Below are 144,179 nucleotides of genomic sequence, written 5' to 3' on the forward strand. Positions count from 1 at the left end.
ACCTGGGGTGGGAGTAAGAATAGAACCATATAGGGTTTTGAAAAAAGCTAGTCAAAAAATGTTGACCTCTTTAGATAATCGCGTGCCCACTGCATATCGCGTGGTACAACCACTTTCAGCTTTTATTCCAGTTTAAATGATCTAATCTTTGTTTTAACACTGATCTCTAAAAAGTCACTCAAAACATGTAAAAATGGGAGTTTTGCAATAAAATATACACAATTTGTCACCCAACAAGCTTAGTGGACAGTACTGTATGCTACCTTACCCCAGGTTCAGCACCTCCATTAAAGAGAAATGCAGATTTTATATGCAGCCACATTAAACTGTAATGGTCTAGGAGGAGATTATACCACTTTCAACAGCTGGCCTGTTGACTATGGAAGGAGAGTGTATACTGTAAGAGTTTTCTGACACCTTGTTGAAGAGTCTGGTATTTGCATGAATCCCATGCATATTATATCGTACAGACCGGTTGTCGACCTCGGGAAGTCTCTTCATGGGGAAGCATGGCAATAAGTTACTGCTTCTTGTCATATGCCAGCCTGGTTTGCTATTCATGTTTGTATGCAGGACCATTTTCTGTTGGCCCAGAGGGTATTCTGTTTGAGGGTGATTTCCGCTTTATGACGCAGACAGACAGAGAGAGCCTCTACAAATACTAGGGAGCAGGCAGAGCCTGAGCAAACATCTTCATCTCCTCTTCAAATTAATATTTCAATTCCCCTCCAAATTGAATATGTGAGATGCAAAAAGAGAAGAGGTGAGTATTTGCACATGACGATCAGTGGTGGGAGAGTAGGAGGAGGAGGGGGGATGATGAGGTGTTTAACACCTCTGAGGAGCCTATCAGGAAGGGCACGTCCCTCATTACCTGGTGTTTGAGAGAGATGCAGCTGCAGCATGTTAAGAGGCCCATTTCACCCAGACCTCCACCTGCATCAGAGAGGTGAGGGAGAAAATCTCTGACATGACCTCCAGCAATGCGCGCGTGTCGGGAACCGCTGGAGACGGGGGTTGGAGCGGATGGAGGAGAGGGGGATAAACACATGCCTCGCAATCAGCCATGAAATGCAACCTGGCAGCTATTGGGCTACGGCCTGAAGGGGGCCTCTCTCTACAGAACCGACTGAGGCCTGTGGAACAACACTGAGAGAAACTGAGAGAGGAAGGGGAGAGAGAGCGGGTGAGGAGAGAGAGGGGGAGAGGCGAGTGAGGGGGTGAGGAGTGAGAGGGGGAGAGGCGAGAGAGGGGGTGAGGAGAGAGAGGCGGTGAGGAGAGAGAGGGGTGAGGAGAGAGAGGGGAGAGGAGAGAGAGGAGGGGGAGAGGCGAGAGAGGGGTGAGGAGAGAGAGGGGGAGAGGAGAGAGAGCGGGTGAGGAGAGAGAGGGGAGAGGCGAGAGAGGGGGGTGAGGAGAGAGAGGGGGAGGGAGAGAGAGGACAGAGCGAGGGGAGAGAAGAGAGGGCACGCCACCTCACAGGGCTGTTTATTAATGTAATTAAACACAGGCTGGCTCTCACTACACCACTCCTGACCTCCACAGGAGAGAAAGAGAGAGAGAAAGAGAGAGAGAAAGAGAGAGAGAGAGAGAGAGAGAGAGAGAGAGAGAGAGAGAGAGAGAGAGAGAGAGAGAGAGAGAGAGAGAGGTGGAGTGTTGTAACTGGGACAGGATATTGGAAGGATAAGACAGGAAACAAGAGAGGACAGGCAGAGACAAAGGACAGGAAGAGAGTAAGATGTGACGTGATGAGAGAGAGGAGAGATGTGGACACAGAGGATGAGAACCAGGGACAGAAATAGAACAGGCAAATAAACAGATAAGATAGAAAGAAGATGCACGGGTGGAGAGTGGATCACAAAACGACAACAGAAGAAGACATGACAACAGAGAGCCACTGAGAGGTAAATAAGTGGTCAAATGGAGGGAGAGGGAGAAAGAGGGAGAGGGAAAGGGAGAGGGAAAAGGCCAGGGCAAATTGTGGCCCAGGGGCCTGTGTGAAATATGAAGAATGTCATGTAATCACATTAGACAAAGTGCACTTCTTTGTCTAATCACTTCCCGTCCTACCTGTCTGTCCCTCTCTCCATCCGCTCACCTGTAGGCGGAGGGACCCAGTGAGGCAGACAGGGCGGCAGAGACGGGGCTGGGCTGTGAAAGGGTGGAGGGACCCAGTGAGGCAGACAGGGCAGCAGAGACGGGGCTGGGCTGTGAAAGGGTGGAGGGACCCAGTGAGGCAGACAGGGCGGCAGAGACAGGGCTGGGCTGTGAAAGGGTGGAGGGATGTGAGAAGGGCGAGTGGGGAGGGGGGTGACAGCTTGAAGCACACCCTGTCACGATCCATTTCTCGTCTCCACAGCCCACATTAGACGCATTGTCACAATAATTACATTTCTCTGTATTAATTGACGACTTGTAATGGAAATGTGAGCAGTCGGGGAATGTATCAAAGTACAACAACAACAATTGCAGAGGCAATAACAAAACAAATATCATCTGGACAAATGAGGGAGGGAATTAGACATGATTGATGAGTATTGGGACTTCAGAGTCAGCCACACACTGTCACACTGCCTGTGTGCTCTGGGACTTCCAACACTGTGTATTTCACTGTCTGTGTGCTCTGGGACTTCTGACACTGTGTATTTCACTGTCTGTGTGCTCTGGGACTTCCAACACTGTGCATTTCACTGTCTGTGTGCTCTGGGACTTCCAACACTGTGTATTTCACTGTCTATGTGCTCTGGGACTTCCAACACTGTGTATTTCACTGTCTGTGTGCTCTGGGACTTCCAACACTGTGTATTTCACTGTCTGTGTGCTCTGGGACTTCCAACACTGTGTATTTCACTGTCTGTGTGCTCTGGTACTTCCAACACTATGTATTTCACTGTCTGTGTGCTCTGGGACTTCCAACACTGTGTATTTCACTGTCTGTGTGCTCTGGGACTTCTGACACTGTGTATTTCACTGTCTGTGTGCTCTGGGACTTCTGACACTGTGTATTTCACTGTCTGTGTGCTCTGGGACTTCCAACACTGTGTATTTCACTGTCTGTGTGCTCTGGGACGTCTGACACTATGCATTTCACTGGCTGTGTGCTCTGGGACGTCTGACACTGTGTATTTCACTGTCTGTGTGCTCTGGGACTTCCAACACTGTGTATTTCACTGTCTGTGTGCTCTGGGACTTCTGACACTGTGTATTTCACTGTCTGTGTGCTCTGGGACTTCCAACGCTGTGTATTTCACTGTCTGTGTGCTCTGGGACTTCTGACACTGTGTATTTCACTGTCTGTGTGCTCTGGGACTTCCAACACTGTGTATTTCACTGTCTGTGTGCTCTGGGACTTCCAACACTGTGTATTTCACTGCCTGTGTGCTCTGGGACTTCCAACACTGTGTATTTCACTGTCTGTGTGCTCTGGGACTTCCAACACTGTGTATTTCACTGGCTTGTGTGTGTGCGTGTGAGTGTACGTGCCTGAGATTATGTGCATTTGTCTGTTTGTATGTGGGCTAAAGACTTTGCTCAGAGGGAAATCATACCAGCTAATGAGGAATGAGGAATTGGTAATCCATGGCAGAATTGAATTACCATGCAATAATACTTAGTTCTATAACAAACAAGAAAATGACGTTTTGAGGAGCTTAATCCCGTTCATCTGTAAACTTTCCTTTTGTCATCAGTGTTACACAAAATCCTTTGAGCGTAGAAACACAGAATCATTACCTTATTGTCAGGAAAGCCCATTTCTCTCATGTTCTACATGTTCAATGCAGTTGAATGTGACCCTATCTGTTATTCTAGTTCTAGCACTAGATTCAGCATTCTGATCATAGGGACAAGTACTGCAGAAGATTAACATAGTTGCAGAAAGTTTCTCAGGGACAGGGCCACATGTTTGACTGACTGACACCACTCCCACGTGGCTCGTCTCTACATAGGTAGAGTGGTTTAAGACTGTGATCTGCTACCTTCTTTCAGCCTCTCAGCGAGGATGTGGGTTCAGGTTTGCAGTGCTTTGGAATGTCTACGGAGACATGGGGACTTGAGTTCAGTGTGGCCCAGGGAGAGAGACGGTGACCAATGAGTGGAACATCTGGCTGGAGACAGGGGTCTGGAGACAGGGAGCTGGAGACAGGGGGCTGGAGACAGGGGGCTGGAGATAGGAGGCTGGAGACAGGGGGCTGGAGACAGGGGACTCGAGTCAGAGGGCTGGAGACAGGGGGCTGGAGTCAGGGGGCTGGAGACAGGGAGCTGGAGATAGGAGGCTGGAGACAGGGGGCTGGAGACAGGGGACTCGAGTCAGAGGGCTGGAGACAGGGGGCTGGAGACAGGGGGCTTGAGACAGGGGGCTGGAGTCAGGGGCTGGAGACAGGGGGCTGGAGACAGGGGGCTGGACACAGGGGGCTGGAGACAGGGGGCTGGAGCTAGGGGGCTGAGACAGGGGGCTGGAGACAGGGGACTGGAGGCAGGGGGCTAGAGACAGGGGGCTGGAGACAGGGGGCTGGAGACAGGGGACTGGAGTCAGGGGCTGGAGCTAGGGGGCTGGAGTCAGGGGACTGGAGTCAGGGGGCTGGAGCTAGGGGGCTGGAGTCAGGGGGCTGGAGACAGGGGGCTGGATACAGGGATAGGGACAGGATGGGAGTGGGGGTACACTTGTTTAGCACATCTCCTCTGTCCCAGCCTCTCTTGGAGCACAACCTCTCCTTCATTGTTTCTGGCATCTTTATCTGAGACTGACAGATGAATCTCACTCCCTCGGTACATGCTCACACAACTTGTGCCCACACACACGTGCGCACACACACACACACACACGCAAACACACACACACACATATCCATCCTTACTCTTCTCTTGAATGCTTTGGAGAGAATGGGAAGCTGCGCAAACATGCCTGGCACTTATTCCAGGGTTCTGAGTGAAGCTCTAGCCACCACAGCAAATATTTCACCCCGCAGTTTTATCTTCCTCATAACCATGGCGATGCAGCCGAAGCCCTGGCGAGGGGAGGCTCAAGTGCTTTCAGCGTGGCCAGGAAGCTCTCTCCCCGTCTCCCTGCCTGCTCCAGGAAACAGCTGCGTATTGGGGTGAAATGTGTGAGAGAGAAGGGACCCAGTCAGTCCCCGGGGAAAATTCAATGTAGATTTTGCGACGTGGGCTCATTTTCTGCAGTCTGGAGCAGTCTGATAGGGCCTGACTGGAGGCTTATTTGATTCGTTTATTTCACAGCCTCGTGTGGTCCTCGGCTGCAATGTTCCTGGAACATTTGTTAGAGCATTAGGCACCCAGGTAATTAAAAACCTCAAAAGTGAGCTGTGTGTATGTTGGCTTCGCAACAATGTTCATAGTTGTGACACCTACACAAGAGGTGGAACAATCATCTTTTTTATTGCTGCCATGATTTGATGACTCCTGAGAGTGTGCTCTTCTCCAGCACGTCAGTGCCTTATCACTGTGAGATAAGGAGGTTTTGAGGCTCTGCAGCAGGCAGCATCACATCAGGAATCACTCCGAGCTGAGTCATCCAGCACATCGTATTTCCTCATACAGTCTCGGACATGCCAGTGTGACAAACAACATGAGACAAAAAACAACAACAGCATGCACTCTTAGAATTAGGGGTGACTCGAAGAACCCTGGAGATCCTCAAGGAACTATCTGAAAGCCACACTTCCAATTTTCTGATATTAAAACGGTTATTAAAACGGTTCAACATTTAACCCGTCCCATTTTAAAAAGGCTCCTATTTGAACCTTTACAAAGGGGTTTCTTTGAAATAACCTCTTCAGAGGGATTTCTCAAAGAACTTTGAATTGAAAAGGTGCCCCCATACTGGCAAACGTTTTGAACCCAAAAAGGTTTTTCAAGGCTCCTTTTCTTCTTAGAGTGTACAGTAGCACACACACACACACACACACACACACACACACACACACACACACACACACACACACACACACACACACACACACACACACACACACACACACACACACACACACACACACACACACACACACACACACACACACACACACACACACACACACACACACAGAGGAAACTGTAAATGCCACAGTGAGGAAGAATATGGAAAACAATGCATGATGGGAGGAGGGGTTAAGTGATCAGAGTGGGCGACTCTTACAGCATGTAGAGCACAATGCATGATGGGAGGAAGGGTTTGGCAGCATCCCCTTCTGAATTCCATATCTCAGTCCTCAAGCACTGTGAAATTAGAATACAAATGAAGACTAGACTATTTTGCCATGAGATCTGGAGGCACAATTAGAAGTGACAATGGGCAAAGGGGGCCCAGCTCAGTAAAGGGGGCCCAGCTCAGTAAAGGGGGCCCAGCTCAGTAAAGGGGGCCCAGCTCAGTAAAGGGGGCCCAGCTCAGTAAAGGGGGCCCAGCTCAATGCAATATCTACTGTATCTCTCCTACCAAACGGTTTGAAAAGAGCAAGTTTCTCTCCCTCTGCCCTTCTCCTTCTGTCTGCACCCTCTCATTTGTCACATTTACAATGGAAACATCCAAATGTACAGATGCTATCAATTAATCACCTCCGGTCTAATTACAATCCAATTAACCTCTCTTTCTGTGCTCCCTGCCTGCTGCAGGATGGACGCTTCTCTGTCCCAGTTCCCTCCATACTCAATCACTAAGCACACATACACACACACAGAGAAAGGAAGTGAGGGAGAGAGACTGGAAAGAAAATGAGAAAGAATGGAAGGAAGGGAGTGTTGAGGGGAGGATGTGTATGTCTATACCAATCCTCTCACCCCGACCCCAACCACCATCACCTCCATCCCGTGCTCAATGCTCTAACCCAGATATACTCCATGACTATAGAGGGTGGATGTCTCTCCCCCTCAGTTCTAACCCAGATGGATATACACCATGACTATTACCTGAGTAGGCAGGCCTGGATTTACAGCGGGCTGTCAGCCGGGGCTTTTAACGCCACACTGGGGCTGTTTTACAGCTCTGCCCGAGGGCCCCAATCGGCTTTCAATTAGCAGGTGAGCTGCAGCCCAGCTACCAATCAATAGCCTAGTCCAGCCCAGCACACTGAAGCACAGGCAGGCTGGCTGACTGGATGGAGGGGACCCAGGGGCTGGCAGGGGGGAGTATAGGAGGGGCTAGGTAGACTCATGCCACAAAGCCAGAGGGCTGCAGACAGAAAGGGTCTGTCATTCTCTGTCTCCCCTCTCATTTTAAACTCAGTCTGCAACCTCCAGTGTGTCTCACTACTGAGAATAAAAACCGAGGGAAGGGAACTGAGGAACAGAGAAAGAAAAGACAGAATCTCTCTGTCTCTGTCTCTCTCTCTCTCTCTCCCTCTCTCAAGCCAGTGCATGGAATTACATGCAGCTCTTTCCTTGCATCACACTTGATTTTTGAAAGCGATGCTGTCATACCATTTCTGTTCTTATTCTGCTCACTTCAGCATTCTGTCTCTCCAAAGTCACAGCTCAGAAACAAAGAGAGGGAGAGCAGTAGAGTGTCTAAGGGATGAGGAGCGATGGAAAGAGGAATACGGGAATAAAGGTCTCTTTGAACGGCCAACAGTGGTGGGGGTTGGGTTAGGGGAAAGGGTTTTGGAGGTTGTTGGGGGGTTGAGGTTGGGAGTGGGGCCAGGGTATGCCGCCGTTCCACGCGGGGGAGCTTCAAGGGGGAGAGGCAACACGGGCGTCTTTGAAGGTACCTCAGCAGGGGGGTAATTGTGTGTGTGTGTGTGTGTGTGTGTGTGTGTGTGTGTGTGTGTGTGTGTGTGTGTGTGTGTGTGTGTGTGTGTGTGTGTGTGTGTGTGTGTGTGTGTGTGTGTGTGTGTGTGTGTGTGTGTGTGTGTGTGTGTGTGTGTGTGTGTGTGTGCATAGGGAGGGAGGCAGTTGGTAGAGGAGCATGGTAGCTATACATCTCACTCTGAGCAGTGAGAACAGAGCTGGAAGGGGAGACAGGCAGCTCTTCCCTCCACACATCTCTGTTCAAAGGCGCCATCAAAGTCTGGCAGAAATGTCAGTGCTGTAGGCAGGGGACCGGCCTCTGAATGTCACTCCTTCTCAGGTCAGCACCGAGCGTGCCTGCCATGCTCCAGAGGAGGAAATCGAGAGAGGAAAAGTAGAGAAGGGATAGTGTCTGCGAGAGAGTGAAAGAGGGACAGAAAGTACAGGGATACTCAATATATCATACAATATTTCTGTATGAGAGAGAGGTTTCTGAGATAGGTTTGACACCTACAACATCCTTGTTAACCACAACCGTCCCCACAACTTTAGAGAACATTCCTTTCAGTCTTACTAGGTCATTGTCTAATGTTTTCTAGGAATGTTCCTGTGATGTGCAAAGGAATGTTTCCAAGAGACCTTTCCCTTCATGTCAATTATAACTTACTCAGAATGTGGTTATAAGTTCTCAGAACTTAAGATATGAATGTCCTAGACACAGTTTTCTGAGGTTTAGGAGAATATCCCATCAAAGCCCCACCAAACACACACAGAATATGGTTGCCGTGTTCTCAGAATATAAGATAATGGGGCATCCCGAGTGGCGCAGCGGTTTGAGGTGTCGCTACAGACCCGGGTTCGATCCCGAACTCTGTCTCAACCGGCAGTCCCATAGGGCAGCGCACAATCCTCCCTAGGCACTTAAGTAGATGAAACAATTTCATAGGTGTAAGCAAAATGGTGACTGCACTTTTAAGTAAATCTCAGTTTTGTTAAAAGTACACTCAAGAAAAAAACGATTTTATTGATCACAGTGATTCAGGAGTATCTTTAAAACAAGTTAACACTCCCCACCAACATTCGACAACTGCACTGAAAGCTCTTAAATGGCTGAAATAAGTCAAATCAAATCAATTGTGAAAATAGTCAAATTAACCGATAAATGACACGGACATAGTGGCCTGGCAGAGTACCATGAACCAAGAGGTTGTGAGTTCAAATCCCAGGTGAGGACATGATATAAATGAACATGCACAATGTAATCATGTAATGTGAAATATGTCAGTTGAAAACACTATGTTAAAAGGCACTTTGTGTGAGTTTCCCTAACCTTGCCAACAGACAAAGAGCTACGAATGGATCAGTGGTTCAGCAATCAGGGCCTTGATTGGCTCGTCGACAGTAACAAGGCGTGTAATTACATTTTTGGGGGAGGGGAAGAACTTTTCTTTGGAACCATCAGGCGATGTCCTGAGAACAGATATACAGAAATGTTCCAGCAACATTGCCATTAAAAGTGTCTAGAAAATGTAGTTCGTATGTCCTGAGAACATGGCAACTATTTTCTGTGTATGTTTGGTGGGATGTTGATGGAATATTCTCCTAACTCTCAGAAAACTGGACACATGAATGTTCTCATGAAACACGTGTAGAACATTAAGATATTGTCTTTGAGCGGTTTATTGTATTTCTTTTAAACAATACAAAACACACGCATACAAACGACAGCATCACACAAACATCCACTACATCACGCCTGCCCAGACCCACATATGCTCACACCACCATCTCAAGCCCCTCATCACTCTCTGCCACATGGCCTCAAACTGCACCATTTTGTGGCTCTCCATCACCAACAAACTTTCAACATTTAGATAATAAAACATTTGACCTTTCCATTGTGTTAACGACAGACGATTGGTTGATTTCCAGTTTTTGTGTCAACATTTTTTTCAAGATGATTGACGAGAAAAGTATCGTCCAACCCATCGGGTATCTCACTGCACCCTCATACGCCATGTCTTAAAATATGCAGACAGATGGATTAAAAGTGAATTTACATTGTAATACTTCTGACAGCCAACTTTCTGCCTCATTTTTGGTCTTCATAACATTCCCAGAAGGCATGGATTACTGAGTCATTGTTAGTTTTACACTTAAAACATGACTCTGCTGTTATGCTGTAGAATTATCCAATTTTAAACTTACTTTGTACTGAATTAAGCGTACATTTTCGTTAACTGTAATTATGTTAGTTATGTTCCAACATTCCCTCCATCTTGTGCCAATATCAGTTATTTTTATTAAGTCTTGGTTCCAATAGGTTATATTTTTGTCTCAGAGATGATCAGTTTTATAGGCTACTGATCACATGAATATATTTTCTGACTCAAATAGGATTCCCTCAAGATTTCTCTGATGTACAAAAGATTTCAAAACAAAATGACGTGACATGAAACGTTTAAGTTGTAGGACATTCCTGTTTTGTGTCCCTTTCATAAGTATTATTTTTGTATGTTTTTGCTTTAGGACATTTACAGTGCGTTCGCAAAGTATTCAGACTCCTAGACTTTTTTCCAAAATGTGTTACATTACAGCCTTATTCTAAAATGGATTCAATCACCCCCCCCCCTCATCAATCTATACACAATACCCCGTACCAAAACATTTCTGCAGCATTGAAGGTCCCCAAGAACATAGTGGCCTCCATCATTCTTCAATATAAGAAGTTTGGAATTACCAAGACTCTTCCTAGGGCTGGCCGACCGGCCAAACTGAGAAATTGGGGGAGAAGGGCCTTGGTCAGAGAGGTGATCAAGAACCCGACTTTTACGGAGCTCCAGAGTTCCTCTGTGGAGATAGGAGAACCTTCCAGAAGAACAACCATCTCTGCAGCACTCCACCAATCAGGCCTTTATGGTAGAGTGGCCAGACGGAAGCCTCTCCTCAGTAAAAGGCACATGACCGCCAGCTTGGAGTTTGCCAAAAGGCACCTAAATGACTCTCAGACCATGAGAAACAAATCAAATCAAATCAAATGTTATTTGTCACATACACATGGTTAGCAGATGTTAATGCGAGTGTAGCGAAATGCTTGTGCTTCTAGTTCCGACAATGCAGTAATAACCAATGAGTAATCTTGCTAACAATTCCAAAACTACTACCTTATACACATAAATGTAAAGGGATAAAGAATATGTACATAAAGATATATGAATGAGTGATGGTACAGAGCGGCATAGGCAAGATACAGTAGATGGTATTGAGTGCAGTATATACATATGAGATGAGTATGTAAACAAAGTGGCATAGTTTAAAGTGGCTAGTGATACATGTATTACATAAAGATGCAGTAGATGATATCGAGTACAGTATATACGTATAAATATGAGATAAATAATGTAGGGTATGTAAACATTATATTAAGTAGTATTGTTTAAAGTGGCTAGTGATATATTTTACATCAATTCCCATCAATTCCCATTATTAAAGTGGCTGGAGTTGAGTCAGCAGCCACTCAATGTTAGTGGTGGCTGTTTAACAGTCTGATGGCCTTGAGATAGAAGCTGTTTTTCAGTCTCTCTGTCCCAGCTTTGATGCACCTGTACTGACCTCGCCTTCTGGACGATAGCGGGGTGAACAGGCAGTGGCTCGGGTGGTTGTTGTCCTTGATGATCGTTATAGCCTTCCTGTGACATCGGGTGGTGTAGGTGTCCTGGAGGGCAGGTAGTTTGCCCCCGGTGATGCGTTGTGCAGACCTCACTACCCTCTGGAGAGCCTTACGGTTGTGGGCGGAGCAGTTGCCGTACCAGGCGGTGATACAGCCCGACAGGATGCTCTCGATTGTGCATCTGTAGAAGTTTGTGAGTGCTTTTGGTGACAAGCCAAATTTCTTCAGCCTCCTGAGGTTGAAGAGGCGCTGCTGCGCCTTCTTCACGATGCTGTCTGTGTGGGTGGACCAATGCAAGATTCTCTGCTCTGATGAAACCAAGACTGAAGTCTTTGGTCTGAATGCCAAGCTTCACATCTAGAGGAAACCTGGCACCATCCCTACGGTGAAGCATGGTGGTGGCAGCATCATGCTGTGGGGATGTTTTTTAGCGGCAGGCACTGGGAGAATAGTCAGGATCGAGGGAAAGATGAACAGAGCAAAGTACAGAGAGATCCTTGATGAAAACCTGCTCCAGAGCGCTCAGGACTACTTTACCATCGAGGACCACTTTGGAAACAAGCGTTTTAATTAACACATTTAAGTGATCTCCTCTGGTCTACATTGTACATTTTGTTGTATATATCTGTTACCTTAAATAAATTCAATTCAATTCAGAACCTCAGACCTGGGCGAAGGTTCACCTTCCAACAGGGCAATGACACTAACCACACAGCCAAGACAACAAAGGAGTGGTTTCTGAAAACAAGTCTCTGAATGTCCTGTAGTGGCCCAGCCAGAGCCCGTAGTTGAACCCGATCGAACATCTCTGGAGAGACCTGAAAATAGCTGTGCAGTGACGCTCCCCATCCAACCTGACAGAGCTTGAGAGGATCTGCAGAAAAGAATGGGAGAAACTCCCAAAATACAGGTTTGCCAAGCTTGTAGCTTCATACCCAAGAAGACTTGAGGCTGTAATCACTGCCAAAGGTGCTTCAACAAAGTACTGAGTATGAAAGGTCTGAATTCTTATGTAAATGTGATATTTCAGTTCAATATTAAATTGTTATCAATATTCAAATCTTATGGAAATGTGATATTTCAGTTTTTATTTTTAATGAGTTGGCAAAAAATGTATAGGGGCTCTACTTTGTCCCAATATGTTAAATACAATTATATGGGAAAGCCTTCTTCTAATATAACAGATTTTTGTGATTATTTTTTGTCTGCTGATAGTTGCTTCAGGGTTGTTGAGTCTAAGAAGGCTGTAGGATCAGTTCCATTGTTGTTCAATTCTGATTTATATATATTTTCATATAATCGTGTTGTTGTTTCTAATTAACACATCTGTATCTTTTAAGATTATAACTGGTTTTGCATGTTTTCGTTTTGTGAGGGTTGCGAGATGCTTACCAGGTTTTTTTGCCAATAAGGAATTAATGACATAGTTATATCAGCTCATTCTCTGTTATCATGAGTAATTACATCAATAGATACCATTACAAATGTAGACATACAGAATAGAGAAAACTGTCCACCGATATAATTTGGGATGCTTTTAAGTAGTACATTAGGGGAACGATAATCTCATAGTCGGCAAAAATGTAATCTAGAGTTAGAAATTAAAAATCCCATAAAAATCTTTACATGTTAAATAAGAAAATAAATGGTCTGAATTTAAGCAGGAATATGATAATTTACTTTTGAAAAGACCCAACAACACAGGTTAAACTCAAATAAAGCTCCTTAACCAAGCAAATTGTTGAGTGCATTTTTTTAAATAAAAATGTTGTCAATTCTTGAATATCTTTTCTTACTTTGAGAGAAAAAATTGTATTTTGTTGTTGGGAATAGTAATCTCCAGGTGTCCTGTAGATTATTTATAGAGATTATATTTTTAAGCCTTGATTTTTTTTGTTTTTTTGTTACTGCATCTGTCAGTGTAATTGAATGTATGATTTAGGTCGCCTGCTAAAATAATATTTCCTGTCTGGATTTGATCTAATATTGCTGGAATTCTATCTAAAAAAAACAGATTTGCCCCTGGTGGGATATACAATGAAATCAATGTGTATTTTTCACCATGTAAAGTACAATTCAACATTAGAAAACAGCCTTTGTGGTCCAGGTGCTGGGATATAAGGGAAAAGGGTTATTCTTATTTATCAGGATGCCTACACCTCTGCTGTTACTACAGTAGGTGGCAGCATAGGCCTCTCCAACCCAGCTTCTCTTTAAATATATATTTAAATATTGTCCACCTTGTCTGTCCTGTCTATAATTGAAGAAGAAGATAAAACGTTATAGCAGATGAGAGCGGTGGACATTCCATGGAATGGGAGAGTCATAGTATAAACATGTAGCTATTATATACAGTACATGTATAGAGCGTGTGAGCTGAGCAAACATTTAAAAGAGAACACACAAAAAAATAAAGTACAGTACTTCTTTGTACTTTGAGGCTCTGTGCCTTTTTACTCCTCTCCTAATGTACCAAAAGACTGTGGATTGTGTCATTGTACCTACATTGGAGGAAGACTGTCACTTTAGTACTGTGGTCAGTTTGTATTACCTTGTACATTAAATGAAAGTATAGTGGCTGGTGGGGGTCTACATGGGGAGATCGAGTCCACCGAAAGAATGAAGGGGGATGAATGGAGGCCCCACACACAGACGTGTCTGATGCCCTTTCCAGTCACCCCGACCCAATCCCCCGGATAGAGCCCCTATCCATTCTCATCAATAACAACCATTGGATCTTAGCTATAATGAAAACAAGGAATAATAAAGACCCGACAGCCCCTCCTAATCTGTCCAGAACTCTTATTCATCTTACAGCAGGTTTGCAAGTCACTCAAATTAATACAATTACATTGTAATATAGTTAAATCCTTATTTCTCTCTCTTCCAAGCCAAACCTTTTCTCCACCATTAAGATCTTACAGTGCCTTGCAATAGTACTCATCCCCCTTGGCGTTTTTCCTATTTTGTTGCATTACAACCTGCAATTTAAATATATTTTTATTTGGATTTCATGTAATGGACACAAAATAGTCCAAATTGGTGAAGTGAAATGAAAAGAATAACTTGTTTCAAATAATAAAAAATATTTTAAAAACGGAAAAGTGGTGTGTGAATATGTATTCACCCCCTTTGCTATGAAGCCCCTAAATAAGATCTGGTGCAACCAATTACCTTCAGAAGCCACATTATTAGTTAAATAAAGTCCACCTGTGTGTAATCTAAGTGTCACATGATCTGTAACATGAGCTCAGTATATATACACATGTTCTGAAAGGCACCAGAGTCTGCAACACCACCAAGCAAGCGGCACCATGAAGACCAAGGAGCTCTCCAAACAGGTCAGGGACAAAGTTGTGGAGAAGTACAGATCAGGGTTGGATTATAAAAAAATATCCGAAACTTTGAACATCCCACGGAGCACCATTAAATACATTATTAAAAAATTGAAAGGATATGGCACCACAACAAACCTGCCAAGAGAGGGCCGCCCACCAAAACTCACGGACCAAGCAAGGAGGGCATTAATCAGAGAGGCAACAAAGAGACCAAAGATAACCCTGAAGGAGCTGCAAAGCTCCACAGCGGAGATTGGAGTATCTGTCCATAGGAACACTTTAAGCCATACACTCCACAGAGCTGGGCTTTACGGAAGAATGGACAAAAAAAAGCCATTGCTTAAAGAAAAAAATAAGCAAATACATTTGGTGTTCGCCAAAAGGCATGTGGGAGACTCCCCAAACATATGGAAGAAGGTACTCTGGTCAGACTAAAATTGAGCTTTATGGCCATCAAGAAAAACGCTATGTCTGGGGCAAACCCAACACTTCTCATCATCCTGAGAATATCATCCCCACACTGAAGCATGGTGGTGGCAGTATTATGCTGTGGGGATGTTTTTCACCAACAGGGACTGAGAAACTGGTCAGAATTGAAGGAATGATGGATGGCACTAAATACAGATCAATTCTTGAGGGAAACCTGTTTCAGTCTTCCAGAGATTTGAGACTGGGACAGACGTTCACCTTCCAGCAGGATAAAAGACCCTAAGCATACTGCTAAAGTAACACTCAAGTTTTTTAAGGGGAAACATTTAAATGTCTTGGAGTGGCCTAGTCAAAGCCCAGACCTCAATCCAATTGAGAATCTGTGGTATGACTTAAAGATTGCTGTACCCCAGCGGAACCCATCCAACTTGAAGGATCTGGAGCAGTTTTTTCTTGAAGAATGGGCAAAAATCCCAGTGGCTAGATGTGCCAAGCTTATAGAGACATAGAATATTGACTTTGGGGGGTGAAGAGTTAATCACGCTCAAGTTGTCTGTTTTTGTCTTATTTCTTGTTTGCATCTTCAAAGTGGTAGGCATGTTGTGTAAATCAAATGATATAACCGCCCCCCAAACTCCAGGTTGTAAGGCAAAATAAAAAGGTATAATCTGAGAACATGGGCACCATGTTCTGGGTATGTTCTGTTTGACAACTCTAACGCCGAAACATGCAAACAAAAGTTTCTCAGGCTGAAAGTTCCCCTAACTAATGGAAAACTGGACACTCAGATATTAGGGGGAACATTACGGGTAACATTACAAAAACATTTTCTCTCCCTGGAATTGTTAGCTGGAATGATGTTGTCAACAACCTCAGGTCATTGGGAGAGGAATGGCAATTGGGGAGTAGCTGTGGTTTGCTTGCAGATGATGTCTACTGAAGCTCTTTAGGCAAAACATTCCAAATTCAATCAACACAGATAGACAATGTGCTCTCTCTTTCTCTCTCTCTCTATTTCTCTCTCTCACACACACACACACGCACACGCACACGCACACACACCACACACACTTCCTCTCTCAGAGCAAGTCATGAAGGAGCTGTCAGATTACAGGAGGGTAATTGAATTTGGGAGTGCTATGGGGAGGGACCAGACAACACATCTTCCATTGCCTCCCCGGAGTGTCAGGAACAAGAGCGGGAGCTCAGGGGAAATTCCTGCCTTCTGATGGGGATTTCGTGAAGGGAGATTGTGGAGGGCAAAGGAGATGTAAGGTGGAGGCTGCATCCCGCAATATGCACAGCTTTATTTGGAAACTAGTTCACAGGGGCAGCCTTCAGCGCGCTGCATTCACCAGAGAAAGACAGAGAAGCACGCCGTGCAAGTCAACATGCACACAGAGAGAGGAGAGAGAACATAAGCATGACAGACAGAAAGGGGGAGAGAGATACGGAGAGGATCGTAAACAGCAAAAACAGACATGCAGAGAGAGGCACAATGCTGAGAAAGACAGGTAGAAAGACTGGGGGATGGAGAGAGAGAGAGAGAGAGAGAGAGAGAGAGAGAGAGAGAGATATGGAGAGAGGGAGTTAGATACAGATACAAAGAGAGTTAGAGACAGAGAGTTAGAGACAGATACAGAGAGAGAGTTAGAGACAGATACCGAGAGAGAGTTAGAGACAGATACAGAGAGAGAGTTGGAGACAGATACAGAGAGAGAGTTGGAGACAGAGAGTTAGAGACAGATACAGAGAGAGAGTTAGAGACAGAGTTAGAGAGAGAGTTAGAGACAGATACAGAGAGAGAGTTAGAGACAGATACAGAGACAGATACAGTGAGAGAGTTAGAGACATATACAGAGAGAGAGTTAGAGACAGATACAGAGAGAGAGTTAGAGACAGATACAGAGAGAGAGTTAGAGATACAGAGAGAGAGTTAGAGACAGATACAGAGAGAGAGTTAGAGAGACAGATACAGAGAGAGAGTTAGAGAGTTAGAGACAGATACAGAGTTAGAGACAGATACAGAGAGAGTTAGAGACAGATACAGAGAGAGAGTTAGAGACAGATACAGAGAGAGAGTTAGAGACAGATACAGAGAGAGAGTTAGAGACAGATACAGAGAGAGTTAGAGACAGATACAGAGAGAGAGTTAGAGACAGAGTTAGAGACAGATACAGAGAGAGAGTTAGAGACAGAGTTAGAGACAGATACAGAGAGAGAGTTAGAGACAGAGAGAGAGTTAGAGACAGAGACAGAGTTAGAGACAGATACAGAGAGAGAGTTAGAGACAGATACAGAGAGAGAGTTAGAGACAGATACAGAGAGAGAGTTAGAGACAGAGAGTTAGAGACAGATACAGAGAGAGAGTTAGAGACAGAGTTAGAGACAGATACAGAGAGAGAGTTAGAGACAGATACAGAGAGAGAGTTAGAGACAGAGTTAGAGACAGATACAGAGAGAGTTAGAGACAGATACAGAGAGAGAGTTAGAGACAGATACAGAGAGAGAGTTAGAGACAGATTACAGAGAGAGAGTTAGAGACAGAGTTAGAGACAGATACAGAGAGAGAGTTAGAGACAGAGTTAGAGACAGATACAGAGAGAGAGTTAGAGACAGATTAGAGACAGATACAGAGAGTTAGAGACAGATTAGAGACAGATTAGAGACAGATACAGAGAGAGAGTTAGAGACAGATACAGATACAGAGAGAGAGTTAGAGACAGAGTTAGAGACAGATACAGAGAGAGAGTTAGAGACAGAGTTAGAGACAGATACAGAGAGAGTTAGAGACAGATACAGAGAGAGAGTTAGAGACAGATACAGAGAGAGAGTTAGAGACAGAGTTAGAGACAGATACAGAGAGAGAGTTAGAGACAGATACAGAGTTAGAGACAGATACAGAGAGAGTTAGAGACAGAGTTAGAGACAGATACAGAGAGAGAGTTAGAGACAGAGTTAGAGACAGATACAGAGAGAGAGTTAGAGACAGATACAGAGAGAGAGTTAGAGACAGATACAGAGAGAGTTAGAGACAGAGAGTTAGAGACAGATACAGAGAGAGAGTTAGAGACAGAGAGTTAGAGACAGATACAGAGAGAGAGTTAGAGACAGATACAGAGAGAGAGTTAGAGACAGAGTTAGAGACAGATACAGAGAGAGAGTTAGAGACAGAGTTAGAGACAGATACAGAGAGAGTTAGAGACAGATACAGAGAGAGTTAGAGACAGATACAGATACAGAGTTAGAGAGAGAGTTAGAGACAGATACAGAGAGAGAGTTAGAGACAGATACAGAGAGAGAGACAGATACAGAGAGAGAGTTAGAGACAGAGAGTTAGAGACAGATACAGAGAGTTAGAGACAGAGTTAGAGACAGATTACAGAGAGAGAGTTAGAGACAGATACAGAGAGACAGATACAGAGAGAGAGTTAGAGACAGATACAGAGAGAGAGTTAGAGATACAGAGAGAGTTAGAGACAGATTAGAGACAGAGAGAGAGAGTTAGAGACAGATACAGAGATACAGAGAGTTAGAGTTAGAGACAGATACAGAGAGAGAGTTAGAGACAGATACAGAGAGAGAGTTAGAGACAGATACAGAGAGAGAGTTAGAGACAGATACAGAGAGAGAGTTAGAGACAGAGAGTTAGAGACAGATACAGAGAGAGAGTTAGAGACAGATACAGAGAGAGAGTTAGAGACAGAGTTAGAGACAGATACAGAGAGAGAGTTAGAGACAGATACAGAGAGACAGATACAGAGAGAGAGTTAGAGACAGATACAGAGAGAGAGTTAGAGACAGAGTTAGAGACAGATACAGAGAGAGAGTTAGAGACAGATACAGAGAGAGAGTTAGAGACAGATACAGAGAGAGTTAGAGACAGAGAGAGAGAGTTAGAGACAGATTACAGAGAGAGACAGATACAGAGACAGAGACAGAGTTAGAGACAGATACAGAGAGTTAGAGACAGAGTTAGAGACAGAGAGAGAGTTAGAGACAGATACAGAGAGAGTTAGAGACAGAGTAGAGACAGATACAGAGAGAGTTAGAGACAGAGAGAGTTAGAGACAGATACAGAGAGAGTTAGAGACAGAGAGTTAGAGACAGATACAGAGAGAGAGTTAGAGACAGAGTTAGAGACAGAGTTAGAGACAGATACAGAGAGAGAGTTAGAGACAGATACAGAGAGAGAGTTAGAGACAGATACAGAGAGAGAGTTAGAGACAGAGTTAGAGACAGATACAGAGAGAGAGTTAGAGACAGAGTTAGAGACAGATACAGAGAGAGAGTTAGAGACAGAGTTAGAGACAGATACAGAGAGAGAGTTAGAGACAGATACAGAGAGAGAGTTAGAGACAGATACAGAGAGAGAGTTAGAGACAGAGTTAGAGACAGATACAGAGAGAGTTAGACAGACAGAGAGAGAGTTAGAGACAGATACAGAGAGAGAGTTAGAGACAGAGTTAGAGACAGATACAGAGAGAGAGTTAGAGACAGATACAGAGAGAGAGTTAGAGACAGATACAGAGAGAGAGTTAGAGACAGAGAGTTAGAGACAGATACAGAGAGAGAGTTAGAGACAGAGACAGAGAGACAGAGTTAGAGACAGATACAGAGAGAGAGTTAGAGACAGATACAGAGAGAGAGTTAGAGACAGATACAGAGAGAGAGTTAGAGACAGAGAGTTAGAGACAGATACAGAGAGAGAGTTAGAGACAGATACAGAGAGAGAGTTAGAGACAGATACAGAGAGAGAGATAGAGAGAGAGTTAGAGACAGATACAGAGAGAGAGTTAGAGACAGATACAGAGAGAGAGTTAGAGACAGATACAGAGAGAGAGTTAGAGACAGATACAGAGAGAGAGTTAGAGACAGATACAGAGAGAGAGTTAGAGACAGATACAGAGAGAGAGTTAGAGACAGAGTTAGAGACAGATACAGAGAGAGAGTTAGAGACAGATACAGAGAGAGAGTTAGAGACAGAGTTAGAGACAGATACAGAGAGAGAGTTAGAGACAGATACAGAGAGAGAGTTAGAGACAGATACAGAGAGAGAGTTAGAGACAGATACAGAGAGAGAGTTAGAGACAGAGTTAGAGACAGATACAGAGAGAGAGTTAGAGACAGATACAGAGAGAGAGTTAGAGACAGAGTTAGAGACAGATACAGAGAGAGAGTTAGAGACAGATACAGAGAGAGTTAGAGACAGAGAGTTAGAGACAGATACAGAGAGAGAGTTAGAGACAGATACAGAGAGAGAGTTAGACAGATACAGAGAGAGTTAGAGACAGATACAGAGAGAGAGTTAGAGACAGATTAGAGACAGAGAGAGAGTTAGAGACAGATACAGAGAGAGAGTTAGAGACAGAGTTAGAGACAGATACAGAGACAGAGACAGAGTACAGAGACAGAGTTAGAGACAGAGTTAGAGACAGATACAGAGAGAGAGTTAGAGACAGATACAGAGAGAGAGTTAGAGACAGATACAGAGAGAGAGTTAGAGACAGATACAGAGAGAGAGTTAGAGACAGAGAGAGTTAGAGACAGATACAGAGAGAGAGTTAGAGACAGAGAGAGAGTTAGAGACAGATACAGAGAGAGAGTTAGAGACAGAGTTAGAGACAGATACAGAGAGAGAGTTAGAGACAGAGTTAGAGACAGATACAGAGAGAGAGTTAGAGACAGATACAGAGAGAGAGTTAGAGACAGAGTTAGAGACAGATACAGAGAGAGAGTTAGAGACAGATACAGAGAGAGAGTTAGAGACAGAGTTAGAGACAGATACAGAGAGAGTTAGAGACAGATACAGAGAGAGAGAGATACAGAGAGAGAGTTAGAGACAGATACAGAGAGAGAGTTAGACAGACAGATACAGAGAGAGAGTTAGAGACAGATACAGAGAGAGAGTTAGAGACAGATACAGAGAGAGAGTTAGAGACAGATACAGAGAGAGAGTTAGAGACAGATACAGAGAGAGAGTTAGAGACAGATACAGAGAGAGTTAGAGACAGAGTTAGAGACAGATACAGAGAGAGAGTTAGAGACAGATACAGAGAGAGAGTTAGAGACAGAGTTAGAGACAGATACAGAGAGAGAGTTAGAGACAGAGTTAGAGACAGATACAGAGAGAGAGTTAGAGACAGATTAGAGACAGATACAGAGAGAGTTAGAGACAGATACAGAGAGAGAGTTAGAGACAGATACAGAGAGAGAGTTAGAGACAGATACAGAGACAGATAGAGACAGAGTTAGAGACAGATAGAGACAGAGTTAGAGACAGATACAGAGAGAGAGTTAGAGACAGATACAGAGAGAGAGTTAGAGACAGAGTTAGAGACAGATACAGAGAGAGAGTTAGAGACAGATACAGAGAGAGAGTTAGAGACAGAGAGTTAGAGACAGAGAGTTAGAGACAGATACAGAGAGAGAGTTAGAGACAGATACAGAGAGAGAGTTAGAGACAGATACAGAGAGAGAGTTAGAGACAGAGTACAGAGAGAGAGAGAGAGAGTTAGAGACAGAGTTAGAGACAGATACAGAGAGAGAGTTAGAGACAGATACAGAGAGAGAGTTAGAGACAGATACAGAGAGAGAGTTAGAGACAGATACAGAGAGAGTTAGAGACAGAGAGTTAGAGACAGATACAGAGAGAGAGTTAGAGACAGAGTTAGAGACAGATACAGAGAGAGTTAGAGACAGATACAGAGAGAGAGTTAGAGACAGATACAGAGAGAGAGTTAGAGACAGAGTTAGAGACAGATACAGAGAGAGAGTTAGAGACAGAGTTAGAGACAGATACAGAGAGAGAGTTAGAGACAGATACAGAGAGAGAGTTAGAGACAGATACAGAGAGAGTTAGAGACAGATACAGAGAGAGAGTTAGAGACAGATACAGAGAGAGAGTTAGAGACAGATACAGAGAGAGAGTTAGAGACAGATACAGAGTTAGAGACAGATACAGAGAGAGAGTTAGAGACAGATACAGAGAGAGAGTTAGAGACAGATACAGAGAGAGTTAGAGACAGATACAGACAGAGAGAGAGAGTTAGAGACAGATACAGAGAGAGAGTTAGAGACAGAGAGAGAGAGTTAGAGAGAGACAGATACAGAGAGAGAGACAGAGTTAGAGACAGATACAGAGAGTTAGAGTTAGAGACAGATACAGAGACAGATACAGAGAGAGAGTTAGAGACAGATACAGAGAGAGAGTTAGAGACAGATACAGAGAGAGAGTTAGAGACAGATACAGAGAGAGAGTTAGAGACAGATACAGAGAGACAGAGTTAGAGACAGATACAGAGAGAGAGTTAGAGACAGAGAGAGAGTTAGAGACAGATACAGAGAGAGTTAGAGACAGATACAGAGAGAGAGTTAGAGACAGATACAGAGAGAGAGTTAGAGACAGAGACAGAGTTAGAGACAGATACAGAGAGAGAGTTAGAGACAGATACAGAGAGAGAGACAGATTAGAGACAGATACAGAGAGAGAGTTAGAGACAGATTAGAGACAGATACAGAGAGAGAGTTAGAGATACAGATACAGATACAGAGAGAGTTAGAGACAGAGAGACAGATACAGAGAGTTAGAGACAGATACAGAGACAGATACAGAGAGAGAGTTAGAGACAGAGTTAGAGACAGATACAGAGAGAGAGTTAGAGACAGATACAGAGAGAGAGTTAGAGACAGAGTTAGAGACAGATACAGAGAGAGAGTTAGAGACAGATACAGATAGAGAGTTAGAGACAGAGAGAGACAGAGAAGGGAGAGGCAAAATCACCCTCCTTGAGTCCATCTGTCATTGAGCAGGCTCCCATACCACAGGAATTGACAAGTGACTGTTGGGATGGACAGAGTGATATACAGTACAATACTATATGAAGAAGATTGGCAATAATCCAATCAATGATTTTGTGAATGGAACGTATGGCTTTCTCATTTCTCTCTTGAGGTTCTACAAGCTCTACAGTATGAAGTGAGGGGGCCGAGGTGGCACATTGACAGACAACAGACTTCAATTGGGTGTCCTGTCTCTCTCCACACTCAGGCAGAAGCCTGGAGGCTAACTGAGCTGGAGCAGCTAACATGGAGGGTAGTTCAATCAGGGGAGAGCCAGCTAGCGTCTGTCTGTTTGCCAGGTGTGATGTTAGCAGACAGGGGATGTGATGTGTGGATGTCATTAAGTCTGTGGAGTGGAAATAATAAAGAATTAGGATTGTCTCAGAAGACAGGAGAATTAATCCAAAATGAATTACATGAAGGACGAGGAGGACGAGGAGGAAAACTCCACATTAGCTTCTTTCCTCTCCTCTCTGCTTCAAGCAAGATAGGGGCCAATTTCAACTATTTCTCTGAACCACGAAAAAATGTAATTAATAAATGAGAGAGCAAATAAAAACAGATAAATTAGTGATGATGTGGGGGAGAGAGAGAGAGAGAGAGAGAGAGAGAGAGAGAGAGAGAGAGAGAGAGAGACAGAGAGAGAGAGAGAGAGAGAGAGAGATAGTCAGACAGAGGATAGAAATAGAGAGAGAAGGAGAAGGATAAGGAGGGGAGGAGATGGGCCATGGCAGAGGCAGTAGTCAAAGCCCTGTGGCTGCCAGATTGCCCTGGTCTTTTGTTCCTGGTGTCTTTCTGGAGAGGGCTGCCAGTGTTAAAGAGGCGGCGCTGCCGATTGTAATAAACGGCACTTGTAAATCACGGAGTAGAATTATAAAGCATGCACATGGATCCATTCACCATCATGTGCAAAACGTGGCCAAAAACTCAAAGTGATAATTAAGACTTAGGGGGTGAATGGCAGAGACATTTGTGACAACCGAAAATGGCGTCTCCTGGCACTGGGGGAAACAGAAGGGCTCGGAGAGGCTGTGTGTCACAAAACATTACCCACGCAGCTGTTGGCTTTATGAGCAGAGCTGGTGTGCTCTTTCCCACCCCCTCACCCTTCTCTCTGGGTCGATATGCACAGTGGTGCTGTTCACTCCCAGTTTGTGACATTTTAAAGCAACATGTCCCCTTCTCACCTCACTCCCCCTCAGGGAATAGACAGGGGAAAAGTGCAACAGCCCAATCATTTAAATCCACACACACACACACACACACACACACACACACACACACACACACACACACACACACACACACACACACACACACACACACACACACACACACACACACACACACACACACACACACACACACACACACACACACATATTACCAAGTAAAAGCCATCAATTCAATCTGAACATTGATAAGGTTTCTAAGGGAACTGTACTGGTTGCTCCTTGTGTAATGCAGTGTCTTTGGGCTTGTGTGTGTGTGTGTGTGTGTGTGTGTGTGTGTGTGTGTGTGTGTGTGTGTGTGTGTGTGTGTGTGTGTGTGTGTGTGTGTGTGTGTGTGTGTGTGTGTGTGTGTGTGTGTGTGTGTGTGTGTGTGTGTGTGTGAATGTCTGTCCATTGTCCCCCCTGCACCAGAGTGCAGGTAGCGTAGACATATAGAGTCTGACTGGGAGGAAACCCTTAGCGCCCTGTTAAACCGGCAACCTCCTCTGTCACTCCTGTCTACCGCAACTGCAGATAGGAGGCTGGAGCTGCAAGCGAAGAACCCCCGAGCTCAATAAAAGTGTGGGTGATTAAACAACTCCCCTTAATTGCTCCTTTTGTGCGGGAATCAAACGGTCACACTGATTACACAGGTATGGGAGGGGCAGAGAGCTGACCGTGCCGACAACGCCGACGAGAGGGCCAGACACCTCTGCTAACCCTCAGCCTGCCCTCACGTCTCACATCACCACCTTTTTATCCCACTAAACTAAACAACCAGCGTCTGTGTGATCTGATGTGTGTGTGTGTGTGTGTGTGTGTGTGTGTGTGTGTGTGTGTGTGTGTGTGTGTGTGTGTGTGTGTGTGTGTGTGTGTGTGTGTGTGTGTGTGTGTGTGTGTGTGTGTGTGTGTGTGTGTGTGTGTGTGTGTGTCTCTGGCAGGTAGGGAGAGCGAGGTAGAGAGACAGAGGAAGAGAGAGGGTTCTGAGGTGAGCGACACCAGAGCTCCCCACAGTGGACGGTTGTTGTATTACAGCAGGCCAGCACAGTCACACTCTGGGCTCTGAGCTAACAGCCAACTGGCCTTACTGCTGACGGGACGAGCCAAACCCAGGGCATGTGTCCAACGTGACGCAGCATGTGTAAGATCACAGCAGCATGGGAACCATACACATCATCTGCACAAGGCCCCGAACACAGCGCCTGTCAAATGGGTCAATATGAAAGGGAGGGGCTCAATTACTGTGCCCGCAAATACACACATTAAGTGCCTTTCAAGGGTCTGTAAGTACTTCACTGTAGTACTTCAATGCTCTCTCACTCCACATTCACCACTTGTGAGACGCAGTAGCCATTTTGGTGCCAAAAAAAAACATAATTTTAGAGTTTTGTAGTGGAGTGGCAGCGCTGGGCTCAGTCGGTGTCTACGGTCAGATTTAGAGAGTCAGAGTGGGAATTTGGCTGGAGAACAGGTCTTAACAACCCCTCTCTATGAGGGAAAAGTGCTCCCTGCTGACATCATATGAGCACCTACCTACCAACACCAAGCACAACAAACAGGGCTCTTGTTAATGCATTCGCCTGACCAAATCCCACAATTACTGGCTTCACCACGATGCACCTGTACACCGGAGTGGCTTCAGCCTATAAATGTCATTTTTCATTGATTAAGTTAGATGTTTAATAAAACTGCCATTGATCCTCACAGTCGTGAGACACACTGCTTCAACAGTTGGCATGGTGGACAGTAATCACGTCTGGGTAGTCACACGGAGCGAGGACGCCCCCTGCAGTCTACGAGACACCAGTGCATATTTTCATGTGACGTCGTACGGTAACAACACCCTTTCCGCTCCACAACGCAATCAACGACTCTCTAAACATTACGGAAAGAAAAGGAGGCAATTATTAAAATTGTGCAAAATCTTTATTCATTCCTTTCATCATATCTTTCCATCGTCGTCACCATCAGGAACACACCACTGACAGAGAGGGACAAGAACAGATCGGGATCTGAATACAGTCACTCTTAATGGGGGGACAGGACAATAGGTATCAGCTGTCAACGGGCCCGACATACCGCAGCCAGAAGGAGCCCTGGATACTGAAGGCTGGGTAAGGTGTTTCCCCCAGTCTTTTCATCTCGACAAACAATACTTGACTTGTGCAGATAAGAGTCATTTCTCTCCCAACAGTACATTTCTCATTCTCTGGTCCATATTTACATTTACAATACACTCTTGTTGTTGTTGTTGTTCAACACCAACCACGCTCTGCATTTGTCCCCAGCACCTATTGCCAAGTCATGTTCAGTATGCATGTCCTAGTGAAGACATTTCACCATATGGGACATTTAGTAGTTTAGTTTACTTTTACTCCAAATATAAATCTTTCTGTGGTGCCCTGTCTTTCTACACACTAGACAGGTAGGCCTTGAGACAGTCTGAGAGAGAGAGAGAGAGAGAGAGAGAGAGAGAGAGAGAGAGAGAGAGAGAGAGAGAGAGAGAGAGAAAGAGAGAGAGAAAGAGAGAGAGACAGAGAACATACATTTTATCTGGGCTAGGCAAATGTTGAATAAGTGCAATGTCCAGTATAATGTACGATTGTACAGAAATTACGAATAACCCACACATACATACAGCTAATTGATAAACAGGGTAAATTATACACAGGGTTGCCGTTCCCCAAGGTAAACCGTAAATATGTAAGTAAAGCACAACAACATCCAGTGTCCTGTTGGTAGGGCCATAGACATATAATAACTCCATGTATTATATCTCTGAGTAGGGAGGGATAGTGTGCTGTAGGGCATGGATTCACCTGGGGTCACTGCCCTAGTCTCTCAGAGTGGGATGGACTGTACTTTATGGATCAAGTCACAAAGATAAGTCTATGGCCATGGCAGAACAGCTCCTCTTGTCAGTGTGATTTTTCAAAGAAGAGTGTTGCTATGGGTTTTGCATCATGCTCTCTCAGATTCAGCAGTCTAGGGGGCACCAGTATTCTCTGTGTCATCATTTCGACTCTCCGGTCTAATTTCCCTAAATGAAACGTCAGGAGAAGACAAGAAAAGGCTTTAGTCAACAGAAGGAGTAGCCTGTTGCTGTGTCTGTCTGTGACTAGTCTCTCCTGACAGACTGGTAACAATATTAGCCCGTGATGGATTCTCCTGTGCAACATCTGATCATGTTACTCAACCAGAGGGCTTCAGGTCCCTCTCTCTCTGCTATCTGAAGACAAACTGACCCACAACACTGCTTTGACCCGGGAGATAATTGCATCTTGGCCCGTTAATTTACGTCATTAGTCAAAGAATAGGAAATAAATGGATCACTGAGATAATGCCTACAACAAACACAATAAAAGAACATACTTCTACATGCATGTAGATCCACCATTCAACACCCACAGGGGGGGTGTAATAAACTAAACATGACTCGTTGTTCTCCTTCTAGATATCCACAATGAGAACTGATGAATATAGATACATAGTCCAAAGGATTCTCACATTTGCAGCTGATAAAAGAGAGTGGATGAGTCTTGACAGTGGCTCAGGAGGAAATGAGATACCAGGGGCTGAAAGGGAAGTGAGTGTGTTCGTGCGCTTCAGCTCAGAGTGCGGGTGTGTGTGTGTGTGTGTGTGTGGCAAACCAGTCCAGCTAAGGTTTCCTTCATTCATCCCTGTGTTCTCCAGCACTATCTAGCCCACGGGTGTGGCTCACTGGAGCACAAAGGAGGAACTGCTACACAGTGAGAACAGAAAGCAGTGGAATATAAAGTGAGGAAAGGGAACGAGACTGTAGATATGAGGCGTAAAGATCATCAACCTCCCTCATCTGGTCTGAGTTTGTGTCTCCCAAATGTCTGTCTGTATTCATATCTTCAGTACAGACCTGTTCCTCCAAGGGCCCCCGGGGAGCCTCCATTAGCTGGAGTAGATCTGAGTGCCGATCACACGCATGATCTCCTTCTGCACCTTGGGCTCCTGGGTGTTGATGTTGGCATCTCCCACCTGGCCGTCCTCGTACCTGCAACACAGAGGTGACCGGTCACATCGGGTGAAGCGATGCGTCTGTTAGCTGTGCGTCACCTCGATTTCTAGGGGAACGATAAGAGTCGTGTTACTCACACGAAGAAGAAGCGCGTGCAAACGTGGTCGGACACAGGACACACCCAGATGTTGCCGTGCTTCTGCAGGTCCTTGGACGTGATCACTGAGACAGGCAGACAGCGAGACATGGAAGGGGTTAACAAAACACACCACAACACGACCAAGAACAAGGGCTCAAATTGACCCAGCTCGTCTATACATTTCATGTGGTACAGTATTTACCTTCACAAAGGGCAATGCAGTTGAGATTCCGGCTCTGGAGAAACCTTGACAGAATAGGACGGCTCTGTGGAGGCAGTCAACACAGAGCATGAAGTCAGTGGAGGCAGTCAACACAGAGCATGATGTCAGTGGAGACAGTCAACACAGAGCATGATGTCAGTGGAGACAGTCAACACAGAGCATGATGTCAGTGGAGGCAGTCAACACAGAGCATGATGTCAGTGGAGACAGTCAACACAGAGCATGATGTCAGTGGAGACAGTCAACACAGAGCATGATGTCAGTGGAGGCAGTCAACACAGAGCATGATGTCTGTGGAGGCAGTCAACACAGAGCATGATGTCTGTGGAGGCAGTCAACACAGAGCATGATGTCTGTGGAGGCAGTCAACACAGAGCATGATGTCAGTGGAGGCAGTCAACACAGAGCATGATGTCAGTGGAGGCAGTCAACACAGAGCATGATGTCAGTGGAGACAGTCAACACAGAGCATGATGTCAGTGGAGGCAGTCAACACAGAGCATGATGTCAGTGGAGGCAGTCAACACAGAGCATGATGTCAGTGGAGGCAGTCAACACAGAGCATGATGTCAGTGGAGACAGTCAACACAGGCATGATGTCAGTGGAGGCAGTCAACACAGAGCATGATGTCTGTGGAGGCAGTCAACACAGAGCATGATGTCAGTGGAGGCAGTCAACACAGAGCATGATGTCAGTGGAGACAGTCAACACAGAGCATGATGTCAGTGGAGGCAGTCAACACAGAGCATGATGTCAGTGGAGGCAGTCAACACAGAGCATGATGTCAGTGGAGGCAGTCAACACAGAGCATGATGTCAGTGGAGACAGTCAACACAGAGCATGATGTCAGTGGAGGCAGTCAACACAGAGCATGATGTCAGGCCCGGACACGTCTCAACAGGGCAACTGGTTGTAGGTCCTATGTGTATGAGTCTCTCACCATCAGACACTGCACCTGTGGAACGGTATTCATTCGGTTGTAACGCTGCACCAGCTCATCTTTGGTGGGCATGCGGTGCTGTCCTTTACCCATCCCTGAACACACACACACACACACACACACACACACACACACACACACACACACACACACACACACACACACACACACACACACACACACACACACACACACACACACACACACACACACACACACACACACACACACACACACACACACACGGATGGGAACAAACGCAAAGCTGGTCAGAGCTGTACAGGATGCTGAGAACATGTCATCAGCTGAACATACGTTGAGTTCTGTTGATGGAACAACAGGTGAGGGAGGATGGCATAGGGTCAGGGTATTGCTCAACCTTACTTAAAGATGGCTGCTTGCTTACCCAGTTAGACCTAGACACACATGCACACAAAACTAGATGATATCAGATGACTACATGATCACAGCACGGTGTGATATGCAATGCACAGAGCCAGACACATACAGACCAGACCAGCAGCCCCACAGTGGACACACAGGACAATGTAGTGCAGGGACAGCACAGGTAGGTGAACCCAACCCAAAGATGAAGATGGACTGTACCAGAGCAGACACAAGTCAGAGACAAGTCAGCTGAACAGAGCAGACACAACCAACAGTTTGAAGGATGAGGGGTGAGAGAGACAGAGAAAAAGACAGAGACAGAGAGAGACAAAGACAGAGAGAGAGACAAAGACAGAGAGACAAAGAGACAGAGAGAGAGAGAGACAGAGAGAGAGAGAGAGAGAGAGAGGAGAGAGAGAGAGAGAGAGACAGGAGAGAGAGAGAGAGAGAGAGAGAGGAGAGAGAGAGAGAGAGAGAGAGAGAGAGAGAGAGAGAGAGAGAGAGAGAGAGAGAGAGAGAGAGAGAGAGAGAGAGAGCAGGCCTTGGCTTCCTACCTGAGTATCCAAAGGAAATGCTGGAGATGGGGCTGAGATAGATACCCTTTCCATAGGCTGCACCATGCAGCTTGCGTTGAAAAGAGCAAGGGGAAGAATCACTGAGAGCCCACCACACACACACACACACACGCTCTCACACACACACACACACACACACACACACACACACACACACACACACACACACACACACACACACACACACACACACACACACACACACACACACACACACACACACACACACACACACACACACACACAAGAGAGACACCACCAGGTGAAGTACAATAGAAAAAGACACCTGCCTAAAGTGCAATACATTGACTATTGTTGGACCCCATAGTCTCCTGTTCCACTCCCCACTGAGACCTCATAAGATGTTGAGGTGAGGTAACAAATGTCCATGTTGAAGCCTTGTGTTGAACATTCATGTCAATCATCCATAAGGACGTGGAGCTGCATCAGAACGCACGGCGACAGAACAAGGTGAGGATGAGGAGGAAGAGGGTGAAGAAGACGGGGAATGTTTGATGGACATCCATGGCAGAGCAGAGGGGGTTCCAGCTCCAGTGGAGAGGTGACACCCACAGAAATACTTTGTGAGAGTGGAGGGTGAACTGGATGGAGAAAGAAGAATCCCTTCTGAGTTTGGAAAACAGAAGGAGGGCTCGGAGACAGAGACACAATGAGATTTGCTGTGCAAGCTGAAGGGGTGAGAGAATGAACAAACAAACGCTCAAGGTGAGGAGGAGGGAGAGGGAGCACGAGGGATGCAGAACAAGGGGATGAAAGACGAGTCTTCAAAGATCTAACAACAAAGGTTCTAATACTGTAATATGCTCATAATAAACCACTCACTGACAACAAACACCCTGCTGACTTCTCCCCGGTCATACGGCATAATACAACAACAGGAAGGAGCGAGATGGTGTGTTTCAAAGGTGAATACATTATGAACCTAAGAGTCTATAGACATAGAAGTAGATTGTCATGCATGTGGTTTAATGTCTTGTACCGGGTCTTGGACTACCAGGAGGTTCAGTCATATACATATTAAACATCATTAGGATCAGCATAGAGGTAAATAAGAGAGACAGTATAGGTGATGACCGTTACTGACCTTCCTTGGATCCCTCACCTACTCACCTACTCACCCACTCACCTACTCACCCACTCTGTGGATCCTCATAGCGAAACAGACATGGGGCGGGGCAGCAGTCGTAACCTCTGACCTAGTCTACTCAGTGCTCTTAGTGGTCTACCCAGGCAGCCACGCCTCCAGCCAGGCCGACTGGTAACCCCCAGCCCCCCAGCAGACAACACAGCCCCTCCGCCTCTCTATCAGGACAGGAAGAGGCGTGGCGTCCACTGCTGTCAGAGCAGGAAACAGGAAGTGCTCGACATATGCCAGGGGAAAATTACCGGTGGGCCTGGCAATACAATGAGAGAGAAACCTGGCATCCGTTACTGTCAAAATGGATCAGCTGGACAGCCAACCTGCACTGTGTGTGAGGAGGACAGACAGGCGCTGTCCAAGGGAGGATGCGTCTTAGTTCAGCCAACTGCTGGATCTACATACCTGCAGTTTGGTATAAGAGGCATTGACTAGTCCATTTCTCAGAACGGAGTGCCAGTTCTCTATATGGGAACCACTAGAGCAGGTGCAGGGAGAGAGAGAGATAAGGAGAGCTGTGAATACTGAACACTTCATCCTCAAACAGGGCCAGTGCTTTCTAAAGGCTCCAACAACGCTGTGCAGAGATCGTTCAAAACATCATTATTTCCACGTTTGCATGCCAACCATTTATGGACAGATTGTTATACTGTACCTCGAGTAAAGCATTCATGCCCGTGAGATATCTACATCTTATTGGCAATGCAATAAGTCTGTTTCCACTGTGTTTTTGGCTGATTGTATGGGATAGTAATTCTATTTTCTCACATTTTCTAAACTTGCCGTGTTTGTTTGCTAAAAACAGCAGGATGGCTGAGGACCTAAAGCACAAGAACAGCTCAGAAATCTCCTGATATTACATCACCCCTCCTTCTCATTTCAACAGCAGGATGTTACGTGAATAGACGTCTCAGTGGGAATACATCAAACTGTACCGTCTCTCATCTCTTATTGTCCTCAAATAAACCCCCAGGGGTGAAACAGGGTAGCCATGCTGTTATTCTTAGCAGAGACAAAGTTCAAGAGGAGTGGTCGTTGAATTGAATTCAGCTAGCTCCCTGAGGGACAGAGACAGTTCTGATTGCTTTGAGATAGTCCCATGCTTGCTTCTGCTTCGTGCCTCTGTACCATCACTCATATATCTTTATGTACATATTCTTTATCCTCCTTACACTTGTGTCTATAAGGTAGTAGTTTTGGAATTGTTAGCTAGATTACTTGTTGGTTATTACTGCATTGTCAGAACTAGAAGCACAAGCATTTCGCTACACTCGCATTAACACCTGCTAACCATGTGTATGTGACAAATAACATTTGATTTGATTTGATTTGCCTTTCGGCATGGCTGTCTGACTCTGTCTGTCGCTCACACTGATGTCTCTACATCAGGGACCCAGTACTGCTGGGAAAACAGGGTGTGGTGTCTGCTCACTGTGCCGTCAGCTGGTGGATGCTGTAACTACCAGCTATGTGGGACTATATTATGTGTTGTCTCTGTCTATAAGACCGGGCGGCAGGTAGCCTAGAAGTTAGAGAGGCGACCCAGCAACCGGAGGGTTACTAGTTTGAATCCTGGGTCTGACGGGAAAATGAAAATCGATGTGGAAGTGAGCTGGCAACCGGAGGATGCGGGTATGTATTCATAAATGCGTTGCCTGCCATTGTACCCTTGAGCAAGGCACTTAACCACTCACAACAACTGCTCCACGGGCGCCCAGTGTGGCAACCCCCTGCTCCAACCTCTCCAACCTGTATGTTTGAGTGTCTTTGGGAGGGGATGGGATACATTTCAGTTGGACTTTGTGTACAATTTACGAATAAAGTTATCTCAAACTTAATAAAACATAGTACCTATTCTGTATGTGGGAGTCTATGGTTAAGGGGAGGTTGGTGCTGCCATATACTGTATATGGGGCCACTACAGGGGAGCGGCACAATTAGGGGAGAGATATGGGACTCACTGGAAGGCAAAGGTACTGCCGTAGAGCTTCTTGGCCGTGCGAAAGCGTGCCTCCTTGGCAGGCGGGCTGCTGAGTAAAAGGAACTGGTGGGATGTGTGCATGAACTTCAGTTGCTATAGGAGGGAGAGAGATTGGAGGGAAGGAGAGAGAGAATAGAGAATCATGTAGTGGAGAACACACGGCAACAGTTACGAGGAAGAGCAGACACCAGAGATCTGTGTTATTCATACCCTGCTCAGAGGCAGCTTGACGATATGGGATCGGTTACTGGATATGATCCTAGAGAGGGAGAGAGGGAGAGAGAGAGGGAGAGAGAGAGGGGGAGAGAGGGAGAGAGAGAGAGAGAGAGGGGGAGGAGAGAGAGAGAGAGGGAGAGAGAGAGAGAGAGAGAGAGAGAGAGAGAGAGAGAGAGAGAGAGAGAGAGAGAGAGAGAGAGAGAGAGAGAGAGAGGGGAGGATAGAGGGAGAGAGAGAGGAGGATAGAGAGAGAGAGAGAGAGAGAGAGAGAGAGAGAGGGGGAGAGAGAGAGAGAGAGAGAGAGAGAGAGAGAGAGAGAGAGAGAGAGAGAGAGAGAGAGAGGGAGGATAGAGGGAGAGAGAGAGGGAGGATAGAGGGAGAGAGAGAGGGAGGATAGAGAGAGAGAGGGGGGGAGAGAGAGAGAGAGAGAGAGAGAGAGAGAGAGAGAGAGAGAGAGAGAGAGAGAGAGAGAGAGAGAGAGAGAGAGAGACAGAGAGAGAGGGGAGGATAGAGGGAGAGAGAGAGGGAGGATAGAGGGAGAGAGAGAGGGGAGAGGGAGAGAGGGAGGAGAGAGGATGGGACAGGGCGGGGAGAAGAAAAACAGGTTAGTTAAAGAGGCAGAACAAGTTCGGAGGTTTAGATTGCAGGAGGTGTAAGCAGAGACCTTCTACCTACCACTGCAGTAGAGGGTGAGCCAGGGGGTCCAGTTTGTCCATCTGTTTCTTAATCTCCAGATATGAGCCCTGGAAAAGACAGCTTTCATTATTTCACACCCCACTATCCTTTCGTCACTAGACTACCAGATCTAAGTATGACAAGGAGACGACTCAACGCAGCAACACATATATAGTCTCTTTTTTACAGCCCAAGTCCAGCACAGGACTGCCCTTCCTTCATCCCAGCCTCCCCCAGCCTCAGTACCTGGGTCATCTCGCGGATGGACATGACACTGTCCAGTGCTTTTTGCAATCTCTCATAGTTCTTCTTCTGTGACCAGGGAGCAAGATGGAGCCACAGAGACAGGCGTCAGAAGGACAGGGAGAGAGAAAAACATTGGATTAATACCTACAACCCATTCAATGAGCCCAAAGAATGTTCTAGAATGTTATCACATATACCAGACAACATGTATCGTGGTGTGTAACCATAGCAACAGTGGGTAACCTTTGGGTTGAAGGCCAGAGTCTTGGGGTCGTTGGGGTCGACCACAGACGGGTAGGGTTCAAAGATGATGCTTTTACGAGGAGACTCCAGAGCAGCCCGACACATAGCCACCAGCAGATCCACCACCTAGGGATCAACATGAAAGCCCATCAGTTATCACCACATAGACAGTGACAGACAGGGGGATAGAGAAAGCGTGTGTGTTGTTAGTCAGGCAGTCACCTCTGCTCCAGTGGCCACCTCCTCTGCTGCTCCTGACATCACCCCCAGAGTGTAGAAGGAGAACACACACAGCTCTCTAGTGCACACAGCTGGCTGCGCACCCACACCCACACCCCCACACACCCCCACACCCCCACACACACACACACACACACACACACACACACACACACACACACACACACACACACACACACACACACACACACACACACACACACACACACACACACACACACACACACACACACACACACACACACACAGGGCAAGTGGTACACACATACACAAACAAACATCAATCTGAGTGAAACAGAGAAACTTGCTCATAACTGAATTGAAACGTTTACATTATAACGTTCACTTCACACTGTATGTCTTTTTTTAATGTGGTCTACCTTCAACATGGATCCGTTCTGAAAGACGTGCTGCTCGTCACAGACCACACAGTACTCATTGAGAGTGGGGATCCTCTGCTCCGAGTATTTCATTATCTGTCGGGAGACAAAACATGGTTTTCCTGCCAATCGCTCCCTCCTCTCCTCCAGCACCATATATCACTATCCTATGATGACATCATCAGCTGACTGGGCCTCTTATCAACGCTTTAGTCTGTCACTTTACACAGGGTTGAAACAAACCCATCATACACATTAAATATAAAGATAAAACACTTCCTCATTTCAACTTTCATGAATCAAACAAACAGAGGTGGAGCCCTTCTTTAAGCACATACTATGTCTTCTAACTCCTGTACGTGTGATTGACCCTTGATAGTCCTATCAGTGTTTGTGCTTTGGAGTTGTTTTGGAAGGACGTTCAGAGTGAACTAAAAGCCTGTTTAGGGCCCTAGCTTTGTCCTTGAGGTCTTATCTACCTGTACTAAGAAGCCATACTCCAAGGTAGGGATGTTCTTGCAGTGTCCGCCCGCCTGGGATGAGAAAAACAATTCAATCAGCTGCCTCGTGGTAATCTGCGCTGGGGCCCTGGCCGCCGGGACAGCCACAGTCTGATGGGTACAGTGAAGACAAAGCATTATGGGACACGGCGCCAGCCGTGGTCAGGTATGGGTAGGGAGAGGCTCAGGAAGGAAGGTAGGTACAGTACTGTAGGTGTGTTGGTTGGGGGAGGGGAACATCCAAAGTTGTCAGGTAGTTCAAAGCGAGAAAACAATTAGATAGTGTGGATAATAGAATGGGGAAATAGTTGTTTGTTACGAGTATTTCTCTGAATTCATGCACTTTCTGATATGGATGATGTATTGTGTTTGGCTGTTCTAGCTAGCTGTACGCTCACAGCGACATTTTTAATGCAATAGAATACCCATCAAAACACACATGTGGAATTTCATGAGGTGCAATAATTGGGCTCTGTGCAATACACTGTGTGCACAATTATTAGGCAAGTGAGTATTCTTATCTTATCATTATTTCTAAGCACATTTTCCAGCTCCAAACCATATAAACTTGAATGCTTATTGGATCGAATCATTTTCAGGTGATATGTATTTGTGTAATGAGGGAGGGTGTGGTGAAAGTGAATAACACCTTATATCAAGGTATAATTACTAGGCAGCTTCATTACCTCAGGTAAAATGGGCCAAAAAAGAGATGTAACTGAGACTGAAAAGTCAAAAATGGAAAAATGCCTTTCAGACGGAAGCAACACTCTTGAAATAGCTAAACTATTGAGGCATGACCACCGGACAATCAAACGTTTTGTTTGCGAATAGTCAACTGGGGGCGTAAAGAACGAATGAACAGCAAAAGACTTGAGAAGAATTAAAAGTCAAGCTACCAGGAACCCATTATCCTCCAGTGCCACCATATTCCAGAACTGAGAATAATTAAACGTCAAGCTACCAGGAACCCATTATCCTCCAGTGGCACCACAGGAACCCATTATCCTCCAGTGGCACCATATTCCAGAACTGAGAATAATTAAACGTCAAGCTACCAGGAACCCATTATCCTCCAGTGCCACCATATTCCAGAACTGAGAAGAATTAAACGTCAAGCTACCAGGAACCCATTATCCTCCAGTGGCACCATATTCCAGAACTGAGAGGAATTAAACGTCAAGCTACCAGGAACCCATTATCCTCCAGTGGCACCACAGGAACCCATTATCCTCCAGTGCCACCATATTCCAGAACTGAGAATAATTAAACGTCAAGCTACCAGGAACCCATTATCCTCCAGTGCCACCATATTCCAGAACTGAGAAGAATTAAAAGTCAAGCTACCAGGAACCCATTATCCTCCAGTGCCACCATATTCCAGAACTGAGAAGAATTAAACGTCAAGCTACCAGGAACCCATTATCCTCCAGTGGCACCACAGGAACCCATTATCCTCCAGTGCCACCATATTCCAGAACTGAGAAGAATTAAACGTCAATGTCATGTTTGTCATTTATTATCATGTCTTGTCCCTGTGCTCCCCATTCTATTCGTTTCCCTCTGCTGGTCTTATTTGGTTCTTTCCCTCTTTCTATCCCTCTCTCTCCCCCTCCCTCTCTCACTCTCTCGCTCTCTCTTCTCTCTATCGTTCCGTTCCTGCTCCCAGCTGTTCCTATTCCCCTAATCATCATTTAGTCTTCCCACACCTGTTCCCGATCCTTTCCCCTGATTAGAGTCCCTATTTATTCCTTTGTGTTCCGTTCCTGTCCCGTCGGTTCCTTGTTTAGTATTCACCATGCTGTGATTGCGTATCGCCCTGTCCTGTCGTGTTTTTGCTGTGATTGTGTATCGCCCTGTCCTGTCGTGTTTTTTGCCTTCATCAGATGCTGCGTGTGAGCAGGTGTCTCTGTCAACTACGGCCTGCGCCTACCCGAAGCGACCTGCAGTCTGTGGCCGCTTCTCCTGTTATTTCCCTCTACAGACTAGAGGATTTCTGTTATTCCCTGTTTGGACTTGAATAAACTCTGTTTCTGTTAAGTCGCTTTTGGGTCCTCTTTCACCTGCATGACAGAAGGAACCGACCAAGGAATGGACCCAGCGACTTCAGACGCTCGTTACACTGCCGTCGAGATCCAAGGAGCCATGCTCGGCAGACACGAGCAGGAATTGTCTGCTGCTCGCCATGCCGTGGAGAACCTGGCCGCTCAGGTTTCCGACCTCTCTGGACAGTTCCAGAGTCTACGTCTCGTGCCACCTGTTACTTCCTGGCCTGCCGAGCCTCCAGAACCTAGGGTTAATAACCCACCTTGCTACTCCGGGCAGCCCACTGAGTGCCGCTCCTTTCTCACGCAGTGTGAGATTGTGTTCTCTCTCCAACCCAACACATACTCTAGAGAGAGAGCTCGGGTTGCTTACGTCATTTCACTCCTTACTGGCCGGGCTCGAGAATGGGGCACAGCTATCTGGGAGGCAAGGGCTGATTGCTCTAACAAGTTCCAGAACTTTAAAGAGGAGATGATTCGGGTTTTTGACCGTTCAGTTTTTGGTGGGGAGGCTTCTAGGGCCCTGGCTTCCTTATGCCAAGGTGAACGGTCCATAACGGATTATTCTATTGAGTTTCGCACTCTTGCTGCCTCTAGTGAGTGGAACGAGCCGGCGCTGCTCGCTCGTTTTCTGGAGGGACTCCACGCAGTGGTTAAGGATGAGATTCTCTCCCGGGAGGTTCCTTCAGATGTGGACTCTTTGATTGCTCTCGCCATCCGCATAGAACGACGGGTAGATCTTCGTCACCGGGCTCGTGGAAGAGAGCTCGCATCAACGGTGTTTCCCTGCTCCGCATCGCAACCATCTCCCTCCTCTGGCTTTGAGACTGAGCCCATGCAGCTGGGAGGGATTCGCATCTCGACTAAGGAGAGGGAACGGAGGATCACCAACCGCCTGTGCCTCTATTGCGGAGTTGCTGGACATTTTGTTAATTCATGTCCAGTAAAAGCCAGAGCTCATCTGTAAGCGGAGGGCTACAGGTGAGCGCAACTACTCAAGTCTCTCCATCAAAATCCTGTACTACTTTGTCGGTCCATCTACGCTGGACCGGTTCGGGTGCTACATGTAGTGCCTTGATAGACTCTGGGGCTGAGGGTTGTTTCATGGACGAAGCATGGGTTCGGAAACATGACATTCCTTTCAGAGAGTTAGAGAAGCCTACGCCCATGTTCGCCTTAGATGGTAGTCATCTTCCCAGTATCAGATTTGAGACACTACCTTTAACCCTCACAGTATCTGGTAACCACAGTGAGACTATTTCTTTTTGATTTTCCGTTCACCGTTTACACCTGTTGTTTTGGGTCATCCCTGGCTAGTATGTCATAATCCTTCTATTAATTGGTCTAGTAATTCTATCCTATCCTGGAACGTTTCTTGTCATGTGAAGTGTTTAATGTCTGCCATCCCTCCCGTTTCTTCTGTCCCTACTTCTCAGGAGGAACCTGGCGATTTGACAGGAGTGCCGGAGGAATATCATGATCTGCGCACGGTCTTCAGTCGGTCCCGAGCCAACTCCCTTCCACCTCACCGGTCGTATGATTGTAGTATTGATCTCCTTCCGGGGACCACTCCTCCTCGAGGTAGACTATACTCTCTGTCGGCTCCCGAACGTAAGGCTCTCGAGGATTATTTGTCTGTGTCTCTTGACGCCGGTACCATAGTGCCTTCTTCTTCTCCGGCCGGGGCGGGGTTCTTTTTGTTAAGAAGAAGGACGGTACTCTGCGCCCCTGCGTGGATTATCGAGGGCTGAATGACATAACGGTTAAGAATCGTTATCCGCTTCCCCTTATGTCATCAGCCTTCGAGATTCTGCAGGGAGCCAGGTGCTTTACTAAGTTGGACCTTCGTAAAGCTTACCATCTCGTGCGCATCAGAGAGGGGGACGAGTGGAAAACGGCGTTTAACACTCCGTTAGGGCATTTTGAGTACCGGGTTCTGCCGTTCGGTCTCGCCAATGCGCCAGCTGTTTTTCAGGCATTAGTTAATGATGTTCTGAGAGACATGCTGAACATTTTTGTTTTTGTCTATCTTGACGATATCCTGATTTTTTCTCCGTCACTCGAGATTCATGTTCAGCACGTTCGACGTGTTCTACAGCGCCTTTTAGAGAATTGTCTCTACGTAAAGGCTGAGAAGTGCTCTTTTCATGTCTCCTCCGTTACTTTTCTCGGTTCCGTTATTTCCGCTGAAGGCATTCAGATGGATTCCGCTAAGGTCCAAGCTGTCAGTGATTGGCCCGTTCCAAGGTCACGTGTCGAGTTGCAGCGCTTTTTAGGTTTCGCTAATTTCTATCGGCGTTTCATTCGTAATTTCGGTCAAGTTGCTGCCCTCTCACAGCTCTTACTTCTGTCAAGACGTGTTTTAAGTGGTCCGGTTCCGCCCAGGGAGCTTTTGATCTTCTAAAAGAACGTTTTACGTCCGCTCCTATCCTCGTTACTCCTGACGTCACTAGACAATTCATTGTCGAGGTTGACGCTTCAGAGGTAGGCGTGGGAGCCATTCTATCCCAGCGCTTCCAGTCTGACGATAAGGTTCATCCTTGCGCTTATTTTTCTCATCGCCTGTCGCCATCTGAGCGCAACTATGATGTGGGTAACCGTGAACTGCTCGCCATCCGCTTAGCCCTAGGCGAATGGCGACAGTGGTTGGAGGGGGCGACCGTTCCTTTTGTCGTTTGGACAGACCATAAGAACCTTGAGTACATCCGTTCTGCCAAACGACTTAATGCCCGTCAAGCTCGTTGGGCGTTGTTTTTCGCTCGTTTCGAGTTTGTGATTTCTTACCGTCCGGGTAGCAAGAACACCAAGCCTGATGCCTTATCCCGTCTGTTTAGTTCTTCTGTGGCTTCTACTGATCCCGAGGGGATTCTTCCTTATGGGCGTGTTGTCGGGTTAACAGTCTGGGGAATTGAAAGACAGGTTAAGCAAGCACTCACGCACACTGCGTCGCCGCGCGCTTGTCCTAGTAACCTCCTTTTCGTTCCTGTTTCCACTCGTCTGGCTGTTCTTCAGTGGGCTCACTCTGCCAAGTTAGCTGGTCATCCCGGTGTTCGAGGCACTCTTGCGTCTATTCGCCAGCGCTTTTGGTGGCCGACTCAGGAGCGTGACACGCGCCGTTTCGTGGCTGCTTGTTCGGACTGCGCGCAGACTAAGTCGGGTAACTCTCCTCCTGCCGGTCGTCTCAGACCGCTCCCCATTCCTTCTCGACCATGGTCTCACATTGCCTTAGACTTCATTACCGGTCTGCCTTTGTCTGCGGGGAAGACTGTGATTCTGACGGTTGTCGATAGGTTCTCTAAGGCGGCACATTTCATTCCCTCGCTAAACTTCCTTCCGCTAAGGAGACGGCACAAATCATTATTGAGAATGTATTCAGAATTCATGGCCTCCCGTTAGACGCCGTTTCAGACAGAGGCCCGCAATTCACGTCACAGTTTTGGAGGGAGTTCTGTCGTTTGATTGGTGCGTCCGTCAGTCTCTCTTCCGGGTTTCATCCCCAGTCTAACGGTCAAGCAGAGAGGGCCAATCAGACGATTGGTCGCATACTACGCAGCCTTTCTTTCAGAAACCCTGCGTCTTGGGCAGAACAGCTCCCTGGGCAGAATACGCTCACAATTCGCTTCCTTCGTCTGCTACCGGGTTATCTCCGTTTCAGAGTAGTCTGGGTTACCAGCCTCCTCTGTTCTCATCCCAGCTTGCCGAGTCCAGCGTTCCCTCCGCTCAAGCGTTTGTCCAACGTTGTGAGCGCACCTGGAGGAGGGTGAGGTCTGCACTTTGCCGTTACAGGGCACAGACGGTGAGAGCCGCCAATAAACGCAGGATTAAGAGTCCAAGGTATTGTTGCGGCCAGAGAGTGTGGCTTTCCACTCGCAACCTTCCTCTTACGACAGCTTCTCGTAAGTTGACTCCGCGGTTCATTGGTCCGTTCCGTGTCTCCCAGGTCGTCAATCCTGTCGCTGTGCGACTGCTTCTTCCGCGACATCTTCGTCGCGTCCATCCTGTCTTCCATGTCTCCTGTGTTAAGCCCTTTCTTCGCACCCCCGTTCGTCTTCCCTCCCCCTCCCGTCCTTGTCGAGAGCGCACCTATTTACAAGGTACATAAGATCATGGACATGCGTTCTCGGGGACGGGGTCACCAATACTTAGTGGATTGGGAGGGTTACGGTCCTGAGGAGAGGAGTTGGGTTCCGTCTCGGGACGTGCTGGACCGTTCACTCATCGATGATTTCCTCCGTTGCCGCCAGGATTCCTCCTCGAGTGCGCCAGGAGGCGCTCGGTGAGTGGGGGTACTGTCATGTTTGTCATTTATTATCATGTCTTGTCCCTGTGCTCCCCATTCTATTCGTTTCCCTCTGCTGGTCTTATTTGGTTCTTTCCCTCTTTCTATCCCTCTCTCTCCCCTCCCTCTCTCACTCTCTCGCTCTCTCTTCTCTCTATCGTTCCGTTCCTGCTCCCAGCTGTTCCTATTCCCCTAATCATCATTTAGTCTTCCCACACCTGTTCCCGATCCTTTCCCCTGATTAGAGTCCCTATTTATTCCTTTGTGTTCCGTTCCTGTCCCGTCGGTTCCTTGTTTAGTATTCACCATGCTGTGATTGCGTATCGCCCTGTCCTGTCGTGTTTTTGCTGTGATTGTGTATCGCCCTGTCCTGTCGTGTTTTTTGCCTTCATCAGATGCTGCGTGTGAGCAGGTGTCTCTGTCAACTACGGCCTGCGCCTACCCGAAGCGACCTGCAGTCTGTGGCCGCTTCTCCTGTTATTTCCCTCTACAGACTAGAGGATTTCTGTTATTCCCTGTTTGGACTTGAATAAACTCTGTTTCTGTTAAGTCGCTTTTGGGTCCTCTTTCACCTGCATGACAGTCAAGCTACCAGGAACCCATTATCCTCCAGTGCCACCATATTCCAGAACTGAGAAGAATTAAACATCAAGCTACCAGGATCCCATTAGCCTCCAGTGGCACCATATTCCAGAGCTGAGAAGAATTAAAAGTCAAGCTACCAGGAACCCATTATCCTCCAGTGGCACCATATTCCAGAACTGAGAAGAATTAAACGTCAAGCTACCAGGAACCCATTATCCTCCAGTGGCACCATATTCCAGAACTGAGAGGAATTAAACGTCAAGCTACCAGGAACCCATTATCCTCCAGTGGCACCACAGGAACCCAATATCCTCCAGTGGCACCATATTCCAGAACTGAGAATAATTAAACGTCAAGCTACCAGGAACCCATTATCCTCCAGTGCCACCATATTCCAGAACTGAGAAGAATTAAAAGTCAAGCTACCAGGAACCCATTATCCTCCAGTGCCACCATATTCCAGAACTGAGAAGAATTAAACGTCAAGCTACCAGGAACCCATTATCCTCCAGTGGCACCACAGGAACCCATTATCCTCCAGTGGCACCATATTCCAGAACTGAGAAGAATTAAACGTCAAGCTACCAGGAACCCATTATCCTCCAGTGCCACCATATTCCAGAACTGAGAAGAATTAAACATCAAGCTACCAGGATCCCATTAGCCTCCAGTGGCACCATATTCCAGAGCTGAGAAGAATTAAAAGTCAAGCTACCAGGAACCCATTATCCTCCAGTGCCACCATATTCCAGAACTGAGAAGAATTAAACATCAAGCTACCAGGATCCCATTAGCCTCCAGTGGCACCATATTCCAGAACTGAGAAGAATTAAACATCAAGCTACCAGGAACCCATTATCCTCCAGTGCCACCATATTCCAGAACTGAGAAGAATTAAACATCAAGCTACCAGGAACCCATTATCCTCCAGTGCCACCATATTCCAGAACTGAGAAGAATTAAATGTCAGGCTACCAGGAACCCATTAGCCTTCAGTGCCACCATATTCCAGAGCTGAGAAGAATTAAAAGTCAAGCTACCAGGAACCCATTATCCTCCAGTGCCACCATATTCCAGAACTGCAACCTACCAGAAGTACAAGGTGTCAAGTGCTCAGGGACATGGCCAAGGTCAAGAAGGCTGAAACACCACCACCACTGAATAAGATTCACAAGTTGAAGCGTCAAGATTGGGCAAAGAAACACCTGAAGACAGATTTTTCTCGGGTTTTATGGACAGATGAAATGAGAGTGACTCTTCATGGACCAGATGGATGGGCCCGTGGCTGGATCAGTAATGGACACAGGCCACCACTTTGAGTCAGGCGCCAGCAAGGTGGAAGGAGGGGTACTGGTATGGGCTGCTATCATTAAGGATGAGGTAGTTGGACCTTTTGGGGTTGAAGATGGACTGAAACTCAACTCCTAAACCTACTGCCAGTTTCTGGAACATTCTTTCTTCAAGCAGTGGTACAGGAAGAAGTCCTCAGCATTCAGGAAGGCCATGACCTTTATACAGGACAATGCTCCATCACATGCATCCAAGTACTCCACTGCTTGGCTAGCCAGCAAGGGCCTCATAGATGCCCCAATAATGATCTGGTCCCCTTCCTCACCTGACTTAAATCCTATTGAGAACTTCTCAAACTTGAGATTTACAGTGAGGGAAGACAATACACCTCTTTGAGCAAAATTTGGGAGATCAAGAATCTGACAGACTCCATGGATGGAACGGTGGCTATATTGGTCACTGAATATTTTTGAAAGGCCCAAAATGTTATTTAATTGCCATTTTCTGTTACTTATTTGTTACACTTACTCTAAAAATTGAGAATAAACAAGTGAAATGGGAGAAATAATTGTTGCAAATGAGTTGCCTAATGATTGTGCACACATATATTTCCCTGAGAAAGACAAAACTCACATTTCCTTTGTTAAACGTTCAGGTTGGAGGTTCAATAACATTTTGGATTAACTGAGAGCATTCTGTCTGTTCAACAATAACATTTATCCTGAGGAATACAATTTGCCTAATAATTGTGCACGCAGTGTGATTTGTGTTTTACAACTCAGGTCCAACAACAATATGTGGAATGACTTTTACGTTTATTGTCTTGACCTCTGTTTTGAAACGTGTCTGCATGTCCTGACTGCTGTTTTGAACATGTCTGACGCATGTATGTTGTTCTTTTGGATACAATGTTTCCATGTTTATATGTTCACCTGCCCGGGGACTGCAGATGTAAGTTAGCTGTTAGCTAAATCTGGTACAACGCATCACTTCTCACTTCTGAGATGTATGTTATTGTTGTCCAAATCAACGTAATAAATAAAAAATAAATAAATATTGTGTTGTCTGTGCTGATGTGTATAGGGGTAAGAGGGCCAGTCAGGAGAGGGGTGTGTGATGGTGGTGGTGAGGGGAGGTAACCTCCGACCTGGCTGTTTGGGGGGTAGCTGAACAGCTCCCCCTTGGGGTTCTTCATGGTGCAGGAGATGGAGCGATTCATGAGCCGGGTCACCCTCAGCTCTGGAACACTCAGCTTCCCCTTCAGAACCGTGTCCTGGATCAGAGGGAAGCTGGGGGACCTGGGAACACACAGACACACAACCCAGAGACCATTAATGGATAGACCTGGAAGTATACAACACATACACATACAGACAGTCATTCAGACACCTATGGAAGAAAATTATACAAACACGAAAGTTCAGAGGAACGAATTAGTGAATATGTTTACATGCACACTAATAATTTGATATTAAGCTAATTATGACAAATACTAGTTTGGCACTAGTCATGTAACCACCTTACTCTGATTATCTTAATCTGTGTAAGGTCAAGCAAAGTAAAAGCATAACCCAGTTAAAACACCTCCATTTTCTAGCAACCTAGGACATGTAAACACCTTTATTGGAGTGCCTGTGTTGTATTTGATCTGCGCGTGAGCTCCCTCGAGTGAAGTGAGTTCGGGAAAATGTCTTTAAAATAGTTTACACACAAAAACGTTATATGTCCAAACTCAAATAGGCTTCCCAAAAATAACATGGTCCCCGGTGATAAACCGTTAACTTTGCCAATTTTCTACATTTTTCCATCAGGAATCCTGTCCATGTATAGAGGATTGTAAGCGAAATTGTTCTTCTTGCAAACCATGTAAACGTTTTAATCTAAACATTACATTTAATCAGAGTATTCACAAGAATTGTTTTATTGAATGGATGTAAACATAACCATTGACTACTGAGATGACAGTGATAATGAAATCTGACCAGGATAGTGAATGTGAAGCTATAATAGTATCTGGGATAGTACTAGAAGCTGTAATAGGAGCCATACTTGGGGATGGGAGAGAAGATGCTGAGTCCTGCGCGGAACTTCTTAATGGTTCCCCCGGCTTTGAACCAGCTGTGTCTCTTCTCCTGCTGGGCCTTCAGGAACTCATTACTGAGGTGCTTCCACTGCTGGGACGTGAACGTACTCAGGATCCTACAGGGCAGACAGCACAACCAGTCACAATCACTGAATTCGGACGAAATTAGCAGATGTCATTGACTCTACTGGACATTTAGGTACATAATATACACTAAATGACCAAAAGTATGTGGACACCTACTCGTCGAACATCTCGTTCCAAAATCATGGGCATCAATATGGTGTTGGTCACTCCCTTTCTGCTATAACAGCCTACAGTCTTGTTGGAACATTGCTGAGGGGACTTGCTTCCATTCAACCACATTGAGAATTAGTGAGATCGGGCACTGATATTGGGCGATAATGCCTGGCTCGCAATCGGTGCTCCAATTCATCCCAAAGGTATTCGGTGGGGTTGAGGTCAGTCTTCCACGCCGATCTAGACAAACCATTTCTGTATTGACCTCGCTTTGGGCACAGGGGCATTGCCATGCTGAAACAGGAAAGGGCCTTCCCCAAAGTGTTGCCACAAAATTGGAAGCACAGAATTGTGGATGCTGTAGCGTTAAGATTTCCCTTCATTGGAACTAAGGGGCCTAACCCGAACCCTGAAAAACAGCCCCAGACCATTATTCCTCCTCCTTCAAACTTTACATTTGGCCCTGTGCATTCGGGTAGGTAGGGCTCTCCTGGCATCCGCCAAACACAGATTTGTTCGTCGGACTGCCAGATGGTGAAGTGTGATTCATCACTCCAGAGAACACGTTTCCACTGCTCCAGAGTCCAATGGTGGCGAGCTTTACACCACTCCAGTCGACAATTGTAATTGCGCATGGTGATCTTAGACTTGTTTGCGTCTGCTTGGCCATGGAAACCCATTTCATGAAACTCCTGACGAACAGTTCTTGTGCTGAAATTGCTTCCAGAGGCATTTTGGAACTCAAATACTGAGTGTTGCAAAGGAGGACAGACAATTTTTAGGCGCTACACGCTTCAGCACTCGGCGGTCCCATTCTGTGGCCTACCACTTTGCGGCTGAGCCACTGTTGCTCTTAGACATTTCCACTGCACAATAACAGCACTTACAGCTGACCAGGGCAGCTCTCTAGGGCAGACAATTTAATGTCACTGAGCACTTCAGTAAGGCCATTCTACTATCAATGTTTGTCTATGGAGATTGCACGGCGGTGTGCTCGATTTTTATACACCTGTCAGCAATGGGTGTGGCTGAAGGGGCGTCCACATACTTTTGCATAGATAGTAGAAGTTGTATAGGTGTCATTGAAAATGGTGGAAATCTTGTGAAATTAGTGTAGGACCCGTGGATAGCCTCTCTGAACCAGAATGTGAGGAATCGTACTGAGTGGCATGTGACTCGAGTAGGACTCACTTCTTGAGCTGCAGGCCCAGGCTGAAGCCCTCTTTATTGGAGGGCTGGAACACCTCCACTGACGGTTCTGAGAATAGATGACTCATTATTATGCAACACATAGGAGTGAAGAACTCAGCTCTGATTACACAAACACAGGCAGGCAAACGCTTGCGCACACACACACACACACACACACACAGCCACTGGGGCTCTGCTCACCCGGTCCATCTAGGTACTGCGAGAGTGAGAAGCGCAGTCTCAGAATGATGGGCTCTGTTCGGATGACCTTCCAGGCTGTTGCCACCTCCTCCTAGAACAAACACATACACAAACACACACACACACATATGATATACACATACACTGTCTACCATGATGAATTGTAATACTGGAATGCCCATAGAAAATAAAATGAAAACTCACATCCAAGAAACTGATGTTAATCTGAAGGTCAATGTCCACATCATCAATGGTTCCATACTCTCTGAAAGAAGAAGAATAGCAAACATACAGATTTAATAATCACATAAACTGATCAGCTTTTCCATGCTAAGAAACTTGACATCTCAGTGGGTCTGATGTTGTCTGGAGCAACGTATTTACTGATCATGATAATAACAGTCAGTGGTCTTGGTTTCCAGACTTGGCTGTGGCGACTGTGTGTGTACTGTAGTACCTGACAGAGACAGCACTGTCGGTATAGATGTCCTTCACTGCCTCGATGTCTGCATCCAGTTGGGGGTGTCGGTACAGGTCAGCAGCACAGCTCCCCTACAGGCCGGGAGGGGCACAGGTCAGACCACTGAATTATCCATGGAGATGCTGCTGTAGCCTCCATTTACAGTAATATCAGCTAGCTCTGATACTCATGTATGAAATGACTGTAGTATTAGACAAGGTACAGGGCCAGTCTCCAGTTCTGCTGTCTCACAGGACTGTATCTGTGTGTCTCTCTATCTCTAGTTCGATCTTCTATCTGTCTCGTTATCACACACATATATCAGTGCCGACAAACAGGCTCTCATCTCTTGGTCGATGGTCTGAATCCAATGGAGAATAGGCTTTTAAAACCGGACTGAATTTACAGTACTTTCAAACCGAGCCTTTAGAGATAACTTTTTGTAAAAAGCTGATTGAAAGTTGAACATATTGTGTATGTCACATAGGATTTGATGTAATAAGATAGCAGTTTCTGAGGACCACTACGGGGAGTTCTGAAGACCCCAAGTGATGATTCTGATTGTATTGGACCAAAGAGCCTAGTGGGCAAAACTGGTTGAAATGATGTCATTATGACATTTTGTCCGGTTTGCCCTCTGGGAGGGATATGAGGCCTGGGAGGATGTCATGACAGCCTGGGTACCTGGATCCCATAGAGGAACTGCTCCGACTCATTCTCCCCATCTGATTCCTCATCAGTCCAGGACTGGCCTTTGATGTCCTGCAGGCATACAGACAGATGTGAAACGCCATTCTAGGTATTATCGCTCCATCTCCCATCCTTTCTCTCTCTCTGTCCATTTAGCTGCCAGTTCTTCAAAGACTTCAAAATAAAGCTTTTTATGTCACGTCAAAGGGACGGACGGAGATCCATTTGGATAAACAAAGTACAACTGGACATGAAATAAGCCACATATATTCAATACATTTATTTGCAAAACATGCACGACGATTCCCTATTATGTTTTTGTTTTGGCTTAGTAGCTATCGACAGCAAGGCATCACGCCTTATATATCTATTAAATATCTACCTACATCAGCCATTCCGACTGTATCTATTATGATAACTGCAGTCTGATGATAAACAGAGACTACAGTACTACGTCTATGATACTACCATTGGATATGGTGTTATAAGAGTTGTCTCACCATTGTGTCTATTGTTCATAGGGGTTTCTCAGACAGGGTTAGGCTTCTCCCATCCATAACAGCTGAGCTCCATGTAGGTGGAGGGACTGAGGTTGAAGTCTGGCCTGGTCACTCGGACTTCCTCTCAAACCGTGGTACCTAACCATTTGGCACGAGAGACAGGAGGAACACGAACAATAATCTTACAGTAATGTCTCTTATTTCAGCATTTTTTTTAACGAAGCATCTACCTTTAATAAACACAGCTTACTAAACAGTGATGCAATGACGTTTTCCGCATTGCCACTTCCTAATGGTGGCCTCCTTTTCCCTTTTTCTTTCAATCATCTGCACTCCACCGTGCCATGTATCCTAGCAACAGCCACTTCTGCCGTCTGTCACCCTCCCATTACCCACAGTGAAGACGGAGAGCGTGTGGGAGAGAGAGGCTTTATGTGTTTGTGCTTTGTGCACAATTTTATGTTTAGGTCATCTGAATATTCAACAGAATCTTCATCTAACCTTTTCAATCTGTGCGCAAAAGGTAAGGAAAGGGCCGTCCGTTTGATGAAATCACTTCATTGTATTACCTGCACTCTCAAGTTTAGGAATCGTCTTTGTTAGGAACAATCATTGAAATTGTGCAAAAGATTTACCTGGCCGAATTAGGAGTTAAAGCCAGGGAGGGATATATTTCTCTCAGGGCATTTTCTCAGCATCCTAAAATGGTGATATTTCAACAGAGCAATCATAATCAGTCATTAAGCTCTCAGACCTCACAATGTCCTCAGAGGATGAGATCACTGTGCTAGATAGACAAACTGAATCTGTGATATATCCCTAACAGCTCCCAACAAAAACACAATCGTGTTCCAGATTATACCGTACTTCCCTCCACATATACCAGCTGCCATATCTTTACATTCAGATGTAAACACATCAGACAGTGTGTCCCCTAAGCTAAACACAACATGCACTGAGGGCAATACATAATGGTAATGGTCTCCTGACTACTGTACGATGCTCATAGTTGAATACAGGCTGTTGCCACAGAACCCGCTAATAAACTCGCTAACATACACAGCCTGTGGCTGTTCGAGTCAACGACAAATCCAACGATGCCTCCTCTGCCAGATACGTATGAGTCAGTAAAAATGAAGAAACACTTTGTCTCTCTCTGTCTCTCTCCCTTCTTCTTCTGTGCTTACTCAGTTCAGCGACCTCATCTCTCCCCAAAACTGAGCCATTTTGTTTCACCAGAAAATGCCTCTAGCGAGACCACATTCCACTTCAACTATAGTGTATTTATCATGCGTCCTATTGCTATTAATGGTTTTCCATATTTCCTGGATGTTCAGCAATTCTCTTTTGGAAAGCCCCCCCCCCCAAAACCACTCACCATTATCACCCCCCCTTCCTCCTCTCCCGCCTACATTGCCATGTCCCGACCCCCTCTCGCCTCTCTCTGTCATCTCACATACAGATAGAGATGCAAACTGACGCCCTCCCCTCATCCACTCAATGAGAATTAAACACACGCAGAGGCATGCAGCTTTCCCCCTCCCCCACCTCTCCTCCGGCTGACACGCTTACCTATACAGGAGCTGGAGATGGAGGATGAAGATGGAGGATGCTGTCCTTGGTCCTGATCCTTTCCCTCTTAAAGGGAACACCTGCTTTTATATCCTTGCTATGTCCCCCCTGAATGAAAAATGAAAATAAAATTATTTAAAAAACAGCAGTGACAATTGTAAATGCCAAAATGGCTGCCTCCCTCTCACTCCCTGTCAGCATCAGCCTCTCTTCTTCCCGGTGGCTGCTCTATGTCTGTGTTTATCTATTGCAGATCTCGACTCATACTGCCGTCTTAGTTTTTGCCTGACAACACTGAGGGGCCTGAGCATGCTCAGTTGGAGCTAGCAGCTGGTCATGTGACTTGCAGCTGACTGTGTTTCTGCTAAGGGGGAGAAGGGCGAGAGGAAAATGGAGGAACATGGCAGTCCTGTTAGTGCTGTGATGACTGTGTGTTTCTGAGTCTGTTTCTAAGTCTGTGCCTGTGTCTCTGCCAGAGCAATCACTTTTTGAGAAAGAAGTGCATGTCTATTGTCTGATACTATTTTAGGACCGTTCTGTCTGTTGCGCTCACATATCGCCTGTTCTAAAAGATGAAATTAAAAAATATATATAAAGTGAATCCTCAGGAACAAAACACATTCTAATTAACTCATGAAATGTAGAAGCAACGGAACAGTATTTAATGTATTGCAGTGTGTATAGCAATTATAGAGCTGTATATTGTTTAGGAAATCGTACAGTGGCTGAGTCAGCGTCTGAGACAATGGCAATTAGCCTCTGTGCAACGGTCTTAATCAGTGTTTAGCCTGGTTAGCTCCCTGGGTCGTGGTAAGTACTGACCAATATAATGGACAGATTATGCTCTGGCTCTGCTCTGTGTCCACTCTTAGTAAGGAGTGCTGTCTCTTTGCTGATGTGACATGGCAGGAATCCCAAATTGCAGTGACCCTTGTTAAGATTTTCTGCCTGAAGACAAATATAGGACATACAGTGCATTCGGAAAGTATTCAGGCCCCTTGACCTTTTCCACATTTTGTTACATTACAGCCTTATTCCAAAATGGATTAAACAAAATAATCTCACTAATCTACACACAACACCCCATAATGACAAAGCAAAAACAGGTTTCAGAAATGTTTGCAAGTTTAAGTATTCAACATAAGTATTCAGACCCTTTAATTATTTATTTTTCTCTCAACCTCTGACAGGTTGGATGGGGAGCGTTGCTGTACAGCTATTTTCAGGTCTCTCCAGAGATGTTAGATCGGGTTCAAGTCTGGGCTCTGGCTGGGCCACTATAGGACATTCAGAGACTTGTTCCGAAGCCACTCCTCTGTTGTCTTGGCTGTGTGCTTAGTGTCGTTGTCCTGTTGGAAGGTGAGCCTTCGTTCCAGTCTGAGGTCCTGAGTGCTCTGGAGCAGGTTTTCATCAAGGATCTCTCTGTACTTTGCTCTGTTCATCTTTCCCTCGATCCTGACTAGTCTCCCAGTCCCTGCTGCTGGAAAAACATCTCCACAGCATGATGTTTCCACCACCATGCTGCTAACGCCGGCCTCCAGACGTGATGCTTGGCATTCAGGTCAAAGTGTTCAATCTTGGTTTCCTCAGACCAGAGAATCTTGTTTCCCATGGTCTGAGATTCCTTTAGGTGCCTTTTGACAAACTTGAAGTGGGCTGTCATGTGCCTTTTACTGAGGAGTCAGTGGCTTCCGTCTGGCCACTCTACCATAAAGGCCTGATTGGTGGAGTGCTGCAGAGATGGTTGTCCTTCTGGAAGGTTCTCCCATCTCCACAGAGGAACTCTGGTGCTCTGTCGGAGTTTTTGGTCACCTCCCTGACCAAGGCCCTTCTCCTCCAATTGCTCAGTTTGGCCGGGAACCCAGCTATAGGAAGAGTCTCGGTGGTTCTGAACTTCTTTCATTTAAGAATGATTGAGGCCACTGTATTCTTGGGGAACTTCAATTCTGCAGACAATTTTCGGCACCCTTCCCCAGATCTGTACCTCGACACAATCCTGTCTCAGTGCTCTATGGACAATTCCTTCAACCTCATGGCTTGGTTTTTGCTCTGACATACACTGTCAACTGTGGGACCTTATATAGACATGTGTGTGCCTTTCAAAATCATGTCCAATCAATTTAATTTTCCACAGGTGGACTCCAATCAAGTTGTAGAAACATCTCAAGGATGATCAATGGAAACAAGATGCACCGGAGCTCAATTTCAAGTATCATAGCAAATAGTCTGAATACTTATGTAAATAAGGTATTGCTGTTTTGTTTTTTTAACACATTTGCAAACATTTTTAAAAACCTGTTTTATCTTTGTCATCATGGGATATTGTGTGTAGATTGATGAAGACATTTTTTATTTAATCCAAGACAGTAACGTAACAAAATATGGAAAGAGGGAAAGGGTCTGAATACTTCACAAATGCACTGTACTTCAAGAGCCTATGGTGGGGGAGCATGCCATAATCATTTGATCTACTAAGTTCTACTGCACAGTGCATGACCATTTCAATAGAAATAATTATACAGGACAAGTGTACATACCTTCTCAGAGGATGGCTCTAGCTCCATGCATACAGGGGAGACTTGCCATAGACATAGAATAGATAGTTCTGCAGTGAATACTGCTGTTCCAGGTCTTTAAAAAATATATAATCACTTCATTCAAAAATTATATAAAAACATTATATGTAAATAAACTATCATCATATTCAGACAACATATATTTTCACAAATCAAAATACGAATACATCATAACAGCTCTCATCTAATATCTATACATCTATAGGATTTGGCTGAGGATTTCACCAGGGTGAGGGCTATCTCACTGTACCTCATGGCTGTGGTGTGTGAGACAATAATGCCCTGTGACAGGTGGGGGCTTTGCCAGTGTGGCCAGGTGATTGGGTTGGAGGGAATGTCCCTCACCTGGGCAGGTGTCCATTGGTCTGAGGGAGCAGAGCAGAGTGCAGGACACAGCCAGAGTCTGGCTGGGGCCAGGGAGAAGCCAACATGGGCAGTGGCAGCAGCTGCAGCAACGTTACCGTTGAGATCAGGTGAGGACTACTGTAGGAGGGGACAGAGAGGGAGGGGTTACATGCCAGGACTGAATGCTGTACATGATGACATGTAGACAATCCCTACAGTTAGAACACTTCAACAGTGACAGCAGGTAGGAATTTGCCTCTAACTTGGCTTGATAAGGGTTAGACGGGACATGTAGTCTCTCTCCCATCTGTGATAAGAGGTTGAGTTGAGTAGGAATTCAACAATTCAGGTTGAGTGAAAGGGTTTTTGTTTATATAACTACCTTACCAAAAATATATTGCATGATATAAAAGTAAGAGAAAATGTTAGAGGGAAACTATCAAAGGTTTGTGCTGGGGGAAGGAATATTCAACTGTAGTTTAGCCACAGTAAGCTAAGCCTCAGCTAAGCTCTTCTTCCTAATGAACACTAGAGGGAGGTGTTGATTATAAATGATCTCATTCTCAACTGTTATACCAAAGATACTGGCTCCTTTTTATCTGTGGTTATACTGGTGCTGCTGACAGACTCCTCTGAATTCCCTGAATGAAAAAGTGAATTGTTAAAGTGACATGTTGTGGAACTTGCCTTGCATGATAAATAATATTGTGATGTAAGTACAATTATGTAAAATATCGTCGTCATCATCATCAGATACTATGTGTGTGGGTGAGAGGAGTGGAGACTGGAAAGGAGAGAAGTACTGATTTGTTTGAGAGTGAGATACAATCATTTTGTTACATATTTGTTACTTACACAATAATATAACCTTTCAGTCATGGTGCATCCCATGAGGCACTGCGGCTTCGAGGATATACGTGCATCTTTTGGTGTGTCTTTCCTGGGATTTTCACATCTCCAACCACCATGATGGGCATACATTTATTCAATTATTGACTATACAGTGAGATTGAGGATAGTGTCACTGAAATACAGGTAATTGAATATAAGACCCCATGGTACCCTTTCCGATGTTCAAGCAATTATACCGCATCCCTGAGTCACATGTCTGCCCCATGCTTCAGAGATACTTCTCAGGTTCCTGATTGGACATCAGCGGTATCGCATCACCGCACTTTCATTATGTTCCTTTATGTAAACTTTCCCTTGGTTTATAGTTCCAAGCCCTAGGTTACCGGGTGTTTTTTTCTTCTTCAAAGAATACACCAGAAATCATACATAAATACATTCTAAATATGTATGAATTATTGAAACCATATATCTCGATTGAATGCATTATATCATTTGAATAGCGACTTACTTCTTTATCGCGGATGGATACGTGATGGATCGGACAAAAAAATAGTTCCGGTTGAGTTTGGGAGATCACCTTGAGCAGCTGGGTGTAAGAGAAATACGTCAGTCTAGCAGTTGTTCATCCGAAGTAAGGTGAGTCTCGTCACAAGATAGCTAGCTAATTACATGATGTACGTTTGTTTTGTAGGACTTATGTCACCAAATGGCCATTTTGTTCATTTTTTACGGTCTCATATTCTGTATTGCCAGCTGGTTTCTTTAGTGGCATTGTCCAGGCAATGGATGTATCCCCGAAAGAAAACTGTCTAGATAGTAAGAGGTAATAGTAGTGGTCACTTTGAACAATCTTAAATCCGCAAACCATGTGGTGTTGTAGTCATACAAAGAATGGTGTCGTTTGTCAGTGACTAACTCATTGTGATGCAGCTTTCTCAAGTTAACTATTCATACAGGTGAACTTACTACTTAATGACTATTTTTCTGAGTGGTGTTATTTGTCGTTAACTAACATGGTATCAGTCTAAAACATCTATTTTAAAGCGGGGAGAATTGTAAAATACAAGTGCGTTTGTCTTGCCTTGCATGGTGGGTGTGGTTAACCGATGAACTTTGAATTCCATTGGCCAGTTTCTCTTCGCAATATCTTAAAATCGTGAAAATGTGACGCAGAGATGGAAACGTGCCCTGTGGCGCATCAGTGGATGGATTCTACTGCGAACTGATGACTGCGACCATTCTCATGTTACCAACTTAATATTAAAACTACCGGTTAATTAATCAGAGATGTGCGGTCCACCCAGCCTCCTGAACAAAACGTTTATTCGAACTGTGACTTACAGCAAGCACCTTTACTGCAGTAGTGTGGCCTCACTGACATGTCAAACTATAGGGCCCTATAAAATCCGCGATACGGTGAACGCAGACAAAATAACTACTTTTATATGGCCCTAAATATATCACAATGGATTGGCTTTGTTGACACTGGGGGGAGTCACTGCAACCTTCTAGAAAACCTCTACTGCAGTGCCTGTTTATTGACTAGTCATGCATCAATACTATAGCTCTTTCTATCAGCCTCCATCAAAACCTGAACTTGGTCAGTTCCATGTCTCCCAGCTCCCAAATCAAATGGTCATGTAGGCCTAACTTCTTTTTTTTTTTATTACCTTTTTAGATTACCTTGAACAATTAGCAAATTTCATATCAAATGTATGCTTAGTCAGTCTCAGAACTAATTTAGGCTTCACATTAAGGTTTAGTGCTCCTCTTAAGTCTGGTTAGGACTATTCCTGAGATTCTCAGCCATTGTTATGTAACAGATTCTTCTGGCCCAGAGCCCTGTGTAGGAGGAAATACAAGCCGCCCTTTACTTTACACAGCATCAGCCAGGTCACTTGAGGGAGCCGGTTTCTATTTTGGTGTGCTAGGGCATAGGCACACTTCTCAGTAGGTGAGGAATCTTGTGTTATCAGTGGGGACAGGAGGGGCTGGGCTATACTATGGTCTGTCCTGACATAGGGCATCTTGTAGGGGTGTGAGAGGCCTAGGTTATAGGGTACTGAAGTATACATTATCTGGCAGTCTGCATAGCCAGAGTACTGGGGTGGGAGCACGTAGGCTGCAGGCCCCACAGTAAATGTCTAAAATACTCCCACTATGGCGTCACCTTTTAGTCATTTCCTGCTGTAACTTTCCAGAGTGTTAAATATCATGCAATAGCCCCTAACTGTGCACAGGGAGAATGACTGACAAGGCACCTCTTCCTCTGAAGTTCTCTGTTCTCAATGAGGTGAATAACTGCTCAGAATCCCCAGGTTAAACTCCAACTGACTCACTATTTTGGATGGCATACCCCCGTCTCCTACTCAACTGCTATTGAGAGTTGAGTCAGAAGAAATATAGTGTTTTGGGGTGTAGGCCTACAGTGACTGAATCTGTTTTTCTGCATAGTCCTGTTGTAGCTGGTGCCACTTCCATGCAGCCTGTCATGCATAGTGGTAGCCTTGCCTCCTGCTCTTGGTTATTACTAGCATAGTGGCTACAGGTGCTGTGTAACGCTAGTCAGCAGCACAGCAGAGCATGGATACTTTCTGCTGTGTAATGCAATGCAGCACAGAATACAACGGTGTCACCAGACCAGTGATGTATGACTACTGCCACCCCATTGCAGCATGATGCAATGCACTAATCCCAGGCTAGCACTTTGTTTTCTACACAGACTTACCCTGTGTTTATTATTAGAATATACGTCCACCATTTTAGAACCCTAGGGGTGATATGACCTAGTGCTGCCAACATCGTTTACCACAGCACACTCTCATGTATAGCCACAGTATCAGGGCACACAGCCTGCTCCGTGGATGCAGCAACCTGGACTGTGTACTGCAGCATGTTATCCTTGCTGAAGAGGATTTATTCCTGAGCTGTGCGTAGGCAGGCAAGTCACTCTACCAGGAGTTCCTGCCTGTCCGGTTAGCTCTGCTGCTGTTCCTGCTGCACTCAGTGGGGACCGGGGGGGTCACACAGGCTGGACATCCTCTGGAGGTCTGTAGCAGCTACGTTCTTGTACGTCCAGAGGAGGAACCGAAAGGTCTACTGGTACGTCACATAGCTGAATGACGAGACTGACTCAATGTAGCGCTGAATGACGAGACTGACTCAATGTAGCGCAGGGGGAGAGCTAGGCCTCTCGAGGTCACCAGTGTAGATTTATAGGCTATGTCAGTGTCATCATGGCTGCTCCTAGGGTGTCATCTGTAAGGCAACCTCTGGCCATGTTGCCAATGCGCAGTGGAGACATCGCAGTGTGTGCATGGCATGCGTGTGTGAATTTGAGTAAAAGCGAGGGTGAGGGGCAGTACGTAGGCATGGAGAGCGGGGAAGCATATTTGGTTCCAGTGAGCAGTGTTGTTGGAAGGGTTTGGAGAGGATTGATAGCAGCAGAGCAGCTCTAAAGTTAAACCTAAGTGACCCAGATGCATGTCTTACTGGTGTGAGTCACTGGCCCCAGGTCAACACTTTACATCTTTGTCACAGGCATATGAATGGTGGCTCAGATTGGCCTGGCATGGCCTTGGACTGTAGAGCATCTTTTGGTGATCCATCAGCCTAGCTGTGTTAGTCACAGGGTAGGAAGGGTTTCCTGAGGAAGCATAACTGGGTCATGTCAGGACTCCACCAGAGGCTGTATGATAGCTCCAAACTAGTCCCTGTTGATTTCATGGGAATAAAATCAAAGTGACCATAAAAAGCAATTGCGCTATAAAGTGCCACTGCATTTTGTAACCTACGGAACTGTTTTCAATGTGCAAATGTTGAACTTGATATCTGCAACCTCTTGAGTTTGTTGCTGTCCCCCCCCCCAAATAAAATCACTGTTAGGCTTCCTGCAGGCAGCTATAAATAGTGTTTTCCGGGGATAAGAATCTAGGCTTCATTTGAGATGAGACATTGTATGATTTCTGTTCAGCAGCTTCTGTCTGGGGGCTAGCCCTAGCCCCTGCTGTCATGCTGTGTACGCAGTTGGGAGCCTGTAGAGAGCAGGATGTGACCGTGCTCACGTATAACACAAGGCTGCTGCCTTTGAGGTTCTGACGTCACTGAGCTGCTGCCTATTGGTTTTACTGCTGCTGTGTGGCAGGTTCCTGTCACGATTCATTTGCACGCTGAAAGAGATGAGCTGTGTGTAGGTCTGGTTCTAGAGGGTAGCATGCTCTAAATAGTAGTGGGGGGGGGTCGATAGTTACATATCAGGATATTATTTTTGACAATATCGCAATATTATTTTTGTGCTAGTTGGCTGTACCTGCACCATAACTCCAGTATTTTTTTTCCTTCATAGCCTGTTCTCCATCCTTTTTTAAATAGGGAGCCAATTTGTTTTCATAGCTTTTATTCCCATGACTGAGCGCTTATTTTCTTATGGCTCTCTCGTCCCTCTGTAGCTGGCATATGGTGAGCAATATGTTTCGAACATCGCAAGAAAATCACAGTATCGACTCGCAATACATATAGGATCGTGATACAATATGTATCGGCACCTAAGTATCGTGATAATATCCTATGGTTCCAGGCAATTCCCAGCTCTGCTGAAATGGCCTACTTGCAGAGAGGAGAATCTGTAGCCAAATGAATGAGAACAAGGAGGTTTTGGGGTGCAGAATACATTGGGTAATGCAAATGTTAGGCTAACAAATTTTGCCTCTGCTAATTCAAGCTAGGTGAGTAATTTTGAGGGGAAATATGTGATTGTGCTTTGCAGTAAGCAGGGCTACTGAGGAAGATAACATGCTCTCTCTGTCCCTATGCATCCTGCAGATTCTCATCTGTTAATAAGTAGTCTTAGGCTACATCTGTTAGTCTACAGACCTCTATTAGAAAGCTTAGTATTTCCTAGAAGCTCCACCTTGATGCAGTCAGTGAGTGTGTTCTCTGTTCATGTGAGTGTTACTCTATAATTTACACTGGGTGAAAGTCAACTCTACACTGGTTAGTGTTTAGGCTAGTCCAGTTTGGTAACCCGGTCTTGTATCCAGGGCAGCCCTCCATGGATCCCCCTTGTCATGCATACCTTCTGTCTGTGCTCTGTTCGCTATCTATTGCCACATTCCTGGGTTACAACACAACCATGGCAACAGAGCCCGTCGCAGCTTGCAGAGTTGCCTCGGTACTCCACACACTCTCAAAGTAGCGACGCTCCACCTTACACAAACAGAGCTACCTCGTTGACTTTTTTCGCTTGCCCTAAAGCCATGGATAATTTGGCCTGACCTACAGTACCTGTACAAAGAGCCTGTTTTGTTACTGTCAAGACGGACACTAGAAAAGGGAAGCGTTTTGACTCTTGAGCAAGAGAACTTTATGGTGCTATGAAGTAACCTATTGGGTTTCATGCAGTCATTTGCAAAATGTCCCCTTGTTTTCAACAGCTCTGTATTGAACCATGTTGAAAGTGATCTGTCCTGGGTCGGAGGAAGTAATGAAAGCACTGTGCCAGTCAGGGCTGCGGTTGCCATGACTTGCAAACAGCTCAATGTGCTTCTCAGTGAAAGAATGCTGTGGAATGTTACTGTAGACGAGGCTATATTATAGATCAATTGTATTTAGGCCCATGTCTTTATTTTCTATGGTGCAGCCTGAGAACCAGCAGGGAAGGGTTTCAATCACACTTTTTCAGATGTAGTCTTTTGAATGGGTTCTTTATTCCACAAACAAACTTATTTGCACAGATGTCAGTTGATACAAAGCCACACATTGCCTCCAATAAGCTGTTGCGTATTAATTCCCGAGGCTATACAGTGTTGTAGACTGGATCTAAAGTTGATGGTTTCATGAACCAGTGTGGTCCTCTGTTTAATGTGGCAGTCCAGTCCATAACCTGATAATGCCCGAGATTCGCGACACTGAATTGAGTGAACCATTAGCACCTTACTGTCTTAGTAGTATGCCCTTCATATCACCTCATCTCTCTCTCTCCTCCTCCAGGACTTCTTCAAAATCTGCCATCATGCCCGGTTCAAAGTCTCAAGACATGGGCTCTGCCTTCGTCCAGACGCAGCAGCTCGGCGCTGCCATGGCCGACACATTCCTGGAGCACCTGTGCCTGCTGGACATCGACTCTGAGCCCACCACCGCCCGCAACACTGGCATCATCTGCACTATTGGTCAGTGGCTACACACACGCTAGGCTAGGGTGGTATCCAGATGGTCTTACCTTCATACTGACCTTGTGCCATCTGGGATATTCGGTAATACCGGCACTGAACACAAGGGCTGCTATTTTCAAGCTCAACTGAGCTTCTGTAATTCAAAGGTTAGCAATGCTAACAGGTATATGTAAAATCCCATAGAAAATGCTAACTAATGCATTGCCAAATGTCTGACCTAAACTATTTGGAGGACAGACAGCCATCTAGCGGAAGATGAGAGAACTAGCTACTAAATTAGTAAACCAAATGCACAGCTGCATAGCTTTTAGCACATTAACTTAATAGTTAGAACTTATCTAGATGGCAAACTTTTAGTTTTCAAATGTCTGTAGGCCTATATTTTTTACATCGAAGACCCTCTACTATAGGATGATGCTGTGAAATACCTACTGTATGACATCACACTGTGTGTACTGATGTTTAAACCCTACCGCTAACCCTTATCTGTCATAACAGGGCCAGCCTCTCGCTCTGTGGACATGCTGAAGGAGATGATCAAGTCTGGGATGAACATCGCTCGCATGAACTTCTCCCATGGATCTCATGAGGTGGGTTCCCTAGCATGTCTAGACTCCTAGACTTCTGCAGTGGCGGATGATCAGACTGGATCCAGACCTAAACTTTATATATCTGAATAGTAGTGAGAGGGGGGGAGTCAATCGTTAAATATCAGGATATTATTTTCACTATGTATCTCTATTTCTGCACTATTTGGCTGAAACTGCACAAACGTCAGCATTTTTTAAAAATGGGGAGCAAACTTCTTTTCAGTATTTATTTCCATGACTGATCAAAACAGTTTTCTCATTGCGCCCACTTGTCCGTCTGCAGCAGACATATAGTGAGCAATATGTTTGAAACATTGAATTGCAATAAAATCACAGCAATGAATCGTGATGCATATTGTATCGGCACCAAAGTATTGTGATCATATCGCGATGCCCTGGCAATTCCTAGTTCTACTGAATAGCACAAACCCACAGTCTGTTTTGATGAGCTTTAAATCAAGTTTAGCTGCACCAAGGTACAATTATTTTTTAACAATACATCAGTACATGGGGGGAGGGGGGAGGGTGAGAAATATATCACACATGACAATTGGGCTAGGGGGTACAATATCACATTACAAGGACCTTAAGGGACATGCATAGAATTATAATTGTAACAGTTTTTTTTTGTTGGTAGAGTATTTAATTGTCTTAAAATATAGTTAAATTTATTTTTGTAAAAATGTGTGTAAATTTGTTTTGAATATGAAATTTGGCCAAAAGAATGAAATGAACTACATTGTTTCAACTTATTTCTATTGTAGGTAAAGAATCCATGCAATACATCTCTCCATAATAGTGTGGAATCTTCATGTGTTCAATTATTGATATCTTAACAGATTCCTTACATGGAGACCATGCCAAAAAGATGCAACACTGCTTTGGGTGTTTAATTCAAATTGTGCCTTTTTCTAATGGTGTTTTCTTCAACTTCACTTATTTACCTTAAATAAAGGTAAATAAGTGGTTGGCAGGGTAATATTTAGAAAATAACCAAATTCATGAAGTTCCTAAGTAGGTGTGGCATGATTCAAACAGATATTATCAATAAAACTGTTCCAAAAATGTATGACATAAGGTATAGATGCAACATCCTGCTGAAACAAGGTTTGTGTAGCTCTGAATGGCCCAAAAGGGGAAATAATAAATTTTTCCTACTGATGAGTCAACAGGGTTAATGGAAGGTAGGTTCTGAGGGTCAGTTCTTGACACGTTCCTGAATAATAAAGCAACACCTGAGGGAATGACATCTAAAACAATTTCAAGATCTTTAGGTGTTACAGGGATCTTATATAGTGATACGAATTCCTTATAACTAAGTAAAAGACCCTCTTCATTTACCAGTTGGCTCACCAATAGGATATTATTTCAGAACCAATATTCTAAAAACAAAGCCATATTTTTATACAATGTGTCTGGATTATTCCATATCTGTGTGGATAAATTATGACTAAAATCTGACAAAGCAGTTTCACTGGAAGTTTGTCAATATTATAATTGCAAACCAACATGAAGTAAAGGCCACCAAAAGTAGAGAAGACATGATGAGGAATAAAGTTCCACATAGAAGTGGGTCTTAAGATCAATTGGATACATTAATTCCTAAGTATAATTGAAGTAAAGTGCAGAATTCAGCCCCCTGTACGATTGTTCATTACATCAGTTTTTTTCCTAGTGTAATGGGTACGGTTTCTCCACAGAAATTTGAAAAGCATCTGGTTAATCTATTTGCTTATTTTACCGTAAAGCGAGCAGCATATGTTAACCTAGAGATAATGAAACCATGCCAAGTGTGCAGAGCTGTCATCAAGACAAAGGGTGGCTACTTTGAAGAGTCTCATATTTTGATTCAAACTTTTTTTTAACTACATGATTCCATATGTTATTTCATAGTTTTGATGTCTTCACTATATTCTACAATCTAGAAAATAGTAAAAATAAAGAAACCCTTGTAGGTGTCTTTTGAATGGTGCTGTGTACATGAGACCTTTCTCACTTATTAATAACTACGTAGAACAATAACAGTGTAAAGTAAGTCAGAGCAGATCTGTATGCATAAAAAATAAACTCCTTTCAGTCCTTGAGTTTGTAAACAAAATAGGCAGCCATCTGGTCATAGAAGGGGGCGAAACTCAAATTGAGTTAACTGAGTCGTCTGGGAAATTGTCACCCAAGGCATGTTAGGTATTCATTACAATGAAAATGGAATATGGATTTCCAAACTGATGAAGCCTCGTCGTCCGGCAGGATTTCGCTCATTTTGTGCTTTCTTGATCGTTGACCACAACCCGTTACTCGTTTTTATGTCATCCATGCTGAGATGCTTTTCGACATGCAGACCATGGCCCTGTAGGAATGGTTTTCCAGACAGCATCCCTGTAGAATCTGGCAGTCAAGAGGATGAGTTCCCCTTGGTCTTGAATCTTTTTGCTGTTGCCTCTTGCCGACGGTATCACCGACTTTGTTCTTCTCTGCAGGTGTAACTTCTTGGCAGATACAGATAGCGTCGCACATCCTCCATCCTTTTTTGGAGGGTGGAGGTTTGCACGGAGTAACTGGTTAAAGAGGGGAACTTGTCATCTTCAACAGACTTTGAAAGCGTGAGATTATCCGTAGGGCAAGCATAGTTATGGCAGTTGTCTAAGAACGTTCCTCTCTTGTTTAGCAATAGACCGGTAGGCTTCTCTTTTTGTCACGGCATGGACATGATTGGCGCGCAGCTCACTAAAACGTCTGTTCAAGCTGCCACCTTGACCACTTCCCTGCTCCAATGTCGTCAGTCTGTCAGACATGCTTCTTTGCAAAGTATCAGCTCCCTTCAGAAGATCTCGTTTGAATATGAGATGTTCTAGGTGCCAACCAGGGTGTGCAGTTCAAGGGTGATCCTGACCAGACAACTCCAAAGGTAGGCCCTAAACTGTGAGCTGGAGCAGTGGAAACCTTACCTGGGGTAGCTTGTGCCACTAAATTCTTAATCTGTGCCTTCCTCTTGTAGCTTTATCGCCCCACCCAGGATGCAGGCCTGGAGCAACCGGTTGCGTCACTCTCACTCGTCACACTGTCACCTGCTTCAATACCCTGTTCAGTAGAGGTCACTTACCAGGCCAAAGACGCTTCCTCTGTCTTAACCTGCTACACTCAGGCAGGAGGCCTGAGCCACTCACCTGTCTCCTGGACCTCTACTGGCTGTGCTGTGTCATGGAGGCTTATCAAAATGTTAGGAAGGGCACTTCCACGTCTTCATTTATAGCTTCATGAAATTACATTTCCTCTTGCTGAAACTAGACCTTGCTTCGTCTGACTAGCTGCTCTTAAGTATATGCTGGAATGTAGTTATCTTGGTGTAATTTGGCACTGCACTATTGGCTCCCTTTGATGCCAAGGCTGTTTGTGGTGATACAGTAGCAGAAGTGCAGTATAACTGGGAAGGAGCGACTGGAAATGAAGCCCTGTGTGATTACCTACCAATTAAGTGCTTAGGTAAAGCTCAGGTTACGTTACCCAGATGGAGAAACGGCATGAGCCATCTGGGGCAGCTGTCTCCAAGGGTAGTGCTAACACTGCCACTCAATACCATTAGTGTAGTTGTGATGTACATGTGAACAGGCAGGTTGTAGTAGCATATTTAACTCTTTGTAAACCGTGTTCTCTTACGTAAATGTCCAGGTCATACTGTCTGTGTTGATAAGGTTTCATGTTAACCCCACGTGTTTACAATTGAAGGGTATTACACTGTGGTGCCTAATCTGAATAGGGACTAGGCATAAATCAGGGGTTGACATTAAATTCTCATGGTTACTTGCCCATCTGGCAAGTTGGGAGCAGTTTTCACATGCCTGAAGATTATGGTTACTTGTGCAAAATGTATTTGGTTTTACACTTGCACATGCTGTAAATTGAATTGTCTTTCACTCCAACATGGGGGTATGAAATCAACTTTTTGGTGAACCAGCCATAGTGTCTGGTGAATTAAAGTTCTGCTGAATATAAACAAATATTTTAAATCTCAGAACTCCAACTTTCTTTTCTCTTTAACTTTCTGAGAAGAGGTTTTCATGATGTGGATTATCAACTCCACTTTCTATACTAGTCAAGTGGATAAAGTGTTCTTTTTGGCAAACTATACCTTCAATGATGAGGCTCGTGAGGGAGTTGTTTTTTACACAAGCCTTTTTGTCATGGCAAATTTAATGAAACTGTAGACCCACTTCCTAGCTAGCACACTAGGCAGCAACGTCAAATGAATATTCTGTCTAAACTGAAACATTTGAATAGTGAGGTGATTTCCTAAATGGAGGACTACAAGCGCCACTTGATCTGACTTGCGCTACTGACATGGCTGCATCTCTCTCATTGAGAGTTGAGACATGCCGTTAACAGCATTAGAAAACGTTTAAATTCACTAGATTTGGTTGGTGTTAAGTGGGTTTTCTTTGATTTGTGAGCTTAAATGTTGTGGGCAGTGGTTTTATTATTTTAAACTATAGAGGGTAGCTAGATGTTTGACACACTGGTAACAGTTGTCTAGACCATGTCCTTGATTTGTGGTCATATTTCTCACGTTTATGCCCTGATACAGTATGTTGTCAGCTGATTTTGCTCAGTTGTGTGACTCATTACAACTACACTAGGTGTCCACCCTCTGAGTTTTCCCATGCCTGGGCCATCTCACTTCGTCACTGAAATAAAATGTCAATGTCTGGCTGATGCGTTGTTGCTTTAGTGTTTGTTAAAAGCCTGTTCACAAAATAATTTCCTTTTTTTATAGAAAATGTTTTTAAAATTCTATTCTGTTCCACAGTACCACGGTGAGACCTTTAAGAATGTGCGCGAGGCCTGTGAGAGCTTTGAGGCCGGCAGCATCCACTACCGCCCCGTGGCCATCGCTCTGGACACAAAGGGTCCTGAGATCAGGACTGGACTTATCAAGGGAGTGAGTAGAAACAACCAACTACCATGTTCCCAGCACTGGAGGCCCTGTCCAATGTTTACTACACATTTTGTAGGACAAAATATTGAGTTCAGATGTAGGATCTTAATTTGAGCCAATTTGCTACAGCAGGAAAATAATACTGCAGCAATGGGAAATTAGGATTATAGTTAATAGACATTTTGTAGGTGTTGATCCTTTTTTCTTTGTGTCAGAGTGGCACGTCTGAGGTGGAGCTGAAGAAGGGCAACATGATCAAGTTGACCCTGGATGATGCCTATCAGGAGAACTGTGATGAAGACAATCTGTGGCTGGACTACAAGAACATCACCAGGGTGGTGGAGCTGGGCAGCAAGATCTACATCGACGATGGACTAGTGTCCCTCCAGGTCAAGGAGATCGGTGAGTTCATGTCTGGCTCCCACTTAAGAACTGAATAGACTAGAGAATATTCCTTTGCGGATCTATGAGCCCTAGAATCCCCTCACTTACTGAACTTTTAGATGGTTAGAGGATGGCCAGATGGAGCTTCCTATTCTTTATAGCCTGGCGATGTTAACACTGTCTCCTCAATGTGTCTCCCCAGGTGAGGACTACCTGATGTGTGAGATTGAGAATGGAGGGACCCTGGGCAGTAAGAAGGGTGTGAACCTGCCTGGTGCTGCTGTGGACCTGCCTGCTGTCTCTGACAAGGACATCTCTGACCTGACCTTCGGCGTGGAGCAAGGAGTGGACATGGTGTTTGCCTCTTTCATCCGTAAAGCAGCCGACGTGCACGCTGTCAGGAAGGTGCTGGGAGAAAAGGGCAAGAACATCAAGATCATCAGCAAGCTGGAGAACCACGAGGGAGTTCGCAGGTCTGTGTGATGGCATGAAATACAAGCTGATTTTTATTTATTTTTATCCTTGACTAGTAGAAATTGTGCTCGACTGGCCTGTGCCCAAAATCCTTACGTTCCGTCACTCAATTCACATTAGAATAAATGGCATACAGTAGGTCTTATCATAGTTTGTAAACACCATAGGAATGTTAAATCCAACTACGTCTGAATCCGGTGTCCCGTCCCCTGTGCAGGTTTGACGAAATCATGGAAGCCAGTGATGGCATCATGGTTGCCCGTGGAGACCTGGGAATTGAGATCCCCACAGAGAAGGTGTTCCTGGCCCAGAAGATGATGATTGGCCGCTGCAACAGAGCCGGCAAGCCAATCACCTGCGCCACACAGGTCATTTTAGTTTGTGATACCTTTAAAAAAATATATTAAATGTAACAGGAGACATTTCTATTTCCACAGGGATGCTAGTTTGTTGTGATGTGAAAGGTTGTGTGTTATTTCACTGTTGGTAGCCTGACATTGTGAACCCCTGTGTTTCCCACAGATGTTAGAGAGCATGATCAAGAAGCCCAGGCCCACCCGCGCTGAGGGCAGTGACGTGGCCAATGCCGTGCTGGATGGAGCTGACTGCATCATGCTGAGTGGAGAGACCGCCAAGGGAGACTACCCACTGGAGGCTGTCCGCACACAGCACATGGTGAGACATTGCCCCCTACAGTTTCCTCCAGTACTGTCCTTCAGTCTGGGTGTCATCAGCCCCGGGCTTCCACTGGTCCTGACCTACACCTTATAGACCTATGAACAGCAGGTTCAGGGCTACTGGAAGTCATGTTGCTGATGACGTCCCATTTCCACTTAAACATTTATTATGTCTTATGTGACGTTTGTCAGGGTCAGCAAAGCAATCTGGATTCAGACTGTGTTATATTGAGTCATAATGTTGTAATGATCCATAATGGTTTGCTCACTAGGTTTTAATAGTACAGAGTGTAGGACATGGGTGGAGAATCTGGCTGACGCTGCCCTCATTTCCTTCTACTCAGGCCTTTAACAGCTGACTCTAGTTCAGCTGCTGCACTCCTCTTTGGATGCAAGCAGGAGTGACTCAGCAGTCCTTGAGCAGCTGCCTATGAGTTCACTGCAGCACCATGTCCTTCACACTCTTAAACCCGTTTTCGCCTCTAAGAATGCATTGAGTTAACTGAAGGCACTGTCCTACACAAGGACTGGCATTAGGCTCAGACTAACTCTGCCTCTTAACAGCTTCTCTTTTACGGTCTTTGAATGTTTTCCCTCAGTTTTTTTTATTTATTGGACTTTATTGGAAGCTTTCTTCTTCGTTTGATTTCCTGTTCTGCGATCTCTTTACGTGTGTGATTGTACAAAGCATGCATGTTATAACGGCAGATGACTATAGTCAACTGGTCATCTCGTAACCTCTAACCAGCTAACTAGTTTGAATGAGCTGTCAGTTTGGGTGGTATGTAGTATCAGAATGTAATTCTAACCATAGAATCATGAAAGCAGTTTAGTTTGTACTAATGCTGTGATGTGTTGCGGTGTTAGATGCCATAGCTACATGGACTGGCTGCAGTGACCCATTGGATGTGTTTTTAACGTGTTTTGTTCTTGTCTCACTAAACTGCACTCTGACTAAACCTACATTTCTCTCCTTTCCCTCTGCCTACCTCCATCTCCTATTCCTTTCACCTTAACGTCCTACCCTTATCTTGTCTCCTATCACTCTTTCCTTATATCTGTCTGGTGTTCTCCCTGTCTGTCTGCTACATCTTGCCATTGCCTGTGCCAGATCGCTCGCGAGGCAGAAGCAGCCATGTTCCATCGGCAGGTGTTCGAGGACCTGCGGCGCGCCGCACCACACTCCACCGACCCGGCCGAGGCTATCGCCATCGGAGCCGTGGAGGCCTCCTTTAAGATCTTGTCCTCTGCGTTCATTGTGCTCACTAACTCTGGAAGGTAGGCAGGTGGATGTAGCACGGCTGTTTGGGAGGGACTCAGGAGGTTTGTGATAATAATAAAGCCAGAGTAGGGAGAGACAGGGACTGAATGAAAGGGCATGGCACGCGTTTACAGGTCCTTACGGTCACAACAAACTGGAGATCACTGAAAGTTGACTCATTATAAGGAGAGTCTATATATCTGGTAGTGCCTCTGATCGACAGCCAATTTTTTTAGTCGTTACATCCACAACTCCGTAAATGAACTGGACCAGGACTAGATAGGCGTTTGCCATGCGCCTTAGGTGCAAGGCACGCCCCGTGGTGGTGTGACTGAGTGTAACCCTCGTGCCCCGGGCCCACCCTCGCACTCAGATTGCTCGGGAGGCTGAGGCAGCCACCTTTCACAGACAGCTGTTTGAGGAGCTGCGACGCACCACCCACCTAACCCGGGACCCCTCTGAGGCCGTGGCATGTGGCGCAGTGGAGTCCTCATTCAAGTGCTCTGCTAGCGCCCTCGTCGTATTCACAAAGACGGGCAGGTTGTAGGAAGCCTGGGAGGAGAGGGACAGGCGGGTTGTAGGAAGCCTGGGAGGAGAGGGACAGGCGGGTTGTAGGAAGCCTGGGAGGAGAGGGACAGGCGGGTTGTAGGAAGCCTGGGAGGAGAGGGACAGGCGGGTTGTAGGAAGCCTGGGAGGAGAGGGACAGGCGGGTTGTAGGAAGCCTGGGAGGAGAGGGACAGGCGGGTTGTAGGAAGCCTGGGAGGAGAGGGACAGGCGGGTTGTAGGAAGCCTGGGAGGAGAGGGACAGGCGGGTTGTAGGAAGCCTGGGAGGAGAGGGACAGGCGGGTTGTAGGAAGCCTGGGAGGAGAGGGACAGGCGGGTTGTAGGAAGACTGGGAGGAGAGGGACAGGCGGGTTGTAGGAAGCCTGGGAGGAGAGGGACAGGCGGGTTGTAGGAAGCCTGGGAGGAGAGGGACAGGCGGCAACAGATCAGGGATTTACAGAACATGTAACTCTGACCCTTAACATCCTGTTCCCCTACATTAGATTGGTGGGGAATGGTTGCATGGTCCCAGATGCCCCCCCTCTCTCTGTGGAGTGTTCCAGGGTGGGTGGAGACAGTAATATGAGCTGTAGAAGGGTGGGGGAGTGTTATGGGTTGTTCTAACAGAGGCCACTCTGTAGACAGATCTGTAGATGAGTACAAGTAGAACACTATTCATGAAGAGTCCTCAACATTATTGGGAACACCTGCATTGGTAGAGCCATACAGTTTTTCAGGGTAGAAGGTTCCACAGTCGTTATTGAGTTGTGTTCACTCTCACATCCGCTTACCCTTTTTGACTGCTCAACCGTGACATTTTCCTAACTATTTTTAACTCTCATTGTGATGACTTTGTTTGACCAGTCTAGAGTGACTGTCTTTGTAACCCCCAACAGAACCGACAGTCATGAATTTTGACACTGGCTTGATTAATGTTCACATTGAGACATCCTTAGACTTGGTGTAGCCATATTCGTTGATGTCTCCCATTGACATAAATGCATATTTATTTTACTATAGTAGGTCCTCCACTAATCAAATCATTTTACTAATATTTCAGAAATGCATTTTAAGTTTCAAATCTACCCCCTTTCTAGATGTTGTGTAGGCTTTGTTCAAGCCATATCTGCTGCCATTCCCATATCTGAAATGGCAGCAGGCCTTGGATGTGTCCTTGGCTGAAGGAGTCTGAGCTGTGTTGTCTGTGTGCAGGTCAGCCCACCTGATCTCCAGGTACAGGCCCCGCGCCCCCATCATTGCTGTGACCCGTAACGGCCAGACCGCCCGCCAGGCCCACCTGTATCGCGGGATCTTCCCCGTCTTCTACAACAAGCCTGCTCACGACGTCTGGGCCGAGGACGTCGACCTCAGGGTCAACTTCGCCATGGAAATGGGTGAGATTCTGCAGCCATTATATCTCTCCATGAGATGTAAGATCAACTGGACATTTATGATATTTAGTGTTCACCAGAAGAGAAGCTCGGTCAGTCCGTCAGCTTCCAAACAGTCTAAACCACGGGGTCTCCAACCTTTTGTAGCATGATAAAAAAATATATATATGTAACATTTCAAATGGGCACACTAATCCTCTCCCCTGCACCTCTTTTGTGTCATTAGTGTTGAAGAGAAAATATTGTGCTGTTTTCTGTCAATATACCTGGTAAAATAATTAAGCAATAAGGCCTGAGGAGGTCTGTTATATGTCCACAACTAAGGGCTGTTCTTATGCACGGCGGAGGTTTCCAATGTAATTAGAGCAGTAAATATCAAATCAAATTTATTTATATAGCCCTTCGTACATCAGCTGATATCTCAAAGTGCTGTACAGAAACCCAGCCTAAAACCCCAAACAGCAAACAATGCAGGTGTAAAAGCACGGTGGCTAGGAAAAACTCCCTAGAAAGGCCAAAACCTAGGAAGAAACCTAGAGAGGAACCGGGCTATGTGGGGTGGCCAGTCCTCTTTTGGCTGTGCCGGGTAGAGATTATAACAGAACATGACCAAGATGTTCAAATGTTCATAAATGACCAGCATGGTCAAATAATAATAAGGCAGAACAGTTGAAACTGGAGCAGCAGCACAGTCAGGTGGACTGGGGACAGCAAGGAGCCATCATGTCAGGTAGTCCTGGGGCACGGTCCTAGGGCTCAGGTCAGTTGAAACTGGAGCAGCAGCATGGCCAGGTGGACTGGGGACAGCAAGGAGTCATCATGTCAGGTAGTCCTGGGGCATGGTCCTAGGGCTCAGGTCCTCCGAGAGAGAAAGAAAGAGAGAAGGAGAGAATTAGAGAACGCACACTTAGATTCACACAGGACACCTGAATAGGACAGGAGAAGTACTCCAGATAAACAAACTGACCCTAGCCCCCCGACACATAAACTACTGCAGCATAAATACTGGAGGCTGAGACAGGAGGGGTCAGGAGACACTGTGGCCCCATCCGAGGACACCCCCGGACAGGGCCAAACAGGAAGGATATAACCCCACCCACTTTGCCAAAGCACAGCCCCCACACCACTAGAGGGAAATCTTCAACCACCAACTTACCATCCTGAGACAAGGCCGAGTATAGCCCACAAAGATCTCCGACACGGTACAACCCAAGGGGGGGAACCCAGACAGGCCGACCACAACAGTGAATCAACCCACCCAGGTGACGCACACCCCCAGGGACGGCACGAGAGAGCCCCAGCAAGCCAGTGACTCAGCCCCCGTAACAGGGTTGGAGGCAAAGAATCCCAGTGAAAAGAGGGGAACCGGCCAGGCAGAGACAGCAAGGGCGGTTCGTTGCTCCAGAGCCTTTCCGTTCACCTTCCCACTCCTGGGCCAGACTACACTCAATCATATGACCCACTGAAGAGATGAGTCTTCAGTAAAGACTTAAAGGTTGAGACAGAGTTTGCGTCTCTGACATGGGTAGGCAGACCGTTCCATAAAAATGGAGCTCTATAGGAGAAAGCCCTGCCTCCAGCTGTTTGCTTAGAAATTCTAGGGACAATTATGAGGCCTGCGTCTTGTGACCGTAGCGTACGTGTAGGTATGTACGGCAGGACCAAATCAGAGAGGTAGGTAAGGAGCAAGCCCATGTAATGCTTTGTAGGTTAGCAGTAAAACCTTGAAATCAGCCCTTGCTTTGACAGGAAGCCAGTGTAGAGGCTAGCACTGGAGTAATATGATCAAATTTTTTGGTTCTAGTCAGGATTCTAGCAGCCGTATTTAGCACTAACTGAAGTTTATTTAGTGCTTTATCCGGGTAGCCGGAAAATAGAGCATTGCAGTAGTCTAACCTAGAAGTGACAAAAGCATGGATTAATTTTTCTGCATTTTTGGACAAAGTTTCTGATTTTTGCAATGTTACGTAGATGGAAAAAAGCTGTCCTCAATGGTCTTGATATGTTCTTCAAAAGAGAGCTCAGGGTCCAGAGTAACGCCGAGGTCCTTCACAGTTTTATTTGAGACTACTGTACAACCATTAAGATTAATTGTCAGATTCAACAGAAGATCTCTTTGTTTCTTGGGACCTAGAACAAGCATCTCTGTTTTGTCCGAGTTTAATAGTAGAAAGTTTGCAGCCATCCACTTATGTCTGAAACACATGCTTCTAGCGAGGGCAATTTTGGGGCTTCACCATGTTTCATTGAAATGTACAGCTGTGTGTCATCCGCATAGCAGTGAAAGTTTACATTATGTTTTCGAATAACATCCCCAAGAGGTAAAATATATAGTGAAAACAATAGTGGTCCTAAAATAGAACCTTGAGGAACACCGAAATGTACAGTTGATTTGTCAGAGGACAAACCATTCACAGAGACGAACTGATATCTTTCCGACAGATAAGACCTAAACCAGGCCAGAACATGTCCGTGTAGACCAATTTGGGTTTCCAATCTCTCCAAAAGAATGTGGTGATCGATGGTATCAAAAGCAGCACTAAGGTCTAGGAGCACGAGGACAGATGCAGAGCCTCGGTCCGATGCCATCAAAATGTCATTTACCACCTTCACAAGTGCCGTCTCAGTGCTATGATGGGGTCTAAAACCAGACTGAAGCATTTCGTATACATTGTTTGTCTTCAGGAAGGCAGTGAGTTGCTGCGCAACAGCCTTCTCTAAAATCTTTGAGAGGAATGGAAGATTCGATATAGGCTGAGTTTTTTATATTTTCTGGGTCAAGGTTTGGCTTTTTCAAGAGAGGCTTTATTACTGCCACTTTTAGTGAGTTTGGTACACATCCAGTGGATAGAGAGCCGTTTATTATGTTCAACATAGGAGGGCCAAGCACAGGAAGCAGCTCTTTCAGTAGTTTAGTTGGAATAGGGTCCAGTATACAGCTTGAAGGTTTAGAGGCCATGATTATTTTCATCATTGTGTCAAGAGATTAGTACTAAAACACTTGTTTTTTTTACAAGTTTTTGTCATACCCGTGGTATAAGGCTTGTCAGCCAATCAGCATTCAGGGCTTGAACCACTTAGTTTAATGGTTAATAAATCACTAAGGGGGCACCTATAAAATATTTTTAGTTTCTTCTCCAAATTCTGTTTTATATTTAATTTCTTGGTTTTAGATTGTTTTTCACTGCATGCATTTGAGTCAACTCTGCCAGACCCAGTTCAGAAGCCCAGCTCCATTAGCAGCATATTGTAATTTACAATGGGAAATGTGTGTATACGACACACTAACATCTGTTGCATCACACCATCAATTCATTCCTCGAATCATACAGAAGTTTGAAACTAAACGTATCTGAGCCCGTGTATCTAGATGTGTATCGAATTGTCTTGAAAGGGAACGATGCACACTGATACTAACTTTCCTTGCTAGCTTACAGCTTCAGTTCAAATCAATTCACTACCCTAGAACTTTGTTTGAATTTATGCAAAATATGCCTTTTTCAAAGCTGACTGTCACCAAACGTTCACTGGGTTAATCATCTTTCCCTCACGTCTCCCCCGCCGAAGTAACTGCATGTGCCTCATGAATGACGGTCTTAGAAACCGCTTGCACATTTAAAAGGAGAGTGCTGTTACGTTGCAAATGTTGATCAGTACAATAAAGTCCCGAAGGGAAGCCGTCACCTGTAGCCCCAGGAGACAAACTGAAATCAGCCAAAAGAAGCTCAACCCAAAGCATCCAGTGAGTAGGCCTAGGTTACATCTTGATATACAGTGTCAATAGATTTACTATTCACATAAATGATTACCGTGATGTAGTTGGATTGTTTTTACCCAAGTCAAATTGATTGGAATAATTGCTTCATTAATGGCTGTCAAAAAATGTTAATTTTTAAACATTCCAAATGTAATATTAATAATAATAATATTGAACTCAATCTGCCCAAAGATTAGTCAGGTCAGTGTTGTAGTCTCCAAGTGCCATTCTCTGACTCTGGATAATCTCTTTCTTGCTCTGGTATTGCCGATGCTGGACCTGGTATGGCGTTGACAACTGTGCTCTTTGTTTCCCAGGAAAGGAGCGAGGGTTCTTCAAGGAGGGAGATGTGGTGATTGTCCTGACCGGTTGGCGCCCAGGCTCTGGCTACACTAACACCATGCGTGTGGTTGTGGTTCCTTGAATTGACTACCTTCCCCTTCTAACCCCTCCACTGTCTTCCCCTTGTCCCTCTGCTCACCACCCCCTCTCCCATTACCAGGGCTGACTTGTACATCCCACAACAGTTTAAACTCACTGAAACAAACACCTGGTGGTGTCTTGACCAATAGGAAATCTCCTCCCCACGACAATCCACTCCTCTCCAGGGTTCCCCTCATGTAGATGTGTTCTGTGCTCCCCCTGTACCCTAATCTCCAGGGTATCTGTATGCGCCCAGCAGAAACTGCTGTATTTATTCACACAAACCAAACCATGTATGACTCAGAGCTATCGATCTGCACATCCCGGGCGCTTCTGTTTTGAGGGGGAGGCGGGGCACACCTGCTGTACTGTAACTTGTAAACAAAACACACACACTCATTCCTATAACGCGAACAAAACACACACACTCATTCCTATAACGCGAACAAAATGGCGGCGACCCGAAGCGAACAGCTTTTTATGACCCTGTCAGTTAAACTCTTCTCCCAAACAGCTCCTTGTAGTGTTGTCTGTATTTACATTGTGCACTGTATACATGCTTTCTTTACACTCTCAATCTACTGTAGACAATGTTACATTCTGTGTTATACTTTTGTGAAAGGTGAATTTCGATTCTGGGCATCCAATACTACATATATTTTGTCTAACATACAGAAATCCTATAATGTATTGGGTGTCCATGTTAGTTTGACTACAGATTTTGTTTTGTGTGTTGAAGTATTCTTAACTCACATTTATTTGTATTTTGGTCATCTAACTAAGTTGGCACTTATGAACCACTATGTAGGCTGTTACATGTTCTCTCAAATTAGTGCTGTATGAATTCAGTACTTTGAGGGTCTTTCAGAGGGCACTGGGGGGTGGATAAAGGGATGATTTGGACATGCCCCCCCCAACAACCTCTTCATTCCTCCTGCACCTGCTCTCTTGTTCCTGTCTGTGATCTAGTGTGTGTCTAAATGTCCAACTGCTTCTTTGATTGTGATGGTAGGGTGTAAGGTCTAACAATGTTAACTGGTGTAACGTTGTCCTTCATGACTGACTTGATTTCAATCATTAAAAGAGACGAGCACCTGTCTTGTTCCTGTCATGTTATTACGCCAGTCTTAAACCCAGCTATCCTCTTAAGGTCAGACAGACCATTTGTTGTGTACATGCCATCTCATAACGGCTTGTTTCTTTTGTGTTGGAGCTACTCACCACTGACGAACTGTTAACACTACAGTACATAAAATTTACACTCCACATGTGCCTCAGTTAATTTGCTTAATGTGGTCTTAATACTTCAAGGACTCCATAGAATCTATGATATCAAGAAATTAGGGAAAGTTAATGAGTGTACTTGAAGCCAATTTCAGTAGGTAGTTTTATTGAACAGAGGTAAGAAAGCGGTTTGTCACTGGCAGTCCTGGCTGTAAACCAGCCCCACCTGCCTGCGTGTCTCACCCATCACCTCAGCCAGGAGCACAGTGCCTGGCATATCCTGGGGCTCTCCTTCAGGCCACATACAAGAATCGCCAGAGATTGAGTCTGACAGACTACGTCGTTCTAACAGTTTACCAGGCGCCATCAGTGCAGATGTCTTGTGATGTAAGCTCTGCCGAGATATGTACAACTGTCCTCTGAGGTACTCAATGTCACATGCACTGAATACAACCGGTATAGACTTTATTGAGCAACGTAGAGTAAAATATTTGCTAAATGAAAATTCAATGTTTTGCTTTCATGAGCTTCAATAAGACTGAAAAATGTCCATACACAGAAAGCTTATATCTCGTGCACAAATATGTTCGGATTCCTCCTTTGCCATGCTAATCCATCCACCTGACAGATGTGGCATATCAAGAAACTGATTAAACGGCATGATCTTTACAGATGCAACTTGTGCTGGGGACAAAGGGCCACTTAAATGTGCTGTGAGCAGTATCCTCTGTAGCACCTTAGTTGAAGGCTGAGCAGTTGCCATACCAAGCAGTGATCCAGCCAGTTAAGATGCTCTCAATGGTGGCTCTGAGGGCCCATGCCAAATCTTTTCAGCCTTCTGAGGGTGAAGTGTTGTGCCCTGTTCACAATTGTTGGTGTGTTTGGACACAGAGGAACTTGAAGCTCTCATCCTGCTCCACAAGAGCTCCATCAATGTGAATGGGGGTGTGTCCGGCCCACAGTTTCCTGTAGTCCAAGATAAGCTCCTTTGTCTTGCCCACGTTGAGGGAAAGGTTATTGACCTGGCACCACACTGCTCATCGTTGTCAGGGATTAGGCCTACCACCGGCAAACTTAATAATGGGGTTGTGTGCGGCCATGCAGTCGTGGGTGAACAGGGAACATAGGATGGGACAGTGTGGCAGATGTGTTGTTGCCTACCCTCACCACCTGGGGGAAGTCCAGGATCCAGTTGCAGAGGGAGGTGTATAGTCCCAAGCTCCTTACCTTAGTGATGAACTTGGATGGCACTATGGTGTTGAACTCTGAGCTGTAGTCAATGAACAGCATTCTCACAAGTGTTCCTTTAGTCCAGGTGGGGAAGGGCAGTGTGGAGTGCAATAGACTGCTCCATCTATGGATATGTTGGGGTGGTGTGCAAATCATATCACAAGTATGCTCTCTCCACACAAATATATATTTGTATTATTTCATGAAAAGGCCCATTGTTGAATTTTCCAGTGATTTGTTTTGTCTGTGGAGTATGTCTTGAGCAAGCTGGATGTCAGAGAGACATGTCAAGGGCATTTCAGATGTTTTGCTGCCACCTTGTAGATTTATACTGAGTAAACAAGACATGAGTCTGTAACTGCTTCAACATTTAGGGAAGGCGGGGAGCAAGTTGAAAGGCAATCCATGTTGCACACATACATGGGGAATAATTGACCAAGAAAAAACTAAATAACTAAAGGACTAGTAGGATATCCCCAATAACTAAAGACTAGTAGGATATCCCCAATAACTAAAGACTAGTAGGATATCCTCAATAAGAAAGGGCTAGTAGGATATCCCCAATAACTAAAGGACTAGTAGGATATCCTCAATAAGACTAGGAGGATATCCCCAATAACTAAAGGACTAGTAGGATATCCTCAATAAGACTAGGAGGATATCCCCAATAACTAAAGACTAGTAGGATACCCCCAATAGGTAAAGGGCTAGTAGGATATCCCCAATAACTAAAGCACTAGTAGGATATCCCCAATAACTAAAGACTAGTAGGATATCCCCAATAGGTAAAGCACTAGTAGGATATCCCCAATAACTAAAGGACTAGTAGGATATCCCCAATAACTAAAGCACTAGTAGGATATCCCCAATAACTAAAGCACTAGTAGGATATCCCCAATAACTAAAGCACTAGTAGGATATCCCCAATAACTAAAGACTAGTAGGATATCCCCAATAACTAAAGGACTAGTAGGATATCCCCAATAACTAAAGCACTAGTAGGATATCCCCAATAACTAAGCACTAGTAGGATATCCCCAATAACTAAAGCACTAGTAGGATATCCCCAATAACTAAAGACTAGTAGGATATCCCCAATAACTAAAGCACTAGTAGGATATCCCCAATAACTAAAGGACTAGTAGGATATCCCCAATAACTAAAGCACTAGTAGGATATCCCCAATAACTAAAGCACTAGTAGGATATCCCCAATAACTAAAGCACTAGTAGGATATCCCCAATAACTAAAGCACTAGTAGGATATCCCCAATAACTAAAGGACTAGTAGGATATCCCCAATAACTAAAGACTAGTAGGATATCCCCAATAACTAAATCCCAATAGCACTAGTAGGATATCCCCAATAACTAAAGACTAGTAGGATATCCCCAATAACTAAAGCACTAGTAGGATATCCCCAATAACTAAAGTAGGACTAGTAGGATATCCCCAATAACTAAAGGACTAGTAGGATATCCCCAATAACTAAAGACTAGTAGGATATCCCCAATAACTAAAGGGACTAGTAGGATATCCCCAATAACTAAACTAGTACTAGTAGGATATCCCCAATAACTAAAGACTAGTAGGATATCCCCAATAACTAAAGGACTAGTAGGATATCCCCAATAACTAAAGACTAGTAGGATATCCCCAATAACTAAAGCACTAGTAGGATATCCCCAATAACTAAAGGACTAGTAGGATATCCCCAATAACTAAAGGACTAGTAGGATATCCCCAATAACTAAAGACTAGTAGGATATCCCCAATAACTAAAGACTAGTAGGATATCCCCAATAACTAAAGCACTAGTAGGATATCCCCAATAACTAAAGGGACTAGTAGGATATCCCCAATAACTAAAATACTAGTAGGATATCCCCAATAACTAAAGTAGGATATCCCCAATAACTAAAGGACTAGTAGGATATCCCCAATAACTAAAGACTAGTAGGATATCCCCAATAACTAAAGACTAGTCCCCAATAACTAAAGACTAGTAGGATATCCCCAATAACTAAAGACTAGTAGGATATCCCCAATAACTAAAGGACTAGTAGGATATCCCCAATAACTAAAGACTAGTAGGATATCCCCAATAACTAAAGACTAGTAGGATATCCCCAATAACTAAAGCACTAGTAGGATATCCCCAATAACTAAAGGATATCCCCAACTAAAGTAGGATATCCCCAATAACTAAAGGACTAGTAGGATATCCCCAATAACTAAAGGACTAGTAGGATATCCCCAATAACTAAAGACTAGTAGGATATCCCCAATAACTAAAGGACTAGTAGGATATCCCCAATAACTAAAGGACTAGTAGGATATCCCCAATAACTAAAGACTAGTAGGATATCCCCAATAACTAAAGACTAGTAGGATATCCCCAATAACTAAGCACTAGTAGGATATCCCCAATAACTAAAGGACTAGTAGGATATCCCCAATAACTAAAGGACTAGTAGGATATCCCCAATAACTAAAGACTAGTAGGATATCCCCAATAACTAAAGCACTAGTAGGATATCCCCAATAACTAAAGGACTAGTAGGATATCCCCAATAACTAAAGCACTAGTAGGATATCCCCAATAACTAAAGACTAGTAGGATATCCCCAATAACTAAAGCACTAGTAGGATATCCCCAATAACTAAAGGACTAGTAGGATATCCCCAATAAAGGACTAGTAGGATATCCCCAATAACTAAAGTAGGATATCCCCAATAAAAGGACTAGTAGGATATCCCCAATAACTAAAGACTAGTAGGATATCCCCAATAACTAAAGCACTAGTAGGATATCCCCAATAACTAAAGGACTAGTAGGATATCCCCAATAACTAAAGGACTAGTAGGATATCCCCAATAACTAAAGACTAGTAGGATATCCCCAATAACTAAAGGACTAGTAGGATATCCCCAATAACTAAAGACTAGTAGGATATCCCCAATAACTAAAGACTAGTAGGATATCCCCAATAACTAAAGACTAGTAGGATATCCCCAATAACTAAAGACTAGTAGGATATCCCCAATAACTAAAGACTAGTAGGATATCCCCAATAACTAAGCACTAGTAGGATATCCCCAATAACTAAAGGACTAGTAGGATATCCCCAATAACTAAAGGACTAGTAGGATATCCCCAATAACTAAAGACTAGTAGGATATCCCCAATAACTAATATCCCCACTAGTAGGATATCCCCAATAACTAAAGGACTAGTAGGATATCCCCAATAACTAAAGGACTAGTAGGATATCCCCAATAACTAAAGACTAGTAGGATATCCCCAATAACTAAAGGACTAGTAGGATATCCCCAATAACTAAAGACTAGTAGGATATCCCCAATAACTAAAGACTAGTAGGATATCCCCAATAACTAAAGACTAGTAGGATATCCCCAATAACTAAAGACTAGTAGGATATCCCCAATAACTAAAGACTAGTAGGATATCCCCAATAACTAAGCACTAGTAGGATATCCCCAATAACTAAAGGACTAGTAGGATATCCCCAATAACTAAAGGACTAGTAGGATATCCCCAATAACTAAAGCACTAGTAGGATATCCCCAATAACTAAAGACTAGTAGGATATCCCCAATAACTAAAGGACTAGTAGGATATCCCCAATAAGGATATCCCCTAATAAAACTAAAGGACTAGTAGGATATCCCCAATAACTAAAGACTAGTAGGATATCCCCAATAACTAAAGACTAGTAGGATATCCCCAATAACTAAAGGACTAGTAGGATATCCCCAATAACTAAAGACTAGTAGGATATCCCCAATAACTAAAGCACTAGTAGGATATCCCCAATAACTAAAGGACTAGTAGGATATCCCCAATAACTAAAGGACTAGTAGGATATCCCCAATAACTAAAGACTAGTAGGATATCCCCAATAACTAAAGGACTAGTAGGATATCCCCAATAACTAAAGGACTAGTAGGATATCCCCAATAACTAAAGCACTAGTAGGATATCCCCAATAACTAAAGGACTAGTAGGATATCCCCAATAACTAAAGCACTAGTAGGATATCCCCAATAACTAAAGACTAGTAGGATATCCCCAATAACTAAAGACTAGTAGGATATCCCCAATAACTAAGCACTAGTAGGATATCCCCAATAACTAAAGACTAGTAGGATATCCCCAATAACTAAAGACTAGTAGGATATCCCCAATAACTAAAGACTAGTAGGATATCCCCAATAACTAAAGACTAGTAGGATATCCCCAATAACTAAAGGACTAGTAGGATATCCCCAATAACTAAAGACTAGTAGGATATCCCCAATAACTAAAGACTAGTAGGATATCCCCAATAACTAAAGCACTAGTAGGATATCCCCAATAACTAAAGACTAGTAGGATATCCCCAATAACTAAAGGACTAGTAGGATATCCCCAATAACTAAAGACTAGTAGGATATCCCCAATAACTAAAGACTAGCACTAGTAGGATATCCCCAATAACTAAAGATATCCCCAATAACTAAAGACTAGTAGGATATCCCCAATAACTAAAGGACTAGTAGGATATCCCCAATAACTAAAGACTAGTAGGATATCCCCAATAACTAAAGACTAGTAGGATATCCCCAATAACTAAAGACTAGTAGGATATCCCCAATAACTAAAGACTAGTAGGATATCCCCAATAACTAAAGACTAGTAGGATATCCCCAATAACTAAAGGACTAGTAGGATATCCCCAATAACTAAAGGACTAGTAGGATATCCCCAATAACTAAAGACTAGTAGGATATCCCCAATAACTAAAGGACTAGTAGGATATCCCCAATAACTAAAGACTAGTAGGATATCCCCAATAACTAAGCACTAGTAGGATATCCCCAATAACTAAAGCACTAGTAGGATATCCCCAATAACTAAGCACTAGTAGGATATCCCCAATAACTAAAGGACTAGTAGGATATCCCCAATAACTAAAGGACTAGTAGGATATCCCCAATAACTAAAGGACTAGTAGGATATCCCCAATAACTAAAGTAGGGATATCCCCAAAGACTAGTAGGATATCCCCAATAACTAAAGCACTAGTAGGATATCCCCAATAACTAAAGACTAGTAGGATATCCCCAATAACTAAAGACTAGTAGGATATCCCCAATAACTAAAGGACTAGTAGGATATCCCCAATAACTAAAGACTAGTAGGATATCCCCAATAACTAAAGACTAGTAGGATATCCCCAATAACTAAAGCACTAGTAGGATATCCCCAATAACTAAAGGACTAGTAGGATATCCCCAATAACTAAAGACTAGTAGGATATCCCCAATAACTAAAGACTAGTAGGATATCCCCAATAACTAAAGACTAGTAGGATATCCCCAATAACTAAAGGACTAGTAGGATATCCCCAATAACTAAAGGACTAGTAGGATATCCCCAATAACTAAAGACTAGTAGGATATCCCCAATAACTAAAGGACTAGTAGGATATCCCCAATAACTAAAGGACTAGTAGGATATCCCCAATAACTAAAGGACTAGTAGGATATCCCCAATAACTAAAGGACTAGTAGGATATCCCCAATAACTAAAGGACTAGTAGGATATCCCCAATAACTAAAGACTAGTAGGATATCCCCAATAACTAAAGACTAGTAGGATATCCCCAATAACTAAAGGACTAGTAGGATATCCCCAATAACTAAAGGACTAGTAGGATATCCCCAATAACTAAAGACTAGTAGGATATCCCCAATAACTAAAGACTAGTAGGATATCCCCAATAACTAAAGGACTAGTAGGATATCCCCAATAACTAAAGGACTAGTAGGATATCCCCAATAACTAAAGGACTAGTAGGATATCCCCAATAACTAAAGGACTAGTAGGATATCCCCAATAACTAAAGACTAGTAGGATATCCCCAATAACTAAAGGACTAGTAGGATATCCCCAATAACTAAAGGACTAGTAGGATATCCCCAATAACTAAAGGACTAGTAGGATATCCCCAATAACTAAAGGACTAGTAGGATATCCCCAATAACTAAAGGACTAGTAGGATATCCCCAATAACTAAAGACTAGTAGGATATCCCCAATAACTAAAGACTAGTAGGATATCCCCAATAACTAAAGCACTAGTAGGATATCCCCAATAACTAAAGGACTAGTAGGATATCCCCAATAACTAAAGGACTAGTAGGATATCCCCAATAACTAAAGACTAGTAGGATATCCCCAATAACTAAAGACTAGTAGGATATCCCCAATAACTAAAGACTAGTAGGATATCCCCAATAACTAAGCACTAGTAGGATATCCCCAATAACTAAGGATATCCCCAATAACTAAAGACTAGTAGGATATCCCCAATAACTAAAGACTAGTAGGATATCCCCAATAACTAAAGGACTAGTAGGATATCCCCAATAACTAAAGGACTAGTAGGATATCCCCAATAACTAAAGGACTAGTAGGATATCCCCAATAACTAAGCACTAGTAGGATATCCCCAATAACTAAAGGACTAGTAGGATATCCCCAATAACTAAAGGACTAGTAGGATATCCCCAATAACTAAAGACTAGTAGGATATCCCCAATAACTAAAGCACTAGTAGGATATCCCCAATAACTAAAGGACTAGTAGGATATCCCCAATAACTAAAGACTAGTAGGATATCCCCAATAACTAAAGGACTAGTAGGATATCCCCAATAACTAAAGGACTAGTAGGATATCCCCAATAACTAAAGGACTAGTAGGATATCCCCAATAACTAAAGGACTAGTAGGATATCCCCAATAACTAAAGACTAGTAGGATATCCCCAATAACTAAAGGACTAGTAGGATATCCCCAATAACTAAAGGACTAGTAGGATATCCCCAATAACTAAAGGACTAGTAGGATATCCCCAATAACTAAAGCACTAGTAGGATATCCCCAATAACTAAAGGACTAGTAGGATATCCCCAATAACTAAAGGACTAGTAGGATATCCCCAATAACTAAAGGACTAGTAGGATATCCCCAATAACTAAAGGACTAGTAGGATATATCCCCAATAACTAAAGACTAGTAGGATATCCCCAATAACTAAAGGACTAGTAGGATATCCCCAATAACTAAAGGACTAGTAGGATATCCCCAATAACTAAAGGACTAGTAGGATATCCCCAATAACTAAAGGACTAGTAGGATATCCCCAATAACTAAAGGACTAGTAGGATATCCCCAATAACTAAAGCACTAGTAGGATATCCCCAATAACTAAAGGTAGGATATCCCCAATAACTAAAGGACTAGTAGGATATCCCCAATAACTAAAGGACTAGTAGGATATCCCCAATAACTAAAGGACTAGTAGGATATCCCCAATAACTAAAGACTAGTAGGATATCCCCAATAACTAAAGACTAGTAGGATATCCCCAATAACTAAAGACTAGTCCCCAATAACTAAAGGACTAGTAGGATATCCCCAATAACTAAAGACTAGTAGGATATCCCCAATAACTAAAAAGGACTAGTAGGATATCCCCAATAACTAAAGGACTAGTAGGATATCCCCAATAAAAAAGGACTAGTAGGATATCCCCAATAACTAAAGGACTAGTAGGATATCCCCAATAACTAAAGCACTAGTAGGATATCCCCAATAACTAAAGACTAGTAGGATATCCCCAATAACTAAAGACTAGTAGGATATCCCCAATAACTAAAGACTAGTAGGATATCCCCAATAACTAAAGCACTAGTAGGATATCCCCAATAACTAAAGGACTAGTAGGATATCCCCAATAACTAAAGGACTAGTAGGATATCCCCAATAACTAAAGGACTAGTAGGATATCCCCAATAACTAAAGGACTAGTAGGATATCCCCAATAACTAAAGACTAGTAGGATATCCCCAATAACTAAAGACTAGTAGGATATCCCCAATAACTAAAGGACTAGTAGGATATCCCCAATAACTAAAGTAGGACTAGTAGGATATCCCCAATAACTAAAGACTAGTAGGATATCCCCAATAACTAAAGACTAGTAGGATATCCCCAATAACTAAGGATATCCCCACTAGTAGTAGGATATCCCCAATAACTAAAGCACTAGTAGTAGGATATCCCCAATAACTAAAGGATATCCCCAATAACTAAAGGACTAGTAGGATATCCCCAATAACTAAAGCACTAGTAGGATATCCCCAATAACTAAAGACTAGTAGGATATCCCCAATAACTAAAGACTAGTAGGATATCCCCAATAACTAAAGACTAGTAGGATATCCCCAATAACTAAAGGACTAGTAGGATATCCCCAATAACTAAAGCACTAGTAGGATATCCCCAATAACTAAAGACTAGTAGGATATCCCCAATAACTAAAGGACTAGTAGGATATCCCCAATAACTAAAGCACTAGTAGGATATCCCCAATAACTAAAGGACTAGTAGGATATCCCCAATAACTAAAGGACTAGTAGGATATCCCCAATAACTAAAGGACTAGTAGGATATCCCCAATAACTAAAGACTAGTAGGATATCCCCAATAACTAAAGGACTAGTAGGATATCCCCAATAACTAAAGACTAGTAGGATATCCCCAATAACTAAAGGACTAGTAGGATATCCCCAATAACTAAAGGACTAGTAGGATATCCCCAATAACTAAAGGACTAGTAGGATATCCCCAATAACTAAAGACTAGTAGGATATCCCCAATAACTAAAGGACTAGTAGGATATCCCCAATAACTAAAGACTAGTAGGATATCCCCAATAACTAAAGGACTAGTAGGATATCCCCAATAACTAAAGGACTAGTAGGATATCCCCAATAACTAAAGGACTAGTAGGATATCCCCAATAACTAAAGCACTAGTAGGATATCCCCAATAACTAAAGACTAGTAGGATATCCCCAATAACTAAAGGACTAGTAGGATATCCCCAATAACTAAAGGACTAGTAGGATATCCCCAATAACTAAAGGACTAGTAGGATATCCCCAATAACTAAGCACTAGTAGGATATCCCCAATAACTAAAGACTAGTAGGATATCCCCAATAACTAGACTAGTAGGATATCCCCAATAACTAAAGGACTAGTAGGATATCCCCAATAACTAAAGGACTAGTAGGATATCCCCAATAACTAAAGGACTAGTAGGATATCCCCAATAACTAAAGGACTAGTAGGATATCCCCAATAACTAAATATCCCCAATAACTAAAGGACTAGTAGGATATCCCCAATAACTAAAGGACTAGTAGGATATCCCCAATAACTAAAGACTAGTAGGATATCCCCAATAACTAAAGGACTAGTAGGATATCCCCAATAACTAAAGGACTAGTAGGATATCCCCAATAACTAAAGACTAGTAGGATATCCCCAATAACTAAAGACTAGTAGGATATCCCCAATAACTAAAGCACTAGTAGGATATCCCCAATAACTAAAGCACTAGTAGGATATCCCCAATAACTAAAGGACTAGTAGGATATCCCCAATAACTAAAGGACTAGTAGGATATCCCCAATAACTAAAGCACTAGTAGGATATCCCCAATAACTAAAGACTAGTAGGATATCCCCAATAACTAAAGCACTAGTAGGATATCCCCAATAACTAAAGACTAGTAGGATATCCCCAATAACTAAAGACTAGTAGGATATCCCCAATAACTAAAGACTAGTAGGATATCCCCAATAACTAAAGGACTAGTAGGATATCCCCAATAACTAAAGTAGTAGGATATCCCCAATAACTAAAGGACTAGTAGGATATCCCCAATAACTAAAGGACTAGTAGGATATCCCCAATAACTAAAGGACTAGTAGGATATCCCCAATAACTAAAGGACTAGTAGGATATCCCCAATAACTAAAGGACTAGTAGGATATCCCCAATAACTAAAGGACTAGTAGGATATCCCCAATAACTAAAGACTAGTAGGATATCCCCAATAACTAAAGACTAGTAGGATATCCCCAATAACTAAAGGACTAGTAGGATATCCCCAATAACTAAAGGACTAGTAGGATATCCCCAATAACTAAAGACTAGTAGGATATCCCCAATAACTAAAGGACTAGTAGGATATCCCCAATAACTAAAGACTAGTAGGATATCCCCAATAACTAAAGCACTAGTAGGATATCCCCAATAACTAAAGACTAGTAGGATATCCCCAATAACTAAAGGACTAGTAGGATATCTAAAGTAGGATATCCCCAATAACTAAAGGACTAGTAGGATATCCCCAATAACTAAAGCACTAGTAGGATATCCCCAATAACTAAAGGACTAGTAGGATATCCCCAATAACTAAAGACTAGTAGGATATCCCCAATAACTAAAGGACTAGTAGGATATCCCCAATAACTAAAGGACTAGTAGGATATCCCCAATAACAAAAGACTAGTACTAATATCCCCAATAACTAAAGACTAGTAGGATATCCCCAATAACTAAAGTAGGACTAGTAGGATATCCCCAATAACTAAAGACTAGTAGGATATCCCCAATAACTAAAGCACTAGTAGGATATCCCCAATAACTAAAGCACTAGTAGGATATCCCCAAAGACTAACTAACTAAAGGACTAGTAGGATATCCCCAATAACTAAAAAGGACTAGTAGGATATCCCCAATAACTAAAGGACTAGTAGGATATCCCCAATAACTAAAGACTAGTAGGATATCCCCAATAACTAAAGCACTAGTAGGATATCCCCAATAACTAAAGGACTAGTAGGATATCCCCAATAACTAAAGGACTAGTAGGATATCCCCAATAACTAAAGGACTAGTAGGATATCCCCAATAACTAAAGCACTAGTAGGATATCCCCAATAACTAAAGACTAGTAGGATATCCCCAATAACTAAAGACTAGTAGGATATCCCCAATAACTAAAGGACTAGTAGGATATCCCCAATAACTAAAGGTAGGGATATCCCCAATAACTAAAGACTAGTAGGATATCCCCAATAAAGGACTAAAGGATATCCCCAATACTAGTAGGATATCCCCAATAACTAAAGGACTAGTAGGATATCCCCAATAACTAAAGGACTAGTAGGATATCCCCAATAACTAAAGCACTAGTAGGATATCCCCAATAACTAAAGGACTAGTAGGATATCCCCAATAACTAAAGACTAGTAGGATATCCCCAATAACTAAAGGACTAGTAGGATATCCCCAATAACTAAAGGACTAGTAGGATATCCCCAATAACTAAAGGACTAGTAGGATATCCCCAATAACTAAAGGACTAGTAGGATATCCCCAATAACTAAAGGACTAGTAGGATATCCCCAATAACTAAAGGACTAGTAGGATATCCCCAATAACTAAAGGACTAGTAGGATATCCCCAATAACTAAAGGACTAGTAGGATATCCCCAATAACTAAAGGACTAGTAGGATATCCCCAATAACTAAAGGACTAGTAGGATATCCCCAATAACTAAAGGACTAGTAGGATATCCCCAATAACTAAAGACTAGTAGGATATCCCCAATAACTAAAGACTAGTAGGATATCCCCAATAACTAAAGTAGGATATCCCCAATAACTAAACTAGTAGGACTAGTAGGATATCCCCAATAACTAAGCACTAGTAGGATATCACTAGTAGGATATCCCCAATAACTAAAGGACTAGTAGGATATCCCCAATAACTAAAGACTAGTAGGATATCCCCAATAACTAAGTAGTAGGATATCCCCAATAACTAAAGACTAGTAGGATATCCCCAATAACTAAAGGACTAGTAGGATATCCCCAATAACTAAAGGACTAGTAGGATATCCCCAATAACTAAAGACTAGTAGGATATCCCCAATAACTAAAGCACTAGTAGGATATCCCCAATAACTAAAGGACTAGTAGGATATCCCCAATAACTAAAGGACTAGTAGGATATCCCCAATAACTAAAGCACTAGTAGGATATCCCCAATAACTAAAGGACTAGTAGGATATCCCCAATAACTAAAGACTAGTAGGATATCCCCAATAACTAAAGGACTAGTAGGATATCCCCAATAACTAAAGGACTAGTAGGATATCCCCAATAACTAAAGGACTAGTAGGATATCCCCAATAACTAAGCACTAGTAGGATATCCCCAATAACTAAAGGACTAGTAGGATATCCCCAATAACTAAAGGACTAGTAGGATATCCCCAATAACTAAAGGACTAGTAGGATATCCCCAATAACTAAAGGACTAGTAGGATATCCCCAATAACTAAAGGACTAGTAGGATATCCCCAATAACTAAAGGGATACTAGTAGGATATCCCCAATAACTAAAGACTAGTAGGATATCCCCAATAACTAAAGGACTAGTAGGATATCCCCAATAACTAAGCACTAGTAGGATATCCCCAATAACTAAAGGACTAGTAGGATATCCCCAATAACTAAAGGACTAGTAGGATATCCCCAATAACTAAAGGACTAGTAGGATATCCCCAATAACTAAAGACTAGTAGGATATCCCCAATAACTAAAGGACTAGTAGGATATCCCCCCAATAACTAAAGCACTAGTAGGATATCCCCTAAAGACTAGTAGGATATCCCCAATAACTAAAGACTAGTAGGATATCCCCAATAACTAAAGACTAGTAGGATATCCCCAATAACTAAAGGACTAGTAGGATATCCCCAATAACTAAAGGACTAGTAGGATATCCCCAATAACTAAAGACTAGTAGGATATCCCCAATAACTAAAGCACTAGTAGGATATCCCCAATAACTAAAGACTAGTAGGATATCCCCAATAACTAAAGCACTAGTAGGATATCCCCAATAACTAAAGGACTAGTAGGATATCCCCAATAACTAAAGGACTAGTAGGATATCCCCAATAACTAAAGGACTAGTAGGATATCCCCAATAACTAAAGTAGGATATCCCCAATAACTAAAGGACTAGTAGGATATCCCCAATAACTAAAGGACTAGTAGGATATCCCCAATAACTAAAGGACTAGTAGGATATCCCCAATAACTAAAGGACTAGTAGGATATCCCCAATAACTAAGCACTAGTAGGATATCCCCAATAACTAAAGGACTAGTAGGATATCCCCAATAACTAAAGGACTAGTAGGATATCCCCAATAACTAAAGGACTAGTAGGATATCCCCAATAACTAAAGGACTAGTAGGATATCCCCAATAACTAAAGGACTAGTAGGATATCCCCAATAACTAAAGGACTAGTAGGATATCCCCAATAACTAAAGGACTAGTAGGATATCCCCAATAACTAAAAGACTAGTAGGATATCCCCAATAACTAAAGGACTAGTAGGATATCCCCAATAACTAAAGGACTAGTAGGATATCCCCAATAACTAAAGGACTAGTAGGATATCCCCAATAACTAAAGGACTAGTAGGATATCCCCAATAACTAAAGGACTAGTAGGATATCCCCAATAACTAAAGGACTAGTAGGATATCCCCAATAACTAAAGACTAGTAGGATATCCCCAATAACTAAAGCACTAGTAGGATATCCCCAATAACTAAAGGACTAGTAGGATATCCCCAATAACTAAAGGACTAGTAGGATATCCCCAATAACTAAAGGAAAGGATATCCCCAATAACTAAAGACTAGTAGGATATCCCCAATAACTAAAGCACTAGTAGGATATCCCCAATAACTAAAGGACTAGTAGGATATCCCCAATAACTAAAGGACTAAGGATATCCCCAATAACTAGGAGGATATCCCCAATAACTAAAGACTAGTAGGATATCCCCAATAACTAAAGACTAGTAGGATATCCCCAATAACTAATAACTAAAGCACTAGTAGGATATCCCCAATAACTAAAGGACTAGTAGGATATCCCCAATAACTAAAGACTAGTAGGATATCCCCAATAACTAAAGCACTAGTAGGATATCCCCAATAACTAAAGCACTAGTAGGATATCCCCAATAACTAAAGGACTAGTAGGATATCCCCAATAACTAAAGACTAGTAGGATATCCCCAATAACTAAAGGACTAGTAGGATATCCCCAATAACTAAAGGACTAGTAGGATATCCCCAATAACTAAAGCACTAGTAGGATATCCCCAATAACTAAAGGACTAGTAGGATATCCCCAATAACTAAAGGACTAGTAGGATATCCCCAATAACTAAAGGACTAGTAGGATATCCCCAATAACTAAAGGACTAGTAGGATATCCCCAATAACTAAAGCACTAGTAGGATATCCCCAATAACTAAAGGACCCCCAATAACTAAAGGACTAGTAGGATATCCCCAATAACTAAAGGACTAGTAGGATATCCCCAATAACTAAAGGACTAGTAGGATATCCCCAATAACTAAAGACTAGTAGGATATCCCCAATAACTAAAGGACTAGTAGGATATCCCCAATAACTAAAGCACTAGTAGGATATCCCCAATAACTAAAGACTAGTAGGATATCCCCAATAACTAAAGACTAGTAGGATATCCCCAATAACTAAAGGACTAGTAGGATATCCCCAATAACTAAAGGACTAGTAGGATATCCCCAATAACTAAAGACTAGTAGGATATCCCCAATAACTAAAGGACTAGTAGGATATCCCCAATAACTAAAGACTAGTAGGATATCCCCAATAACTAAAGGACTAGTAGGATATCCCCAATAACTAAAGGACTAGTAGGATATCCCCAATAACTAAAGACTAGTAGGATATCCCCAATAACTAAAGGACTACTAGTAGGATATCCCCAATAACTAAAGGACTAGTAGGATATCCCCAATAACTAAAGGACTAGTAGGATATCCCCAATAACTAAAGGACTAGTAGGATATCCCCAATAACTAAAGGACTAGTAGGATATCCCCAATAACTAAAACTAACTAGTAGGATATCCCCAATAACTAAAGACTAGTAGGATATCCCCAATAACTAAAGACTAGTAGGATATCCCCAATAACTAAAGGACTAGTAGGATATCCCCAATAACTAAAGGACTAGTAGGATATCCCCAATAACTAAAGAGGATATCCCCAATAACTAAAGCACTAGTAGGATATCCCCAATAACTAAAGGACTAGTAGGATATCCAATAACTAAAGCACTAGTAGGATATCCCCAATAACTAAAGGACTAGTAGGATATCCCCAATAACTAAAGTAGGATATCACTAGTAGGATATCCCCAATAACTAAAGGACTAGTAGTAGGATATCCCCAATAACTAAAGGACTAGTAGGATATCCCCAATAACTAAAGCACTAGTAGGATATCCCCAATAACTAAAGGACTAGTAGGATATCCCCAATAACTAAAGGACTAGTAGGATATCCCCAATAACTAAAGACTAGTAGGATATCCCCAATAACTAAAGACTAGTAGGATATCCCCAATAACTAAAGACTAGACTAAAGTAGGATATCCCCAATAACTAAAGACTAGTAGGATATCCCCAATAACTAAAGGACTAGTAGGATATCCCCAATAACTAAAGGACTAGTAGGATATCCCCAATAACTAAAGACTAGTAGGATATCCCCAATAACTAAAGACTAGTAGGATATCCCCAATAACTAAAGGACTAGTAGGATATCCCCAATAACTAAAGGACTAGTAGGATATCCCCAATAACTAAAGACTAGTAGGATATCCCCAATAACTAAAGACTAGTAGGATATCCCCAATAACTAAAGGACTAGTAGGATATCCCCAATAACTAAAGGACTAGTAGGATATCCCCAATAACTAAAGACTAGTAGGATATCCCCAATAACTAAAGACTAGTAGGATATCCCCAATAACTAAAGACTAGTAGGATATCCCCAATAACTAAAGGACTAGTAGGATATCCCCAATAACTAAAGGACTAGTAGGATATCCCCAATAACTAAAGCACTAGTAGGATATCCCCAATAACTAAAGGACTAGTAGGATATCCCCAATAACTAAAGCACTAGTAGGATATCCCCAATAACTAAAGGACTAGTAGGATATCCCCAATAACTAAAGACTAGTAGGATATCCCCAATAACTAAAGGACTAGTAGGATATCCCCAATAACTAAGCACTAGTAGGATATCCCCAATAACTAAAGGACTAGTAGGATATCCCCAATAACTAAAGACTAGTAGGATATCCCCAATAACTAAAGGACTAGTAGGATATCCCCAATAACTAAAGCACTAGTAGGATATCCCCAATAACTAAAGGACTAGTAGGATATCCCCAATAACTAAAGCACTAGTAGGATATCCCCAATAACTAAAGGACTAGTAGGATATCCCCAATAACTAAAGGACTAGTAGGATATCCCCAATAACTAAAGGACTAGTAGGATATCCCCAATAACTAAAGGACTAGTAGGATATCCCCAATAACTAAAGGACTAGTAGGATATCCCCAATAACTAAAGCACTAGTAGGATATCCCCAATAACTAAAGCACTAGTAGGATATCCCCAATAACTAAAGCACTAGTAGGATATCCCCAATAACTAAAGGACTAGTAGGATATCCCCAATAACTAAAGTAGGATACTAGTAGGATATCCCCAATAACTAAAGGACTAGTAGGATATCCCCAATAACTAAAGGACTAGTAGGATATCCCCAATAACTAAAGACTAGTAGGATATCCCCAATAACTAAAGGACTAGTAGGATATCCCCAATAACTAAAGACTAGTAGGATATCCCCAATAACTAAAGACTAGTAGGATATCCCCAATAACTAAAGACTAGTAGGATATCCCCAATAACTAAAGACTAGTAGGATATCCCCAATAACTAAAGACTAGTAGGATATCCCCAATAACTAAAGACTAGTAGGATATCCCCAATAACTAAAGGACTAGTAGGATATCCCCAATAACTAAAGGACTAGTAGGATATCCCCAATAACTAAAGACTAGTAGGATATCCCCAATAACTAAAGACTAGTAGGATATCCCAATAACTAAAGGACTAGTAGGATATCCCCAATAACTAAAGGACTAGTAGGATATCCCCAATAACTAAAGGACTAGTAGGATATCCCCAATAACTAAAGGACTAGTAGGATATCCCCAATAACTAAAGACTAGTAGGATATCCCCAATAACTAAAGCACTAGTAGGATATCCCCAATAACTAAAGGACTAGTAGGATATCCCCAATAACTAAAGACTAGTAGGATATCTAGTAGGATATCCCCAATAACTAAAGGACTAGTAGGATATCCCCAATAACTAAAGGACTAGTAGGATATCCCCAATAACTAAAGGACTAACTAAAGTAGGATATCCCCAATAACTAAAGGACTAGTAGGATATCCCCAATAACTAAAGGACTAGTAGGATATCCCCAATAACTAAAGGACTAGTAGGATATCCCCAATAACTAAAGCACTAGTAGGATATCCCCAATAACTAAAGCACTAGTAGGATATCCCCAATAACTAAAGGTAGTAGGATATCCCCAGTAGGTATATCCCCAATAACTAAAGACTAGTAGGATATCCCCAATAACTAAAGACTAGTAGGATATCCCCAATAACTAAAGCACTAGTAGGATATCCCCAATAACTAAAGCACTAGTAGGATATCCCCAATAACTAAAGACTAGTAGGATATCCCCAATAACTACTAGTAGGATATCCCCAAGACTAGTAGGATATCCCCAATAACTAAAGACTAGTAGGATATCCCCAATAACTAAAGGACTAGTAGGATATCCCCAATAACTAAAGGACTAGTAGGATATCCCCAATAACTAAAGGACTAGTAGGATATCCCCAATAACTAAAGCACTAGTAGGATATCCCCAATAACTAAAGGACTAGTAGGATATCCCCAATAACTAAAGGACTAGTAGGATATCCCCAATAACTAAAGACTAGTAGGATATCCCCAATAACTAAAGACTAGTAGGATATCCCCAATAACTAAAGACTAGTAGGATATCCCCAATAACTAAAGGACTAGTAGGATATCCCCAATAACTAAAGCACTAGTAGGATATCCCCAATAACTAAAGTAGGATATCCCCAATAACTAAAGGACTAGTAGGATATCCCCAATAACTAAAGGACTAGTAGGATATCCCCAATAACTAAAGGACTAGTAGGATATCCCCAATAACTAAAGGACTAGTAGGATATCCCCAATAACTAAAGACTAGTAGGATATCCCCAATAACTAAAGACTAGTAGGATATCCCCAATAACTAAAGACTAGTAGGATATCCCCAATAACTAAGCACTAGTAGGATATCCCCAATAACTAAAGACTAGTAGGATATCCCCAATAACTAAAGACTAGTAGGATATCCCCAATAACTAAAGACTAGTAGGATATCCCCAATAACTAAAGGACTAGTAGGATATCCCCAATAACTAAAGGACTAGTAGGATATCCCCAATAACTAAAGGACTACTAGTAGGATATCCCCAATAACTAAAGCACTAGTAGGATATCCCCAATAACTAAAGACTAGTAGGATATCCCCAATAACTAAAGGACTAGTAGGATATCCCCAATAACTAAAGGACTAGTAGGATATCCCCAATAACTAAAGGACTAGTAGGATATCCCCAATAACTAAAGGACTAGTAGGATATCCCCAATAACTAAAGGACTAGTAGGATATCCCCAATAACTAAAGACTAGTAGGATATCCCCAATAACTAAAGGACTAGTAGGATATCCCCAATAACTAAAGGACTAGTAGGATATCCCCAATAACTAAAGGACTAGTAGGATATCCCCAATAACTAAAGGACTAGTAGGATATCCCCAATAACTAAAGCACTAGTAGGATATCCCCAATAACTAAAGGACTAGTAGGATATCCCCAATAACTAAAGGACTAGTAGGATATCCCCAATAACTAAAGGACTAGTAGGATATCCCCAATAACTAAAGGACTAGTAGGATATCCCCAATAACTAAAGGACTAGTAGGATATCCCCAATAACTAAAGGACTAGTAGGATATCCCCAATAATATCCCCAACTAAAGCACTAGTAGGATATCCCCAATAACTAAAGGACTAGTAGGATATCCCCAATAACTAAAGACTAGTAGGATATCCCCAATAACTAAAGGACTAGTAGGATATCCCCAATAACTAAAGGACTAGTAGGATATCCCCAATAACTAAAGGACTAGTAGGATATCCCCAATAACTAAAGGACTAGTAGGATATCCCCAATAACTAAAGGACTAGTAGGATATCCCCAATAACTAAAGGACTAGTAGGATATCCCCAATAACTAAAGGACTAGTAGGATATCCCCAATAACTAAAGGACTAGTAGGATATCCCCAATAACTAAAGGACTAGTAGGATATCCCCAATAACTAAAGGACTAGTAGGATATCCCCAATAACTAAAGACTAGTAGGATATCCCCAATAACTAAAGGACTAGTAGGATATCCCCAATAACTAAAGCACTAGTAGGATATCCCCAATAACTAAAGACTAGTAGGATATCCCCAATAACTAAAGGTAGGATATCCCCAATAACTAAAGGACTAGTAGGATATCCCCAATAACTAAAGGACTAGTAGGATATCCCCAATAACTAAAGACTAGTAGGATATCCCCAATAACTAAAACTAAAGCACTAGTAGGATATCCCCAATAACTAAAGACTAGTAGGATATCCCCAATAACTAAAGACTAGTAGGATATCCCCAATAACTAAAGGACTAGTAGGATATCCCCAATAACTAAAGGACTAGTAGGATATCCCCAATAACTAAAGGACTAGTAGGATATCCCCAATAACTAAAGACTAGTAGGATATCCCCAATAACTAAAGGACTAGTAGGATATCCCCAATAACTAAAGGACTAGTAGGATATCCCCAATAACTAAAGGACTAGTAGGATATCCCCAATAACTAAAGACTAGTAGGATATCCCCAATAACTAAAGGACTAGTAGGATATCCCCAATAACTAAAGACTAGTAGGATATCCCCAATAACTAAAGACTAGTAGGATATCCCCAATAACTAAAGGACTAGTAGGATATCCCCAATAACTAAAGCACTAGTAGGATATCCCCAATAACTAAAGGACTAGTAGGATATCCCCAATAACTAAAGCACTAGTAGGATATCCCCAATAGCTAAAGGACTAGTAGGATATCCCCAAAGGACTAGTAGGATATCCCCAATAACTAAAGCACTAGTAGGATATCCCCAATAACTAAAGGACTAGTAGGATATCCCCAATAACTAAAGGACTAGTAGGATATCCCCAATAACTAAAGACTAGTAGGATATCCCCAATAACTAAAGGACTAGTAGGATATCCCCAATAACTAAAGACTAGTAGGATATCCCCAATAACTAAAGACTAGTAGGATATCCCCAATAACTAAAGCACTAGTAGGATATCCCCAATAACTAAAGACTAGTAGGATATCCCCAATAACTAAAGACTAGTAGGATATCCCCAATAACTAAAGGACTAGTAGGATATCCCCAATAACTAAAGACTAGTAGGATATCCCCAAAACTAAAGGACTAGTAGGATATCCCCAATAACTAAAGGATATCCCCAATAACTAAAGGACTAGTAGGATATCCCCAATAACTAAAGGACTAGTAGGATATCCCCAATAACTAAAGGACTAGTAGGATATCCCCAATAACTAAAGACTAGTAGGATATCCCCAATAACTAAAGGACTAGTAGGATATCCCCAATAACTAAAGCACTAGTAGGATATCCCCAATAACTAAAGACTAGTAGGATATCCCCAATAACTAAAGTAGGACCCCAATAACTAAAGGACTAGTAGGATATCCCCAATAACTAAAGCACTAGTAGGATATCCCCAATAACTAAAGGACTAGTAGGATATCCCCAATAACTAAAGCACTAGTAGGATATCCCCAATAACTAAAAAGGACTAGTAGGATATCCCCAATAACTAAAGACTAGTAGGATATCCCCAATAACTAAAGGACTAGTAGGATATCCCCAATAGCTAAAGACTAGTAGGATATCCCCAATAACTAAAGACTAGTAGGATATCCCCAATAACTAAAGGACTAGTAGGATATCCCCAATAACTAAAGACTAGTAGGATATCCCCAATAACTAAAGACTAGTAGGATATCCCCAATAACTAAATATCCCCAATAACTAAAGACTAGTAGGATATCCCCAATAACTAAAGGACTAGTAGGATATCCCCAATAACTAAAGGACTAGTAGGATATCCCCAATAACTAAAGACTAGTAGGATATCCCCAATAACTAAAGACTAGTAGGATATCCCCAATAACTAAAGACTAGTAGGATATCCCCAATAACTAAAGACTAGTAGGATATCCCCAATAACTAAAGACTAGTAGGATATCCCCAATAACTAAAGACTAGTAGGATATCCCCAATAACTAAGCACTAGTAGGATATCCCCAATAACTAAAGACTAGTAGGATATCCCCAATAACTAAAGACTAGTAGGATATCCCCAATAACTAAAGCACTAGTAGGATATCCCCAATAACTAAAGCTACTAGTAGGATATCCCCAATAACTAAAGGACTAGTAGGATATCCCCAATAACTAAAGACTAGTAGGATATCCCCAATAACTAAAGGACTAGTAGGATATCCCCAATAACTAAAGACTAGTAGGATATCCCCAATAACTAAAGCACTAGTAGGATATCCCCAATAACTAAAGGACTAGTAGGATATCCCCAATAACTAAAGGACTAGTAGGATATCCCCAATAACTAAAGGACTAGTAGGATATCCCCAATAACTAAGCACTAGTAGGATATCCCCAATAACTAAAGCACTAGTAGGATATCCCCAATAACTAAAGACTAGTAGGATATCCCCAATAACTAAAGGACTAGTAGGATATCCCCAATAACTAAAGGACTAGTAGGATATCCCCAATAACTAAAGACTAGTAGGATATCCCCAATAACTAAAGGACTAGTAGGATATCCCCAATAACTAAAGACTAGTAGGATATCCCCAATAACTAAAGACTAGTAGGATATCCCCAATAACTAAAGACTAGTAGGATATCCCCAATAACTAAAGACTAGTAGGATATCCCCAATAACTAAAGCACTAGTAGGATATCCCCAATAACTAAAGCACTAGTAGGATATCCCCAATAACTAAAGGACTAGTAGGATATCCCCAATAACTAAAGACTAGTAGGATATCCCCAATAACTAAAGACTAGACTAGTAGGATATCCCCAATAACTAAAGGACTAGTAGGATATCCCCAATAACTAAAGGACTAGTAGGATATCCCCAATAACTAAAGGACTAGTAGGATATCCCCAATAACTAAAGACTAGTAGGATATCCCCAATAACTAAAGGACTAGTAGGATATCCCCAATAACTAAAGGACTAGTAGGATATCCCCAATAACTAAAGCACTAGTAGGATATCCCCAATAACTAAAGGACTAGTAGGATATCCCCAATAACTAAAGGACTAGTAGGATATCCCCAATAACTAAAGGACTAGTAGGATATCCCCAATAACTAAAGGACTAGTAGGATATCCCCAATAACTAAAGGACTAGTAGGATATCCCCAATAATAAGCTAAGGATATCCCCAATAACTAAAGGACTAGTAGGATATCCCCAATAACTAAAGGACTAGTAGGATATCCCCAGTAACTAACTAAAGGACTAGTAGGATATCCCCAATAACTAAAAGACTAGTAGGATATCCCCAATAACTAAAGCACTAGTAGGATATCCCCAATAACTAAAGACTAGTAGGATATCCCCAATAACTAAAGGACTAGTAGGATATCCCCAATAACTAAAGGACTAGTAGGATATCCCCAATAACTAAAGCACTAGTAGGATATCCCCAATAACTAAAGGACTAGTAGGATATCCCCAATAACTAAAGGACTAGTAGGATATCCCCAATAACTAAAAAGCAACTAGTAGGATATCCCCAATAACTAAAGCACTAGTAGGATATCCCCAATAACTAAAGGACTAGTAGGATATCCCCAATAACTAAAGGACTAGTAGGATATCCCCAATAACTAAAGGACTAGTAGGATATCCCCAATAACTAAAGGACTAGTAGGATATCCCCAATAACTAAAGGACTAGTAGGATATCCCCAATAACTAAAGGACTAGTAGGATATCCCCAATAACTAAAGGACTAGTAGGATATCCCCAATAATAAGGACTAGTAGGATATCCCCAATAACTAACTAAGGATATCCCCAATAACTAAAGGACTAGTAGGATATCCCCAATAACTAAAGGACTAGTAGGATATCCCCAATAACTAAATATCCCCAATAACTAAAGGACTAGTAGGATATCCCCAATAACTAAAGGACTAGTAGGATATCCCCAATAACTAAAGGACTAGTAGGATATCCCCAATAACTAAAGGACTAGTAGGATATCCCCAATAACTAAAGGACTAGTAGGATATCCCCAATAACTAAAGGACTAGTAGGATATCCCCAATAACTAAAGGACTAGTAGGATATCCCCAATAACTAAAGGACTAGTAGGATATCCCCAATAACTAAGCACTAGTAGGATATCCCCAGTAGGTAAAGCACCAGTCTGCCTTTACAATCTTCACCTCACCCACCTCTCCCGAGACAGCAGGCATTCAATCTCCAGAGAGGCTCAGAAGAAGCGGGTCCACACTGCCTGGAGCATCAGGAGAGGAGGATGAGGAGGCGGAAGAGGGAGAGAACTATGGTTACACACAGACACACACGGGACGGCCTTCACCTGCGTGCTGTTGAAACACTGGTTCGGTATGTAACGTGGTCATAATGACACAGATGTAACAGTCCGTATTACCTCTATGAGAAAGACTTTGTTTGTCTTAGCAGAGGCCATCAGCTCTTACACTCCTCTGAGGTTCATGGCCATAGGCTTCTCACACAGCACATTCTTCTGGGCCTTCATGAAGAGCATGCCAACCGGCAGGTGGTATGGCTGGATGGTGCCCACATATACCACCTCTACCCACACACAGTGACAATGAGGAGACAGGATTAAGGATACATTTTAAGGAATTAGAAGAGGAATATATCTTATTACTGAATGTGAGGGTGGTTTAAAAAAAAGCCATAATAAAATGCACTAATAAACACTGTTCTGATGCATAATACACACTGAGAGGGACATTAAGCACCGGAGGTGATGGCTAGATTATGTTTGAGACAAAACACTGACCAATCTCTGGATCTCTGGCCAGTTCCTCATGGGGCGGCAGGGTAGCCTAGTGGAACAGGCAGTTAACCCACTGTTCCTAGGCCATCATTGAAAATAAGAATTTGTTCTTAAACTGAAGGACTAGTTAAATAAAGGTTAAAAAATAGCTGCCATAGGCTTGAGGGATGCTGTGCTTCTTTGCAAACTCCTGAGCGTCCTGTCGTTTCTGTGCAGCAACAAACAAACGGGTGGGCTATTTCATTCACTCATTATTTTACATTTTCAACATGTTTGTAGCCTATGACACTTTTAAGTAAGCCACTTTCACATTTCTATATTACATTTCCTACATGCTCATTTAGTTCAAGTTTTACGGTAAGTCATCCATCTGTGCAGAGTATATCTTGCGGCATTAAACGAGATTTTAATGTCAGCAACTCAAAAAAATCATTACAATGGGCCACATTGTAACTGTTCCAATCTACTTAAAGTTAACTACATGAGTGCAGTGAAACCTTCTGATTTCTGATCATAAAACATTTCAGATCATTCACGTTAATTTGAAACTCCACGCCGACGATAGCAAACTGAGGCTTGAACACGGCCACAATAAAGTATGTGGTGGTGGGTGTCACTGTCTACTGTAAACGAGTACAATTAACTGTTGGTCTCCGAGAGGGAGGGTTTCAGTGTCACTGAGAAATCATGGCTGATTTTACCGGTGCTTCAGATTCCCCACCTGGTTGCCATATTGGTGTCGACAACATGTAACTATTAGCCACCAGGTGGAGACAGACTCTGTTTAGATTAAATTACGATATAGCGTCATTGACGCGAGTTACCAACCAGTAGTGTTCGGGAATATTACAAATACATCCGGGTATAACAAGCACACATTATAAAACACTGGTGCTGCAGTAATGGACATTTACCAACAGATAGAATCAACGTGCCATTTTACACCCATAACAGACCGAGGTCTGGTGCTGATTGTTTTGTGTCTAATGAATGATTTATTTTCATATTTTGGATTAGGCCTTCAAATCACTTAAAATCTTTAATATAAAATATTTTAATTTACTTTTAGATTACATTATTTCCTCGTGTGTTGCTTGGTGCACTGAAACCTAAGAGCAGGCCAAGGTAGCCTATGTTGTCAAATGTGACATACATAAACTTGCTGACTCATCAGGCCTTGTTTCAACCCATGACCTTGGGAAGCAAAGTCATTGTTTACTCAGACAATAGTTTTATGGGGGTCCTACAATGTGTCTATGAAAATTTGTTTTTTCTCCAATTTGAATGTATTCTGACTGATAATCACCCTCTTAGAATGATCTTGTCACCTCATGAAATAAACCTCACCATGACAATCAGTGTCCTTTATTGAACCCATCAATCTTACACTTCATCGTGACAGACTTTAGCACTCATAATTCAACCTGTCAGTCTTAGCAGCTCACAGTTGCTACTGATCAATTCAGGCTTCCTTGTCATCACCGTGTTCAAATTTGTCTCACATCAGGTGCAAGCTGTATAGGGCTAAATCGTGAGGGGATCATTGTACACTCAGGGATTAATCCCTCCCTCCTGTCGTACATAGCTCTGTCCATGTCCAGACCCTGTGGCACAGGTCAGATTGACCATGGTCGAGTGGCGATTGAGGGGTGGTTATTGGCTGTCTTGGTTGAAGACCATTCCCACCTGTTTCCTGCACTCATCCATAATCTCAGTGAGCAGGGCCGACTCATCATTACATTACATTTAAGTCATTTAGCAGACGCTCTTATCCAGAGCGACTTACAAATTGGTGCAATCACCTTATGACATCCAGTGGGACAGTCACTTAACAATAGACTCAGACAGGGGCATTCTGGGGTTCTCCTTCAGTCCTGCTGAAGAGAAGGAGAAATTGACTGACTGTATTGTAAGCAAAGATTCCGGTTGGAAGCCGCGGGTAACAACAATGTTATTATTTATTTGACTGTTTATTACCTAGGATATACCAACAGCATTGCAATTGGATTGTTGTTGTATATCTGTTCAAATGAACTCTCATCTTTGAACAGAGAAATTGTGTTTTTCTCTGGTAAGACCTTGCGAGCCACCATACCTTTGAGCAGGCACTGCCTGACTTCCTCAGCCTCGTAGCGCAGCCCAGTGCTGTTAGTGAAGTTCAGAGGTAAGGAGGGCTCCGGCAGGGGGTACTGTGTCGTCTTCCCATTCACCTCCAGTGTGGTGGGACAATGCATGGGACCTAGAACCTGAGAGGACATGAAACAGCCATTATGTTTTATGTGTATACTTATCAGTATATGAATTAATCAATAATACATCTCAATGAAGTCTCAATCAGGGACATACTGGAGATCAGACATTGTTTAGCATTTGTTGGCTCTTTTGTAACTATATTACAATTCCCCTAAATGAAGATAAAACAGACTGGGACGTTTAAAGGTTGATTCAGTAGCAACATACCCTGATGGTGCCTGTTGTTCCGCTGATGGTGGCGTCGTTAGGCAGTGAAACAGCGATGGAGAAGAAACAGAAAGCCAGCCTGTTCCTGGGAAACTTCATCACCACCACCATGGACTCATCCACTCCTGGCAACCATCAACAAGTCAAACAGCAAGTTAGCCCTTTACACTTCAATAAAGAATTAATTATTGTCGTAGGCCTAGTCAATACTGACCCCAATGCTAATCTGATCCTTGGGTTGTGCCCAATTCCAAACTCATTGTCCCTGTCCCACAATCTCTGGTTTACTTGACCAGTACTTGGCTTACATGACCAGTGAGTAGTATCTTGTGATAGATTGTTAGCTGGCCAGCATGCACAGGACATTTTGTAATACATGTAGGTGCCAAGATTAATACCTGAGTTGAGAAGAACTCCAGTGGCATGGATGGACTCTGGCCTCTCCCCGTTGAACGCCATCAGCACAAACTGCAAGGTGTAGACCCCAATGTCCAGCAGTGCCTCCTCCCAGCTCCTTCTCCACCGAGCGGGGGATGTGAAGCTGAGGGGAGCCGAAAAAGGCCTTCACCAGCTTTACGTCGCCGTTGGCGTCCTCAGCCAGCAGCCTGCGAACCTCCCTGTGCAGTGGGAAATGGGACCAGATGGCCTGGGAGAGGACAGAGAGGGACCATCACCTCACAGAGTGGACAGACAGTTCCTTTCTATACCTCAACTTGGTCATTTCTACAACAGCCCTCATATGATCAGCAAAATCCGTCCATACATTTGCCAGACCTTGGTTCAAATACATATGTAGTTGACAACTGGTATTTAAAATACTTTTTCTGTGTATTTGAGTATTTTCAAATACACAGCCCAAAACAAGCACTTTTATTTGAGTATTTGAATGGTTACTTGTAAAACAACAAATAGTATTTGAGAGTATTTTCAAATACCTTTTTGAAATAATATATTCAAATACCTTGGTTAAATGTATGGACGTGTATTTCCAAATACATTAAAATATTTAACTACTTGTCTTTTCAAATAAAATATACCTTACTTTGAATTTACAGTATGTGAAAGTAATTTAGATATTTGAAATAGTATTTGAACCCAGGTCGGGTATTTGCTACAACAATGTGACAACAGTACAAATGGTGAGACTCAAGCAATAAATCATGTTAACAGACTGAGCCACGTTGATGGAAACCCCAACTCTCATGGAGCCTTTCCCACACCTCCATGAGAAAGACGTTGGACTTCTTGGAGGCAGCAATGAGGTCCCCCACCTCCCTGGAGTTCATGGCGAAGGGCTTCTCACACAGCATGTTCTTCACTGCCTGGAGTACCAACAGGCCCAGGCGCCATTGCTCCGTGTGCAGCACGCCCAGGTACACCATGTCTGCAGGGACAGTCACACAGTACACAGACTGGAGGCTGATTTTCAAACAGTTACGTCATTAAGCCATTATCTGTGGCTGCACAGACAGGCCCTCCGAGGCTGTTAACCCACCAATTCCTGGGTCGCTGGCCAGCTCTTCATAGCTCCCATAGGCCTTGGGGATGCTGTGCTTCTTGGCAAACTCCTGGGCACGCTCCAGACTCTTCGCAGCCACCGCCACTATCTGGAACGAGAGGGGAAAACACACAGACATTCATTACTTCTAGGCAAGCTGTCAGTGCCAACGGAGAGAGAGAGAGAGGCAGGAGGAAGAGAGACATCCAGTATGTGAATCACAATAGAATGTGTTTGTTTGGGTGGGTGGAGTGGGTGGAGTGGGGTGCCTGGTGGTCTCTTGGAGCGAGGGTTTTCATGTCCACACTGAAGTCGTGGCTGATCTTCCCCGCACTGCAGAGTCCCCACCGGGTCGCCATGTTGAACAGATGGTAGTTGGCAGGTAAGAAGGGCTGTGCCTGGGCCTCGGGTCAGAGCTAGGGAGAGCGGTTGTGACCTTGTGGAGCGCTGGGTAGTCAGATGTGGTGGAGCTCCACAGCGTGTCCACAGAGCTGGTAGCTTCACCCTGGAGAGCTGCTGCTGCATTTATATGCTGGAGAGGCTGGGAATGTCAGCTCTCCACTCCGCTGCCCCTCACACACACACACACACACACACACACACACACACACACACACACACACACACACACACACACACACACACACACACACACACACACACACACACACACACACACACACACACACACACACACACACACACACACACACACACACCCCTCGGAGATTAATACAGTCATGTAATGCTGCTACTGCTGATACAAGTCTCTTACAACCAGGCCAAAGTGCTTTGTACCGGTTGTCTCTGACAATCTGTAACAGAACAGTTCAATGGGATTCTTCAGCAACATTAGCATTATGGGGAACTAGACGGTTTAATGTGTACAGACATAACTCACCTTGCCCTCACATAATTACTGTCCCAAAACGCTGCAGGTCAACCCGGGGAAGCTGGAACTATTAGGAAGGAGGTAGGGGACTGTTTTGTTCCCCACTAGGGAGGCGTTGATTAGACTGCAAGGGCTTGACAGCAGCACAGGCCAATGGTTAAAATGGACCCCACTGGGACCACTGGAGTGAACAAGTAGGCTATGCAATGTTCACAAGCTCCCATAGGAAAACATAGTACATCCAAGCACAGCTGTTTAGCTGCTGGTCAATACACTGAGCTAGGATGACAATGGAAATGAGAGAGCTCTGTTGCCCTTGGGCTAAATATTAAGCAGTTAGGAGGCTTGTTATTGTGTAAGATTCATTACCAGAACCGACCACTAGATGGCAACATGTTGTAAGTGTAGTTCAGGGATCCTGCAAAACTCTGAGAATTTCAAATGGATTATTGTTGTGTGTCACGTTATGAAAGCATCATCAGGTATCAAACAAGGGTCAAGCAAAAATACAATTGTTGACATTTTTGGAAATGGCCATACCATTTTGATTAGAGAGAAACATACACTTATTTTGTTTTCTAATTGTTGTGCAACTTATACCATTGTTTCAGGTTGATATATTTATGACTATTATCACTTTTTATATGATAAGTATATGTCCCAATAACCCCCAAAATAAATATATATCTATATATTTTTTCCACATATTCATTACATAGTGTACTTTCTTCCTCTATCTTAATTAAATTTCAAACAGATACCTGAAGATTGCAGGAGAACATTGTCGGCAAACAATTCTCATTGTGATTTTATTTTTTTATCAATGACTCTTACTTTGCTTTTCTGCTGCTTTGCCTTTGTGTCTCACTTCCACAGGCATTCTGGGAGCTGTGTGCCGTTGTCATAACGACAAGGTACCAGCTGGGCAATTTGTATGCAAATGGTATCAGGCTTGCCCTAATCTCCCTGCCTATACAACAGGACCTAGTTGCCATGGGAATGTCCATCTCCGCCTTGGGTGAAATGTTACACTTTTTTGTGTACATTTTGTGTGCAGCAGGAAAGGTGCATATAGTGATGTTACTGCCTGGTGGGTAGGGAGAGAAAGAGAGAGAGGGAGAGAAGCAGGAGGAGTGAGTGTTAGTCAGGGCCGTACCTGAGAGGACTGGTCTGTCTGGGTGTTGGAGGTATGGAGGGTAGGATTGGGCCTGGTGGCACTGTGGCAGTGCCAGCTGATAGGACAAGAGAAAGAACCTAGAGCCTCAGGTGGTCTGCTGTGGAAGTTCTGGACAGGGCTGGCGCAGAGAAGAAGCCAGGTACTGGGACCTAAACTTTCTCCCTCCAAGCAGTGACACTGCCAACCATTAGAGGGAATGAAAAGTCAAACTGTCTTTGCTAAGACTCATTAAGACATCTTTCTCTGTTTCCAGCATGGCCCTCAAGGTCAAGAAGAGGGCATGCGTGCCTCTGAACTGAAGACTAATCAGGCAGGCCCAGGATGTTGACATGCAGGAAGCCAGGCAGGGGCTTCATTAATTCACCACGGCCAGGACGTTGGCATGCAGGAAGCTAGGCGGGGGCTTCATTAATTCACCACGACCAGGACGTTGGCATGCAGGAAGCCAGGCGGGGGCTTCATTAATTCACCACGGCCAGGACGTTGGCAGGCGGGGGCTTCATTAATTCACCACGGCCGGGACGTTGGCATGCAGGAAGCCAGGCGGGGGCTTCATTAATTCACCACGGCCAGGACGTTGGCAGGCGGGGGCTTCATTAATTCACCACGGCCAGGACGTTGGCATGCAGGAAGCCAGGCGGGGGCTTCATTAATTCACCACGGCCAGGACGTTGGCATGCAGGAAGCCAGGCGGGGGCTTCATTCATTCACCACGGCCAGGACGTTGGCATGCAGGAAGCCAGGCGGGGGCTTCATTAATTCACCACGGCCAGGACGTTGGCATGCAGGAAGCCAGGCGGGGGCTTCATTAATTCACCACGGCCAGGACGTTGGCATGCAGGAAGCCAGGCGGGGGCTTCATTAATTCACCACGGCCAGGACGATTGCCTTCAATTCCTATCACTTCTCACTGAGTGCTTATTTGATTAAAATGTCATGCATCATCTCTGTCTGACTGTGTCCCTGGCTTTGTCACTGACAGAGCTGGGGGAGTGTTGGGGGCTGGGTGGCTATCAGAGATGTCACCGTGGTTGGTTTCCATGGAACCATGTTGTTGTTGTTGTTGTGTGAAGGTGGCTGATCACAACAGACACTTTCGTCTTTGCACTCCGTCACATCACTTCATCTTAGCTTTCAGCTGTCAGTAGAAGTGCCCTACTTATGGAGCTGCAGTAGCTGTGCAGCTATAGACTTCATCCTACAAAACAACATTTCATCTCTGACTTGAGCTTAATGGGAAATACAAATGTCCATGCAGGGAGAGACTGTATAATCCTGTTTTGATTTAGAGGGTTTCTATTTCCTCTTAGACACAGCTGTCCATAAGTGAAATATACTGTGTATCTAGAGCTGGGTGTATTTGGGGGGACTAGTATCACTGTATTAAAGGAGCCACCATCCCTCCATCTGTAACTCAAGGTCACTGCAGAGGGAGGAGGGGTGACAGCCAGGCGAGGAGAGGGAGGCGAGCGCCGGGCTGGTGTGGAGAGGAGGTGCCGAGGACAGGGGAGTTTGAGGGAGGCTGGGAGGAGAGCTTGATGAATGTGGGGGGGGAACAAAGTGGGCAGGGGACCAATACGTAATTTTGTCAATGGAACGGGATGTACTGACGACTGGGGGCTGCAGTTTTTTCCTTCCATTAAAAAAAGTGTGATAGAGCAGAAGGATAGAGCTGAAGGATAGAGCTGAGGAAGAGATGAGCTAGAAGGCTGTAATGACACTCTTTGACCTTCTGCATTGTGCCAACCCTTTGGGAGTCCTATCTGTGTCTGCAGCACATACCATTGGATGAGACTATACCGTAGCTCACTTAGCATCCCTTCAGTCAGCAGGGAAAGAAAAGGTACAGCCAGCCATAGAGAGAGAGAGAAGGACAATGTATTCACCCTGCCCACCATAATTGACAAACAAACAAACAAACCAAAACAAAGGAAAAGTGTTCTCATGATTTGTTGATTTCAAAATAGCTTTTGACTCAATTTGGCATGAGAGTCTGCTATACAAATTGATGGAAAGCAGTGTTGAGGGAAAAACATACGACATTATAAAATCCATGTACATAAACAACAACTATGCAGTTCAAATGGGCAAAAAACACACATTTCGGCCTCCTGGGTGGCGCAGCAGTCTAAGTCACTGCATCGCAGTGCTAGAGGCGTCACTACAGGCCTGGGTTTGATCCTAGGCTGTATCACAACCTGCCGTGATCGGGAGTCCTATAGCGCGGCGCACACTTGGCCCAGCATTGTCCGGGTTAGGGGAAGGATTGGCCGGGGGGGCTTAACTTGGCTAATCGCACTCTAGCAACTCCTTGTGGTAGGCCGGGCGCCTGCAGGCTGACCTCGGTCATCAGTTGAACGGTGTTTCCTCCGACACATTATGCGGTCGGGTGTTAAGAAGCCTGTCGTGTGTTAAGATGTCTACTGTTTGCTGATGATCTGGTGCTTCTGTCACCAACCAAGGAGGACATACAGCAGCACCTAGATCATCTACATAGATTCTGTCAGACCTGGGCCCTGACAGTAAATCTCAGTAAGACAAAAATAATGGTGTTCCACAAAAGGTCCAGTTGCCAGGACCACAAATACAGATTTCATCAAGACACCGTTGCCCTAGAGCACACAAAAAAAACTAAACCTACCTCAGGCCAAAACATCAGCACCACAGGTAACTTCCACAAAGCTGTGAACGATCTGAGAGACCAGGCAAGAACGGCCTTATACGCCATCAAAAGGAACATAACATTCAACATCCCAATTAGGATCTGGCAAAAAAAATACTTGAATCAGTTATAGAACCCATTACCCTTGATGTTTGTGACGTCTGGGATCCACTCACCAATCAAGAATTCACAAAATGTGTCAAACACCAAATTGAGACTCTGGATGCAGAATTCTCCGTGTACAATGAAAAACACCAAATAATGCATGCAGAGCGGAATTAGGCCGATAACCACTAATGATCAAAATCCAGAAAAGAGGCATTCAATTCTACAACCACCTAAGAGGAAGTGATTCCCAAAACCTTGATAACAAAGCCATCACCTACAGAGAGATGAACCGGGAGAAGAGTCCCCTAAGCAAGCTGATCCGGGGGCTCTGTTCACAAACAGACCCCACAGAGCCCCAGGACAGCAACAGCAACAGCAACACAATTAGACCAAACAAATCATGAGAAAACTAAAAGATAATTACTTGACACATTGGAAGGAAATTACCAAAAAAACAGAGCAAACTGAAATGCATTTTGGCCCTAAACAGAGAGTACACAGTGTCAGTATACCTGACCACTGTGACTAACCCAAACTCAAGGAAAACTTTTATTATGTACAGACTCAGTGAGCATAGCCTTGCTATTGAGAAAGGCCGCCATAGGCAGACATGGCTCTCAAGAGAAGACAGGCTATGTGCTCACTGCCCACAAAATGACGTGGAAACTGAGCTGCACTTCCCAACCTCCTGCCAAATGTATGACCATATTAAAGACATATATTTCCTTTAGATTACATAGGCCCACAAATAATTCCAAAACAAATCACATTTTGATAAACTTCCATATTGGGTGAAATACCACAGTGTGCCATCACAGCAGCAAGATTTGTGACCTGTTGCCACAAGAAAAGGGCAACCAGTGAAGAACAAACACCATTGTAAATACAACCCATATTTGTGTTGATTTATTTTCTCTTTTGACCTTTAACTATTTACACATCATTATAACACTGTACATGGACATAATATGGCATTTGAAATGTGTCTATTCCTTTGAAACTTTGTAATGTTTGTAATGTTTACTGTTCAGAGAGAGAGAGAGAGGGGGGGGGGGATAGAAAGACATCCACATCACATCAGGACACCTGATACGACTCTTCCTGGCCGTGGATAACGTGCGGTTTCCATAGGTTTGATGCGTTTGATATCATTCCAACGAGCCCGTCCTCCTATAGCTAAGTCTCAGCTCCTCCCACCAGTCTCCTCCGCTACTTTCGTCTGTGGTCCCCGCCTGTGCAGACACTCCTATATGGTTTTCACCCAAATGCACATGATCCATGGCAGGCCAGGAGGAGTCGTGTCAGGTGTCACTCTCCTGATGTGATTTGATGTGATGTGGATGTCCTTCCACCAGCAGCAGCTGATAACAGCACTCACATCATAGCAGGAGACAGGAAGAAAGATTCCAGACTCTGCAGGAGTGACAGGTGCTAAAGGTTCACTGTGTTGAGGTTAGAGGGTGCTTCTCATCTCCCTCAGAGACGTGGAAATGTGATACGGTGGTTTATTATCTGTCCCGTTTTGTTCCAGCCTGTAGTAAATGTTAGCAAAGCACTGATGCAACTAGCATCTGTCTGTGTCATTAAATGGAGCCGGTCCTACTCCGAGAAACTGTTGTCTGTGCCACTGAAGGTAGACACACACTGAAACACACACAGTACACAATTTGAGCCCATCCATAAAAAGTATCCCAGTGCACAGTGGAGACAGTAGTATCTGCAGACTGACTGAGTACAGATTGTGTAAGGAGATATATACCGAGTCCATCACTCGGCTCCCACTGAGTAGGGAGTGTCAGACATGATGAGAGCCAAGAAGGCACAAGAGCAAATACCAACTCCTATCAACCGGTTGATAACAATGTCCTCTTCAGCTTCGGGAGCTTCCAGTATGTTGACCTATCAACCAGTTGATGTGAACATATCAAACAGTAATCTACCAACCAGCTGATAATGTGCCAAGAAACAAGACTAATGTCAACCGCTATCAACTAGTTGATAGTAATGTCCTCCGGTGCTTGGGAAAATTCCATTTCGTGATAGATCCGTAACCCCTTGAAGGTCCAGAGGGGTGTATAGAGGTGTTGTGTTGGACATGTCAGTACCCTTCCTGGAGCCCTCCTGCTCTGCCAACTCATCTGAACCCATACGTGGGAGTGAAAACCATAAAGCAGTCTCCACACTTAGCTGTGTTTGTGTTTAATTGCTCTGCCGTCCCTTGGCGGAGGGGCGCCGTGGGAGGAAGAGTGTGGCCCTGAGTGTGTGTCATAGCTCGGTACACCTCTGACAGCAAAGAGAGAGAGCTGCCTGCCTCCCTACCTGCGCTTCATGTACCTGCAAGTAAAACACTGACCCAGCACCTCACCCATGGCACAGAACTGTCACACCCTGATCTGGTTTTCCTGTCCTTGAGATTGTCTCCACCCCCTCCAGGTGTCGCTTATAATCCCCGGTGTGTATGTCCCCGTGTTTCCTGTCTCTCTGTGCCAGTTTGTCTTGTTTGTCAAGTCAACCAGTGGTTTTCCTTGCTCCTATCTTTCCCAGTCCCTGTTTGATTCTAGTCCTCCTGGTTTCGACCCTTGCCTGTCCTGACTCCGAACCCACCTGCCTCACCACTCTGACTGTTCTGACTACCAGCCTGCCTATCCCCTTGTACTGTTTTGGACTCGGATCTGGTTTCTGACCCCTGCCTGACCACGAGACTGCCTATTGTCTGGTACTGTTTGGACTCTGACCTGGTTTATGAACTCTCGCCTGTCCCCGACCTGCCTTTGCCTACCCCTTTTGTTGGTGTAATAAATATTGGAGCTCAACCATCTTCCTCCTGTGACTGCGTTTTGGTCTCACCTTGTGCCATTATAAGAACATCCATACTCAAAATAAGTTCATGCTTTATAGCTCATTGTGGGTTATTTACTTGCACAGTTTTAATGATTGATTGTTGTGATGGAAGGATGTTTACTGTACATGTTCTACTGACATGGAAGAGACTTGGAGGGAGGTCTGAGAAAATCCATCAACCCCCATCTGTTATCAGTGTCAGATATGAAGCGTCTGCCTCTGGGTTTGGCGCACACACACACACACACACACACTGCACACACACACACACACACACACACACACACACACACACACACACACACACACACACACACACACACACACACACACACACACACACACACACACACACACACACACACACACACACACACAGAGACACACACACACACACACACACACACACACACACACACACACACACACACACACACACACACACACACACACACACACACACACACACACACACACACACACACACACACACACACACACACACACACACACACACACACACACACACACACACACACACACACTGCACACCTTCCCGCTGGCTGGAAGTTTTATTAACTGTATGCTTGTCCAGTCATAGTCGGTTAAGGCTTTGGAGGCTGGTGGAGGGAGAGGTGTCGCTGAGAGCACCAGCGAGAGAAGAGGGGGAGGGAGATGGCGAGGACACAGAGGAGCCTGTAATGGAATGCCTGAGCCCACTAACTGTGGACCAAGATAAAAACAGGAAAAACCAATTCTCTCCTTTTGCCAACTGAGCTGCGGCAGGGATTAGAAACTGGAGTCTGCTTCCAGTGTATCTCCCCAGAAATGTGAGCTGTGTTTTATGTGGGAATTATTGAAATCGTTCGTCGTCTCACTCAGTGGCGGCCTGGGTAATTTGATGACGTTAACACTCTGATTGGACATAGTAAGTTAGTCACGCCGTCTAACAAAGCTACCGTCCCTCAACAAAGTGGGCCAAGCCAGAGAGATATCATGCAAAATGTGCCAAACAGAAATAATAAAAGACAATCAGTGGAATTCATGACTGAAGCTCAAATGCACCAAAACAAATCCTCCATGTGTTATTATAACATCTTGGCCAGAAATGTGTGTTTGGGACTTGAACAAAAGCTGAAGAACATCCAGGTACTTTCCGTAGGTGCTGGAGTTGTAGGCCAACTCCTGGAAAACAGGAAGGAAAACAACACGCTGCTGCTCGTGCTCCCAGGTGACTTGACTATAACAGCGTGGTGGATGCCTGATGAAGACCTGAGGGTCCAAACGTTGGTGTGAATAAAATCACCTGGGAGCACGAGCAGCATTGTGCCGCGTTTTCCTGTTTGTTTTCCATGTGTTTGGGATCTTAACCCGTTGCGCTCATGGAAATTGGCCTCTATGAATCGGGTTTAATGTAAATGTTTGTGGTTTTTGTTTGGAACACAGCCCATCGCACAAGTACTGTTGTTCCATTATAAATCACCATCTGGGTTAGGTGGGCAGCGATCTGACAGTATAACGCTTTCAAAAGGCCCTTCGGACAAATTGTAACTTTGGCGCACATAGAATGGAGTCATGGGTGCATTTAGGTGTGTATTATGTGGCTCATCTTCTTCACAATACCACAAGCATAGGCTCATTCTGTCCAGGACAACCCAGGGTATAACGCATGTCATCCTGTAACTGTGGATCAAACATAATGATCATAAATGTTGATACTGGAAATGACGTGAGTTTTCAGATATGGACATGCGAAGTGCACATTTGGACTCATGGGTGTGTGCTTTTCTTGTGTGACATCAAAACGGTACATTTATTATCATTCTCAACGTCTCGTCTTTACGAACATATCGATTCCTCTCAATTAACAGCATTTCCCTCACTCAAACAACAACAAATGTGCAAAAGTAGCCCAATTAGCTGGAGGGATACGGGCATATTGTTGCGTGCGTTGCTCACGTTTATAGCGGCTGTCAGTCAAAACCCGTATAGCACTGTTAAATGGAGAACCTGAACTCTGACATCATGCATAGCATATTACTGTACAGCCACTGTGTTCCAATTTAGGTGCTTATTAATGACTAAATCTGTGATTTTCAACCAGTATTTGGGATGACAGTGGCTATGAGTGGAAAGGTCTTCTCAACTTGTTTATATTTGCTTCTTATACTGTATGAATATACAGTGTAAACTCTTTAAATCCAGTCACCAGAGTACCAGAGGTATATCACACTTCAAAAGAAAGAGGTCCCTTGAATATGTAAATCAAAAAAGAAACAACCACAGGAATGGCGAAACAGACATGGAACCCAGATTCCTCAACAGACCCAGAAACATTGCCTTCTCTTTCAAGAAAATGAAACAAATAGGATGTGCATGAATTATCTGAATCCCTGTGTGGTTGACTCATAACAATCATGAAATATTCAGAGTTTAACACAGTCTCCCTTTTAATCCCAACGGCTGGGGCAGGATAATAACAACCAGAACTGGATGCTGAAAAACACAGCCTCTCCCTCCGTCTCTCTCTCTTCCACGTCTCTATCTCTCTCTCTCTCCCTCTTCCTCGTCTTTCTCTAGCTCTCTCTCATATTCATATTCTCCCACAAACTTCCCCTCGCAATCCTTCAACCTTGCTCTCTCTCCCTAGATCCCCTCTGCTCTATTTTCTGGGTCCTTTTGTTCTGATACTCTCCCTGCCCTCTCACCCAGTTCATATTGCTCTGGGGGTCTTGGTACAGTAACACATCATACCGTGAGATGTGTGGTTTAACATAAATGCTACTGTATGAGTATTGCAAACAAAGACAACCCCTGAAGCCCATCAGAAACACCAGCAGTAGTAACATCAAAGGAAGCTTGGAATATATTAGTTCTAAGAATAGTTAAACTATTTTATGCAAATGAGGATCTTCATATTGCAATGCAATACATGCTCTAATGTTAATGGTTCATCCCTGGGTCTGGCCAGCTCATTTCAGGGTGAACATACTGTTAATCAACCAGAGAGGAAGAGGCAAAGCTTGTAACCCAGATGTGAAAGTGAGAGCTCACAATTTATCCCCGGATCAATCAGCTTCAATGCAAGGAATTGGGTTGTGGCACACCAGGGTGGGCGAACTCATAGGGGATGTTGACTATACAGCAGCATCACGCGGTGCCATTCATTTTCAATGGAAGTAAAGCGAAGAGAAACTGAGTGGGCAGGGGACCGATTAGCAATGCGAGCACGGGTGAGGGAGCTGAACAGGGTGGGACTAAAGTTAGCTGTACTTTATGCAAATTGTCTGCAATATCGTGGCGCAAGTGACAAATCAAAGCTTTCCATAGCTTCCAGCCTCTACTGGATTGGCTGTTGATACCTACAGCTGCACTACCTAGCATACCAGCTAGCTTGCTAGCACCCACATGAGGCTTGAATGACCCCGAGTTGCCGAGTTTCACCACTGACCTTTTACCTTTTCAGCCAAAAGATAGCACATTTGTTATTGACAATTACAACCTTATCAATGTGGATTATGTAGCTAGTCTGACCATATTGTTAATGTTAAGCAAGCCTGCTAACTTTATTCTTAACATTGTTAGCAAGCTTATCAAATCAAATCAAATTGTATTGGTCACATACAGGTGTTTAGCAGATGTTATTGCGGGTGTAGCGAAATGCTTGTAGCTAGCCGTTTCCAGTTTCCTATTTTCTACGAGCACATGAAGCCAGCATGATTAAAGATATCCCATCAAGGCCATCTCCCCATAGAGATAGACAGAGGACTCTAGTGCCCAAATGCCAGTTTTAGCATGAGCACCGTCATTTGGGACTTTCACCTACTGGGTGAGACATCCTATGGGTTAAGGAAAGATCACATAATTCCATCCAGGTCATCAGGGGAGATGAGCCAATTAATTATACTTGTGAGCAAACATTACATAACTGCAGGTGGCAGTAAATTGCCAACCTTGACTTTTACCTTTTCAAACAACACACTCCAGGTGGCAGTATGCACCAGTTTGTTTACCAACTCATACAGTTTGTTTACCAACTCATATTAGAAGAAGAAAATGAACTACTTCAAAATGGAGATGATGCAATGGTGATGAAAAGATTTTCTCTCTAAAAAAGAGAGAGTTGCAGAGCTGCAAAGAAAAAGCCATATCCCAGACTGGCCAATAAAAAGAAAAGATTAAGATGGGTAAAAGAAAACAGACACTGGACAGAGGAACTCTGTCTAGAAGGCCAACATCCCAGAGTCGCATCTTCACTGTTGACGTTGAGACTGATGTTTTGTGGGTGCTATTTAATGAAGCTGCCAGTTGAGGACTTGTGAGGCATCCGTTTCTCAAACTAGACAATCAATGTACTTGTCCTCTTGCTAAGTTGTGCACAGGGGCCTCCCACTCCTCTTTATATTCTGGATAGAGACAGTTTGCACTGTTCTGTAAACGGAGTAGTACACAGTGTTGGACGAGATCTTCAGATCTTCAGTCTTGGCAATTTCTCCCATGGAATAGCCTTCATTTCTCAGAACAAGAATAGACTGATGAGTTTCAGAAGAATGTTCTTTGTTTCTGGCCATTTTGAGCCTGTAATCGAACCCACAAATGCTGATGCTCCAGATACTCAACTAGTCTAAAGAAGGCCAGTTTTATTGCTTCTTTGATCAGAACAACAGTGTTCAGCTGTGCTAATATAATTGCTAAACAATTTTTCTAATGATCAATTAGCCTTTTAAAATGATAAACTTGGATAAGCTAACACAACGTGCCATCGGGAACACAGGAGTGATGGTTGCTGATAATGGGCCTCTGTATGTCTATGTAGATATTCCATAAATAATCAGCCATTTCCAGCCACAGTAGTCATTTAAAACATTAACAATGTCTACACTGTATTTTTGATCAATTTGATGTTATTTTAAATGGACAAAAAATGTGCTTTTCTTTGGCTAGTTAACAAGCTAACTTTCAGAGGATAAACTATATGGCTCTATATCCAAATATTGTTTGATTTGATTGCCATCTATAGTGGAGATGACAGTAGTACGACTGACAACTTTACCAGGATGAGGACTTGCCGATGTCAAGCTATTTCCAATTTTGTGAAATCCAATTGGTAGTTCCAGTCTTGTCCCATCGCTGCAACTCCCGTACGGGCTCGGGAGAGGCAAAGGCTGAGAGCCATGCATCCTCCGAAACACGACCCCTGCCAAGTCGCACTGCTTCTTGACACACTGATCACTTAACCCGGAAGCCAGCCGCACCAATGTGTCGCAGGAAACACCATACAGCAGGCGACCGAAGTCAGCGTGCATGCGCCCGGTAGTCGCTAGAGCGCGATGGGACAAGGACATCCCAGCCAGCCAAACCCTGCCCTAACCCGGACGATGCTGGGCCAATTGTGCTCCGCCTCATGGTCCTCCGGGTCTCGGTCGGCTGCGACACAGGCCCGGGATCGAACCAGGATCTGTAATGATGCCTCTAGCACTGCAATGCAGTATCTTAGACCGCTGTGCCACTCGGGAGGCCCGGTCTGCACCTTCTTGTGACGTTTTATTGATAACGCCCTATATATTTACTATTCTTTGGTTATGGCATATTAACCCATTTCAAAATGCCCTTTGCAGCAGAGGCCAGAGGCAAAGGCTAGGTCAATAAAATGAATGCCAATCAGTAGCTAGTATACCATAATTTAGACAATGTATAGTCACTACCTTGCACTTCCAGCATATACAAAATGAAACTGGTTGGTCTTAGGCGGGGGCTATAGTGATTAACTGAATTAACTGAATTTTGTTAGTCAAATGCAAAATCTCAGTTGGCCCAAGGGGGTGGGGGTGCTGCACCCTTCGTGGGGGACAACATGTTTACTGTTGCCTTGTTACACTATAGCTCAAGGTCTCTTCCCTCTCTCTCAACCGTCTCTCCTCTTTCTCTTCTTGCCGTATCCATTTCGTATCTCTCATCATCCCTCTGTCTCTTCTCCTCCACAGCCTGTTCATGTTGAAAGGTCTCCTGTTTAACTTCCCTGTCTATTTTCTATTCTATTTTGGACTCCCTATGAGTATCGACAGTTGGGAGAGAATATATGCAGTGTCAGTAAAGACATCTTTTGTCTCTTCTGTGACCACCTCGGGAACAGCAGGCTCCCTCCTTCACCTCCCCTCCTCTCGTCTCTCCTCCATCTCTCGGTAAGTGTTTCTGGGGCTTCAGTCACTCCTAACAAAATCTCAGACAATTCAAGGTAATTTGATTTGAGCCCTTCTAGGCTCTCTGACATAATATAACATGGCATATAACATGAGATGACGTTGAACAGAAACTTTCCCTCTGGCTACATATATTCACATGCGCCGCATCACGTCCACTCTGGCGTCTGTGTCTGTTCATGTTGTGGGACTCTGGGTTAACGAAGTACATCATGGCTACACATTTCAGAGCACATCAAAATGGGGAAAGATTTCCGACATCGATGTCACGGTCGGTCGGTTCACCTCCTCTCGGATGGATGGATGATGTTTGTTTCTTTATAGGATGAGTGGAGCAGAATAAATTGGTCTCTGACCCATGCGGATTAAGTTAATGAGGCCTTTAGGTTTGCTTTCTGTTTTTTTTAATACCCATCAAATTCTCTATTGCATTGGGATTCACAACATAAATAGCATGTTTTTCTTCTCTATCCTGATGGCTGGCTGGGTTATTAATTTGAGCATCAGGGTCAAGAGGTGCATTACAGTCTAGGTCGAAAATATACAGGTTAAGACAACGTCATCACAAATCTGGGACCAGCGCGGTTCCTAACTAGCATAGCTGGTCCAATCGTTGCAAAGGGTTATGGGATATTAGAATCCTGTTGTCTTAACCTTTGTCATCTTCAAACTAGACTACAGTGACATCCATGACGCTGGCTCTGGCTGACAACAAAATGGTTCCTCTCCTTCTCTTCTCCAAGAGTAACTGCTGCTCTGCTCTGCTCAGTAGAGTGTGGTACTTCTACCAAACTAATTATGGGAGTCATTGATGGCACTTCAAACAACCTTAATTGTTCTGCACAATGAGCGGATAGCCCTGCACATGTAATTAAGCCCCTCTAGATGCACACTGACGATAATTATTTGATTACTCGGCTAGCTCTTCCTGCTATCCTTCCCTAGCTTGGCCCAAATGAAATTAGATTTCTATATTTCTTAATTAAGGCCAACAATGGATGAGAAAATAACACTAAATTATAAATAAAGATGAACGCAATCCTTTTACTGCTACATTATCCACATGCATTTATCATGAGATCAATATTCAAAAATATTGATGGGAGATTGAACCTGATCCATTATGTTATATAAGTGTTCTCATACTCAAGTAGTCTCTATGACACATACAGTTGAAGTCAGAAGTTTACACACACTTAGGTTGGAGTCATTAAAACGTGTTTTTCAACCACTCCACAAATTTCTTGTTAACAAACTATAGTTTTGGTAAGTCGGTTAGAACATCTACTTTGTGCATGACACAAGTCATTTTTACAACAATTGTTTACAGACAGATTATTTCACTTATAATTCACTGTATCACAATTCCAGCGGATCAGAAGTTTACATGCACTAAGTTGACTGTGGCTTTAAACAGCATGGAAAATTCCAGAAAATGATGTCATGGCTTTAGAATCTTCTGATAGGCTAATTGACATCATTTGAATCAATTGGAGGTGTACCTGTGGGTGTATTACAAGGCCAACCTTCAAACTCAGTGCCTCTTCGTTTGACATCATGGTTTTGTGATTACAATAGTTCACCTTGGCTTTATCTTTGAACATTTGTCACATGTATCCTCTCCTCCAGATGAGTCAGTTGGTGTTGCAGACCTACTGTAAGTGTATAACTTGGTTCCATTAGGCTACCTTAAGCCGAGGCACCAGGCGCGTAGAACAAGAGAGGGGGGCCAAAACTATAGTTTGTTAACAAGAAATTTGTGGAGTGATTGAAAAACGAGTTTTTAATGACTCCAACCTAAGTGTATGTAAACTTCTGACTTCAACTGTAGCTTCATTCTTGTGTTTCATTTCTCAATTTTTTTTGTACATCTTTTTTATCTCTCCTAATTTTGCATTGTTGGGAAAGACCTTGTAAATAAGCATTACACTGTAAGGTCAACACCTGTGGTATTTGGCGCATTGAAGCCCTGGAAGGCCACAATACAGTTTCTTATGAAGAGATTAACTTGTAAAACCGAACATATAAGAACACACAACGGGACTTTTCAAAGCTCTCTTCACCCCACTTGACCCCTGTCTCTTCACTTGCGCACGTCTGTCACTTTTGATTTCTCTTAGAACGTCTGATGCCCTTAAATGTGTGTCTGTGGTGATGGTGATGAATGTGCGCTGTTTTCAGTGCCCCCACTTCTCACTGATAAGCGGTGAAAGAGAGAGAGATGGAAATTGTGGGCTCTGTGTATCAGAAGTGATTGGTAATCTTATCCTCAGATGCTCTAAACTGCTCCTTCTAGGGCTCAAATGTCGAGATGGAGAAAGAGGCCGTTTTCTCCCCCTGAATAGTTTAAGTAACGGAAGGGTAAAGGCACCATTTCAGGGACACAAGCCTGCCTCCTTTACAGGTGTTCCAGAAGCTCTGCTACAGTAGGTGCTATTGGTGTACAAGCCAAGGCCATTTACTCTTTCTTCAAATGATTTGAGTCTACATGATTTATGGTATGGCTGTCTAGCCACCCATGTCTGTTTTCTCCTGCTCGGTTGAAGGAAGACCCTGTTACAGAGACGCTCAAGAGCTTGGGCTGATATGATGCGCAGGGGACAGTGGGGGCTTCTGTTGAGTAGCATTTACCCTTCCGTCACAGAGAGAGAAGAGGGTGTCACGCCCTGGCCATAGAGGCTTTTATTCTCTATTTTGGTGACTAGGGTGGGCATTCTATGTTAATTTTCTATGTTTTGTATTTCTTTGTTTGGCCGGTGTGGTTCTCAATCAGAGGCAGCTGTCTATCGTTCTCTGATTGAGAACCATACTTGGGTAGCTTTTTTCCCACATGGGTTTTGTGGGTAGTTGAGTTCTGTTTAGTGTTTTTCACCTTTCAGGACTGTTTCGGTTATTCCCGTTATGTTTGTATTTAGTGTTCAGTGTCAATAAAGAAACATGAACACGTACCACGCTGCACCTTGGTCCTCAACGTCTTCCACCAACAGCCGTTACAGAGGGTCAGAAGAGAGGAATCTTTCCAGAGTTGTGGGGGAATGTGGGAGGAGGACACTGTGCAGGGATCACCAGACGTGAATAATTATTGTTATTGAAGTTAAATTAAATAAGAAAATGTTTCTTAAACCAATTTTGTCTATTTCATTTTTTTTCTCCAAAGTAGCCAATTTTAGAGGTTGACTGAATGATATGGAAATTATCCAGAGTTCAAGATGGTAAAACAAATGAACTGTAGCTAATATGAGGATATAAAAAATGGACATGCAGTCAGAACTAGAGTTTTAGCATTATAGTACCAGGGAGTTTATACCGACGCATTCCTAGAAAAAAGGCAAGCAGGGCTATGTGAAGTGAGCATTAACAGACATTAGATTAGTAGGGTGGAAGTTTTAGTATTGAAACCTGGGTTGAAAGGCATGAAAATGTTAACTTGGCATAAGACATCAAAATGAGCGCTTACCTGTTATACTGAATTTCTTAATGTGTTTTCTTCTTTTGAGTGGCAGCCTAAGGGGACATGTTTTATAAACCTATAATTTGAAATGGATAATGTACATGTACCCCCCCCCACACAAAAAAACATTTTGTGGGGTTAGCATTAGTGAGCTAGCAAGCTACAGTAGTATTGTGTGCTGGCTGAGTGTGGCAGGCAGGCTCTCATAAACAGACAGTGAGGACTGTTAGCAGACGCGAGGGTAATGATTTGAGCAATTTGTCCTCGTGTTGTCATCTCTCAGGGGATTGCAGCTCAAGGCAGAACATCATTTCTGAAATGGTCCATGAGACAGTGCTATACAGTAGCTGCTGGGACCTCGGATGAATTGAGCACATGCACATTCAAAGAGATGTTATCTCCAATGATTCTAATACTGACCCATGACCTGTACAACAGTAAAATACACCCTAACCTACAATAAAGCTTATGAGTTACGGCACAGCTCCTATGTTGAGCTAATGCTCATGCGAAATGTCACAATTCCCAGAGCGGCACACGTCATAACAGTAAAGACCTTTTTCCCTAAAGTGGACCAACTCACAGATAGTCCAGTTATGTCATTTGTCTCGTTCTCCTCATTCTAAAATAGGGATCAGGTTGGGTGGCCTGTGGCCATCTTAATCTCAAGGTTTATCATACATACACTTCCCTGAACCCTAAGGATCTACCTCACAAAATAAACGCATCGACACAAAAAATGAAAAACGTTCAGCCGTGCGCATCAAAGGCTGGAGCCTCTTGCTACGTTGGCCTTTTGACAATATTTGTGAACATGCTGGCAGATGTCAAAAGGCTTTGATGGTAGGATTTTATAGGGGGGGAAAAAAACAAACTAATACGGATGTGCTGTAGTTTCTGTGTGTTACTGAGTGTTCTATGTCTGGGACTGCCAAAAAAACAAGGGGGCAGGCCAGCATGCTTCATCACAACGTGAGAAGATCTGCACAGAAGGGATGAGTAGTCAATTCAAAGCCAGTCTTCTCCTTTTACAAGGGGATATTGGATAACAAACATAACATTAAGGATTCTTAACCGTATAATGATGAATCTTTGTTGTGCTCATGTAAATGTATATAATGATAGGTTATTCCTTTTGATCCAGAGCAGAACTGTAGCATAGCTCTTAGACTTTTAGCATACTTAAATTTCATCCCTCTGGTTTGTTGAAATCCACTCTAATCCCCATGTCCCCTGAAATGCCACTATGAAAACATTTTAATTTATGTGAAAGTCAAGGCCTGCTTTTACCGCCCCCTCCATGACCACAGAATGCTCCGGCATAGAGAGAGAGTCTAAAGGGTCACCTGGAAAGGAGGGAAGACTTGAGAGAAACATGACACACACACACACACACACACACACACACACACACACACACACACACACACACACACACACACACACACACACACACACACACACACACACACACACACACACACACACACACACACACACACAGCCGCTCTACCCCAGCCTCGGCCTCACAGAGCAATGAGTGGGATTAATTACTGTTGAGTTTGAACCAAGGAGGCCCAGAACAGATTATCCCAGATGCTTCACAAAAAGGCATTAGCGCTAGCTGTCCATCCCACTATGGCAGGAGAAACCGAGATGATGGGCTATGAGGCATTGGGATGGATGTCACTGTGGAGGCACACATATATCCACAGTCGGAGAGTGAGAGTCTCACGTCGGAGAAGTGCTACTCACATGCTGGCTTGCTTGCTATGCAGAGTTTTGTCTCATTTCTGAACATAGGGTTAGTAGGCAGCCGTATGCCAATCTCTACACACTCCTCACGAGAGGACAATTCTGTATAATTACAAGAGACAATCTAAAACAAAAGGCCTTCACTTTCAATGAGTCCCTCTCCCCTCCTCCCAGGGAAGGTTACCTCAAGGGGGAATTCTAATGAAACAGATGGCTGAGTGCTCACAGGGGCAGAGTTAGACAGTCCCCCTTTTACAGTCTGCCATGCAGCATAGCACTCTGAGGAGCCTCACTTCTTCTCACTGCCTGCCTGTGTGCATGTGTGTGGCTACATGTACTAGTGAATGTATTGGTTAGGGCATGTGTGTGGCTACATGTACTAGTGAATGTATTGGTTAGGGCATGTGTGTGGCTACATGTACTAGTGAATGTATTGGTTAGGGCATGTGTGTGGCTACATGTACTAGTGAATGTATTGGTTAGGGCATGTGTGTGGCTACATGTACTAGTGAATGTATTGGTTAGGGCATGTGTGTGGCTACATGTACTAGTGAATGTATTGGTTAGGGCATGTGTGTGGCTACATGTACTAGTGAATGTATTGGTTAGGGCATGTGTGTGGCTACATGTACTAGTGAATGTATTGGTTAGAGGCATGTGTGTGGCTACATGTACTAGTGAATGTATTGGTTAGAGGCATGTGTGTGGCTATATGTACTAGTGAATGTATTGGTTAGGGCATGTGTGTGGCTACATGTACTGGTGAATGTATTGGTTAGAGGCATGTGTGTGGCTACATGTACTAGTGAATGTATTGGTTAGGGCATGTGTGTGGCTACATGTACTAGTGAATGTATTGGTTAGGGCATGTGTGTGGCTACATGTACTAGTGAATGTATTGGTTAGGGCATGTGTGTGGCTACATGTACTAGTGAATGTATTGGTTAGGGCATGTGTGTGGCTACATGTACTAGTGAATGTATTGGTTAGGGGCATGTGTGTGGCTACATGTACTAGTGAATGTATTGGTTAGGGCATGTGTGTGGCTACATGTACTAGTGAATGTATTGGTTAGGGGCATGTGTGTGGCTACATGTACTAGTGAATGTATTGGTTAGGGGCATGTGTGTGGCTACATGTACTAGTGAATGTATTGGTTAGGGCATGTGTGTGGCTACATGTACTAGTGAATGTATTGGTTAGGGGCATGTGTGTGGCTACATGTACTAGTGAATGTATTGGTTAGGAGCATGTGTGTGGCTACATGTACTAGTGAATGTATTGGTTAGGGGCATGTGTGTGGCTACATGTACTAGTGAATGTATTGGTTAGGGGCATGTGTGTGGCTACATGTACTAGTGAATGTATTGGTTAGGGGCATGTGTGTGGCTACATGTACTAGTGAATGTATTGGTTAGGGCATGTGTGTGGCTACATGTACTAGTGAATGTATTGGTTAGGGCATGTGTGTGGCTACATGTACTAGTGAATGTATTGGTTAGGGCATGTGTGTGGCTACATGTACTAGTGAATGTATTGGTTAGGGCATGTGTGTGGCTACATGTACTAGTGAATGTATTGGTTAGGGGCATGTGTGTGGCTACATGTACTAGTGAATGTATTGGTTAGGGCATGTGTGTGGCTACATGTACTAGTGAATGTATTGGTTAGGGGCATGTGTGTGGCTACATGTACTAGTGAATGTATTGGTTAGGGGCATGTGTGTGGCTACATGTACTAGTGAATGTATTGGTTAGGGCATGTGTGTGGCTATATGTACTAGTGAATGTATTGGTTAGGGGCATGTGTGTGGCTACATGTACTAGTGAATGTATTGGTTAGGGGCATGTGTGTGGCTACATGTACTAGTGAATGTATTGGTTAGGGCATGTGTGTGGCTACATGTACTAGTGAATGTATTGGTTAGGGCATGTGTGTGGCTACATGTACTAGTGAATGTATTGGTTAGGGGCATGTGTGTGGCTACATGTACTAGTGAATGTATTGGTTAGGGCATGTGTGTGGCTACATGTACTAGTGAATGTATTGGTTAGGGCATGTGTGTGGCTACATGTACTAGTGAATGTATTGGTTAGGGCATGTGTGTGGCTACATGTACTAGTGAATGTATTGGTTAGGGGCATGTGTGTGGCTACATGTACTAGTGAATGTATTGGTTAGGGGCATGTGTGTGGCTACATGTACTAGTGAATGTATTGGTTAGGGGCATGTGGGAATAAAACAATGTGGTCCTTCTGTAGCTCAGTTGGTAGAGCATGGCGCTTGTAACGCCAGGGTAGTGGGTTCGATCCCCGGGACCACCCATACGTAGAATGTATGCACACATGACTGTAAGTCGCTTTGGATAAAAGCGTCTGCTAAATGGCATATATTATTATTATTATTATTACAATGAACGGGGGAAAAAACTCAAAGCAGTTGTTCCTTATATTTTATTCGATACCTTTTTAATATTATCCAGTATGTGTGCTTATCAACAACCCCATTTCTGCTTCGCTCCACCCCCCATCATCCACATTGTTGGTGGACAGCGCTGGTCGTGCTGATAGCACAGTGGCTGGTAAACACAGCCAGTCACAACATACCTGTACATCTCCCTTATTGCTATATCCCATGGTTCCCATTTTAAACACAGAAAATATATATTGATATCCATTGATCAATAGCAAAGCGGTCAAAAATACTGTCCTCCGCAGAGATGTGTCTGTGTGAGAGCTGTGGGACTGTCACTGCGGTTACAAAACAGAACAAAGCCATCTGATAGAGAGTGATGTACCGTAGAGCGTCATGTCCCACTCCTGCACATTACCAAAGTCAAAGAGATTATACAATGCAAACAATGTGTTTCTTTTAAAAACCATAATGAAGATATGAATCTGTACACACACACAGTTTGGTGAACATTGCTTATCTTTATCATGGTGATGATGACGTCACTTAAGAATCTAAAATAAATACAGAAATATAAATAGGTCCTATGGAAATATATAAATCTGTATACGTAAATATACATTGACATATGATCCTAAGTATCATCAGAGTATGTGAGATATACATAGTTCAGCAAGACGAAAGCTACAGTAAGAGAGAGAAGCAGGTTGGTTCTGAGCCCTCACCACTCCATGTACTGTATGCCCTTTCCCCCCTAAGCCAGTGAGGAGGACTGGAGGGTCTTGCTCCAAAGCAGCCTTGTTTGACTAACACCCATGGCGCCTCTGTGTTGCTAGGTGATGCGGTTCTGAATTGCACACTCATGCGCTCCCCCCATCCTTGATTTGACGCACTCACATGCTACACTCTCACTAAACTGGGCCATATCCGGGTTGCACCCTTAACACTGTTCCCAACAGCATACTTTGGGACAAAACTCACATAATTATCATGTTATTCATGTTATTCTATCTGACAGAAGTAGAGGGGAAAGAGGTCAGTTGCATCAGGCCCTGACATAAACAGTAGTTTTAACCACATGCCATTTCTCTATTTGAAATATGTTGTTACATGTGTCCCTGCCTCAGATGCCTACATAGGCTGGGATGGTTTGTTTGTTGAAGGTTAAGAATGAATCTGTGGTTCTAAATGTGTTATGAAGGCGTCTAGTAAACACAACGGTCCCCCCCCCCCCAGCCTCCAAAATAGCAGGTTCAATTCTGCTGCTGTTACATCTAATCCTCAATCATTGCAGCCGATTTCATTTTAGTGTGCACCACTGGATTCCCCCACCCACATTCACGGCCCAGTAATACAGCACAATGGGAAGTGGGGAGGCAAAGATTAGGTTCTGAAATTGGGAGTGGCCCAAATGGAATCAAAATGTGTTGTGTTACAGAGACCGCCATGAATGTGAAATGCTGCTGGGTATGCCAGGAGAAGCTTCTCCAAGTCTCCCATATATACAGAGTCCAGGATGAAGCAATACAGCACAGAATCCCATTCCCTCCATTTCCTCCAGCTCTCCAGCCCTGGCTAGTGCTATAGGACCAGAGCATGCTAACACACTAAGGCCCTGGAGTGATCTGGACAGAGGTGAACACAATGACATACATCTGCAGGCAGAAGGAAGGAGAATGAACTTCCACCCTGCCATTCTACAGTAAACTTGTTTGGTCTGTTTTTACTGAATTACAGAAAGACAACATCCAAGGGTTATATCTGCCTACCCTGAAATGAATTCAGAATGGAGGGGCTGTTTGTATTTGGATTGAGTAGTCTTTAGTTGCCACGCTCTCACTGTCCTTCATATGCTTTCCCTGGCATTCCACAACACATCAACCTTCCCATGTTGGATGGTAAAAGGGAAATGGAATGGAAATAACTCTACTGTATATTGAGTCAGTCTCTGATATGTAGAATTCAAACACGGTTCACTGTTTTGTAGAATTGAGTCTATAGTCTACTATAGATGGTCTTTATGGATGAGCTCTGAAATCTCCAAGGACATAAAGTTGGTTTGCCTCTGTTCCCCATAGACATCATTAAAGACAATCTATAGAAATCTACAAATAGATTAGCAGTAATTAATCAAAGGCTCTGTCTAGATTTGACAGTTCATGCAGCTTTTGTATTCTGATCATGGAGGTCTGATCATGGAAGTCTGACAACCTCACACGTCTACACCTACATTTAAATGTGTCCACCGTGTCCACATTGTGTCCGGATTCCCTTTTCCCGTGCTATATTCAAATGCAGTATGCATTCTGCAAATGGTGGAACAGGCTAAATCTGATAATAACAAAACAAATTGATGGCAGTAGCCAACTACTGTAGCTAACTAGCCAGCTAAACTCTGCCAGCAAACTAGCTAGCAAAGCTAAAGGGTTTGCAAACAGGTTAGCATAGCTCTAGCCCCCCCAAAAAAATATTGTATTTTTTATATTAGTTAGCTGGCTAGCATTTATGAAGCCAGCAAACACGTTCCTCACATGCTAGGTATGTACACTACCGGTCAAAAGTTTTAGAACACCTACTCATTCCAGGGTTTTTCTTTATTTGTACTATTTATACAAAGTATAACAATAGTGAAGACATTAAAACTATAAAATGACACATATAGAATCATGTAGTAACCAAAAATGTGTAAAACAAATCAAAATATGTTTTATACTTGAGATTCTTCAAATAGCCACTGTTTGCCTTGATGAAGGCTTTGCACACTCTTGGCATTCTCTCAACCAGCTTCACCTGGAATGCTTTTACAACAGTCTTGAAGGAGTTCCCACATATGCTGAGCATTTGTTGGTTGCTTTTCCTTCACTCTCCGGTCCAACTCATCCCAAACCCTCTCAATTTGGTTGAGGTCGGGGGATTGTGGAGGCCAGGTCATCTGATGCAGCACTCCATCACTCTCCTTGGTAAAATAGCCCTTACACAGTCTGGAGGCGTGTTGGGTCATTGTCCTGTTGAAAAACAAATGATAGTCCCACTTGTGCAAACCAGATGGGATGGCGTATCGCTGCAGAACGCTATGGTAGCCATGCTGGGTAAGAGTGCCTGACAGACAGTGTCACCAGCAAAGCACCCCCACACCATAACACCTCCTCCTCCATGCTTTACGGTGGGAAATACACATGCAGAGATCATCCATTCGCCCACAGTACGTCTCACAAAGACACTGCGGTTGGAACCAGAAATCTCACATTTTGACTCCAGATCAAAGGACAAATTTCCACCGATCTAATGTCCATTGCTCGTGTTTCTTGGCCCAAGCAAGTCTCTTCTTTTTATCGGGGTCCTTTAGTAGTGGTTTCTTTGCAGTAATTCGACCATGAAGGCCGGATTCACATAGTCTTCTCTGAACAGTTGATGTTGAGATGTGTCTGTTACTTGAACCCCACCCCAAGCGTGAGTAAAGCAAATCAAGGCAAAGGGTGTCTATTTGAAGAATCTCAAATATATAATATATTTTGATTTGTTGAACACTTTTTTGGTTACTACATGATTCCATATGTGTTTTTTCGTAGTTTTGATGTCTTCACTATTATTCTACTATGTAGAACACAGTAAAAATAAAGAAAAACCCTGGAATGAGAAGGTGTTCTAAAACCTTTGGCCGGTATTGTATTTCCTCCAACATTATTATGAAAAGGGGCCTCTCGCACCCAAAACACAGTTTTCTGGGGACTTGTGGGCAGAGTGCTGATGACGTCGCTCACTGCATGCACTTTCGGTAGCCTGATTGTGTCCAGACTGAGGAGAAATCTGCACATAATGCAACCCTGACTCCCTCCTGAAGTGGTCAGCCAGATCTGAACACAACCAAGCCACAATGGGACTTTTGTGCATCTAGACCAGTCTTTTCAATGCGATCTTCCTATTCTGATAGCAGAAGTCACATGTAAGTGTCAAGTGTAGACATGGCCAAAGACAACATAATCCACTTGAAGAATAAATAGCATCAAAGGAAGACCAGACAGTTCAGTGTTATGGAGGTGTGGCCTAGGTGAGAGACAGAGTCATGTACATTCAGACGGGACACTGACAGCTCCCTGAATGACAGCGGCAGACTGGAATGATTGACACACTATGCACCTCCTTATCTGTGATAATGGCCCAGGTCTTCCAGGTCAGGTCCAGACACAGCTAATCGATCACTGTCTTGTGCCTATCTCTCTTTAAGCCATGACCTGTGCCTCCCCTGCCCACCCATCTTCAGACACCGACCACTCCCAGACATCGACCCTGGCGCTGGGCTGAACACGCTGGAATGAGATCTCTCCGACAGACACACACGCACATGTACAAATGCACAGGCACACACACCGTTACCTCAGCAACACCCAAAAGCTGCCTCAAATACCCACAAATCAATATCCTCCTGCCTCCCATGAACCTCTACGAGGGCTCCGGAACAATCATAAGGCAAGGGTGACATGCCTTCAACATCCCCCAGAAAACAACCAGCTCGTTAGCCTGCGAACCCCATTGGCAGCCTGTCTACCTGTCAGCGCCCAGTCTGTCTGTCCAACCACGTCATTCCTTCAATCTATCAGCGTCTCCTCACATTTACTCCTCTGTCTCAACCACTAGCTCCCTCAACCCCGATCCAAAGTAGTCACATTTCCCAACTCAGACTTAATGAGGTCATATTGTGGAAAATAAACAAACCGGTTGAGGTTCTTGTTGTTTTTAGGTTCAGATATGAAAAAGCCACGGCAGTCTATTGGCTTCGTGTTTTAGCAGCTCCAGCAGTCACAGTCTTTAACGATTGCACTGTACACACTACAGACATGAATATTCCTCTGTTGGAACTGATCACTTCCCTGTTCCCTCCCTGTTGTCCAGCCAATCACGCTGCTCAGTGTTCTATCTGAGAGAATAAACGCCCCCTTCTCTCCCTGTCTGAGGTGATGTCTGTGGGCTTCCCACCATCAGAGAGGCAGGTGCCACATGTCAGACAGACACCGATAGTGAATAAATATTTCAGAGCTTTCTAGATAGATAGCGCCTCGCTGCAGACGAAGACCAGGTGTACAACAACAACAACAGAGGGAGGGAGAGAAAGAGAGACGATTTAAAACCGATACTTTAGATCTGCAATCACTCCAATGGGAGAACAGAACTCCTTTTAAAAGCCCTTTTAATCAATAGAAATCTTACTGTCCTGTTCAAATTAATTCAATTCAGCACTGGGAGACTGCCATGGCTTGTGTGTGTGTATGCATGTGCATGGGTGTGTGCATATCCGTGTGCATGCGTTCCTGTGTGTGTGTGTGTGTGTGTGTGTGTGTGTGTGTGTGTGTGTGTGTGTGTGTGTGTGTGTGTGTGTGTGTGTGTGTGTGTGTGTGTGTGTGTGATTAGCCCTTGTTACAGGTCTGCTGAGGGAGGTAGTAATGAGAGACTAGAGTGTGGTCAATGTGCACTTCTGTCAACAAGACCATGCTGGCCTACACGTGTCAGAGGTCAGGGGCTGTGTTAAAAAAAGAGTGTTGTGGCTGAGTGGTGTGACTGAGATAGAGATGTACCCAGCTGTCTGAACCCAGGGTAACATGCTGCTCCTTATGATGGGCTGTGGCGAGAGGCAGAGGTGATTACTGCTACCTATCTATACAGAACATACAGCCAGGCATACAGCTGGTTGGTTGAAATTACATTATGTTATCTGGTTGAAATGACGTCATGTTATCTGGTTGAAATGACGTCATGTTATCTGGATGGAATGACGTCGTGTTATCTGGATGGAATGAAGTTGTGTTATCTGGTTGAAATTAAGTCAGGTTATCTGGTTGAAATGACGTCATGTTATCTGGATGGAATGACGTCGTGTTATCTGGATGGAATGAAGTCGTGTTATCTGGTTGAAATTAAGTCAGGTTATCTGGATGGAATGACGTCGTGTTATCTGGATGGAATGACGTCATGTTATCTGGATGGAATGAAGTCGTGTTATCTGGATGGAATGAAGTCGTGTTATCTGGTTGAAATTAAGTCAGGTTATCTGGTTGAAATTAAGTCAGGTTATCTGGTTGAAATGACGTCATGTTATCTGGATGGAATGACGTCGTGTTATCTGGATGGAATGAAGTCGTGTTATCTGGTTGAAATGAAGTCAGGTTATCTGGTTGAAATGAAGTCAGGTTATCTGGATGGAATGACGTCATGTTATCTGGATGGAATGAAGTCGTGTTATCTGGTTGAAATTAAGTCAGGTTATCTGGATGGAATGACGTCGTGTTATCTGGATGGAATGACGTCGTGTTATCTGGATGGAATGACGTCGTGTTATCTGGATGGAATGACGTCGTGTTATCTGGATGGAATGACGTCGTGTTATCTGGATGGAATGACGTCGTGTTATCTGGATGGAATGACGTCGTGTTATCTGGATGGAATGACGTCGTGTTATCTGGTTGAAATTAAGTCAGGTTATCTGGATGGAATGACGTTGTGTTATCTGGATGGAATTAAGTCAGGTTATCTGGATGAAATTAAGTCAGGTTATCTGGATGGAATAACGTCGTGTTATCTGGATGGAATGACGTCATGTTATCTGGTTGAAATTAAGTCAGGTTATCTGGATGGAATGACGTCGTGTTATCTGGTTGAAACGATGTCGTGTTATCTGGATGAAATGATGTCGTGTTATCTGGTTGAAATGATGTCGTGTTATCTGGATGAAATTAAGCCAGGTTATCTGGATGGAATGACGTCGTGTTATCTGGATGGAATGACGTGTTATCTGGTTGGAATTAAGTCAGGTTATCTGGATGGAATGACGTCATGTTATCTGGATGGAATGATTATGGAATGTCATGTTATCTGGTTGAAATTAAGTCAGGTTATCTGGATGAAATTAAGTCAGGTTATCTGGATGGAATCTGGATGGAATGACGTCGTGTTATCTGGATGGAATGACGTCATGTTATCTGGTTGAAATTAAGTCAGGTTATCTGGATGAAATTAAGTCAGGTTATCTGGATGGAATGACGTCGTGTTATCTGGATGGAATGACGTCATGTTATCTGGTTGAAATTAAGTCAGGTTATCTGGATGGAATGACGTCGTGTTATCTGGTTGAAATTATGTCGTGTTATCTGGATGAAATTATGTTGTGTTATCTGGTTGAAATGATGTCGTGTTATCTGGATGAAATTAAGTCAGGTTATCTGGATGGAATGACGTCGTGTTATCTGGTTGAAATGATGTCGTGTTATCTGGATGAAATGATGTCGTGTTATCTGGTTGAAATGATGTCGTGTTATCTGGATGAAATTAAGTCGTGTTATCTGGATGGAATGACGTCGTGTTATCTGGATGGAATGACGTCGTGTTATCTGGATGGAATGACGTCGTGTTATCTGGTTGAAATGATGTTGTGTTATCTGGATGGAATGAAGTCGTGTTATCTGGTTGAAATGACGTCATGTTATCTGGATGGAATGACGTCGTGTTATCTGGTTGAAATGATGTCGTGTTATCTGGATGGAATGACGTCGTGTTATCTGGTTGAAATGATGTCGTGTTATCTGGATGGAATGACGTCGTGTTATCTGGTTGAAATGATGTCGTGTTATCTGGATGGAATGACGTCGTGTTATCTGGTTGAAATGATGTCGTGTTATCTGGTTGAAATTAAGTCAGGTTATCTGGATGGAATGATGTCGTGTTATCTGGATGGAATGACGTCAGGTTATGTGGATGGAATGACGTCGTGTTATCTGGAATTATGTAATTTCAACCATTCTTGTCCGCTGGGATTAAGCTCAATTTGCAGGACTATGAAATTGTCCACAATTACAATTTATTCTGTCATGACCCGTCTGACCCGTCTGTCACTCCTTGATGTAAAACTGCATAACCCATATTTATTCTAAACAAAAATAAATAAAATGTACATACATTCAACATGTTCAACTCAACACTGGCATTGTGGGAGAATGTCTACGTTGACCGTCTAGCAGCTGTGGGTAGTAATGTGGAGTGGTAAGATCGTTTCTATCAAGCAGCACTTCAACAGGTATCTGATATCATTACAATAACAAACGTAATTGCTTATGTCCAAATTGTCTATTTCCTGTGTGTTTGCTACATTATCTGACTGAGAAGTATGTGTGATTGATGGCTCTAAGAGCACTAGTGAGTGTTGTCTTTTCTAGCATTGAGAGATTGAAGAGTCCTGTAGGTACACAACTCCACACACAAGCTGGGATGGTCGTCCTAGTTTTGTGAAAAGGCAAAACCCCCCTTGGTTAGTCTGGCAAGCTCTTGCCTTGCATTAGACTCCTCTCCCTCTCTTTCTCTATCTCTCTTAAACACACACTCAAACACACACTCACACTCAGTCACTATCACACACATAAATGCATACACTCTGTCCACTAGCACACAGATTGCAGGGCTCAACTTGTCCTTGTCCATCCAAAACATTTGCGGCATGATGAGCTTGGAAGACAAAGTGAATTTGTTAGGACAGGGTTGAGGACACTGCAGGAAGCCTATCACTAACACATCATACTTGATGTCTGTCTCACTACAGGGATGGAGGGCCTGTAGCCCACTCAACACCCCCCCAATATTACGACAATACAATGACACACAGGCCAAAGAGGAGGCAGATTGATCACCCCAGAGGAAAGTCTTTTTGGTTTCCTAAAATCTCTTCTCCACCTCGGAAGGTTTCGTGACGTCTATACAGTGGATAAATAAGTAATCTAATCGATAATAGATGATAAAGGATCAACAATATGTGATCCTGTATGGGATGAAAAAATAAGTCAGTCTGCTCTTATTGAAGCATGTATTTTTCTGCTGAAAAGGTTGATTCTGTTCTTTTAAAACACACAAAAAGCATCTATACATGCAGGTATTAGTGCATAGGTTCCTGCAAAAAAGTACTATTGTGTTGTCCATCTAACCATCAAACCAAACCCCATCATATGAATTTGGCATAGTTAGAAACAAAGAAATGACCATCTCTTAAATGGATATCATTTTCTGTTCACACCCTCCTGTCTATTGATTAGCATATCTTTTAAATATATTTCTATGTATATACGTATGAATAAAACAGGGAGAAACAAAACAAAAACAAAGAAAGTGTAGTTGTCTAGGGAGCTAGAAGTTACCTGGTTAAGCATCATCTTTTAAATCACAGTAATATTAAGAACGTGGAAATGATAACGATTAGAACACAGTGAAGCCTAGAAGAGAATGACATCATACAGGAAGATCGTTTGTGTACTTGTCCAGGGAGGGTGTGATCAAACCTCACAAATTGGAGGTTAGTTTGGAGCGGACAGGTTCTAGTTCAGAGTGGGCTGCCGAGCCTTTCCGTGGCGGCAGGGCCGGGGAGGCCACGGGGGACTGAGTCTGGTGCTGCAGGTGTCCTGGAGACATCTGGGCAGGGACAGGAGGAGTCATGTGCCCTGGCACCGAGCTACAGGGTTTTGGAACTAGGATGGGGGAGGTGTAGGGTGAGGAGAAGCAGTATCCTGGCTCCATGGAGGAGCATGGGTGCGAGGTGCGTGTGGGCGAGGTGCGAGGGGGTGAGGAGCGTGGGAGGGAGGAGTATCCCATGGCCTGGGTCACATCCTGGGGCAGGGAGATGTTAGAACAGGACAATAGTTTCATATCCTCAGAGAAGCTGCCCAGCCCCAGCAGAGACTCACTGCCGGCTGCGTGCTGCTGGCTGGGGAGGGAGGTCTGGGGCATGAGCAGAGAGCTGTGGGACCCTGTGGCACTGGACGAGTCGCTGTAGTGGAAAGTCCTTCCTGTGACTGGGCTTTGGACCGTGGGGCTAGGCCCCAGGGGGGTGTAGCAGGGCGAGCCGTTAGCTGAGCCGTACTGGGCCAACGAGGCCAGGGCAGACCTCTCCAGGGACAGCTGAGGGACCAGGCCAGACTGGAGGCCTGCCAGACTGAACTGGGCCAGGGGAGAAGGGGAGCCCCCTGGGGCCTGCTGGGTGGAGGAGGTGGATGGGGAGCCTGGAGGGGGGAGGTGGTAGAAGCCACTAGAAGTCCTACCCCCGCCTGCAAACTGCTGCAGGGAGCCCACCTGTGGAGGCTTGGGGGGCAGCTGGCTGTGGAGCAGCTGACAGGGGTTAATGTTGCCGGATGAACCAGTGGACTGGGGGCTGATACTACAACCAGAACTAGAGGTACCCAGAACTCCAATTGTCATTCCACCTGTAGCCCCTCCCATTGCTCCACCAGTAGCTCCTATATGTCCTCCACTAGTTCCTCTAATGTGCCCACCACTAGCCCCTCCTGAGTACCCCCCAGTGGCTCCTCCTATATGTACTCCAGTAGTATATCCTTCTATAGACCCACGTCTGCCCCAACCAGTGGCCCTTCTTATTGTTCCACCCGTGGCCCCCTCAGCAACCCCTCCTATTTCACCTCCGGTAGTGCCTCCTGAAGACCAACCTGTAGCTCCGCCTGTTGCTCCACCCATCCCTGTCCCCACGGCTCCCTCCATGACTCCCTGCTGGAAGAGGGCAGCGAGAGGCGGGGTGGTGCAGCGGAACGGCTGCTGCGTCTGGGGCTGTGAGTGTAGCTGGGCCGTGCTCTGTGCCGTGCTGTGGGAGGGAGAGCCCCCGAAGGAAGAGAAAGGCCCAAAGGGAAAGGCTCCGGTAGGCCCAGGCTGGGTTCCACTGCTGCTGGACGCCTGCTGACTGGAGCTGGCTGCCACTGACCCCTGAGTCGTGTGGTGGGCCCGGAAGGAGGCCAGCAGGGCTGTATCCATCCCAGAGCAGTGCAGTTTAGATGGGGTGCTGGAGGGGGAGTCAGGTCCCATGGAGGAGGTGGGCGCTGACGTGTGGAACTTCTTCAGCCGGCCGGGGGGAGGGTCCTGGAGGTTCCTGGAGCCCAGGACCGTGACCGGCGGGCGGAAGAGTGCGGCGGGGAGGTGGGGAAGGTGGGGGTGGTGCGTCAAGGCGATGGCAACAGAGGTGGTGGCGGCAGCAGCCTGCAGGGGTGCCTGGATGAGGGGAGCCCAGATGACGGGGGTGTGCCCCGGAGACGGGGGCTGAGGCGGAGGAATGTTCTGGAGGAGGTGGGCGCAGGTGGCCATGTCTCTGTCATGCTGCACAATCTGCTGGATGATCTCGTTCTCCTGGTAGTTGAGAACGCCGGAGCTCAGGTCGTGCTGCACCTTGTGCTGCAGGAGGGAGTTCTTCTTCCCTGTGAGAGAGAGAGAGAGGAGAGAGAGAGAGAGAGAGAGAGAGAGAGAGAGAGACAGAGACAGACAGACAGACAGACAGACAGACAGACAGACAGACAGACAGACAGACAGACAGACAGACAGACAGACAGACAGACAGACAGACAGACAGACAGACAGACAGACAGACAGACAGACAGACAGTCTAGTTAGTTAAACACTCTGGAATTGCATCTGATTTAGAGAGACATTTTTCCACTATACAGTTAGCCACACACTGGCCCTACTGCACAATAACCAGCTACATCATAATCATCCCTGATCCTGTGAACAAGCAACACATTTGCCAACAAAGGCCACTGAGTGTTAGCCCCTAGGCTGCACATTGACTATTAAAGGGCGTCAGAATGGCTGTGATCAGCCTACTCCCAGACTCCTCTTTGACTCCTATGTCACACGGTTGCTGCATTCTGAAGCACTTCTCCCTAACAGCACCGAGCACAAGGACAGAGCTTGAAAAGAGAATCCCTGGCTGAAATTTTCGATGAAAGAGGGAGACTGAGAGAGAGGGAAACGGGGACGTAGCCTACCAAGGAGTATAACACAGAGGAAGCATGATAGTTCCAGCAGGCAGTGTATGTGTTTGTTTGACTAGCTCTTACTGTGGAGCCGTAGATAAGAGGCAAAGTGAATGCAGATGAAACACGGCTCTGAACGGGGACATGGCTGACTGATATGGAAAGAATGAGGGGCTGGTCAGTGTTCACACTAACGTCAGTGATTTCACAGTGTAGGGCAGTGGTCCTCCGCTGTCATTGGATGGCCAGAGCTCCATGGCCAGTGGTGGAGGGGTCAGGGGTCAGCCACTCACCAGATTACAGAGACAGGATGGGGATGGCCTGAAATAGCTCTCTGTGACAAGACAAGCTAAGTAACAAAAAGTTGAATTCAACTCTGGCCCTATCTGTCTTGGGTGGACATGCCAGCAGTGACAGGGTTAATTCACTGTTTGTTCTAAAGGACTAATCCTGAAAAGCTGGTGCTATGTGGTGCGATTGAAATCGTACAGTACCCGTACGCTCAGCCCGCTACTGTCAATGCAATTAGGCCCAGATCAATCTCTCTCCATTTCAGATATGAGAGGCTTGCGATTAGAGGGAGCAGTGCTGGGGGCTGTCTCTCGGTCCGCCCTGACCCCGACACCGCTCACACGCCGCCGTAGCAGGCCCAGCTCTGATCCGATTGCACAGGGTCCATTAAGACAGTAATTAATTAGTAGGGCATTGCTGTGTGAATGACTTCATTATGCAGGAGGGCTGGGGAAAGGTGAACACCATCTATTCACAACATGCAGACACAAAGGCATCAGGCATCAGGACCAGGAGAGGTTGATATCGGAGGCAGGAGGCTTTCCCTCATCGCTTCAAAGCAGCCATTTTCACCAAAGAGCCCCTTGCCTGCAGCCATTGTTCAACATTTCATTAGAGACATACCCAGGGCTGTAATGAAGCATGCAGAGATAGTTCAGTTATGATCGAGGCGTGCTGACATTGACTGTGAATCTTCTATTTGTCTGGGCTTGCTGAGAACTGAATGAAGTGTCATATCATTGTACACGTCACTGAAGTGGTGCTAGAATGAAAAGAACCAGTATTCTATGTACTTAACTACTGTATCCAAACACCTACCTCCCCTGTTCTTCAGGGCCAATACAACAGATGTGAGATGATCCATTCTCCTACTGTTAGCATCGGACATTCTATCTGTCACTGTCTGTTATGTCAATTCTATATTACTAACCAAACTAAATACACTACTTTTCACTAGGTCAACTAGGTGAGCTATATATAGTGAGTTCCTCACCACCACCATGGGTTTTCCTCTTTTTAACTTACATCACTGTCCCTGCCTGGAGAGATTATCACATGAGATGATAAAACAATATCCTGTAGAATAGAGAGAGTTGTCTCCTCTCCTCTCTCTGTGGTGCCCATCCGTCCCTCCTCCCTGGCAGCCAGGGCCCACGGCGCCAGATGTGTGGAGGCCAGCGTGGGTGGGGTGGAGACATCTGAGCTAATATGACACATCTGTTTGCCTGGCCTACTGGTCCAACTGGCCCTGAGCAGGTCACTAACATACACAAACACTGACTGCGTGGCCTCCTCTCCTCTTCGCTGGAAACAGCTCCCCTCCAGAGGATTCCTCAGCTGTGGCACATCTGTGTTTGATTCTCAGACAGACACCTCCATGTACAGTACAGTGACTGGCAGCTGACTCCCTTTGTCATTTACTCAGCCAATCCATATCCATTTACTACATCACGTTTCATTTGTTCCATCCGGGTTTTTAACCCGTGGCAATCTAGTACAGAGTGCTACCTGGGGACTGTAACACGTCTTTGAACACATTCATACTTCACAACACTTGACAATGGAGAGGCGGATGGTTGGCTGTAACGATCAGCTCAATTACAGTGACACATATGGAGTTGAAAGTCATGTTGTGCTATGTAGTCTCTTACCTATGCGGTCCAGCCGGTCCAGAGCCACGGTCTCGAAGGCCCGTCTCATCATGGGATACTCTTCCAGGACCTCGTTGAAGTTGTCCACAGACAGAGAGTACAGACGGCAGTAGGTGTCCGCTCTGACGCTGGCTGTCCTTCTACCCCGCGTCAACAGACAGATCTCTGCAGAGGACACAGGAAGAGAGGAACGTCGACACTAGGACGGCGTGTTCACTGCGGTCAAGGTAGAGATCCTGTTGTCGTGTAGGGCTGATGCTATGCCAACGTTGGCCCACTTCTTATCACACGTCAGGGAAATCTTTGTGAAGGCTGACAGAACTATTAAGACTTAATGTTTCCTTTAACATGTATCAACCCCGACTGAATTCTCTCATGTGTGAACTAGACCTGAAGTGATTAGAACACGCTGCTGGGAAAAAATAGATAAATATCACTATTGTCCCACTTACCGTTTATGATGACGAAGATGGGGAACAAAAACTTGAACCGCTGAACCAGGGGTAGGCAACCGTGTTCCTGGAGGGCCGCAGGTTCCAACTAGGCACCACACCTGACCAACTGAGCTAATTGATCAATTCAGTGAATGCCTAAATTCAACACACCTGGTCTTCCAGGTGCGGCCCTCCAGGACCAGGGATTCTGTGTTCAACTCTTTTTTCCCTCTCCTTTTTTAGCATTACAAATGAGACTTTTCTGTAATCCACAGCTGAAGCACTAAATGCCATTTTCAAAGCTTAGAGGTCTGCTAGACCTCCTCTGTCATGCCAGATCAGGAGAATAATGTTCCATTTAACAGTCAGCCGTGCAGTGGAGCTCTGGCATCAACAGCACCCTTATGCCGTGTGCCTGCCGCGGGTGTGTGTGTTGTTTGTGTGTGAGTGTGTGTGAATTTACAGTATGCGTGCCATGTGCTTTTCTGTCACAACCACACACATCCCACTTGTGGGCCCCTCTCCAACTCTCACTTTCATCTACTCTCCAACTCTCACTTTCATCTACTCTCCAACTCTCAGTCCCAATCCCACGATAACACTTAGTCTTTCTCAGAAAAAGCCTTTTCCAACGCCACACTCTCCTTTTCAATTCTCAGTTGGTGCAAAATGAACTGCCTTTCTCCTGCTCCCTATGTAACATTTACTAGGAATCCCTCTTCCATCATATCACTTTGAATCTCACGTCTCACTAATCTGTTTCTCTCTCTCTCTCTCTCTCTCTCGCTCTCCTCCTCTCCTTTTCCCTCTCATACTGCCTCTCTGTGTATTGTACAGTGCATTGCGGGTTAGAGAGGATGAGGGCTTCTGCCTTCTCTCTAGTGCAGCCAGATACCCAGCCAGCCAAAGCCTCCTTGTCCCTGACCATGTCTGCCCTAATGAAAAACAACATGTGCAGCTCATCCTGTGTGTGTGTGTGTGTGTGTGTGTGTGCGTGCGTGCGCGTGCGTGTGTGTGTGTGAGTGGGGGGGGAGTTGTGTGTGTCTGTGCTGTTGGGTAACCCCATTTGTGTGTTTGTGTGTGCTCCCAGGTCAGCTCTGGCTCGGGCCTGTGTTGGGGGTCTGTTTTCTGCAGGCCTGCTCTGCTCCGAGTAATCCCCTCTGGAGAGGAGTGTCCTGCCCTGCCTGGCTGTATTAAATCCTTTTGCCTCGTGGCTTTCGGGCTGAAACCAGCAGTGCTGAGATGAGACACTGAGCTGCAAAGCCTTTCTTCCGGCCTTATCTGCCTGTCTTAAGAGAAGAGGATGTAAAGCCCAGACTCTTAGCACTGGTACCTGAACTTTTACTGTAGAAGACCCAGCATGGAGCAATGAGTAGCAGCTAGAGCTCAACGCTAAACAATGAGAGATTAACACTCAATCATGGAGAACCAGGGATAAATGGAGGGACAAACCCTGCGACCCTGACAGAGGAACACTGAGTTGGATCCATGTCAAAACTAAAGATGAGTCATTATACATGGACGCCTAGTCATAAACTCAGCAAAAAAAAAGAAACGTCCCTTCTTCAGGACCCTGTCTTTCGTAAAAATCCAAATAACTTCACAGATCTGTAAAAGGTTTAAACACTGTTTCCCATGCTTGTTCAATGAACCATAAACAATTAATGAGCATGCACCTGTGGAACGGTCGTTAAGACACTAACAGCTTACAGACGGTAGGTAATTAAGGTCACAGTTATGAAGACTTAGGACACTAAAGAGGCCTTTCTACTGACTCTGAAAAACACCAAAAGAAAGATGGCCAGGGTCCCTGCTCATCTGCGTGAATGTGCCTTAGGCATGCTGCAAGGAGGCATGAGGACTGCAGATGTGGCCAGGGAAATAAATTGCAATGTCCGTACTGTGAGACGTCTAAGACAGTTCTACAGGGAGAAAGGACGGACAGCTGATCGTCCTCGTAGTGGCAGACCACGTGTAACAACACCTGCACAGGATCGGTACATCCGAACATCACACTTGCGGGACAGGTACAGGATGGCAACAACAACTGCCCGAGTTACACCAGGAACGCACAATCCCTCCATCAGTGCTTAGACTGTACACATAGGCTGAGAGAGGCTGGACTGAGGGCTTGTAGGCCTGTTGTAAGGCAGGTCCTCACCAGACATCACCGGCAACAAGGTTGCCTATGGGCACAAACCCACCATCTCTGGACCAGTGCTCTTCACTGACAAGTCGCGGTATTGTCTCACCAGGGGTGGTG

General features: G+C 44.1%; 3 protein-coding genes and 1 pseudogene across 14 annotated transcripts in view; 1 reads left to right on the forward strand and 3 right to left on the reverse strand.

Annotated features, from left to right (window-relative positions):
• Positions 1 to 26,134: 26,134 nt before the first annotated feature.
• On the reverse strand, positions 26,135 to 51,539 carry LOC124035775 (protein mono-ADP-ribosyltransferase PARP6). Of its 8 annotated transcripts, none has more exons than XM_046349472.1 (24): positions 51,260 to 51,539; positions 49,688 to 49,825; positions 49,182 to 49,259; positions 48,495 to 48,589; positions 48,242 to 48,302; positions 48,038 to 48,128; positions 47,837 to 47,903; positions 46,372 to 46,521; positions 45,470 to 45,620; positions 36,103 to 36,234; positions 35,624 to 35,719; positions 35,226 to 35,318; positions 35,004 to 35,129; positions 34,761 to 34,826; positions 34,515 to 34,582; positions 33,834 to 33,882; positions 33,604 to 33,716; positions 32,048 to 32,120; positions 30,463 to 30,532; positions 29,522 to 29,616; positions 28,560 to 28,623; positions 28,356 to 28,440; positions 28,120 to 28,254; positions 26,135 to 26,669 (listed from the first exon to the last, which is right to left on the reverse strand). In XM_046349472.1, the coding sequence occupies exons 2-23, from the start codon at positions 49,688 to 49,690 to the stop codon at positions 28,152 to 28,154; spliced, it is 1,929 nt and encodes a 642-aa protein (XP_046205428.1). In that variant the 5' UTR covers positions 49,691 to 49,825; positions 51,260 to 51,539; the 3' UTR covers positions 26,135 to 26,669; positions 28,120 to 28,151. The 8 variants fall into 8 exon arrangements, 7 of the variants coding, with proteins under 7 accessions (XP_046205428.1, XP_046205427.1, XP_046205430.1 ...); XM_046349471.1 differs by having other exon boundaries at positions 26,135 to 27,267; XM_046349474.1 differs by having other exon boundaries at positions 26,135 to 28,254; positions 48,038 to 48,125.
• A 2,629-nt stretch (positions 51,540 to 54,168) lies between these two features.
• Positions 54,169 to 76,727, forward strand: pkma (pyruvate kinase M1/2a). 4 transcript variants are annotated; one of them, XM_046349478.1, is made up of 11 exons: positions 54,169 to 54,308; positions 61,021 to 61,199; positions 61,701 to 61,792; positions 66,594 to 66,725; positions 66,938 to 67,124; positions 67,309 to 67,579; positions 67,798 to 67,948; positions 68,103 to 68,255; positions 69,369 to 69,535; positions 71,274 to 71,455; positions 75,527 to 76,727. In XM_046349478.1, the coding sequence occupies exons 1-11, from the start codon at positions 54,265 to 54,267 to the stop codon at positions 75,631 to 75,633; spliced, it is 1,665 nt and encodes a 554-aa protein (XP_046205434.1). In that variant the 5' UTR covers positions 54,169 to 54,264; the 3' UTR covers positions 75,634 to 76,727. The 4 variants fall into 4 exon arrangements, with proteins under 4 accessions (XP_046205434.1, XP_046205436.1, XP_046205435.1 ...); XM_046349480.1 differs by lacking the exon at positions 54,169 to 54,308 and adding an exon at positions 55,512 to 55,668; XM_046349479.1 differs by lacking the exon at positions 54,169 to 54,308 and adding an exon at positions 55,800 to 55,855.
• A 25,243-nt stretch (positions 76,728 to 101,970) lies between these two features.
• LOC124034859 lies at positions 101,971 to 106,447 on the reverse strand (annotated as a pseudogene).
• A 28,241-nt stretch (positions 106,448 to 134,688) lies between these two features.
• The window catches only part of LOC124035778 (potassium/sodium hyperpolarization-activated cyclic nucleotide-gated channel 4-like), a 106,916-nt gene continuing 97,425 nt past the window's right edge, over positions 134,689 to 144,179 (reverse strand). For both annotated transcript variants that reach the window (XM_046349483.1, XM_046349482.1), the window contains exons 7-8: positions 141,483 to 141,647; positions 134,689 to 138,981 (exon numbers count right to left, since the gene is read on the reverse strand). In XM_046349483.1, the coding sequence (XP_046205439.1) occupies positions 137,069 to 138,981; positions 141,483 to 141,647 (2,078 nt within the window). In that variant the 3' untranslated portion in view covers positions 134,689 to 137,068. The remainder of the gene's footprint in view (positions 138,982 to 141,482; positions 141,648 to 144,179) is intronic.

The sequence above is a fragment of the Oncorhynchus gorbuscha genome, linkage group LG05 (assembly GCF_021184085.1).
Source record: "Oncorhynchus gorbuscha isolate QuinsamMale2020 ecotype Even-year linkage group LG05, OgorEven_v1.0, whole genome shotgun sequence".
Classification (NCBI taxonomy): Eukaryota; Metazoa; Chordata; class Actinopteri; order Salmoniformes; family Salmonidae; genus Oncorhynchus; species Oncorhynchus gorbuscha.

Coding starts and splice junctions, on each gene's coding strand:
- LOC124035775 (XM_046349472.1), bottom strand. Junction 36,235..45,469: donor GCTACCCCCCAAACAGCCAG/GTCGGAGGTTAC, acceptor TGTACCCATCAG/ACTGTGGCTGTCCCGGCGGC. Junction 30,533..32,047: donor CCTCTTATACCAAACTGCAG/GTATGTAGATCC, acceptor TTTCAACGCAAG/CTGCATGGTGCAGCCTATGG.
- pkma (XM_046349478.1), top strand. CDS start 54,265: ATGGGCAGTGGCAGCAGCTGCAGCAACGTTACCGTTGAGATCAG. Junction 66,726..66,937: donor GGACTGGACTTATCAAGGGA/GTGAGTAGAAAC, acceptor TCTTTGTGTCAG/AGTGGCACGTCTGAGGTGGA. Junction 68,256..69,368: donor CTGTCCGCACACAGCACATG/GTGAGACATTGC, acceptor TGCCTGTGCCAG/ATCGCTCGCGAGGCAGAAGC.